Here is a 126650-nt window from a genome sequence, read left to right as displayed (position 1 = left end):
TGGAAAGGAAATGTGTTCCTAAACAATATTGGGTTTGGTTGGTCCAAATGCTTTTTCATAATGGACCAATGAGTAAGAAAGTGAACATGTAACACCTTTGGTTTTTTTTTTTTGGTACAACAGTAATAAATAGCAAAAAGAAACTAAAGCATAGGGAAAAAATCCATCTGCAGGATGGACAGAGCTTCTATAGATGGAGAATCCCAAATTCTCAAGTCCACATGAAGGTATAAACTAAGTTTACACATGTATTCTGCCATCATATTTCTCTCTTTGTAGATAGTTTACACTTTTGATTTAATGCATAAATAAATATATTGATTTGTTGGATAATTCAATGGATGATATATTCTTACCTTCTAACTATAGATGGGGAACCCTTTAAATGAGATTTCCCCTTTTCATTATGTAACAAGGGATTTGGATAAAGAATATAATGTCGTTTTATTTTCCCTTCCATATACCATAAATGTTGAAGATGTAAATATATTGCCCTTGCCTAGATGAACCAGACATGTTATTGTCTCCATGCCGGACTGTCCAGTCCGATAAGAGTAAGGCATCGTATAGCAACCTGATCTCCCCAGGCTATCCCACGTATCCGGGTTGGGCCAAAAACATCAGAGTGGGCCTACGGGCTTGACTTCAAGGCCCAAATCAGTGTCTCATTGGGTCCAGCACGTGGAGTGCTCGTGCGCCGCCACTGACCGCCCAATCCGATCAATAGTCAGCCTACACGTCAGTTGTATTGCTCCTATAAATAAGGAAGTATTTTATGTCTAATATTTAACTACTAACCATTCATCTACTTATATTTTTCCTCTCTACCTCTCTCTAGATCCACACTATCTTGAGCGTCAGATAACATTTTCAGGTACCTCCCCCGTGGGCTTACAGCAACAACCGACATCAGCCACACTTCTCTATTACCAACTCACCCAGGCAATTCCAGAACACCCAATTTTTCCCCGTCCCTACACTAAAGAGCATATATCTTTTTTAAAAATGACTCAGAGAGATTGTAAAGTCGCACACCTGAAACTACAATAATTTTAGAACATTGCTATTCTTCCACTAAATCCTTCTATTAATCATCCTACCTACAAAAATTAATACATGTCACTTGTAATCCAATCATTAATAATTAAATTATCTTATTGTGACATATGTGGGTATGAGAATTAGTATAAGTATATAATAGGAGGATATATCATTTTCCATAATAATGAAAGTGATGAGGTTTTGAGGTGATAAAAGCGATGGGCAATTATGGTGGTGGGGTAACATTGGTTAAGGAACCCAAAAAATGAAAAGTTGGTATGGGAGACAATGAAGTAAAAGTATTTTGAAATATAATTTCTAGTGTTTGACATATAAAATGTTTTTCTTGAATAATTAACCAATAGCTTTAAGATACTGAGAACATGTGTTATTAAAATCGTATCGGTTATCAAACCGATCAGGATACTGGTATAGTGGTACAGTGGTTCAGTAATTAAACTGCATGTCGGTTAAACCGAACATATCTACTTATATTTATGCATATATATAAAAACCTATAACAACAAAAATTCACTAGGTACTCAAAAGGATGTGTTAGTGATTGGTTTTCAGATGTTAGTATTGAGCATTTATAAAAGTATAGCACGCTACCCGTGTAAACTTTAGAGAAATTACCAAAATCTATCCAAGAGAAATGTTTCTTTATGACTTTGATAATTGGAAAATCCAAAGCACTGTTTCTGGGTCGAGCATTATATGTTTTGGAAGAGATAATGGAATAGATGGATGAGATTGGAGAAGTGAACCGTGGAAGAAGAGATTGGAAGTTGAAAAGGGGAAAGTGGAAACCCTCTCTGTATACTGTTCTGGATATCCGGCTATTTTATTTAAAAAAAATATTATATGTGCAAACTGGCTGGTTCAATGAAATTCCCACCGGTTCACTGGTTTTAACAAAATTCGGCCAGTTTGCACCGGTTTCAATACTTATCCAGTATAATATGCATGTCGTACTGGTTTGGGGACCGGTTCGCCAGTTTTCTGATCGAGTCGGCTGGTACGGTACGGTTTTTACAACTATGAGAACTTTACATTTTTATAATGGAAGTCACAACTATAAACACTAAGAAGAACAACATTTATCAAAATTTATGTAAGTTGCTTCATAATATAATAAACACATCAAATTCTAATAAATTCATGTTTTTCTTGCATCATAAAAATGTATCATTTCACAATAGAACAAAAAAAAGAACAATCTAACATAATGGGGAATCAAATAAGTAATACAAAATCATAATTAGAAAATAATTATCCACTAAATTATTAATTAATCGAATCCAAAAACTTATATTGGAAGATGAAAATAATCGAGGAAAAATTAGGGTTTCATACTCAAATAAGGAGATAGCGCAAATTCTTCTCCTTCAAATTCCTTTTTCACATCGAACTGTATTGGTTCCTTCTTTACTTCATCTTTCACTTCAAGTTTCATATTAGCAGAGATCGACTCTCCAGGATTCATCACACTGACTCAAGTTCTAGTGACGTTATGTGACTAGATCACCTGCTTTGTATATCTGTTGCGGTTGAGGTATCAATGAAAATAAATACAATCAGGATTTAAGGTGATAGTAAATAATATTTTTTTGAAACTACTATGTACAACCTATACCATAACAGGCTGCACAATACGGAAATTAGGATTTAAGGTGTGTGACTGAGTAAATATGTTTTTCTTTTTATCAAGACTCGACTTTCACTCACAAGTACCTAATAAAAAAAAGTATTTTCTCATACCAATAGATACCTTATATTTTTAAATTCACCACTGTTTGTTTGACAAGTATCTTATTTTGAATGACGGTATTATATAAAAAACACATATCATTGAAAATAAAAAGTAAAACAAATGTCAAATAATAAGTGAATATAAGGAGATGAGTTATCTCATTGTATAAGGAGACACACTATTCTCTTATACAAATTCATTGCAAGTTTACTCAATGTTATAAAACTCGGCTTGGACTAGCCGGTTCGACCGATTCAACTGCAAACTGGACATCTGAGTGGTATGAGCCTCTCATTTAACTAGGTTTGCATCAAAGTTAAACTGACTCAGACGATTTAAGCCTAAAATCGGTAACTCACATGGTTAGACCGATTGAACCACCTAAGTCAATCAAAAATATACTTTTAAAAAACAACCAAAACAATATTATTTTGAGATGAATTTTTTTAAACTTATTTGAAATTATATTTGTCATTCATTAACTTATATTTTAGCAAAAATTTCGTTGTTTAATTAAATTTTAACTGATGTGCATTTTTTTGCAACTAAGGCATAATACATATGTTATTTGACGATGTTTTCAACTTGTTTTTGACATTTTATAGTAATAAAATATTCTTTGTTGATTATTTAATTAGGTATGGTAATATTTTTAAATTTGGAATATATAGTTATTAAATAGTGTTAACCAATATTATGTTTTTTTTTTTTAAATTTAATGTAAACCGAGTTAATTGTCTAACTAGTGACTCAGTGTCTTAACTAACCGAGTTATTGATCAGTCTGAGTTTAATAATAGTGGGTATTATTCCACAAAAATAACACATTCAAAAAGTCAAAAGTATTAGATAAACATGTTTTTAATGTTTTGTTTAAATAGTCAACCAACCATAAAAACATTAATTGGATACATATCTCATTGATTACTTAATTATGCACAATTGTATGTAATTTCCAAATATTCTTGTTTAATATTGTAGCCTTAATTTGATACAATATTTTATAAAAAAATTATATTTCTTTCCAAAACAAAGGGAGTACAAAAAAGTAAGAAAAACTTGTATGAAGAGATATAATACATTATATTTGGAGACAAATATATTTATGTTTTTTGTGCTATCATTTATAAATAAATTTTAAGTAGAATTAAATTTTTAATGTGTTGTCAAATTTCTATTGGTTATCTCTAGGTACATACGTATTTATACAAGTTTTTCTCAAAAAAAGTATGCAATATAATAAATAGTTTTTTATTTAATAAGTAAACTCTACAAATAAATCAAAACATTGGGAATGATTGCAAGCATGAGTACTATTTTTTTTTATTTGAAGCAAATTGATGTCATTGTAAGGGAAAAGTGAAATTTTATGAGATTGTAAAGCTTTTAAATATATGTTTTTGTCCATCTTAAAAGTTTGTTTTCTTAAGTAATATTAGTTGAAAAAAACAGTCACACTTTAAAATAAATTAATTTATTTAACAGGATATGATTATTAATTATAAAAAATATATGTTTTTGTCATTTACCTTTATTAAAAATTATAATTCAACCATTTATTAAATACATGACTTGTGTTGGTATTCTAAATTATTAGATATTTTAAAATGATCCCTTATCTCAATATCTAATTTATTAGATATTTCAAGTTGAATGTTGCTAAAATATAGAAAATCACACATTTTCTTCTGAGTTTTCTTTTCTCATTTGTACAACAACTTCTTCAAACATAGAGAAATATAGATTTCACATATACAGAACATTTTTCATGTACATATCAATTCAACCCTTAATATTATGCTTAAATATCTCATTTATCTATCAATTGTGACCATGTTGATAACCAAATGTTTTTTATATATAAATCGAATTTTTAACATTAAGATTTATAAAAAGATTTAGCAGAGTTTTATATTACTAAATTAATGTTTTGCTGATCTAATTAATTAGTTTAAAAGGAGAGCACATTCATTTGATGTTATTTCAATAAGATATGAGTGTTATTTTGATTAATTTACAAATTTAGGCTATTTGGGTGAGTCAAAATTGAAGGGATGATAATGAGACTAGGCATGTGTGGGTAGTGTTTTTTGTTCCCAATAACACACCATTTGCGGGTACCCATATGAGTAGTGAGTATCAGCAGATATCTAATGCGTTACACAACTTACATATGCCAATTGTGAGGCATAAGTTGGTACATTAAAGTAACACAACTTACATATGCCAATTGTGAGGCATAAGTTGGTACATTAAAGTAACACAACTTACATATGCCAATTGTGAGGCATAAGTTGGTACATTAAAGTAACACAACTTACATATGCCAATTGTGAGGCATAAGTTGGTACATTAAAGTATCACAACTAACCTGGGGTATTGTACGCTTGAAAGTGCTGAATTTCCCAACAAAAGCATCTAGAATGCGGCCCTATAGAGCAACATAATGCATGTAAATGCCAGGAAGATATGAAGTACAACACGAAATTGTCAAAATCTAGAAGAAATTTTGCAACAAACCAAGAGGATCCTTGCTTCATCTGTAGACTGCTGATCAACCCCTTTCTCAAAAATTGGTTCAACCTATACATACACAATGGAAAGAGGATAATATGAGAAGGCTTCAGGAATTAATTATGATAAGTACTATCAGATCCTAAATCTCTTTATCTTGAGAGAACAAGAAAGCAGGAATAGAAAAAGAAAAATTATATGAATAAGGAAGAGATTAGAAGAGAGAAAACGAGAAATACTTTAAAAATAGAAAAGAAAGTATGAATATAAAACGGAGAAATAAAAGAAAATTTATCAATCGTACCCCCTAAACCTACAAATAAACAAGTCAATCCCAGAATTGACCACAAGCATAACACAAATAAGCAAAATAAAGAAACATGCCTCAATTCCTAAAGTGCAACGAAGTTCTAAATTTATATCAGCAGCAAATAAACATTTCAACCAAATCAACAATATTCTGAAGAGTTAAGAAAAACACCAGATTCAACATCAAGCGAGCACAAGTGGTGTGGATGCTCAATGACAATGATGCGTCATGCATATTGCTTGAGAATAAGTAAATAATCCGCGACAGCTGCAGCCATATGGAATTCAAATTAGCAAAGATAGTGTGTAAGGGATACTTTATCAGTTAAGACATATGCAGCAACATGATAAGAAGAAAAGTCATTTGATGCAATTTATTCCCAAATTAAAAACAAGGGTTGTAAGACAAAGTCTACCAATTTAACTATAAGGACATAGTACATCTTATTATAACCCTAGTTAAAAATTAAAGACACATACGTCAATAAATTGATAACAGACTTTATATTTTTAATACCACTTTCTTGTTTTTGTTTCATACTATTTTTTGCCAAGATGAAAAATATATCTTCAATTTTTGACATTGGCGTGTTCATCCAAATCTAGTAAACATTGTTTTCTATAAAGAAATTTTATTAGATATCATAACAGAAACCGTCATTAGTTGAGTATCATAATGACACTGATAGTGTATCTCATACCAAAAAAAAGTAGAACATTTTCCTTGAAAACTCTAGTGATCCTCAGCAATTACAGACACCAAATCACTTCATTCAATGCACAGTGGCATACCATAAATTGCTCCAAACTCTCCGGAGATTGTTTAGTTCAATTAATCCTTCATTTCCTTATTACTCATTAAATCTAAGTTTCCAACCATATTTGACAAAAACGTGTATGATTGTAAGCCCTTGAAAGAATTTGTGAGCATAAACTTGGTCCCCCCAAAGACTATTATTACATCGATTTGGTACACAAATGATACTTTTATGACATCAAAATAGTCTAAATGTTACTTGTTACCAGTGCCAAACCGTGCAATGACCAAAAATCATTATTTGGTACCAATTTGATGTTGTCAATCTTTGAGGACCAGATTGATGTTTCAAAAATCTTCAAAAACCAAATTGGTGAGTTGCTTAGTTTAACTATGAGCACATGATTATAAAAATATTCCTCATTTTGCTATTCTGCAAGAAATTATTAAATGCAACAGATAACTCTTATCTTAGATAATATTAAATGAAAGAGAAGAATACCTGTGATAAGGAGAGATCTTGCCGAACATGATGCACAATCTCTGCCAAAAGACTATAAGCCAAGGGCCTCAATGTCTCAAAGCAAGCCCTCCCAGTCCCAACCAGAACCCTAAAAATTTGAATATCTATAGCATAAGAGAACATTCAATGCCAGTTGAACTGCTGACAGGTTTGATTTCCTCCAAAAGGTAGAAAAATTCCACTACAAATTCCTCTTATCCATTCTTATATTATCTATCTTCCTGGCTAGTGACAGACAAAGGTATAGATCCCCACAACTATCATTGTACAATTTCACTTCTTGCTGAGTTCCCAAATATCTAACATTGGGCACACAAATCTAGAAGCATGATTTAAGAAGCTATATGAACAAAAGATATTAAGTAACCCTGATCATGAATCTGAACAAAATTGACAAATGAGTTTCCAACACAAAGATAGATCACATAGTTTAGTTGTTCTTTGCTTAATAAAAACACCTGATTTTCCTATTAGATAAAGTTATGACCATCTACATTGTACCACTAGTGACCTCCCAAAACTCAGACAGATCCACTCAACCAAATAAACAGGGTAATTGTAAAAAAAAGATCTCTCTTGCAAATCGCAACGATAAGGTTGTTTCCCTTGTGACCTAGAGGTCATAGGTTCAAATCCTGAAAAGAAACTCCACTTGAGGGGGTAAGGCTGCATGCATCTACCCTCCACGAACCCCATGGTGGGAGCCTCATGCACTTGGTCGCCCTTTTATCTCTCGATATAAATATTTGCCAAAAAAGATTAACAATTCAGTAAGTAACTCAGGTGAGAACAATTGTTAATGTAACAATTAATATGGGCATTTGGATTTTTTAATGATGAGTATTAAAAGATAAATGCATATGACTTTTTTTAAGTGATCATGTGACCAATAACTAAATTTCTACTTTAACCACTCATGTAAGGTTGTATGATCCAGATTTGTTGTTCTCGCAATTTTTATAGGGAATTGTTCTCACTTGAGTCACCCCCAATAATTCAAAATGGTTATTTAAGTCGGTTTAAAGGTTAAACCAATATATAATATAATAAACAGTGGACAGTTCCGGTGGTTATTTATACTTAACAGGGGAAATTTATTAATAGGAGTTCCATATTTGGAACTTTTCAAAAAAATCTCTGAATCATAATATTGGAATGTCATAATGTTACCTTTCTTCGAGTAGAGTGTCAATGAGAGGAAATAAACCTCTCCTGAAATCAGTTCCAAGGACATGTTTCAGGGATATTAATAACTCCTGCATCCAACAATTTTTGGCTTAAAACTAAAGAAAAAGAAACTCGACAGAAAGAAAAAAAAAAGGCAACGTAAACAACTGTATCACCTTTCTAATGGATACAGAATCAGAGCATGTTACAAGCAAATTCACAATGCTTTTACATATACTTTCTTCATGTGGCCTTATGTAATCGGCATAGCTTTTCAATAGATAGGTTAAAAATGACACTGTCTGCAATAACAAAAAATGAAACTAGTAAGCATATAATGGATGTTTTCAGAAGGTTAAGGGAAGAATAGACAAACAAGCAGATAAATCTCTGTTGTTCGAATAGTTGACATAAAAGTAGCTATGATAAATTAGGATACATGTATCTGTAATAGATATCCATATTAACACTGGTTGGAGAATAACTTTAGGAACATCACAAAAATTAATTCTGTAATTGAAATCTATAATGATATTGTGGCCGCATCGGCAGCAATTGCGGTCACAGACTCCTGAAACTGCAATAGTGCAGTAACACGATTTAAAACTATGGGCCGCACATGACCGCTAGACATCTAAGAAAATGAAAGTGGCCATTTCATTGTAAAATGTGGTCCATACATTTTCTGCCAAACAAATTATATGATGCCCTTAAGGAGTGGAAATCCCAATTTCCCTTTGCTTTAGGAACCTATTTGTGTGATATTAATTATTAAGCATGGGATGTGGAAAATTAAAACTCCAAATACTTGGTATGTCATAAGTCATAACCAAAATAGGGATTCTAAAGCTCTTACATATCTCTTGAACCATATCTGAAAAGGTTGAGTTATAATGACTTCCAGGTACTTAAAATATTATAATTTCCACTTACAAAAAAACAAAACTAAAAGTCTTGCAAAATATTTAGTCAAACTAAATATTTTGACAATAACTACTCACCTTAACCTGCGCACCCTTGAGCTCTATGAAATGAGTTTTCAAATGAGGAGGAACCCTCTCAGGGCCTGGAACTGATATAGCTGAAACCATCAATGGCAGTAATTGAGGAATATTCGCTTGAACAAGACGGCTATATAATTGAAACAGAAACATCACCACCAGTGGACTCTCCGTAACTATTTTGAATGACCGAGTACTTGGATTAAGCAGCGAGCCAGTAGCAACGGTAGTATTCATAACTTGATCTGAAAGTGAAGTCTCCATGGGCTTGACATCTTCCCCAGTCATTGCCATGTTATCAAAGAAATGACTAACGGTCAATTTAAAATTCTGGTAAATCTTGCAGACAAAGTCGAGAAACGGTTGCACCTCGTTTTCTAGAGTTGGCCTAAAATTCCTTAAAAGGTCGAAGATTATACGGATACAAATTAAGCCATTTTCTTCATTATCTGTGGTGAGCACTTGCATAGCAACCTTCAATAGATCCTGTACAAAAGGACGGAGAACTTCACTGTGCGGAAGTCTATTCAAAATCTCAACCACAATATTCCGGAGCTTATGCTCTGGATTGTCCACAAACTGTGGCTTCGTAATTTGCAGAAGTATCCCTGAGAATGCCCGGAAGTAACACTTGAGAAAATTCAAGTACTCAGCAGTGTGAGCGATCTCAAGACTATCCCTAACTTCCATCACCATCTGCAGCCTCGCCTGAATAGCTATTTTCGCCCAAAAAAAACATATTTAAAAAATAAACAGTAACAAACTACATAACATAAATAAATCAAAACAATGCAAACTGAAATCACACAATGCTGAAACAACAACAGTGAAATGAATCCATTTTTCCACGGGCAATATATATTTGAAAGCAACAACATAGAGTACCCGAATAAATAGTTAACAAACTACTTATTCCATGGTCACTTAAATAAATAAAACAACAAACTAAAAAAACAGAAATGAACCAAAACAACGGAAACTGAAATCACATAATGATGCTTGATTCAACAGAAGCATAGTCAACTGAGAGCAGCATGGAGTATCCGAAAATCTATGTACTATACGATCACTTACATAAATCAAACACAAATTAAATTCAGTTAACGCTAATAAGACTGAAATCAATTGAAATTTGAAAGAAACACGAATCATTTGAATGTCTATGTATTTCATGATCATGCAAAAATTGAATTAACATGAACAATCAAATACAAAAAAAAGTACATAGAGAATAAATTAAACAGTGATAGTTGCGGAAAGAGAGAGCATACGTAGGTCAGGCTCAACGAGATGGCGGGAATGTTGCTCGAAATTCTGAACAGGACTCATGATGTCGCTGTTGTAGAAGTGAAACCCTATGTGGCGATGGTTCAATTCAAGGTCAAATTGGGTTTTGCACTGATTCTAGGGTTCAACGAAGTGACACTACACCACTCGCTCTGTATCTGCAGCGCGCTAACGCAGCAGCAACAAATACAAAGATGGAGGGTTTGATCGCTGAGATAAATAAGAAGGATTTGCAATGAAACTAATAGGTACAGATTCTACAACTATGAGTATGTTAGAGAGTGAAATTTAGGGCTTTTGAAAGTGAGAGTTTCTGACTATGTATGATTTCCCTCCTCTTCTTTTGGGAGCTGCTAGAAGGGGATGCGTTTTATATCAAAACAATATTGGAGCAAATTTGCTATCTATTACTCCATCAATAATTTTGATCGATTGAAAAAAAATATTTAAGTTAAAATTATAATCATTTAGTATATGAAGTGACACACAGCTTCCAGCAGTGTATGGAAAGGAAATGTGTTCCTAAACAATATTGGGTTTGGTTGGTCCAAATGCTTTTTCATAATGGACCAATGAGTAAGAAAGTGAACATGTAACACCTTTGGTTTTTTTTTTTTGGTACAACAGTAATAAATAGCAAAAAGAAACTAAAGCATAGGGAAAAAATCCATCTGCAGGATGGACAGAGCTTCTATAGATGGAGAATCCCAAATTCTCAAGTCCACATGAAGGTATAAACTAAGTTTACACATGTATTCTGCCATCATATTTCTCTCTTTGTAGATAGTTTACACTTTTGATTTAATGCATAAATAAATATATTGATTTGTTGGATAATTCAATGGATGATATATTCTTACCTTCTAACTATAGATGGGGAACCCTTTAAATGAGATTTCCCCTTTTCATTATGTAACAAGGGATTTGGATAAAGAATATAATGTCGTTTTATTTTCCCTTCCATATACCATAAATGTTGAAGATGTAAATATATTGCCCTTGCCTAGATGAACCAGACATGTTATTGTCTCCATGCCGGACTGTCCAGTCCGATAAGAGTAAGGCATCGTATAGCAACCTGATCTCCCCAGGCTATCCCACGTATCCGGGTTGGGCCAAAAACATCAGAGTGGGCCTACGGGCTTGACTTCAAGGCCCAAATCAGTGTCTCATTGGGTCCAGCACGTGGAGTGCTCGTGCGCCGCCACTGACCGCCCAATCCGATCAATAGTCAGCCTACACGTCAGTTGTATTGCTCCTATAAATAAGGAAGTATTTTATGTCTAATATTTAACTACTAACCATTCATCTACTTATATTTTTCCTCTCTACCTCTCTCTAGATCCACACTATCTTGAGCGTCAGATAACATTTTCAGGTACCTCCCCCGTGGGCTTACAGCAACAACCGACATCAGCCACACTTCTCTATTACCAACTCACCCAGGCAATTCCAGAACACCCAATTTTTCCCCGTCCCTACACTAAAGAGCATATATCTTTTTTAAAAATGACTCAGAGAGATTGTAAAGTCGCACACCTGAAACTACAATAATTTTAGAACATTGCTATTCTTCCACTAAATCCTTCTATTAATCATCCTACCTACAAAAATTAATACATGTCACTTGTAATCCAATCATTAATAATTAAATTATCTTATTGTGACATATGTGGGTATGAGAATTAGTATAAGTATATAATAGGAGGATATATCATTTTCCATAATAATGAAAGTGATGAGGTTTTGAGGTGATAAAAGCGATGGGCAATTATGGTGGTGGGGTAACATTGGTTAAGGAACCCAAAAAATGAAAAGTTGGTATGGGAGACAATGAAGTAAAAGTATTTTGAAATATAATTTCTAGTGTTTGACATATAAAATGTTTTTCTTGAATAATTAACCAATAGCTTTAAGATACTGAGAACATGTGTTATTAAAATCGTATCGGTTATCAAACCGATCAGGATACTGGTATAGTGGTACAGTGGTTCAGTAATTAAACTGCATGTCGGTTAAACCGAACATATCTACTTATATTTATGCATATATATAAAAACCTATAACAACAAAAATTCACTAGGTACTCAAAAGGATGTGTTAGTGATTGGTTTTCAGATGTTAGTATTGAGCATTTATAAAAGTATAGCACGCTACCCGTGTAAACTTTAGAGAAATTACCAAAATCTATCCAAGAGAAATGTTTCTTTATGACTTTGATAATTGGAAAATCCAAAGCACTGTTTCTGGGTCGAGCATTATATGTTTTGGAAGAGATAATGGAATAGATGGATGAGATTGGAGAAGTGAACCGTGGAAGAAGAGATTGGAAGTTGAAAAGGGGAAAGTGGAAACCCTCTCTGTATACTGTTCTGGATATCCGGCTATTTTATTTAAAAAAAATATTATATGTGCAAACTGGCTGGTTCAATGAAATTCCCACCGGTTCACTGGTTTTAACAAAATTCGGCCAGTTTGCACCGGTTTCAATACTTATCCAGTATAATATGCATGTCGTACTGGTTTGGGGACCGGTTCGCCAGTTTTCTGATCGAGTCGGCTGGTACGGTACGGTTTTTACAACTATGAGAACTTTACATTTTTATAATGGAAGTCACAACTATAAACACTAAGAAGAACAACATTTATCAAAATTTATGTAAGTTGCTTCATAATATAATAAACACATCAAATTCTAATAAATTCATGTTTTTCTTGCATCATAAAAATGTATCATTTCACAATAGAACAAAAAAAAGAACAATCTAACATAATGGGGAATCAAATAAGTAATACAAAATCATAATTAGAAAATAATTATCCACTAAATTATTAATTAATCGAATCCAAAAACTTATATTGGAAGATGAAAATAATCGAGGAAAAATTAGGGTTTCATACTCAAATAAGGAGATAGCGCAAATTCTTCTCCTTCAAATTCCTTTTTCACATCGAACTGTATTGGTTCCTTCTTTACTTCATCTTTCACTTCAAGTTTCATATTAGCAGAGATCGACTCTCCAGGATTCATCACACTGACTCAAGTTCTAGTGACGTTATGTGACTAGATCACCTGCTTTGTATATCTGTTGCGGTTGAGGTATCAATGAAAATAAATACAATCAGGATTTAAGGTGATAGTAAATAATATTTTTTTGAAACTACTATGTACAACCTATACCATAACAGGCTGCACAATACGGAAATTAGGATTTAAGGTGTGTGACTGAGTAAATATGTTTTTCTTTTTATCAAGACTCGACTTTCACTCACAAGTACCTAATAAAAAAAAGTATTTTCTCATACCAATAGATACCTTATATTTTTAAATTCACCACTGTTTGTTTGACAAGTATCTTATTTTGAATGACGGTATTATATAAAAAACACATATCATTGAAAATAAAAAGTAAAACAAATGTCAAATAATAAGTGAATATAAGGAGATGAGTTATCTCATTGTATAAGGAGACACACTATTCTCTTATACAAATTCATTGCAAGTTTACTCAATGTTATAAAACTCGGCTTGGACTAGCCGGTTCGACCGATTCAACTGCAAACTGGACATCTGAGTGGTATGAGCCTCTCATTTAACTAGGTTTGCATCAAAGTTAAACTGACTCAGACGATTTAAGCCTAAAATCGGTAACTCACATGGTTAGACCGATTGAACCACCTAAGTCAATCAAAAATATACTTTTAAAAAACAACCAAAACAATATTATTTTGAGATGAATTTTTTTAAACTTATTTGAAATTATATTTGTCATTCATTAACTTATATTTTAGCAAAAATTTCGTTGTTTAATTAAATTTTAACTGATGTGCATTTTTTTGCAACTAAGGCATAATACATATGTTATTTGACGATGTTTTCAACTTGTTTTTGACATTTTATAGTAATAAAATATTCTTTGTTGATTATTTAATTAGGTATGGTAATATTTTTAAATTTGGAATATATAGTTATTAAATAGTGTTAACCAATATTATGTTTTTTTTTTTTAAATTTAATGTAAACCGAGTTAATTGTCTAACTAGTGACTCAGTGTCTTAACTAACCGAGTTATTGATCAGTCTGAGTTTAATAATAGTGGGTATTATTCCACAAAAATAACACATTCAAAAAGTCAAAAGTATTAGATAAACATGTTTTTAATGTTTTGTTTAAATAGTCAACCAACCATAAAAACATTAATTGGATACATATCTCATTGATTACTTAATTATGCACAATTGTATGTAATTTCCAAATATTCTTGTTTAATATTGTAGCCTTAATTTGATACAATATTTTATAAAAAAATTATATTTCTTTCCAAAACAAAGGGAGTACAAAAAAGTAAGAAAAACTTGTATGAAGAGATATAATACATTATATTTGGAGACAAATATATTTATGTTTTTTGTGCTATCATTTATAAATAAATTTTAAGTAGAATTAAATTTTTAATGTGTTGTCAAATTTCTATTGGTTATCTCTAGGTACATACGTATTTATACAAGTTTTTCTCAAAAAAAGTATGCAATATAATAAATAGTTTTTTATTTAATAAGTAAACTCTACAAATAAATCAAAACATTGGGAATGATTGCAAGCATGAGTACTATTTTTTTTTATTTGAAGCAAATTGATGTCATTGTAAGGGAAAAGTGAAATTTTATGAGATTGTAAAGCTTTTAAATATATGTTTTTGTCCATCTTAAAAGTTTGTTTTCTTAAGTAATATTAGTTGAAAAAAACAGTCACACTTTAAAATAAATTAATTTATTTAACAGGATATGATTATTAATTATAAAAAATATATGTTTTTGTCATTTACCTTTATTAAAAATTATAATTCAACCATTTATTAAATACATGACTTGTGTTGGTATTCTAAATTATTAGATATTTTAAAATGATCCCTTATCTCAATATCTAATTTATTAGATATTTCAAGTTGAATGTTGCTAAAATATAGAAAATCACACATTTTCTTCTGAGTTTTCTTTTCTCATTTGTACAACAACTTCTTCAAACATAGAGAAATATAGATTTCACATATACAGAACATTTTTCATGTACATATCAATTCAACCCTTAATATTATGCTTAAATATCTCATTTATCTATCAATTGTGACCATGTTGATAACCAAATGTTTTTTATATATAAATCGAATTTTTAACATTAAGATTTATAAAAAGATTTAGCAGAGTTTTATATTACTAAATTAATGTTTTGCTGATCTAATTAATTAGTTTAAAAGGAGAGCACATTCATTTGATGTTATTTCAATAAGATATGAGTGTTATTTTGATTAATTTACAAATTTAGGCTATTTGGGTGAGTCAAAATTGAAGGGATGATAATGAGACTAGGCATGTGTGGGTAGTGTTTTTTGTTCCCAATAACACACCATTTGCGGGTACCCATATGAGTAGTGAGTATCAGCAGATATCTAATGCGTTTTTAGTTTTTATTATATATGTACATATTTAATAATAATCAATATATAAAAATAATTATTCCATAGATAATAAAATATTTATACGATAATTAATTATTATTGTAATTTATTATGAAATAATAATAGATTAGATAATATATGATATTAAATTAAAAAATAAATAAATATAATATATAAAAAATTAATTAAAAATTAATTTATGAATATGTGGGTAATGAGTATAAAAAAAAACTCGTCTCACCTATAAATTACCATTGTAGATAACCATTGCAAATATTTTTAAAAATATCAACGAGTTGAGTTTTTTAGGAATAAAGAAGGAAAAAAACTAATTTTTTTCATGGTTTAGTTTCATTCAATAAATGGAAGGAAAAGATAGTGTGACATCCACACCTTTTTGTTTTCTCTCCCATTGGAGAAAACCAACTTAAGAAGATTAGTGACAAATTTTATAATCACTAACTCTTGTATGTATTTTAAAAAAATTGTACTTCATTTAACAACACTTATAAAAATCACTAATTTCTTAAAATTAAAAAGGAGAACAAAATACAATGAATATTATTATTAAAAACAACTATAATTTTTTTCTCAGTTATTTTTCTTTCCTCAAATATTTTTGTTCAACTAATATACACTAATCAACACAATTGTAGTATTATTTAGAGTTTAAAATTTATGTAAAAATTTTTACGCTGTCAACATATCATCTACCATTAATTTGTATTACTTTTATTTGAAATCAATATTATCTAACAAACGAATGATATAGATTTATTGACAGTATAAAAAACACTTAAGTTAGTGTAAATATTAAATGCTATTATTTATTCAAATAGCAACAAAGAAAGAGAGAAAAAAAAAAAGAGAAGCAATGAGGAAAAGGAAAACAATTAAAGGTTTTGTTGTGAAAAAAGAGGGAAAGAAGGCGATTCTTTCTACTCATATCCATAACCTTCATTCTAATTCACCAGGTACTCTTATTTCATTATTATATTCTTATATTCCTTTTTATCACATTTCTCTATTAATCATCACATTTTTATTATCTATTACCTAAATTTGTACGATATTCAGTTTCAACTAAGATTGGGTTCGATCTCGATTTCTCTCACTTTTTCCGTATAATTAGTTTAAACTAGGGAATGAAAAAAAATCAATTTTGAAGTTGTTTTAGTTTATGATTTGATCGTTGGTGCTGATTGGATGAAAAAAAAGCATTAATACATGTTACAGGAAACAACATCTCCATGCATTTGTGACCTAATTAGGTTTTTGTGGAATATGTATTTTCAGAAATATGGAAGTTTATTTTGAATTGTAGGCTACTACTATATATGGCTGAGATATCTTTTGGATTGTACTAATATTTTAGTTTACAATTTAACATAGGAACAAAATATAATATGATATGGACATAAATTATGCTCTTTTATTATGATTATTACACATCTTTTGATAAATTGTGATCATGAAGTTATGTATTTAGGAGAAGTGATCAAATACCTCTCCTAGCAGTAGGAAGTAATTTATATATGATACAAGATACGACTTTGAATATACAGAAATTCTGCACTTATGTTATGATCAGGAACACTTTTTTGTAAATTGTATCATCAAGTTATGCATTAATGAGAAATGGCAATACCTCTTCAAATATTCTGAATCTGTATCAATTATATGTTTTTAATAAATTTGTATTGACATATCTAGATCATATCGCATCTTAAATTTAAAAAATTGCCCGTATTTGTGCTGTATTGTAGAAGTAGCTGGGCTTCATTGGTACTACTAAGTCTCTGGTATTCATTTAAGTAATACCTTATCACGTATGCTACCTATCGCTATGCATGAGTTGAGTCAATTCCATGTATGTGCTGTAAATTTAAGACAGATGTAAGTGAACAATGTTCTGTGTAGAAGTCATTTTGCAGGAAATTTGATGTCTAGAGAACATGTGATTTGCTATGTATTTGTTTGATATCAAGCACTTCTATAAACTTTCTGAAGCTTAAAAAGCAGAAAAGATGCATGAAATTACTTATTGTTGCCTTGAAAAAAGAAGTATTTTTGAATCCATAGAAAAGTTCTTGGCCATATTTATTTTATATTCGTTTGAAATGGGGAAATTGAGAAATTGTTAAACATATATGTGATTAAACTATGTACGGATCTACTTGTAAAGTGTACTTCATTGCCTTGATTTTAGTTTAGTTCAATATAAGGAATCAACTGAGTATGCTGCATCCTTTTAGTTCTGTAGTTTCTTTTGAAGTCTGCTTTAAGCTTCCCAATATCTTTCTACTTGCTCTTTGATGGAGCTTTGCATCTTTTTAAGGGTTCTTATAGGTTGAATTATTAGGCTTATTAGCTTTTTGTTATCCAGATACATGTGCTTTGTGATTATAAGTCTTTTAACTATTTACTTTTATATTATGTTCCAATGTTTCTACCCAACATTCTTGGACAGGGAATGGCAGCAGGCGATGATTTTGACATGTCAATTTTGAAGTCTCAACTGAACCAACCGCCTGAAACAAAGGAGCAGGAAACTGAAAGAAGCGATTCCCAAGTGGATATATTGGAAACAAAACTTATGGAAGTAAAGGCTTGCATACAGGGTTCAGAGGACAAAGCAAAAAAGGAGTTAGAGGTTCTCTGGCGACGAGTCAAGATCGCTGCAACGTTGTTGACCTACTTAAAATCTAAAGCTAAACTCATGGCTATTCCTCATCTGGCCCACTCATCGTGTGGCATCAAACAAGTAGAGGGAATAGGCCTTGTTGACAAGAACGGGATACCATTATCAGGTTGGTCAAGGAATGTTGATCTTTCTTTATTTGATGACGTAGATGAAGAATCATTGATACGAATTAGCCATCAGCATGATTCTTTAGATGAACAGGATGCAGCTTATATCAGTGAGACACTGAAGTCTGTCCATATGGTCGCAGATGTGATGGAAGCCCTTGTCAAAAGGGTTTTATTGGCGGAATCAGAAACTGCAATCGAGAAGGAAAAAGTAAGTTTAAGTCGGGAAGAAATAACGCGGAAGTCTTCTCAGTTAGAGAATATGTCTAAGAAATTAGAAGGTTTGGAGCATTTTGCTTTGAGTACAAGTAGTGTTCTAAATGAGATCCGGCAAAGAGTTGAGGATTTGGTACAAGAAGCAATCAGGCAGAGAGAGAGAGCTTCTGACAATGAGGAAGAGCTAAACAGAGTGAAACAGGAATTTCAGTCTCTGAAATCATATGTTATCAGTCTAACCACAGTAAGAGAAACCTTACTTTCTTCGGAGAAGCAATTTCAAAATATTGAGAGGCTGTTTGACCAGTGAGTATATTTCACTATATACACTATAGGCATATTCTATTATTATTACATGTCTTGATAATCATTTTATGTTTGACCCACATCAATATGCTTGAGTTCAATGGATCGATGCACTTCTTGCTTCTCTCGTGCCTAATGTAGCTTAGTTTAAATTTATTTTACTTGATTTTCCGTACCATCATGTGATTTTTCTTATATAGGTGCTCTACTTTTGTGAAATAATTGTATCCATTTTGTGGGCGTGGATATGATTTTCTATATGCATATGTACAACATTTAGGCTCTTATTTTTGGAACAAAGTTCATATAATGTGGAAATGAACTTGGGAACCTTTAGTAACTACTGAAGTAAACAGAGTAAATTTGGTGGCAGTGAAATGTTTTTTTATACCCCACAAGGGCCACTTATGGAATAACTACTTTATAATTTTCTTCATTGCAATTTCGTTAAATGTAATGCCTTTTCTAATTGAGCTACTCATACTATCCCATTTGTCCAGGTTTGTTACAAAAACAGTAACTTTTATGAGTTTACAATCATCCTGGGAGTTTCTTGTTTTATTAAAAAACTATCACCTTGTTGGATTTTACTTGGCTTTCTAATTATTACTCCCTCCTGCTGTATGAAACAAAATGTGTAACGTGAACTCTGAGTTATTTTGTGAGTGATCACATTACAATTTGAATAGTTCTTGCTTGATGCATCAGCTAATTTTTTAAATTCCATTTTATGTTTGGAACTGGTCCTTGTATTGTGTATGTGATGCTTCAATATAGGCAAATGCAGGCATGTTCTAGCCACAAAAGGCACAAACGGTTTTAAAAAAATAAAAGCGGCATACTCGCTATGATAATATGGCAATTGAAACACAGGTCCAAAAACCTATTACAGTGTCATTTTAACTTGTGTTGTGTTGCAATGGCGGGTATGCTCCGTTTCCGTGTTAATACATGCTTGCATTACATTTGCTGCTTTCAAATGGAGTAAAATGCTAACTTTGATTCTCATGTAGAATGTTCATTTCTATCTTGATGATCTATTTGTTTTCTGTCTGATGTTGTTCCATGGCAGGCTAGTTGAAAAGACTACTCAATTAGAGGGTGAAAAGATGCAGAAAGAGACTGAAGTTCAGAAACTTATGGAAGAGAATGTGAGATTGATTGCTCAACTTGACAAGAAAGAGGCTCAACTTCTGGCATTGAATGAACAATGCAAGTTAATGGCCTTGAGCGCTTCAAACATGTAAAGATAGGCGGCGGCGCGCTTCCTTGCTTACAACTCGAGGCATCGAAGTGAAAGCTTCGATGGATAAAGAACTTGATTAAGGTCCTCTCACCCACAAGAAGCACAAAACAAAAACAGAACTCCACAAACATGTTAATTAATGTCCTTATTTTCATGTGCTATTTTTTGTGTGTCAAAGTTGAACGCAGGAAATACTTGTACTTGGAGGGTAAACATGGCCTACTCTTTCAAAGAAAAATATGGGGCATGAGGTTGTGTCTCTGTCTTGCAATGGAAAATAATGAAATTAAGAGAACTGATTACTAAGATATGGAGTAAGTTTTTTAAACTTATTCATAAAGTAAGTGAATCCATTTTCATTTTATTTATATCGGTTCTCCTACCGACATTTTATGGATTCATCCATAATTTAGTGGACGCCTTTGTCGATATAATGACTTTTTTTATGAAAAAAACCTTTAAACAAATATAGAGGAGAGATTAGAGAACAATTGTTTGTTAAATATTATTAAAATTAAAAGAAGAAAACCTTCCTTCCTGCCATGCATATATTCACATTTATTTTCATACATATATAACTTATGTAATTCATCTAATCATTTATCAAACGAACACTTAAAATTAATTTTTCTTTGAACAAACAAGTATAGTTTATACATGCTCAAGTTTAAATTCAAATTTAACTTATTTCATGAACAAGTTTTATTCAATTAATTAACTACTCTAGTATTAGCTACTATTTATTATTTTTAGATTGCTTGATTTGTGTGGGTATTTTTTTTTACATTATTTTCCATGGTCAAGGCATCCATAATAACTCCTGAAACATAATCAAACTTCATTTCACTGGATATGTTATTATCTTCCTATATCATACTACAAAAATAACTTATATACATCTTTTTCACACATAAGGCAATACTTTATTATTGATTAATAATTAATTTATAAATGCTACATATTACTTTTTCGTATATAAAAAAATTGTAGTTTATTTTTATAGGGTGATATGTATAATTATTCAAGTAGTACCCTTTGTAACCAAGTTAATAAAATAGTTCACATATTAAAAGGAGGGTGATAATATATATAGAAATGCCACACCTATATCCTATATATTAAATAAGAAATTAGAACAAAGGCACATTACGTTCAATAAAAAAATTATTTTGAAAATCTTGAAATTATTTATATCATAAAAGAAATATTATTATTTGATTATTAATTGACAGACCAAGTAAGAAAATTAATCTTCTCAATTCTTACCACTCTTCATATCAGAGTTTCTTATGTTTTTAGTACCTCGGTTAAAAGAGAACTTATTGGTACTTTATTTCATATTTTCTGATGTTTTTTATTTTATTTTATTCTAATCTTTTGATGTTTTGAAAATCTAAAATTCCTTTATATTTTTTCTTCAATTATACTATTATTTATTAGATGTCTTTCTGACCTCATATTTATCTCTATCTTTAATATAGTTTTCACAAATTCATTGTCATACACACATCAATACAAATTAAGTGACAATATCCTAATCAAATTATATCAAATGTTTATGTCCTTTAAGAATTTCTTAAGCATGTGAATATATTATAATGGGAGGATTATTTGAGTAGTTGGCCAATATAACAATAATAATATGGGTAATGTTAACAACTACAGTCTACAATAGAATCGTTTAAGAAGAGAGAAAGAGAAAATTTATCTTAAAAAACAATATTTTAATGTATTAAGAAATATTGTATTTAGTTTTCCAAAACTGATTTCCATATTTTATATTCCTTAAAAATGCATGTATTACACTAGTATATATCATTATGCTCAATTGAAGAGTGAGCCTAGCTCATAATCTATAGGGACAAAAGAAAAAGAAAAAAAAGGTCCAAAAATTTTTCATTCTTATTTGGGTTCTACATATTATTTCATAATTTATTATAACTTCTAATGAAATAAGAACACCATATTTTATCCAACAATGATAAACATAATTCTTATTCATATTTGGGTCTCACAACATTTATTTTTTTCCCGTTCCTCACTATCCAAAATAACTAAAAAAAACCAATAATTATTCGTATTTAATAAAAAAGTGAAAAAATAATAATGAGATAATGGAAAATGAAGTAAAAATGTTCTTTTATATTAAATACAACTACAATCATTATGGTTGCTCCTACAAGCTATGATTTTACCCTATATGGTTGCAAAGTGATAATCTAAAACAAAACATGGAGAGAAAGAAATGAAGGCAAATGGAAATGAGAGGAGTAGTAGAAGTACAAAATGTAGATAGAGAGATATGGAATGATCTTTGTGATGTATGAATAGAGATACGGGTAGAAAATTAATGCAAGAAGATCATTACCCGTAAGACTAGGAAATGCACCACTGCCGCTGTGAGGTCTCTAGCTAGGGCACACTTATGATAATATATATGTTGTCCTACAGTTTATGTCACTCCATGTGTTATATGTTTGTGATTGGTTAGTAAAATTCTTAATAATTAAATTTGAACTTTAATATATTTTTTCTGATCAATCATAAGCCCATAATATATGAAATAATGTAAAATGTAGGACAGTAGATGTGTACCCGATAAACACCCAATCATTTTAGATGTGTATGTGAGAGTGTGAGTATATGATGAGTATGTGAACATCTATTTTAAAGCAATGTATTTTTTACATCAAATTAATATTGAACATTATTTGTTATCCCTTGGATTTTTTTTAATGTAAAGGAAAATATTGATAAGTACTGTTTTAAATACACTCTTTAAATATTGAAAAAATGATTAAAAATTTATGTATTTACTATCTTAAAATATTTCTTAAATAAGCACGTCTTTAATATTTCTTTTACCACAAGATGGGAGCGCAACAAGTATAAAATATATTTTAAATAAATATTTTTTTGTACTTACCGTAATTATTTTTTTCAAATTTGATGCTAATGTTTTTAGTAAATTTGAATCTCTTATTTTTTTTCTGCCATAAGCCTTAAATTTAAAGTTGGCTCTTGTTTGTAGACGATGTTAACCTTTTATTTGTAGAACCGAAAGTCCATTTTTTTTCTGATAATACAAATAAAAATAGAGATCGATTAATTTATTATGAGAAAGAGTTGTGAAATATAATAAAATTCGTATATGTGATAGCAAGAGGGAAAAGAAGGTGCAAGCAATGGGCACGTAAATGCATGATAATGAAATAGAAGCGTGATGATGGTGGTGTCATAATCAAGTGAATTCTGAAATCTGAAAAGTTGAAATGTACGTGAAGGATTGATGAATAATAACGTTGGAATGAATAAATATATTGTTTCCCAAGGTTGGTTTCTTATCAGCAATCAAATAAACGAGACTGTTACAACTTACAACAATAATGAAATGAATTCAAGGAAATATTGAATAGTTCCATCGACCCCACTTTCCCTGTTTGGTTCATTTTTATGTAAAACTTGTACTCTTGTACCCTACCTTTACATATACACAATAAATATATATGTTGCGTTTCCTTGTACATTCACATTAAAATGTAGTACTACATATATACTAATACATATTACTTTTTACATTATAGATTATAATGTCCAATGAAGCATATTCCAACATATGTGCTGGTCACTTCCTAGATTCATGCAATAATGTACTTATTTGCCTAGTAGTGAATTTAACTCATGGATTGTCAAATTTCCTAGGTGTATATGTATACGAGTTGAAGAAGTCTCGAAAAAATGAATGAGTTAAATAGCATATAAGTGGATGTACCCATAAACCTAATACCTTAAAATTTTGGGTCAAGATGTGATGTCAAACCTACTTATATGCTTCATTCACTTAAACTATAGAAGAATCTTGTAATTCATAAATAAAGATATCCCAACAAAATTAAAATCTAATCAAAGAGAGCACAAAATGCTGAAAGTTGGAAGAGGGGATGGAAGAAAATGATGTAGCTTTCGAGTTCAGAGTCCATATGCTCCAGGAAACCATTACACCCGTTGCATTTAATTTTTGGGGCGCGTGCTTCCTTTTCATAAAGACTTCTCTAGACAGACCAGGATCACATGTTTCATTGGGTGTCTTATTTAGTATTTCTATCCAATCAGAAAATTTTATTTGATTAAAAAAATTTATAATAACATAAATTAATATTCGTATGTTATTCTATAAGATTTCATTGGCTTGATACATGAGGACAGAAATTTCTTGGGACAGAGAATCATTGTCCATAAAAAAATATCCTTTCACCTTTTCACTATAAAGTTTAGGATTTTCTCTTCATTCTACCTTATCTTATTTGTCATGTCTCTGTATGTTATTTTTCTTCAGATAAAGTGCAGTCACTTACTTTATGACAATACATATAAAAGTATATGGCATATCAAAGAGAATGGTAACCTTTTTGTGTGATCTTGATGGAGAGAAAGAACAAGAAGAAAATGAATATTTTTTAAGAAATTGAATGGCAACCTTTTTAATTGTGTGATATTGATATTTAAATTATTATCTGACAATGACATGTATAATATTATAACATTGTTGTTAAATATACCAATGTTTTTAGTGAAACTATCATAGACATGATAAAATTTATTAAAGAACCTAATCAATAAATTCTCTAATGAAATAAAGGCTTATCTAAATCACGTTTCTTCCTGATTTTGGTCATTTCCTCACTTCTGAATACTAGTAATCCTTTCTTCCTCATAATTGAAATGTATAACAAAAAAAAGAGCTTTAGAATTAATAGAAAGATATGTTCTCTCTCCTCGAATTTAACTCCTTTTCATTAATGTAGAGAAGATTGATTTTTCACTTATTTTCAAGTAAAAAAAATGTTATATTATTACATTTTAAGAGATAAAAATATTAAGTAAAACTCGTCTCCATTAATGAAGAGACAAATTATATTTTGTAGTGTACTTTTAAGGAATGAGACTCCCCTCCCGTAATAGAGAGGCAAGTAATGTCAAAAATCACAAAAAACGTTATATGTTTTTACACTTATACATTTATGTTTATTATGATAAGATAAATTTACCATTCAAACTAAAGGAAAAAATTGCATTTACCTTTCTATTAATGGAGAGGAATCTGACCCACTTTTAAGGCCAAAATTATAACTTTAATAAAAATTAAAGATTATAAATATCATTATCTCTTAATTTTTAGTGCACTTTTTCACAACTTGCAAATATCACATCACATTACTTTTTACTTAATTTTTTTTGTTGATGTATTTCCCTCACAATTAACACAATTAACGTAGAGGATTCTCACCCCTCTCTAAATGGATAAGAGTATATGTATATTGTAAATCTTGTGGGAGTAAAGATTTTCTCCAATAATAAAGATGCAAATAATATTACATAAAAAATAACATATAATAATATATTTATCCTCATATTTTTATTATCGAAAATAGGCGTAAAAACAAGTATGCCATCCAAACCACAGTGTAGTACAGTCTTCATTAGCCCACCCATGTTAACCCTATCACTGGCTCACAACTCACAAGTACAAATACAAAAGCTCTATTTAATTCCTCAAATTCATACAGAATATGCATAACCAATAATTCAATAACCCTCATGAGATGCAAAGCAAGTTACACTATTACTCTTCCACATCATTATGCAAGTACAAGAATATCTTGGTAACTTGCTCATTCGACTTTAATTATAAAGTATAGGCTAGAGAGAAAAATATATATGTAGATGGGGGCCATATTGATATCTACATCAAAAGAAGAACCTATTGAACTCCCAAATCACAACCCGCATCATTCTATTTGCCATTCATTCATTCACAACATCTGCTCTTTTTTCGAAAAAAAATCATTTGTCCCATAATTTTCCTATCTTCGTATTCTGAACTAATCAAACTTCATATATATTAATTTTTGTTTTTATAATTTTTCTTTTTAAATGAGTGGAGTTTTCTTATTAACTTATTACACCAAATAGACCATGAATGAAAACATGTGATCCCATCATTTTTACTTCCTATCCATCCAATATATCATTCCATTCCATACCTCTTTTTTCTACCTATCCTTGCCTCTTTCCATGTCTGTAATATACATGAAATAACAAAATTCTAAAAATGTATAGTTTTTTCTTAAAGAAAAGAGAGCCCTACGTTTTATTAACTTATATTTTTGTCTTCATTATGTGCATGGAAACATCATGCACTATGTTGTTTTTTATATTTATCATTTTGTATCCAACAAAGTTGTAAGAATTTATTTTAGAACCAAACATTATTGATATGGTTTATTTCATATATATGCCTGGTCATGCCTTTTCATCCAAGTAATATTCCTGGTGTAGGGTACCCTAACTTTCTAAGCTCTCTTTTGTCCCTTCCCTTTTTATGAATTACCCTCTGTCAACTTCAGTCCTTCTCTCTCAGATATTATTTCTGATTTTCTCACTTTATCACTACTTTATGTACCACGTGCTACCCCTATTATAAGTTCAATATTCATATATATACACACTCTCCCTCGCCTTTGTTTGCTTCTATATCTTTGTAATCTTGTTCTTGTTTTCAATTGATCATAACATGATGGAAACTCAACAACCAAATGAGGATGGGGGCAGTAGTGGAAAAGGTGGATTTATGAGCAGGCAAAGTAGTACAAGGTGGACTCCCACAACAGACCAAATAAGAATATTGAAGGATCTTTACTACAACAATGGAATAAGATCCCCAAGTGCTGAACAGATTCAGAGGATCTCTTCTAGGCTGAGACAGTACGGTAAGATTGAAGGAAAGAATGTGTTTTATTGGTTCCAAAACCACAAAGCTCGAGAAAGACAGAAGAAAAGGTTCACTTCTGATATTCCCATGCAAAGAGTTGGGTCTACTAATGCTGCTGTTTCTGCATGGAAACATGATGAACCACCCATTCATGCCAAGTATTCTAACATATCCACTGGTAATATTACCTAGTACCAATCATATCTAAAATCTTTTTTCTCCTTTTCAAGTTATTTCATTAACTAATAATAATGTGCCAATGTTCATATGTATAGGGGTTTCTTCCACACCATCTTCTTCTGCTGGAATTGTTACTATGGGCCACATGGGGAATTATGGGCATGGGTCTGTGCCCATGGAGAAGAGTTTTAGGGTAAGTTATATATGATGACTTCTTCTTCAAGTTTTCTATGCATTAATTAGAGTACTCTAGCTTTAGTTTTTTATGCAAAGTGTTGAACTATTTCAATAAAATTTTCACCACTTTTTTCTTGGAAACTATTTCTTAGGACTGTTCAATATCAGCAGGAGGTAGCAGTGGCCATGTTGGTGGTGCCATAAACCACAATTTGGGATATTTTGGTATGGAACAATATTCTTCACCCTACACTTTCTTAGAAAAAACAAGGCCAAGTGGAGAAACCATGGAAGAAGAAGAAGAACAACAAGTAGTGGATGGTTCCCCTGAGATACAAACACTCCCTTTATTCCCTGTGCACTGTGAAGACATTCATGGCTATTGCAACCTAAGGTCTAACTCTTCTAACTATGTTAGTGGCTGGTATCAGACAGAAGATGGATTCATGAATGGTTCTCGTGCTTCCATGGAACTCAGTCTCAACTCTTACACACGCAAATCTCCAGATTACTCTTGAATGATTAATTTGAATGCTTCTATATTGAACTTATTAATCTGAAGTTGATAAGCTTAATTTGCTTTATTAGCTATGTCTAATATCGTTTTCAGGTACTGTGTATTATGTCAGTTAGGTTACTAATGAGTGAGGAAATGTACTAGTCTGGTTTTTTAGTTGTTCTAAGTTATGTTACTTTCTCCATCTCCCAAGAAACATTCTTCTATAAATTTGATAATTGCAATCATTTGCTTTAGAAAGAAGAAAAAAAAGATAATACTAATACTGATACTCTCGAAGATAAGGTTATTCTTTATACCTAACCACAATAATTAATTAATTATGAGTGTAATATATCCAAAATATTTATATTCGATGGTTTATTTGTATTATTCATCGATGATTAATAAATTATTCAAGATATATTAATAGTGTAAAAAATCTTACAACATCAATACATTCATTTTTTTGGAATAGAGTGTCTAAGCCTTTCTCTCCCTGTGTGTCCAAAACCATTATAGCCTTTCCCCCTGAAAACATTAATAAACAAGAGAATTGGGCAGTGCAAATTCTTTGCAATAATGAAAAGCCGCACTGTCATTTTCTATGAATCAATGATACATTAATGACCTATTTTTTCAGCTATGGGTATGAATAATATCTGTTCTTATGTTATTATTCTTCTGTAGAGATTATGAATATTTATTTTTTAACAACGGGTTAGTGAAGCTAAATATATAATTTGTCAATAAAATCCTTTTTTTAGGGACCACTGAAGGCACTGACAAGTTGTACGGTAAGTTTGGGTTTCTTTTTCTTCTTTCTTTTCTTTCTAATAATACAGAATTTCTTTTCTCTGAAGGATATGACAATCAAATTGTATAAGGACTAGAGAAGGAGAATTATGATCATAATAATCTAATCTATATACTGTTGAAACTGCAACCTTGCAACTAGGACAGTATATATTTTTAAGTCTCAGCCCACTTCTTAAATTCCAAATTCTATAAACTTATCATGAATATAAAATATATGTATCATCTGTATTGCTTATATTTAAAAGCCAATAACAGTAAAATATGAATAATGGATAATACAATAACATTATAATTTATTTTAGAGTAAATTACACTGATACCCCCTGAGTTTTAGTGAAATTACATAAACTACCCCTCACTTTTCTACACCTACACAAACCTCCCATTGGTTTTATATTTTCATTACACTTACCACATGTTTTGTTTAACTTAATTGTGTTTGTCACATTTTTTGTTTAAAATATTACACTTATTTCTTATGCAGGGTGGTAAGTATAATGAAAGTATAAAAATTCGGGGAGATTTGTGTAGGTGTAAAAAAGTAATTGGTAGTTTGTGTAATTTCACTAAAACTCATGGGTGTCAGTGTAATTTACTCTTTATTTTACAATGTCTATGCATATATTTTTTCTCATACATTAGTATGACATGTTATTTTTCTTATAATGTAAAATGATTTAAGAAATCATTTTTCTTACATCATATCTAACATTTTGTATGTTTTGATTTGAGAATAATAAAATAAAATAAAAGTGTTCAATTGGAACATGAAAACGTAACTAAATTGGTCCTAGTTACCCTTCGGGATAGAGTGGAAGAAGGAAAAGATTCTCGAAGGAGGAAAATGATTCAATAACTTCGAAATATTTGAATAAGGACCTATATGAATTTTGAACCTGTTCTTTCCACATGTCCTCTTAATTGAGACATGTGATCCAATGCTTGGCTTGGAGTAAGAATCACTTTGATTTCATAATACATATTGGGTTGAGTCGGGCTATCATATTGAAAAAGTATTTTATCGGTTGGCTAAGAACTAACATATTTCGAAGTTCGTGACTTCCCTTTCAACGAATATCGTTATCAGAAATTAAACCATTGATCATGTGACCTAAAATCCAAATAACGGAAAACCAACTAACTAAAATTCTCAGTCTTGGACCACAATTAAGGAAGTTGTGGAGTCCTATTCCAAACCTATAAGTAGCCTTATTTGTTTTGTCGATCTCAATCCAACAACATTTAACTTGATCTAATACAAAAACAATTGGGCTCACCAGGCCCATTCCACAAAGGGTCCATTTCCCAAAGTTAGGGTTAAACACAAAACGAATCACCCGGGACTATATAAACCGAAACCCTAACCCTAATTTCCCATCCGCAGCAGAAGTGAATCGCATTTGAGAATGGGTCGAGTAATCAGAGCTCAACGTAAGGGTGCGGGTTCCGTCTTCAAATCCCACACCCACCACCGTAAGGGTCCAGCCAGGTTCCGCAGTTTGGACTTCGGTGAACGAAACGGTTACCTTAAAGGTGTTGTAACCGACATCATCCACGACCCTGGTCGTGGTGCACCATTGGCTAAGGTAACCTTCCGCCACCCGTTCCGTTACAAGAAGCAGCAGGAGCTGTTCGTCGCCGCCGAGGGTTTGTACACTGGTCAGTTCTTATATTGTGGTAAGAAAGCAACACTTGTTGTTGGTAACGTTTTGCCACTCAGATCTATCCCTGAAGGAGCGGTTATTTGTAACGTTGAACATCACGTTGGTGATCGTGGTGTATTTGCTCGTTGTTCTGGTGATTATGCTATTGTTATTAGTCACAATCCTGATAATGATACTTCTAGGTATAATCCTCTTTCCGTTGCATTATTATGTTCATAATTTATTATCATTCATTTTCATCATAGTTTTGATGTTATTCATTATTATATTGGATTAGTGATTTGATAATTTGACGGATATACAATTGAGCTCTTATTTCTATTGGATTGTATTATTTTACTGCATTTTTACTTGATTGTTGAGTTTATTTGCTGTGGTTACTATGTAAATGGTTGTTGCTTTGTTTTGATGAGCACAAATTGAAGAATATTTTAACATGTAGAAATCACATTGCATTTCACTTGGGCACTTGATGCCGCAGTTGTTTAACACGTGCCTCTTATTGAGAAAGGTGATTATTATTTCCCTTGCCTCTTTTAGAGGAGAGGTGGTTGCACTTATTGAAATAGGAGTATCCCAAATGTAATTAATATATACATCAATGAAGTCAAATGCTGCTTTTACTTTTATATCAGACGCAGGTAGAGGCCGATAAAACTATAAGTCAAATTATTTAGTATTGATTTAGAGTTAAATGCTTCATCTGATTTATCATAGAGCGTTATGGTGTTTTTCAATCCATCTGGCATACTCCATATAATGAGCTTGTCAAGGAAATTTTGTTGTGGTTACTTTGTCTGTGCTGTTTTGGAAACCATGTTGGTTATGATTATGTCTGGCCACTGTTTACAGGATCAAGCTCCCATCAGGTTCCAAGAAGATTGTTCCAAGTGCCTGCAGGGCCATGATTGGGCAAGTTGCCGGTGGAGGAAGAACTGAGAAGCCACTTCTTAAGGCTGGTAATGCTTACCACAAATTTAGGGTCAAGAGAAACTGCTGGCCTAAGGTTCGTGGTGTGGCTATGAATCCAGTTGAGCATCCTCATGGAGGAGGTAACCACCAGCATATTGGTCATGCAAGTACCGTCAGACGTGATGCTCCTCCTGGCCAGAAGGTTGGTCTCATTGCTGCCAAGCGTACTGGTCGTCTTCGTGGACAAGCTGCTTCTGCTGCCTCCAAAGCTGACAAGACTACTTGAAGGGATTGTTAGAGTTTTATTTGGATTTCTTTTGATTGCGGCTTTTCAAATTTTGTTTCTGTTCTAGTCCATGTGAAACTGTTTTGAGAACCTTTTGCCCCATAAATATCAGGCTTCTAATAGACATCCCTTATATTTGTTTGAGATGTTGCTCTTGATGCTGGTTTCAATTGGTTGGAATGGTGCAAGATGGTTTCTTTTGCCCACGGTATTTAGGATTTGAAAATGAATGAACACAACAATTTTTGATGAAGTGTTTATGTGAGAAGTTGGATAAAAACATTATTTAGGCTTTGAAAATGAATAATCATAACCATTGTAGAAGACGTGTTTATGTGAGTAGTTGGATAGTGGTAATTTCATTCAGAAAAATTAAGGTTTAACGTAGTAAATGACGAGTGTATGTGGCAAATTTTAGATAAGGCTTCTAAGTCGTGGGCATCTTTTAATATTGACTGTTCGAATAAAATTTAGTGCTCCATAGTAAGAGTTCTCCTTCACAATAGGGTTGTTCTTGCTATGTTATTAGAATCGGACCGTATTAAGTATGGTTAAACCGGATTACCTTGGGATGTAAATTGGATGACTCATTTGAAAATTAAAAAATGGATGGCCACTTTGATTTGTTGTTTTGTTTCTGGTGAAATGTAATTATTCATAATTATTAATTATATAAAATTTTATATTTATATATAATTATATATTAATAGATAAAATTACTAGTTATATGTGAAATTGTTTGATTATACCTAATAGTTTAATTAGTTAAACGTAATTTGGTTCTCACGAGTCCCATGTTCCAGTTCCGAGACCTAAAGTTGTGTATAATACATGATGATGGAATCTTTTTATACATTTTGAATTTTTGACAAATAAATTTATTTGATGTACATTGGAAAATGAATTAAGAATAAAAGTTAAAATATAAACAAAAATGAAAGGACTAATTGGCTGATTGAAGAATGCATAATAAGTTAAGATGTCAATTTTATCTATTCAAAAGTTTTGAAGCTTTATTTTTCTGAACTTATGATTTGACTGGATAAAGAATGCTTTAAACTAAAAATTAAGTTTATAAAATAAAGTAGTAGAATTTCGACTGATTATAATTTAATTTATTAGGTTTATGGGCTAATTCAATTGTATATATAATACCTAAAAATAATCGTTATATATACGAAATATATAACAATATATAATTTAAAACATATATACATATAATTAAGTTAAAATTTTTAAACAGATCAATTTAAAATAGCATTTTTAAAATATATATAGATAAATACAAATATATGTACGTCTATCCCGCATAAGTTTAAGTTCGTGAAAACATAATGTTTTAAGCTGAAAATTTTCCTTTGAGACTAGAAAAGATTAAAAAGATGTACCCACAAAAAAGAAAAATCAAAAGATTCCATTTATATCGTTTCATATCAATCCTTTCATGTATTTCTTTGATTACTGAATACATATTGTTTTAGGTGAAACTCAATACAATATATTTTTTTGGTAAAAACAATATTTAATATAGCTAGTAATATTTCTTTTTTCTCAAAAAATATTGCTTGGTTGTAGACAACTCATTAAATTTTGTTTTTTAATTCTAAACGCAATTATACATTTTGACTGCTATTTAATTTTTTTAATGTTGTGGAGCATATATCTATAAGGAAACTCAATCCCAAATTACTTTTTTCTACTGAAAGTTTACTTCCTAGCCATGTTTTTCTTTTGTATCCTTTTATTTACTAATAAAACAAAGAAATTGTTGGTGCCTACAAATTCCACGAATCTGCCATCACCTCAGTTGATGCAGAGTGCAATTAAAAACCATGTCTGACCAAAACAATTTAAGCCATATTATCTAAAGTCTTTGACCCAGTTAGAGAGCCAGGAAACCAAACACACCAGGGTCCAATTGCAGCAGGAAATTTCTAAAATCTAAAACTGTTTCCGATACTTCACTTTACACTGTTAAAATCCCAAAAAATTTCACTCTCTAAATCCCCAGTTATATATGCGAGTTAAATGTGTAAGTTGAAACAAGAAAGAGGGTTATTTCCTAACCGTCAATTTCTGGTCCTAGTTTGAATCTTTTTGCATTTGGGGCCACTTGGACATTACAAACTCTCGACTGAACTGGCATTTCATACTTAATTTCTGGTCCACGTTTGAAACCTTTTGCATTTGGGGTCTCTATGACATTACTAACTCTCCATTGATCTGATATATCATGCAGATAAGGGCAATGAGAACCATTTCTACACCCCCTTTGGCTTTTAAAGTATATGCAAGGCTTCTGGATTTTGGATATCATTACCCCGGTTTTAATGTTTTTAACCGATTTAAAATCTTCAAAGTTATTATGATGGATACCAATTTTTGAGTCATAGGTAACTTTCTTATCTGCACCATGTTGCTTAATAAGGTTCTTATAATAGTTGGCATCCTTCTTTACTGCATAGGCTGAACCAATACTTGATTGATATGGCACAGTACTCGCAGGCAAGGTCGGCACTGTGCTCAATTCAATGGAAGGAACAGAAGGCAATGATGCTGCACGCCTTACTCCATCGGGCACATGGTGCACATTTTTGCTGACATGCCTATGATTAACAGGTGCATCCACAGCTGGAGAAGGAGAAGGAGGAGTATGCGGTGTAAATGACGCAGTTGCTGGGTTATGAAGTGCAGATGTCAGCGCCGAAACAGGTGGATGAGCATGCTTAGCATGTGTAGGCGTCAAGAACGAAACCGGTGGAGTTGCTTGGTTTGACATGGAAGGTAATGAAACCATTGTACTTGGAGGTGTAGCAGGTTTTGACACTGGAACTGATGTAGCAGGATCCAATCTAGAAGTGGGGATACCCACACAATTTGAGGAGGCACTAACAGTAGCAGCTGCTGCAGTTGTATGTTCCTTAATCAAATTCTCAATCAATATTGGATCATTAAATATTTTAACAAGTACATCCATATCAATCAAGCTTCCTTGATCGTTACTCTTTGAGATGGTTGCTACGGCCGCTGCAGTTAAATCTTGCACCAAACCAGGAGATATCTTAGGCAAGGGCCCTCCACATACAGATGAGGGAACAGTAGAAGAGGTGTTGCATTGTTGAATAATGGGAGATGTTGCAGAGGTATATTGCTGAAAGATTTGTGGCAGCAAATTAGTTACTGCCATTTCGGGTGTAACATCCGCCGAATCCTCTTCCTCAATAGGTTCGGTGATAGGTATCAGAGGAGTGAGATTATCATCATAGTCTTCCTGCTCCACTTCAAAGGACACAGAAGGGCTACACAAACAAATGAAAGAATAAAGTTAAGTTAGAAAGAGAAAATGAAACAACACAAGGTTTTCTCCAGAGATGAGACATTTTTACCTAGGAGGAATCGCAGAAGAACGAGGGTAAAGTGCTTCAAAAACTTTCGCTTCTCTAAGGTTCTGATCAACCTTTTCTCTACTAAATTCACCAGCTGCAATAGGCAACCCAGAAGTGAAGGTAAACTGCATAGAAGTAAATAAGTCAATCAATTTGATCAGATAACCATAAAAATAATATAGAACCATCCGAAAAAAACAATGCTGATGCACTTAAAACAGATACCGCAATTGGGGTAGGTCGTTTTCAAAAGGATGTTTTAAATAACAGACAGTGGAAAAACAATAAAGCTCCAATATTTTTAATATCTCACTACCTGTGGAGCACACTCCCATTTAACCTGAGGAATGTGAGAAATATCAGCCTTTGATTTGCTCAGAAAATAATTGCCTTCGAACCCAGGGGGTAAATCATTACAATCATTGGTGCTTGAAGGAAACATTGTCAATGTCTTTGCTTGAAGAGTGTTCTGAGAGTAGTGGCCAACTTTTGCAGGGCAATCATCCCGTAAAAAGAATTTAACCTGTTAGATCACACTAGTATTAGAATTCAAGAGGGAAAACAGACTTCACTAATAGGCTGAAATGAGCTATAAATGACCACACAGATGAAGGATCTTAGGTTACAGATAAATTTACTGCTAGCATTATGGCCCAGCAGTACAAACTAAAGAACAGTTAACATAACCAAGATTATATATTATTCTCAGAAAGATGTAAGATTTGAAGCCAAAGTAGAATCCTCATTTTTGACAAGCATGAACAACCAAAAGACTAAAGAACAGTTAACCCCACAAGAAATTCCTAAGCCATAACCACACAGAAAAGAGAATCATAGACCTTTTGAAAAGGAAAAAACAGCAAAGAAAACGTTTTCTTTCAAAGGAATAGAGTTGTAAGGAATTCATAGATCCAAGCTACACGCAAAGCTTCCTATTGCATTTCAGTTTTCTAAACTACCAGCCAAATTTACATTACATTTCATATTCTTGTTTAAATAGCTTTGCATGTGTTTCAATGGAATCATGTTACATTTAAGTCTTTCTTTACTTTGTTATTTGTGATACTTTCTGTGCATGATATAGGTAGTCCCACTTCCATGCCTCCTCATAAGAGGAAAATTTACGTGGATGGATAGTGTAATCAAACTACACTATCACACATATGGTATATGTTTCGAGATAATACCAAGAACCAACCATATGATTTAGATTCCTTGAAACTTGAAAGTGATGGAATAATATCATTATGGTACTCATTTCTTCTAATGGTAGGTACCGCGCCTTAGGTAGCACGGTAGCACCTGGTGTATTTTTTTTATTTTATAAATATACCATCCTTGACATAAATGTTTTTATATTAAATTCCATGGATACAATGTTTCATGGCATTCATTAACATTCTCTTCCACCCACATTTTTTATTATAATAGATTTTGTTGACTAAAATTTAATAAAAATAATAAATATTAAGATAATGATAGATTGAATTTTATAAAAAATAAGATAAAGATTATGAGAATGATAAATTAGATGAGAAATTCAATTAAGCTGCTTAATTGTCCATTGACTTTATTAATAGCATTAGTAATTTACATATCTTCCAACTTATCACCGGCGCTCAGTTAAATGATGTTGAGGTCACTAAAATCGCTATAAAATTTTAGGTCATCAGAAACACTTTTGAAAAAGTGATGCATCACAATAAATGCACATGATGTGAACTTTAATAGAAGAACAAGTCCTGATTTTATTTATATTTTTGACAAAATTGTTATTTCATTATAAATAAAAATGTTTTATTATATTATTATTTCATTTAGAGTAATTGTATACACTAATAGAGAGAATCTTTCGTCCCCTAAAGTTTTACCAAGTGACATTAGAATGTTTATTAAAAGAAAACAACGAGACACCTCAATACTTATTAATGCCTAGTAGACAAATTTGTGTACCTTTCAACTATCCTCACACGAGTTATATATAATAGAGTACTTATGTCCTGTAATTATGAATGAAATTTTTTATTGAATAATTTATAAATAAAATAAAAAAATTCGTTCCAAGTCACAAACAACAAGTTGACAGCTTGCATTGACCGCAATTTACTCATTAAATCATTATTTATCCGAATATTTCCCCACCGACACACCACCTGCTAGTAAAATATTAGGATTTAAAAATTTTAACATTCAGAGATTGAAAAAATTCATCTGAATAGAGAACTTCACAATTTTTGAAATTTAACTTTAACTTTACTTATTTCATATAAAAAACAATATTTAGCTTTAAACTATTTACATTACAATCTTTACTGCAATATTTTAACTTTTCAACTTGATTCTGCAATAATTAAAAGCTTTTATATTCATTCGAATAAAATATTAAACGATTCATTCTTTTTATTTATTTTATTATATTTATTATTGCATTTATTCTGAAGTAACCATTGTTAAAAATTAAGATCTCGATTGTAAAGTTTTCCAATTGAGATTCTCTTTGATTAATCCTATAAGTTACATTTATATTTAATAAAAAATTTGGCTGCAGTGTCACCGATTTTGATGTTCTCTTCAATAGCTACAAAGGGATCATCGTTACAGATTCAACGAGACGGAGTTCAAGAATTGTTATTTGGTAACGTGAATGAATGAAAATTAATTCGATTTTTTACTTCCAAATAAAAATTAAATCACGCAGAAATTTAACTTTCACAGAAAAGCGTGTACCAGAAAAAAAAAATGCTAGTAAAATTAATATTACAGTTATACCTGACAAAGATTAGGTTGAGGAGCCCATGAAACCATGTTCGATTTCCTTTGCCGCTTCATTTTAATCTTAGATTTTCCAGCACTTAATTCTCAGAAATCAAAAAAGAGAAACAAAAACGGAGAATCGCAATTGAATCGAATAAAACGTATTAAAAAGCTAATCAATTACGAACGAGAGCGAATCAGAAGAAAACCCTAACAAAAATACTTTTTAATATTTGTTTTTGGTTCAGCTTTGGTGTTTCTCGTTTTGTACTGCGATTTGAGGCGTTATAAAGGAGAAAGAAAGAGATGTAGTATTGTGAATAAAACCCTAGAAGGAGTGAGAAAATATTAGGTTCGGGTTTTCGATTATATTGGTTTCGTGGCGGTACAGTGCGCATAGAAATACGGAAACTGATTAGTGGGGTCCACCCTCAGTGGATGATATAGTGCGCTAGTCTTATGACGGTGTTGCATCGTGGGCCTTTGGGCCGCCCAATTGGGATTTTCATGGCACTTTGGTTGAACCGTTGATCATAAAGGAACCGTTGATCCCAATCATTGAAGTGTGAATCTGATTTTTTTCTCATAAATCCGATTTTCTTTTACTATTTGTTTTTTTAATAGTTGAGATATAGATTTAATAATTGAGTATGAATGTATCATATCAGATTAAATGCTCATGTTAAATATCTAGAAGTGACACTTGCACTTATAGGGACATAGTACTTACAATTTTATGATTGGATTACAAGAAGATCACGACATTCTTGTATATCTATTTCATTTGTTAGGTGTAGTTAGTGTATTCAACTACTCAAATTAATTACCAATGAGCGTTTGGTTCAAGTGGTATATGTTTGATTCTCCTTAAACAAGGATTCGAGTCTTGTGGATGAAAAAAATATTCGCTAGAAGAGTTAGTCTCACATACATGTGGGAAACTAAAAAGAACTACTCAAACTAATTAACCGTTTTTTGTACTACCATCAACCACCTTATGATAATGAACTAATCTCATTCAAGATTCGCAATTGTTCCTTCCAACAAATCTTACTTACATGAATCGAACTCTTAATCTTTTGATCACCCTATGAGTTAATATAGATATGTGTTGGCATTCCAAGATTCCTTCTACGTGCGGGTCATATCCTAACAAATGTTTTTATTACATCTTTTTTATATTATTAAGGGTATCTTTTCACGCTATAGGTAAATAATTAATCTCTTTCAAAATATGTGGTTGCACTCCTAACAAATTTCATTATTAGGAATCGAATCATTAATATTTTTGTATCGTTAACCATCATTTACTTTTAAACAAAAGTGATATAAATAAATGACGCATTATATTAATTGTGTAAAACTTTACATTCACAATGCATAAAAGTTTAGAATGTAATATCTATATATTATTTGTATAAAAAGTTCAATATCATTCATCATTTATTTGTATTTTAAAAAAAATTAATGATCATTAAATATGAGTGATACATAATACAATAATAATATATAAAATTCATTCACCATCATTAAATATATTTTATTCTCAAATGTTAAACTCTATAGATAATATTAAAATAACTATTTGAGAACGTTTGAAAATGAGGAGGAAATATAATGTTACACCACCATTACTATGATCGTGTCCATTAGTAAATAAATGAGTGCTTATTTCTTTCTACGTTTTTAATAATAAAATTGTAATTTAATTGTGATTAAAGTAATAATGTATCATTAAAAATTGTATTTTTATTTTATTTTTAAAATACTTATATATCCACTAATTAAGAGAATTTTTGCGCCTATTGTTACACAACATCCATTCTTGCCTCGGAATAAAAAAATTCTATATTATTGTCATATATCATTTCCTTTACAATCGATAAGTATTCTTATGTTCTAGTGAAGTATGGTGGAGCTGTACTTGGTGGAGCTGTACTTGGTGGAGCTGTACTTGGTGGAGCATTTTCTTGATGTCGCCTAAAATCTCTCTGGTAGTATTTGATAATATATCTGAAAATGTTTTCCAACATTCGGGTCAATATTTGAGAAATGTATGAGAATATAGATATTATAGAATGCTACAGTAAGTAATAAATATTTAAGATCAAGAGTTTCCCCTCTTCATGAGGGAGTCCCTATTTATAGTGGATATGTGCATGAAATATTCCCTAGCAGGTGTTGCTGGTCTGACCGACTAAATGGCCTTGTTGGACCTGTTGTAGACAAGCAAATGTTGTTTTATTTGTGTTGGATGGCTCTAGCATATCAATACTCTATGAATAATTGACTTATAACATGTGATAAGTTGAGTAGTTGTATTTTAGGTTCGTCTTTGTCGCTTGGCAGAAAGCTGATGTAGTATACAGGTGGCATGCAAATTGTGGTAGATATATTATGTTCAGATGATGTGATAGTCCTATACTGACGACGTGGTAGATAGATGAAGGAAGTGGTCACTGTACTCTTGTTTGGATCTTCTCGAGTTAATGACATACCTTTTTGAATTGTCCGATTAACCTACAGATCAGAGAGTGCTCAAAATGAGCTCGTCTTAACAAGTCTTATATCGACAAATGTCGCGATTGTCCTCTTAACATATGATGATATCACAAATTAAAAAACATTCTAATTATTTTTGTTACAAAAAAGAAATTGCTCACATTATTTTATCATTATTAAATTATTATTCACACTATTTATGTTTGTCATTTTACTATTTATATTATTAATAAATATTTAATACAAAATAAATTGTTTAAATATTATTATCAAACAAATATTCAAATATGAATATACTTGGATTTGATATGAAATGAAATTAAACATGGCTCCTACTACATTTATGAAGGAAAAAAAAACAAATAAATCCTATTCATTTTCCACACTCCCAAATTAATATAACTAGTGGAAGATATCAATTTTTCATTTCCAAATCCATGTTAGAGTGTCGGTGACGTTAACTAGGAGTGTGTTGAAATTGATTAATGTTGTGGAGGTGTGATCTGATAAAAAAAGAGAAAATAAATATAAAAAATGTAATATCTACATGTTGATATTGCAAAGATTTACATATAGTTATAAAGATTTAATATTTATACACTAACAATATAAGTATTTTTACATTGTCAATCACCCACCATTGATTTGTTAACTATCATTGACTTTCAAACAAAAGTAATACAAATCAATGATAGATGTTGTGCTAACAATGTAAAAAAAATTACACTGTCAATGCAAAATTTTAAACTCTAGTTACTATATCATATATCGTTTATTTGTATTATTTTTATCTAAGAGTTAATAATGTTTAAAAATCAATGATAAACAACGTATTGACAATATAAAAACTCATATATTGTAAGTATATATGTGTTATTTCCTTCCTTATTAATTAGCAAATGACAAAATAGTAGGAGTCATGCATAGAATATAAACTTGAATAAGAAGAAATAAAAAGAATATAAACTATATTTGTGATTATTGAATGAATCTCATTAATTAATTACATTATTTCTCATTGAATTAAATTAAAAACAATAGAAGAATCACCTTTTATATATTACAATGTCTAACTAGCAATTAACAAGTGACTCGATTAATGAATATAATATTATAACTAACAAAGTAAAAGCAACTAACCATTAATCAATTATCATATACATAATCTCAATTACTCTAACATGTTTCACTCTTTAATAATTTATATTTGTTGCTAATTTCATTCTCAGGCTTACGTTTTTAATAATAATTAGCATTTCTCCCCTGCCTTGCAAGGAATATAAAAATATAATATTAAATCCTTAAAAATAAGTTTGGGATGATAAACAATATGTTTTATAATTTTACATTTATTCATCTTACAAATTTATAATTTTGAATAAAATTTAATACTTAAAGGTTTAGTCGTCATAAAAAGAGAGCTTAGAGTATCTCTAATGAAAAACAATATTTTCATTATTATTTGAGTTTCTCATATTATTTTATAATTTATTATAACTTCTCATGAAATAATAATAACATATAATTTTTTTATGACTAACAAATATCATTCTTATTCTTATTTGAGTCCCATAATATTTATCTCTCTTCATCTTTGTTTGGCTAAAAACAACATAAAATAGTTCTTATTTATAAAATAAAAATATTTTTAATTATACATCTCATTTTCAATCGAAGCTTTAGTCATCGAAAACAATCATTTTCTTTTCCTACCGAAAAAAGGCACCGATTATATTCTTGAGAAGTAAAAGCTTTTGTCAAATTAAATGCATTCATAGTGAATATCTCAACAAAGGAAACACTTGTTATGCATTGTAGAACCAAATGCATAAATACATCTTATGGTAATATCTAATTTTCTTTATAAGGGAGACTTTTAGTAACAAAAATAAATAAGGTGTGTTCAAAGATTGTTTTAAACATATCTATATAAAGACAACCAACAAAAATAATGACAACAAATTAAAAATTAATTTAATCAAAATTAAAATTTATTCATAAATAATAACATAAAAAACACAAATGCAATTGTCTCCATGTTTGATACATCTCTACAAGTCTTTCTAGTTATTGAGTTTAGAGTGAAAATGTTAATTTCATTTGTGTAGGATGAAGATTTATTGGAGATTTGACAAGAGAATATGTCATTACTCTTTATAAAAATATAACTTATTTTGTGTATAAGTATATGAGTGAAATACTGTATTGTCAATGTAAATATTTATATCAATTATTCATTATTTATTTGATTTTTTAAAGAATCAATGCTTATTAGATATTAATTTATACTATATATAAAGCCAAAACTTAAATAATTTCCCTCATGATGTAATTTTCATTTTCTATATTGCCCTTAACATTATTTAATTTTTACAAAAAAACTATATAATCATAAGCAACTATCACCAATACATTAATTAACCACATATCTCACCTTAAATAAACATTATCGTAAACACAAAAAAATATAATATAAAGTACATCGAACACAAAAATACATTTTAATTCAAAAAAAATGAAATATATAAAAATTGAATATGTAGTATCACATAATATTCGCCGGCAGGCACGAAGTGCCTATACACACTAGTAATAGATAATATAGAAATAATATATCAAATCAAATAATATATTAATTCATACATTTTTCTCTAAATATATTTCAAAATTTCAAAGTTATAAGTTCATCATCGAGAAGGAAATTAGTGTTTGAGTTTGAAGGAAATGAAATATTTATTTTTATTTCTTTAATAATGTAGAATAAAGATTTAAATATAATATTTTTGAAGTTTATTATTGAAATGATAGAGAAAAAGTTTATACATTGATTGTGGAAGAGTTTTTTGCATTAACACCATATCATCCACAATTAATTTTCAATTATTATTAACTATCAAATAAAAATAATATAAATGAATAGTAAATGATTAACTGACTATATAAATTTTTACACTTGTTAATATATAAATATTATATTCAAAGGAGGAAGATTTTGTATAGTCTTGTGAATTTGTTAATGTAATTATAAGCTTTTGAATGGAAATAGTATATGCATGAATTATAATAAATATTAATATAAAAAAACTTTCCACTAGCAATAAATAAAAAATTAAAGTTTTTCTTAAAAACCTCTTTCCAAGTTGAGACTGATCCACTAATGGTGTAGCGCGTATGCAAACAGTAATAATTTTGCAGTATGAAACAGTGAGATTAAGGGATGTGGATCTGCCATCCCCAATCATATTCCTGACCAATCACAATAAAGTAAAATTGATAAAGTTATAAACACTTAATTTTTTTAACTAACGTAATATAGTATAATTGGTCTTGGATAGGGTTTGAGCCAACAAATCATTGTCCAAGATTCAGATCCTAGAATAAGGAGAAGCGCGTGTTCCAATCGCATATATATATAAACCCTTCCTACCCTCTCTTTCGAAACTAAATCATTTCACAAACCTTAGATCTCTAAATAAATATTTATATTTCCTTCGCATTTCCAATGTCTGGATCCGGATCCACGAACGGTGACTCAACACCCAACAAGGTGGCATTGATTACCGGCATCACCGGTCAAGACGGTTCCTACCTCACCGAATTCCTCCTCAACAAGGGTTACGAGGTTCACGGTCTCATTCGTCGATCCTCCAATTTCAACACTCAACGTATCGATCACATTTATGTGGACCCACACAACGCTCATAAGGCTCGTATGAAGCTTCACTACGGCGATCTCTCCGACGCTTCCTCCCTCCGCCGCTGGCTCGACACCATCCTCCCCGACGAGGTTTACAACCTCGCCGCGCAGTCTCACGTCGCCGTCTCCTTCGAGATCCCTGATTACACTGCTGACGTCGTCGCCACCGGCGCACTCCGTCTCCTCGAGGCTGTTAGATCCCACATCGATGCTACTGGTAGATCACATATCCGTTACTACCAAGCTGGATCTTCTGAAATGTTTGGATCAACTCCTCCTCCTCAATCGGAAACCACTCCCTTCCACCCTCGCTCCCCTTACGCGGCGTCGAAATGCGCCGCGCATTGGTACACGGTTAATTACCGTGAGGCTTATGGGATTTTTGCCTGCAACGGGATCTTGTTCAATCATGAGTCTCCTCGGAGGGGAGAGAATTTCGTGACCCGGAAGATTACCCGGGCCGTGGGTCGGATCAAGATCGGGCTCCAGAGCAAGCTTTTCTTGGGGAACCTTCAGGCTTCAAGGGATTGGGGTTTCGCTGGGGATTATGTTGAAGCTATGTGGTTGATGCTGCAGCAAGAAAAAGCTGATGATTATGTTGTTGCAACAGAGGAGTCACACACAGTGGAAGAGTTTCTGGAAGTTGCGTTTGGTTATGTGGGTCTGAATTGGAAGGATCATGTGGTTATTGATAAGAGGTATTTCAGGCCTACGGAGGTGGATAATTTGAAAGGGGATTCGAGTAAGGCGAAGGAAGTGCTTGGGTGGAAGCCTAAGGTTGGGTTTGAGCAATTGGTGAAGATGATGGTGGATCAAGATGTTGAAAGGGCTAAGAAGGAGAAGGTGCTTGTTGATGCTGGCTACATTGATGCTCAACAACAACCTTGATCATCATCTGCATTGAATTTTTAATCATGGGTGTGAGTTATTGGGTTTTTCTTATTGTTTTAGTCACATAATGTTGTTCTTTTCAATGCTTTATCATATTCATACTTTACAGCGTTTAATCAATGACAACTTTACATTTTCATGTTCTAGTTGTTGTCAATTGTTTTGATGTGGAACTTATAATGATCAGCATTCATATGGTGCTCCTTTCACTTATCTTTTTACATTATTGGAATTCAATCTGTCTTTAGATTTATAGAGAAAAGGACAACGATAATATGAAAGGATCCTTCATGTCTGATACATGATGTTGTGTCAAAGTGTCACGAAATCTTTACAATTTTATGCTATAATTATGAACCAAGCACAATGTGTGTCAGTGTCGGTGATGGCATCAAAGTCTCCTTTGTAGAAGCATTGGAACATGTTTCGGATTGCTCTAAAAGGTTCCCTTGTCTTGGATCTCAATTATCGAAAACCTTCGTGGCCCCAACCAAAGCATGACACTCATATAAAATTAGTGAAGCGTATAAACGTGATCTAGCTATTGTTTACCGTTCAAATGAGAAGAGATAGAGAATCTGGGTACTCTTTTGCAACCCTCTTGTACAAAGTATCACAGTTTCTGTTACAGTGATTCATATATTCAGTCAACTCCCTAGTGGGATTCAACCATGAAAATGATAGCATGAAGTATTGGCATCTATAGAACTGTTATTGTTAAATGTGGTAGAAAGCAAACACCAGACAAAAAAATAAGGACTTCAGATGTGACTGGAAAACCAGAAGCTAATGCCCATCTAAGTGTTTCTGAAAATCAATAAAATTATTAAGAATAATATAGGTAATGTGAGATTTATTTTCTAAGAAGACATATCGGATCGGAGGATAAAGAGGATTACCTTTAACCCATAAGTGAAAGATAATCTTTTTTGGTCCTCATTCGACAATTGGAGAAGTAACCTAACAACTATTTTGAAACCATCTGCACAGGAATGAGGCTGATATGGGACTTTTAATAAAATCATATGAGAAATTATAGAATGGAGTTTCACCCTTGCAATAGTGGAGGCATACCATTTCAGCAATCATCAGTCAATGTTGCAATCTAGCATGACATCAGCTATCATAGGGGAATACAGAGTAAAAGTTTTAATACAAAAAACAAGAGATTCGGAACATTAACAAGTTGGGAGATTTGTGATAAGAACAGGGAAAGTATACTTGATGTTACAACCAGTTCGGCTTAAAGTTACCCTACCTGAATCACACACATAACTAAATCTTATGAAAACCACTAAAAGAGCTCCTGAGAAGACATCGGAAATTAACTTCACAGCTCGCAAGTCACTCTATTACACTAAAATGAAATAACATTTGATTGAGGATGCAATAGAATAGCACGATAAAAGAATCTTGAAGGATCTCAAGAATGCTAGATAAAAGAAAAAGGCTTTAGTTGGGAATGAAAAAAGAAAACCTTAAATTTTGTTTAGTTTTGTTAGGGGTCCTAAATGGCTACCATTCTATCTGATTGAACCCACATTGTAACCAGCAAAGAAAGCACACCTCCTGTGTTCATTGACTTCCCCTTTAGATCAAGCTAACCAAACTCAGCAACACATAAGCATTCCAATCCACAACACAGTAACACTCTCTACTTCATCATCTCCCATGATATTAAAACATCAATCTTAAACTCAAACATAAATCGCACCACCTAAACCGACATATTTGATGTTCATATTGTCTTGGGTATAACTTTTATAACATACAAGTTACACAGCAATGTATTTTTTAAGTCATTTTATTCGACATTGCCTTTCAACATATAAAAAAAATACCGAAATGTTAAATATGTAAGCATTTTTAAGAGAAAAAAATCAAATGTTACCTCTTTAGTAAATGCTAGTCAATTTTGTTGTTTCAAAAGTTGTGTTGTACCATGAGGTTGTTATTGATTGAGAAGATATATTTAAGTTTAAAAATCAATAGTTAATTATAAGTCGGGTAAGCCCATATAGGCCCAATTACAGTTCAAAACTTGATAATTTAAAAAGCGTTTACCTCTGAATGTGTCAACGCGTGCGGTTTTATTCGAACGGGATTTTCCTTCTCTTCTGGCGATCGAAGAATCTGAAACCCTAATTTGGTAATTATCTCCTTTGATCTCTGTAACTTTACTGGTTACTGCTTAATAAGATTCTGATCCTCCAGCTCATAAATTTGGATCTCATTTGCAGATAATTTCAATTTCGTTACCGACATGGCTCGTACGAAACAAACCGCTCGCAAATCTACTGGTGGCAAGGCTCCAAGGAAGCAACTCGCTACAAAGGTTTTCAATTTCTCTTTTTTGTAATATATATATTATATTATATTCTCACAGTTTTAGCATAGCCCTTTCCTTTGATTTTCCTTCTAACTTGTTCAATTCCACTTTGACCTAATAGTTTGGTGTTGAACATTTGGATTTCATTGTTTCAAGTTGAATTTCTGCATTTTGTGTTGCATGTATAATAATATTAAAGGGAACAACGTGCAATGTAGTTGACTTGTTTTTTTTGGAGTAGAATATTAGTTTTATTTTCTTCTTGTGTTTTATATCAATTGTTGCGATCATGCTACTGATATAAGATATATAGGGCTGATTTCTTTGACTTTTTTTAATAAAATGGTGATTATTTTGATAATAGTCACCTCTGATACTTTCCCCTTTGTTTGTTTGTTTGTTTGGGCTTTTACAAAAAAAGAAGCTTAAAAAAAACTGAAATTCAAATTTATTAACAGCTGTAAATTTCAGCTTATTGTAAAATTACCTTTGCTAAAATCACTTCCATAGAATCACCTCTTTTAAACCTGGAGAAACGGGTCCATAGTTTAGTTAATCAGTGTATTTGTCAGTGTGATGCGAACTTCATGTGAGGTCTTATTTTGCTTGTTTTTTTTTTGGATATGAAGGCTGCAAGAAAGTCTGCACCAACTACTGGTGGAGTAAAGAAGCCGCATAGATACCGTCCTGGAACTGTTGCTCTTCGGTACATATACTTTGTTACTTAATTAGTTCACTAGTGTCTTCTTTTGCTACTTAATTTGTTATGAACTGGGATAAAAAATAATTATCCTTTTATCTAACTGTTGGATCAGTGAAATTCGGAAGTATCAGAAAAGTACTGAACTTTTGATCAGGAAGCTTCCTTTCCAACGTCTTGTTCGTGAAATAGCTCAGGATTTCAAGGTGACGAGTCCTACTTGTATATTTATTTTTTATTACTGAAACCATATTATTAACCACTAACTCTTGTTTTTCCTATCTTCTCTGCTCTAGACGGATTTGAGGTTCCAGAGCCATGCTGTTCTTGCTCTCCAGGAAGCTGCAGAAGCTTATCTTGTTGGACTATTTGAGGACACTAATCTTTGCGCTATCCACGCCAAACGAGTGACTATTATGCCCAAGGACATCCAGCTTGCCAGGCGTATCCGTGGTGAAAGGGCTTAATTGAAGTCTATCTGGTCTGTTAAAATGAACAAGAACAAAATATCTTTGTCCTTTCAGTTAAGTTGTATGTTATGTGATTTACTATGAACTGCTGTATACTGTTGGTCTTCACTACTAGACTTTGAAATTCTATTAATGTCTCTGTTTGACATTTCCTTGTTATTTTCAGTGTATAATTGTGGTACGCAACTGAACAAATCTTTTTTTGGTTTTTGTTGTTTTTTCTTTCAACTTATATTCTAGGTTTGCTATAATGGAGTTCGTTTTTCTTTCCTTTTTCTCTTCTAATATTTAACCTACAGTGTCATGAAATTTAACTTTATACTGGTCACAATTTTTATTCTATGTATTAAAAACTGTGTGACTGCACTTATTAGTTAACATCGGTTGTGCTTGCATGTGTAGGTTGTCTTTATCTGTATATAATAGCTATGATCTAGTGCCGAGAATATCTGCTGTCTCATTTTTTATACCACTCTATGTACTTTCACTGATTGAAAAAAATATTTAAATTAAAATTAAAATTATCAAATATTTATCTGTTTAATCATATCTCCTAATACATGGAGTAGCACAAAAGAGTGAAACATTAAGATGTGGACTTTATCTTCCACCCTCTCTTTTTCTGCCAGTAATGCATATAGTTTTGGATCTGTTGTTGCTGTAAGGCTGGATTTGGGCCTATATTATTGAATCCGCTTATTTTAACTAAGCCCTGCGTATTTTTAAATGTCAACATGTAATATTTGGAATTGAAGTGTTCTGCTTCAGTCTTATCATATGTGGGCTTATCTCAAGAATTAACAATACGAAAGTTTAGGCCCGGGTTATAAGTTGTATGCAATTCTAATTGGATGCAAGTAACACTCTAGATATGTAGAAGTTTAGGATGATAAAGAATTAAAGATTGTTCAAACTCAAGAATGTTTAGGGTATACATTTAATAATATTTTTTACCTTTAAAAAATAATAACATTTTTTTTATTTCAATAATGACTGGACATATAAGAATTATTTTACATATACAATTGAAAAAATATGAAATGTATGGTGGGAGTGGCAGGTTAATAGGAAAGAAAGCTGACTTTATATGGCCATGATGATAAATTAAATTTATGGAAATACATGGTTTATTGCTCTCAAGAAATATAAAATGGTGAAGATAGACGTGCTAGGAAAGAGTATGTTCCCTGACATCATCATCATATAGTAATGGTAGGATATAATTAAGTAGCCATTAAAATCAACTTCTCCAAGGTTTTGAGTGCCTGTTATTGTCCTACATTGATTGAACAATGTTCCTCCTCCTACTTCTATTGCAATACGTAGGATGCTTAAACATATCCTAGTAAATGTTAGTCATGGTCGCTAGTGATTTATCGATTGGAAGGCAATCATATTTGTCTATGATTTTTTATATTATATATATGTGCACTCATATTTCCTCCTTCTGAGGCATGAATTGGGTCCCTAGATGTTTTTCTTCCCCATCTTTGCATGAGCACCAAAGGTGCTTAGTTGCCTGCCATGAGAGATATCATTGTTTTTGCCTTTTGGGAAGTGAGTCTCACATTATCAGGATCATTCTCCTGGACATTATTGCTAATTAATTTTCAGATGAACTTGAATATAATATTAGAGTCAGAGTCCAACCTCTTTCCGATTACATGTTGGATTACTTTTCTTATTGCCGATTGATTTAAAATGGAAGTTGAACATATTGTTCTTTAAAAAGGAACCTTGTTTTAGTCCACCATTACACTAATTGCTTCCTTGTTCATCATGCTTCCGTTTTCCACTACTCGCTGCCTGTTCCATTTTTTTCAAAGGCTAGCTAAAAAACGTGAACAGTAATGGCCCACACAATAACAAAACGCTTTCCGACCAAGATCGAGACACCTTGTGTTTATAACACAGTTACACTTTTTCCTTAAAAGTATACTAGTCATAACAACTTGTGTGTTCTTTAAGTCATTGGTTTCGTTTTTCAACTTTGTTTTCACTTAACACATTGTATAGAACGTGGTTGGTCGAGACTCAGTCACAAACTGAGTGAAAGAGAAGGTTTTTGTGGAGGTGTGAGGTCACCTCAATCCGCGGGCTCTTTTCCTTTTTAGAGTACTATCAAATGCAACGCTTCAATGATGTATACAGAATATCATGTGTTCTAGTTCTAAGGAGATATGTGGTGTGACTCATGACTCCAAACCATTCATAGAACCTTTGCCAAATACGGGAGTCATAAGGTGGCCTGATAGTGTAGGAGGTTGAGGGCGGAGCTCACCTACAACAAAATACTAACATACTAACAACTAACATACTCTTAGTTTTCTAGTTCAAGGACATTTTAGAACAATTATAATGCGACAAATGTATATTGAACTCATATGAGGGTGGTCCGTTGGGATACTAATTGGACCATCTGGTCCACCTAGTTAGCTGAGATCAATAATATATGAATCTGTTTGGAGTGAATTAAAAGAAGAGAAAATGAATATATGTCTCTAATCTGGGTAACTTAAGGTGGGGATAGGGTATAAATATAAGACACACAAACACAATTTCTTCATTCCTTTTGCTTCGGCAGCATGAGACAAATATTAAATGAGGCTCTCAAATTAATGGAATAAGTTGATTGAGATTGATAATAATTGGACCAATTGGTCCACCTAGTAGGTTGTGGAAGCTACTATGAAAATCTTATGAATAAAGGTGAAACATCTTTATCTTGATCAGGGAATATTGTTACAAGAAAACTAACTATCTGTGTCTTTCCAATCAAAGAATCACTTGCACGCTAGCTTAACAACAAAAAGTACTACTAATTAATCAAATGACTTCATAAAAATCTGATCATATATGATTTAAGGTTCACACTAGTTATCTCTAGGTATCATTGAAGATTGTAAGTTGGTTAATTAAACAAAAACATAGCATTGTTTAATTATGTTCCACCAACCCAATAGGAGACTATCTTAACATCACTCACACCTATGATTGAACATCTGAAGCATGAAATAAGATTATCAGGGTGTGTTGTATGTAGGTTGAAGTACCCTTCTACTTTTATGAATAAATATTGAAATTATAGTAATTAGGTATAACTCAATCTAAAAACTATGTCATAAGATGAGAAATATCTAAGGCATAATCATTATGTTGAACATATTCTCATCCAATCTTATAGCTCTTCTATTACTTACTGGGCAGAAGCCATAAACATCAGAGTTTTGCATCAATTAACTTAGGGAAAAAATATGTCATAATAGTTGATCCAACAACACCACATCTTAACCCAAAAGTTTAAATTTTTTATATAAATGTTATATACTCTTGACACATTACTCTGAAAAGTTGGGATATAACACATTCTACTTGTCCTTTTTTATCTTATACAAGATCTCAATCCTATGAGCTAGGTTTCTGTTTTGTTGTTTTTTTAGCTTTCTAATGTACCAAAAAAGTTCAACAACTGCAACCAAAGCTATAACTTAAAAGGTCTATGGTGAAATTAAGAAAATGATACAATATCCTTCAAAATAATTAATTAATCATTCTTTGTAATAAAAAATAACATGTATCATAAAATATAATTTTAAAATATACATTGTAATACAGGCCACTTTATTATGGTGTAAGAAAATTTATCAATTACTTTTGTATAATGCTATATCATTGCTTTAAAATTAATAGTAAAGAAAAGAATCTTTACATGTTGTGAAGATATATATATATATATATATATCATTGCTTTAAAATTAATAGTAAAGAAAATAAACTTCACATGTTAGACATGTAAAAAGAAGATGAAAAAAGAAAAAAAATTGCATGAGAGTAAGAGGTTTGTGAATAGTAACACAAGGATGAAATGTTACAAAAATTTCATGTCTCCATGTATTAGACCAATTACATTCATTCATATAATATTATTTTATATATATTTTTAATTATGTGTCAATTTTTAATTAATTTGATGCACAAATGAGACGTTAAAAGTGGGACATGTGATCTTCATTTAACCGAAAGCATGCTAAAGAGGAGCAATGGCTCACAATTAAGCATGCTAGACAACTTACGGACCCACCAAAACTTTCCATGCTCACCAATCACTATGATCCATCTAATACATTCATCACCTCACTCTATTTATACTTTATAGTTTATAGTATCGAATATGCAATTGAATGCTACTACTTTCCATCTTCAGTTATTGACTTCAATCCTACCTTTTTTCCCATATTCATTTGGGTGCTTTTCTCTCCCTCCTTTTGGCCCTTTTGGTTATCAACCATAGTTTTATGAGAACTTGGAGTACTTTGGGATAGTGATCATGAGACCATAAAGATCATTAAATTTAAAGATTCTCCATTGTTTCCAAACCAAACAAATACGTTTAATTTCTTTTGAGAGAATTTTTATTTAAAAAAGAGAGGTGAATACCTCCTTATACGTAGTGTAAATAAGATTAGAGAAATATGGTTAATCACGAGGAATAACCATTGGCCAACAAAGGCGTGGTTCATATAAAAACCATAAATTATATAATATATTATATTATATAAATGGATGGTCCCTCACTAACCCTAAGCTAGCCTAATAACTTGGTGAAGGAGCAAGTCATTTTGGCCAAACATTGTTGATTAACTTGATGGATGCCTAGAATTGATGTCTCTACCTAGGAAGACACCCATTTTCAGCTATGGTCAATCGCTATTTTTGGTTTTATTACTGATCACAAGGTGGTCTGATGGTGAAGATGATGATCGTAAGGAATGAAGTGCAATAAGTTGTGAGTTCGAGTCCTACCATCAACAAAAAATAGGAGTTATAAGGGTGGTTGATGGTAGGGTGTAGGAGGTTGAAGTTGATTCTTGGATTATTTATCTTAAATGATTTTTTTGAGGTGACATATTTAGTTAGATTTCTATATTTCAAAATGTTACATTCTTCAGTCAGATCAAATCATGCACTTTTTTTAATACGCCACCAACTAATGGTATTCTAACCCAATTTATTGTTTGGGATGGGTTAAACACTAATGATGGGGCAGCCTTGTATATTTGCAAAGGAACCTATGAGAGTTCTATTTCTCCTTTTGTTTTTTAATAATAAAAATATTATTCTATTATATATATAAAGATTAAATTATTATATTATTTGTTTTAGTACTTGACTTTATAGTAATGAAGTAGGAAGAATATGGACTTCAAAAGTCTACCACATCCATTCATCTGACCTGTAAAAAAAACATAAGTAAACACTAATTTTACAACATGCTTAAAGAGAGAAGAGCACAAAGTAAAGTTTCTTATACTCAGGAATTGAAGAATACATGAATTGAATTTGGAAAAACAAGAGGAAGAGTGTGGTGGATCATTCTATGGCAAGAGTACTCTTCCACCTGCACCTTGTGATAACTTAAAATATAGAACTGCACTCTAGATTCTAGTGCCATATTCTTGACGCATGCATCATCAATTTGCACGCAGAGGGGCGCATATTACAGTTATTTAAATTCTTCCACACACACATATATATTTTTACAAAAATATATATATTATAATGTCTCACCATCCATCAATCATTCATAAATTAAAAACATTACCATTTAACTTGTGAATATTAATTGCTTCATTTTTCAAATACGCATATCCCAATATCACAGTCTGATATTATATTTAAAAACGGGTTTAACTTGTTCTCTTCATCAACCCTACTATTCTGAAGAAGGAGCAATGCCATATCGGAGCTTGTATGATTTTCAAAGCTTGATAGGTCTCCATGATCCGTTTCATTCCTGTGATCTTCTTGGCTCAGTTGAGAAGCCACAAATTTATCAAGATCCCTCCAATCAGCAGTTACTTTCTTTGTCTTGTTTTGATCATCATATTCTTCGAGGGACACTGTGCATGGCCTCTTTGAAAATGGAAAAGAAGGGCTTTCTAGTTGAGGAAGCTCTACAAATTGGTCTGCATGATGATGAAGATGCATGCAGCTCATGTTTTCTGCCGCTTCTGTTTCTTGTTTGCACAATAAATTTTGAGCTATGAAGCTCTGAGGATTCCTTGACATGAAACCAATTGGATCCAACGCAGAGCTGATTCCACTCGCTTCATCGTAGACATAGCTTGAATACCATCCTTCAATTTTCTTACTTTGGCCATTGGTGGCTCTTTTCTTGAATGCTCTGCATACAACCCATCCTTCCTCCTACATGTATAAACATAATTTAAGTTAGAAAGTAGAGATGAAAACTTTATTTTGTTATGTTATTATCGTTATGATAATTAATCTAATTGCACTCCAGAAGCTAGCTTTGACACTTAAAATACACCTCCTCTATAGGGTTAGACATGGAGTTTGCAGGCATGAATTGACCATTCTGTGTGTGACACGTTTTCTTGATACTCTTAACAACTTGTTAGAATAATCGAACCAAACTTTATCTCAAAAGCTATAATTTATGGGGAGAGTTTCAAATATTTCTATATATATAAATATAATGGTTCTTTAATTTGCTATAATATGTTCAATCAACATGGAACTTTGATAGTTAATAGTTATGGTTGAGTTTTAGTCTTTTTGACCAAAAGACAGTGGGGATGGCTTTGAGAAATATAGTTTGAGACTTTGAGGCTTTGAGGTATAGGTCATTAGGTTTTGAGAGTGAGACTAAGAGTTGACCAGACACACTAAATTTTATGAGGGGGAAAAGTAAAAGTTAGTGTTACTCCTTTTATATGTATATTTTCCCTTTATTTTTCAAAATTTCCACTTTTTTGTGTTCGGTGAGAGGTAGTAAGTGTGGTCAAATAATTAATGACATATATGGATGTTTTGCGTTTGACAATCAAAATGGCAACAAAGGTGTGTAGTATAAAAGGAAGGGAAAGAAACAAGTTCAATTATTTGCTGTTGAAAGTAGTGACTTTTGACTTAGTGAAAGTTATGTTGCAAGAAAGCATGTACGTGCTGCATATTCAGATGTTTAGTGGTCTACAAAAAAGAGAAAGTGAGTTTAGAGACTCCAATAAATGCATGATCTGCATCAACTTAAGTAAGGTCTTTTTATTTAATTCACACAATAAAGCACTAACTATAGAGAGAGAGACTTAAACCAAAGAAACATTGTTCAATCTCCAACTTATGAATAGTAGGTTTTGTGAGTGCGTGAAAGAGAATAAGGTTGGGGAATATGGCATGATTAATGACGATAAGGATCCCGTTTTTTAACTGTGTCTCATTCCCTATCCCAACCTTATCATATTTTGCCACATGAGTAAAAGAAAAATTTTATAAACAAAAAATAACAAAAACTCACATTTTGATTGGTTTGGAACATGGAACAAGACACTATTTAGGATAGTCGATTAACTAGAGGCAATCAAAACCACTAATAAAGTTTGAACGTTGCATTCAAGCTGAGCCACTAAAATTTGAGTAAGCAAACAATAGACAAAGTGAGTAAAATAAAATTATATACCATAGCAAAAATAATATGATGGTTAATTACCTGAGGAGGTCCATTCTCATCAGATTCAAGCCTATATTCGTGCATGATCCAATCTGTTTTTTGTCCATTAGGGGCTCTTCCTTTGTAGAAAACAAGTGTTTTCCTCATCCCTATCAATTTGGTCTTATCATACACAGACTTGTCTCTTCCTGTTGCTTTCCAAAACCCTGCTATGGTAGCTCTGTTGGTTCTTGTTCCCGTTGGATACTTCTTATCTTTGTGGCTGAAGAAATACCACTCATTCTGCTCTTCATATCCAATCCTACATCTCTCTGTCATAACATCTATTATGAGTCACATTTTCGTTAAAGAAGATATTAACATAATATGGTATTTAACTATCAAAAGTCTTTAACCCGATGGACTAATATTCGAGGTCAGATTCTTCTCATATGCTTAAGTCAGGTCACATTCATATGGATCTAGTTACCAATATTTCATTTGGGGAAAGAAACAATAATTAATGGCTAGATAAAAAATTAGCATTAAAATCCTAATATTTGATTTAGAGAAGGAGGAGGATGAGAAAGTTATAGGTGGCATGCAAACAGTATAGAAAAGTAAGAGTATATGTGTATATGTATGCATACCTATGAGATCCCATGGTTCAATATGATATAGATCAATCTCTCTAATAACGTCAAGGTCAATCTTCTGAGATGCAACTTTCTTCCTGAGATAATAACCAACAAGTTCTTCATCTGTTGGGTGGAACCGAAACCCTGGTGGGACACATGACTCCATTGACTCCATCATATAAAATCACTGCCTGCTACATCAAATTCACCACCCCATTAATACCCACAGCACTTCACCACCTTCTTGATCATGTTTAAATTATAACCAATGCATATCCTAGCTATAATATATACGGCTTGGAAGAAAAACCCATGAAGGAAAAAGTTACTAGAATAATGTTTATCACACATGACGAGGTGATAGAATGACACGTTAATAAGATGAGATTAGATGTAATTATATAATATAGCTTTCACTATTTATGTATAAGTATGTTATTTACCATTAAATTAAAATATTAAGGAGGCAAACCCCTACAGAACAAATCATGGGAAAAAGAAAAGTATTATAATGAAAACTTTTAGTGAAAAGATGACAAGTGTTTCAGAGATAATCATAAGCTCGTTTAAACACTCACAAATTTTAATAGGAAAGAGGTAATGAATATAAGCGCGTGTTATAAACAAAACCCCATAATTTCAGAAACAATGATTTTCATCTCTGGTTGAAGAATGAGAAGTTGGAGAGAGAGAGAACCAAATCATGAGAGTTCTGTTTTGATAAATACCATGAGGAGTTGGAGCTTAACCTTTGTATGGTAAGAAAACGGACAAGTAGAGGCTCGTGCTAATGATGTTGTCTAGTGTTAATATAAGGTGGGAAGAATGATTCATGGAGAACGGGGTTCCACATTCTACATTCCACATTATTATTCATAATTATGTATATTAACAAATAATTAGGTACATAGGTTAATCAGTTTAAGCTCATAAACAAACATATATATGACATGGACAAAACATATAAGCATAAAGCATATATAACTAGTTAAAAACCTAACAAATTTGATAATTGAAAACTTATGGCAGATATAGTATTGAATTGGAAATATATATTTTTTGTTTTGATATGGACTGAAATGGAAATGTTTGATTAACCTTATTGATCAACCATCTAGTAGTAAAGATAAAAAAGTTGAAAAGTGGTTTTAATTTTTAAATCACATGTACTGAAGGGTGTGCTTATATATAAACCTTGAGAAAAACTAATGGATCATCATTTAAGAAAAACTGTGAGGCTGAAACTAACAATGAGTATAGATGGAAGGTGGTGACGTTATCACAAATTGGGCACGCGTTTCTCAAAAGAAAAAGGTTGAGAGAAAAAAAGATAAACCGTTGTATTGGATCAAGGTTTGGAGTAGTAGGAAGAGATAATAAAAAGAAAAGAAAATGGAGGAGAAAAAAGAAGCAGAGTAGAGTAGTGTAGTGTTGAAATATGAGCCAAGAGAGTCTCATTACTGAAACTTAAACTCTGACTCTATTGTCTCTTTGTCGAGAATTTTCATGGCACTATCTGACTCCTTCCTTTGACGGATTTTGAGAAAAATGCTGGTGCAGGTGCTGCCTTCTTTCTTTTATATCTCATGTTTTCATCAACCTCAGCAATTTCTACAAACCCTCATAGTTTATTACTACGTGAATTGGGTAACATAAAACAGCAAAAAGAAGTAGAAGAAAAGGTTTGCATGAACGTAAATTTGTAACAAGTAAATAAAATAAACCCTCGTGTCTCAGTGAATAAGAATAGAAGAGTGAAAGATGATATATAGTTAAAGAGGTTATAAACTCACCTGATGAGTTACGTTAGTAGTTGAAAGAGAAGAGTGAAAGAAGATAAAAAATAATTAACAAAAGGGTTTTGGGTTGATGAATATTGAAGTAGGGTGGTGCTATAGGTATGAGGAATTTGAAGAAAACAGCATGATGATGATGATAAGGGATGGTGAGAGAGGATAAGAAAAAGGTTCTGTTAGAAGTGAGGGTGGAAAATAAATTATGTAAGGACCTTTGTGAATTGCGCATGGCTTCATGGTTGTCCCCCATAGGTGACGTCATTGCCTACCTTTCTATGGATGTCCGGAACAATGCTTCATTCTTTGTCTCGGATTAATCATATATTGCCACAAAGATAACATAATTCTTTTAAAAACAAAAAATGATAAAAAATAATATTCTGATTGTTTCAAAGTAGGAAATGAGAGTCAATCAAAACAAGTCATGTATGTGCCCTTTCGATACCCCCATTAGGCTTTTCCTTTTCTTTTTGTTTCTTTTTCGATTACCTTTTCCTCATATTCCCTTCTCATTTACATTCCCTCGTAACCTTTTCTTAAGGAATTTTCTTTTGGTGAGTGTGTGGTTTCTAGTAGGTTTATGTATCAATCCCCATTATTATTTCTTAGGAAACTTCGTTAGGTATAATCTCATGTATCCACGATTTAAGAACTCTATAATTGTAGAAGGAATATTGATGGAAATTTGTAACCAAAAGTATAAACATTTCCACACACTTGAGACAAACTCACACGATATGAATATATGATTAATAGATTCGACATGGTTGGCAGCTTTCGTCTAAGGAGCTTCGAGACAAAACAATGTATATTTCAAGGCACACAATTAATCAAACAATTTTTTAAAACATTACCTACATGTGATTGATGTTGTTTCAGTTGAGCCATATATGTGGATTTAACCACGTAGACACCTGAGCCATCTAACCCCATATCAAAGTATCCAGAGTCTCCCTCTTAGAGGAATGATATTGAATCAAATCATACAAATTTCTTTGGAAAGACTCCTCTCTACCAAACAAGTTCCTAGATCCCCAAGACCAAACATATCATTCCAGTAGTCACTATCTCGCACTCGAGCATGTTGATTCCTAGCTAGGTTAAATAATCTAGAGAATATCTCCTTAAGGCTCCCATGAGCCACCCAAACGCTTTTTGAAAAAAAGAGTTTCAAAGTTCATCACCAATTTTCATCACCAAACATGAATAGACCTAATCATTATTCTCAATTTTGAGCTTAGTTTTATGAAACAAACGAAGTTGGCTCAACAGAGGAGAGAAACCCCTTGTCCCAAGTGACCGCCCGTTAACACAGGAGAAGAATCCTGTCCTCTGGCTATGTCATTTCACACAGACATATCATTGCTTATTTGCTTCCATGCATAATTCAATCACCTAATCATAAACTAACTTTTAAAATGAAATGGGAACACTCAAATTTAGACTCAATATAATGTCCAATGTTTTATGTAACACCCTTCACCATCCCCTCCAACATACTATCCCATAAAAAATCTTTTATAATTTGAACTCATAACTATAAAGATTTATAATCATTGATTTCTGATTTCATTGAAAATTTACAATTAAACTAACTTTAATTACCAGCAAGATATTGATTTAATATAATAATCAAGTTATACTGATTTCTCATAGAAATTCAAAAGGTTAAAGTTTTGATTCATAATAAGGACATTTATTTTGGAGGGAGGCTCACATTTACCCCAAAAATAATTCATTATTCATAAAATGGTGGAATACTTGAGTGTCCTAAGAAACTAACTAAAATAACTTTTAAGAAGATATTGAATGTCAATGCTTTATCTAAATGTGAATCTTCTCTAATTTTAGAGGAGTTTGGTAGCTTTTTTTCTTTCAAAGAAAGACAAACAAGTGGCCAATTAAATAATCAACGGCTGTGATTGAATTCTTAAAGTTCCACATATTATCCTCATTTTCTTTTTATGACAAAGCAACTATAGTTGTCCAATAAGCTAACCTGTCTGCCTCATAATAACAAATTAATTTGTTAATTAAATGACTTAAACTGGCTTATAGTAGTTATCAAGTGGCCTTAATTATGTCTATGTGAAATCCTTTTCTTTAATGGACTCATTTTTTTCCACCATGGATCTTCTTCATTAATTAAGAGATAAATACATATCTATTTATTTTTAATGATAAAAATGTAATTTTATTATAATTAAAATGATTAATGTGTCATAAAAGGTTGTATTTTTAATGTTTTTCTGAAATACTTATATCTCTATTAATAAAGTATCATAACATGATAGAATCATCTGTCTCACAGTCTCTACCAATTTCATGTCTTTACCAATTAAAAAGTGACACAAATCAAAATGAATTTTTTAAAACAAAATATTACATTTTTATATTATAGGCTTAAATTTGATTAGATTGAGACAAGATTTGAGGATAGGTTAGGGACAGATGATTTGTATCCGTATCCTTACTTCATTTTTTTAAGGCACAATTGTGGTTTCCCAATCATTTCTCGACAAGTATTTTTGGGAAGCAACTATGGAAAGGAATGAAAACGTAACAGTGTGATGAAGCAACTTGTAAGTCACGGATTGGTGAATTTGTCTTTCACCTTTACGTGGAACATAAACAAAGCAAAGACAATAAAAATAACATGAAAACATTCCTTCTAAGCACATGTCTTTGATTACACAAGAACCCCACCTTCTTTGGTCCTCCAAAGAAATTAATTATAAATAGTTGAAATAAACTAATTTTTTCCATGATTTAGCATTAGTCTTCTTCAATTTACAACAACTAACATATTATTCATTTCATACAAATTCTACCTAACATTCTATAATATTCATTTGCTTTTTAATATATATATATATATATATATATATATATATATATATATATATATATATATATATATATATATATATATATATATATATATATATATATATATATATATATTATATATATATATATAATACTTATTTATCATATGAAAAAAACAAAATTAATTACCAGATACTAGGAACCAGGTCAGTGCTTGGAGTTAAAGAGCCTTTGGCACGGCAATGGTGAAGAAAATTAACACATCATGCACCTAAGAATAAGGAATCTATGACATTTTTTCTATGTCATTATGTGCTATAGATATTGGTTCAGTAACTATCATGCATAAGTGTTACAAGTGTTTTTATAACCTTAGTTCTTTTCTTTTACTGATATTTTCAACTTGAATGGACCATTTGGGCCAATAGAAAAAGAGCAAGATTTTTTCAATCATGGCCTATTTCAGTATATCTTCCCCAAAACCAAATTTAATTCATCTCTAGTACTTCAAATTATATAAAATTTTGGACCTTTAAATATTTTTTCTGCCATTTATTATTATCTCTATTCAATACCGGAGAGAATCTGAACCTAAATTGGTGTAGGTTGAGGAAAGTTGATCCTTAATGGCCTAGAATTTAATTAATAAGTTATAATTGCTGCTCTTGTTTGTTGCAAATTAACAAGTCCCTTCTAAGGGTTATCATAAATTGACTAGTTAGACAAAGATACGGAACTGGTTAGTGAAGTATCTATTAATCCTAAGTGGTCTCCACCATGTTATCTTAAAGAAGATTCAACATCTTGAAGACTTGAACTACTATTAAGTTTGGCAAAAAACTAAAATCAATGTAATTTGTAGAATCAATATTTAGTTAGCTATAGTGAAATCAGTTTGTTCTTAATTACCTTGTACTATGTTTTGTGTTTGGGAATAATTAGATGGGGATGCTTAACTTATAGTTGATTGGACAAGCGTTCTCCACGTAGGACGGTGGTGGTGGTCAACATGGGAGGAAGATCTTATCTCATTATCAGTGTCCACATCTTTCAAGCCAATTAAAATATCTCACTTTATTGAAAAATAAAAAATAAAAACATAAATTTATTTTTTTATATTATTTGATGTTATTCCATTAGGTAAGAATATGAGGAGAAGATCCTTGTGGAACAAAGGATCCCCGTCTTGTCAACGTGGGACTCAAACCATGCGGCAGATTGTATCATTAAACTCTTAAGTGACCTCTTTGAGGATCCCACCAATAATATTCTTATATATATCTAATTTCATCAATATCCTAGATGTTGGTCGCAATGAAGATTATATGTCTCCATTTTATGTTTTAATTGTGTCTCCAATTAAAAGTTGACATTTATTTAAAAAGACGAATCATAAAAATAAAAGTTATTATTTTTATATTATTTAATAAAATGTGATTAGTTTGAGACATTAATACATAAATTACATCTTCCTTTCTCTAAACAAAACAATTCATTTTCTAGCCAACATTTGCCGTTCCATCATTTTCTATATATTCTTTGAAATATAGTACTTCAAAACTGGGATTGGGTATGTAGTGGATACTGATGCTACATATAAGGTATTTATGAATATGTATTAGATACATCGATTTATTTTTGGTACTCTGTACATATACCGATATATGTATACTACGAGTATTAGTCATTCAAAAACTATCATTTTTACTTGAGAACTTGATGTAAAATGATATGGAATGACATTCATTTTTTTTAATTTCTAGGTATATTAATTATTTTTAAGGTGTGGAGATCATTGAATTAAATTTTATCTCTACGTCCATAGTCCAAGATAGGGGTGAGCAAGACCCGACTCTACCCACTCACTCAGCACAACTCGATGATCGAATCCGAATAGGGTCGGGTCTGATCGGGTCTAGGCTGGGTTCGGGTTTCAAAAATAGACTCAGTCAATATTTAGGGTTAGATAGGGACCAAACATGACCCGACCTGTCCTGTCCCACGGTCACTTGCTCATCATATTTGTATGTGTTTCTACTCAAATATGTATAGAGTAATGATATCATTTTGGTCGAAAATATCATTTATTCTTTAATTTTTCCTTAATATATACATGATTATTAATATATATACTATATCATTTTATATATCAAACTACATATTCATAATAATAAATAATATTGAGAAGTCTTTATCTAAAATAAGTATGCATTTTGTTTAATCGGATCTAGTGTCAGGTCGGGTTTAAATGCTTTAAATGCTGACCCGGTCGCTATTTAGGGTCGAGTTAACTTCGGGTCTAGGGCCGAATCCGAATTCAAAAAAGTGACCAACAAATATTTAGGGCTGGGTGAAAAACGATCTTTAACCCATCCAAACTCGGCTCATGCTCACCCCTAGTCCAAGACAAACCTCTTTTAATTAAATAGTATAAACTATTATAGTGAATTTTGTCTTTGTTAACAAATTTTATATGCATACAAAAAATCAAACCTCTCAATCATGATAATCAAATTAGTCATCCACTAGCTAGGTTCAAGAGGGACTGGATAACTTGTTCTCAACGTTATCTCATTTCCTATCCGATCAATCACATATTGACACATGAATAAAATAATTTTTTTAAAAAGTTATAATATTCTAATTACTCAGGATATGGAATGAGAGACATATTTTAATTATTTTAATGTTCGTTAAACATTTTTAACATTATTATTTTATTTATACACATAAGAGAAATGGTAGAGAAACCCAATAAATAGTTTAACCAGCTAAAGGTGGGAGATCCTTGCGGGGTCCTATAAGGATCTTATTAGCCCTTTCTACATGTACTTTGCTCCAAACCCTTCTCTCTCTATTAATTGCACCATATCTTTTTTATGTTACTTATGAAATTTTTATTGATGGTTGTTGACAATGGTTGGTGAAGAGAAATCACCAAAATGAATAGACATATAAGATGTGTTCTCTAAAGTCTTCAACTTTACTCTCCCTCTGTATCCATGTGTGAACCACAAGACACCAACTATGATTGCACCCCTTATAGGTGCTAATTCTTACATTTCACTTTGAGTTATTGCAATATGTGTGTTCACTTTCTAGAGCCCAAACCCCTAGCATCTCACTCAATACACTATGATTAAATACCAATTTTTCAGACCCCCTCCCCTACCTCTTCATGGAACTTTATTCTATGTTTTTTTTTAGATTTGTGGGTGTGAAATTATAGGCATGATCAACTTGTAATTTTTTGTTGTATTAGGTGATGATTGATTATCATGTTTATCAATAGTGATATGGTAGTGGTTAATTTCTATATATTTTTTGCACTACCAAGGCATAATTCGCTCTATGGGGAATGATCATCTCTTTGTGCATGTGTGACTTTATCATCCAACAAATGTCACTCTCAGAAATTAAACAATTTACTTTTTGGTCTTTCTTATGAATCTAATGAGGTTTTACACAAATTAATCAACACAATATTGGTGGTTAATTTCTATATATTAATATATCAAACATGTTTTAAAAAAGTTTCTATATATATAAAATTGTACCAATTATTTTCTCAAACGGAGGTATTGTGCTATAGCTATGGAGGGTTCTTCTAGATGTTTAGAATTACTCTAGAATGTATTGAAAAAAGAAGAAAAATAATTACTATATAGTCTAGAATGAGCATCAAGTGTTCAACATTTGTAACAACACTTAAAAATAGGAAAGAAAATGAGGTGTTGTGATATATGTATGAATAATCAATAGTAGTATGATAGAAGACTTAGCTTATTCTTCTTCCTCTTTTTAGACTTAGCTTCTCTCTATGCATATTCCATTTGCTTCTTAGCACTTTAGTATTGTATCTACTGATTTCATACTAACACCAATGCACCATTGTTCTGAATTCTCCAATTTCAACACTTAATGTTTTACTTATGCAGTTATACCCTCAGGAACATGACTGAATAAGAAGCATATAGTTATAGATTTTTTATCACAAAAAACAAAGGACTATTATTGAATAAGGGGTGGCAGAAGTACCCCAAGAACAATCACAACATCACATATAACAAAGCCAAAACAGTGCTGCACAAAAAGAACAACCCCTAAACATAAGTATTTGTCTGTTTTTGATTGAATTACAAGTTCCAAAATTACATAATACTAGTAGCTCTACTACTTGCAGTATTTGTTTAACCTTAACATGATAATTTAGGCCCCACATTAATGTATTAAATCTTACATGCTGAAAATTGTAAGACCATTTACGAATAAATCCATTAAACACTTTCTAGGGCCATTGCTATATTTAATTATGTTCTTGATCCAAACTCTATTAATTAGATAGTTAGAGATCTCTGTTATATATAGTATGTGTTGATTCCAATAATGTTTAGTATTATCACAACCTCTTACCTGCAATACCTCTATAATTGTATTTATAGTGAGATGTGATATGTCGATATGGATCATGTCACAAATGTGAATGTGGATAATAATTAGTTTAGGTCGTGCATGGATACAACTGTAAAACGAATAATGTTGTTTGTGTCTTTGTTGTTGGTATAAATGGTCGTTTGGTATGTGAAATGAAGGACATTGGCATTGAGTTAGCTATTAAACAAGATTCTCAATTATAAAATATTAACAATTTATGAAAAAATAATATTATTTTCAGAATAAAGTGCAATTAATTCTTTTGGTTTAATAAAAAACGTATAATTTTTTTGGTTTCAATACCCTTTAGCAAGTCTCCTTCATCACCTTTTGCGACATTGATAAAAATCACCTGTCCCTAACTATTTCTGATTCTCTGTTCCAAGCCTATCACAATTTGCCACATAAATAAAATAAAAAAATAATAAAAAATTATATTTTGATTGGTTTGAGACAGAGAATAGGATTGCGACATATGCCGGCCATGTTGTTGAGCAATTGCATATTTTGTAGTTGCGTATGACGTTTTGCATCATGGTTCTTAAAAAGGAAATATAACCTTCCTATTCTGGTTTCTTGATGATGAGATAAGAGGATCAAGAACAATCATGAGATCCTGCACGTCCAAGAAGGGCTACATTCATTTACCTTGTAAAATACAGTTGGGCCAGGTACAAACCAGCATATTTTCCAAACTTTTTATGGCCCATTAGATATGGCTCCAAGCCTGAAGAAAGCATGCTATTTTTATGCATTCATCCGCTAGTTAATATTAAAAAAAAATTAACCTCTGGACCACAAATACATTGTATTAATTTATTAATAATTTTTAATATATGTAATCTATTGATAATTATATATGAGAAAATGTATGCATTGTATAATATATGTTTTTTATATATTGTTATTACATCATCATCATTTATAGATATTACATCCATTATATATATAAGAAGTGACTCAAGTATGAACAGTTTACATATAAAAACTGTAAGAACAATAAATCTGAACTTTACAATCAATCATAGATGATTATAATTAAAAATCAGTTATTAATTACATGACAGTCACATGTTACTTTTAATCTTGAACTTTCAATTAAGATCTTCGATTCATATATATATATATATATATAATGTTCTCTAATATAACATTATTATTATTTTGAATGTGTTGGTACATTTAATTAGATTGCTGTGAAGAGGGAATACGTTATTCTGATTATATTTTTGTGTATAATGAAAACTAAAATTTATTGTTGTGAGTAATATATAATTTACTTACTAAGTTACTATATTACAGGCTTTACAACAGACTCCTGCGATGAGGGCCTATAAGTTTTTATTATAATAAGGTTGCTAAAAGTAATTAATCTTAGCTATTTTCATCCCTCCTGATATTGACTAATAATATCTTTATCAACAGTATATGTGTGCTGGATACATGGGGCAAAATCAAAAAAATTGGAGGTATGTTCAAGCACATATATACACCTCCAATTTAGACACAAATTCTCATGCATAAAATTAGAAATAGTTGAAAACACAAGAAATAAAGCTCACGATTTCATCGAAACTAAAAGTATAAAAATTACAAATGTCCGTGCAACATTTGAGATAAAAGGGTAGTACTCTTATAAAAGTAAATTTCATATTAACTTCAAGAAATTGAAACCAAATCTGTCCTCTTTAAAATCTAAAATTTTATGAAACGCATGGGAGTCAATATTTGCAAATGCTATCTATTTTAATTTACTGGGAAAATGTTACATGTATCACACTTCTAATTAATCGAAAAGATAAAAATAATTTTTAATGGAAATGAAACCAGATATCTTACTGGCATATAAAAAAGGAGAGCAAATCTGCTCTCCTACAAGTTGTGTCACTGCATGTACCACTAACGTGTCATTAGTTAAAAAAATATATTTAAGTTAAAAAATTAATAATTAATTATTTTCCTGACCGATCACAATTGATAGCACATATAATGGCACAACTTATGCAATATATGTGTACCCATGAAAAAGTGCACGATAAGCAGTAATACCTATAAGATTTGCATTCATCTATTTGCCACTCTTCCTTAATTTTTTTATTAGAATATCTCTCGCCCTTAACATTCATCTCATGCTATTCTAAATATTTTTTGTTTGTCACGTCATCATCAATATCTTTAAAGCATATTCTCTTAACTAAGTTAACACACTAATAATTAATATACTTTTTCATAAGGTAAGAGGGGTCACACATGGCTAAACTTTTTTCTTGCATTTCATTCAAGCTCCATTCATAGCAAGTAGAATATTATCTGATGTCTAAATTTTTTTACATGCATTTGATTTAATCTATATATAGAACGTACATCTCATTCAAGCACCATTGATAACAAGTAGAACATTGGCTAATAGCTAAACATACTACGATTATTACAATCGTAGTACTAGAGATGGCCTTATGAAATCTAGGGGCCGAATTATAAAGGCCCTTCTCTGCAAAGCCCATGTAGTAGGTTTTAATCCATAAAAATAAAAAATATGAATCTCACTCTAATTTGGAAAGGTATTTTAAAGCTTTTTAAAGTTTTATTCATTAAACTCATCAAACAAATAGAACTTCAAAATGTTCAATTATGACTTGTTTACACTTTATACCCAATATATTGAGATAAAATAGAACAGTGGAAGTTTTGAGACTGATGGACGCAATTTTTTGAGCAGGATGCAAAATTGCAACTTCCCTTTAATGTAGTTGCTGTCCTAATCAAAATTTAATTAAAAACAACCTTTATGAACTGTTCAGGAAGATCCAGATATGTCTTCTTTTTTGTTAAAGAAATATTTATCTAACTCGGTCTTGCATCTGGGTACTAAAAAAACTAAGACACGCACTAACTCCAATCTTGCACTTGCTTCAAACGATTATAAAACTTGGAAGGATGCTTAACGGTCACTAAACGGTATTATTAGAGAAGGTTGTGCCCCTTCTAGGCCTCTACTCCTGTGATTTGTGCTAGTCAACTTAAATCTTATATTCCAGATCCTTGTGCATATTTTATTACCCGCAACGCTACCTTTACCATTTTTTATACCATTCCCACTTCTAGAGAGTCTTGGTACACAAACTAGGAAGCTTCTTTCTTAGTGAAAGATATTTGAGCTTCTGTGGAAAATAAATATAAAAACATAAAGAGGGGGCGCTTTTGTCTTTTTTGTTTTTGTTTTTGTAATTTCCCAACTTTTGCTCTCTCCAAATCCCTGATGCACTCCCAAAGTCCCAGAAGCAAAAATGGCAAAAAGACAGAATCAATTAAATTCCCCATAAATGCGAAATTAGCATGACCCACAAAAAAGTTTAGGTTATTGAGCCGTGGGCCAAATAGCGAATCATGTATTCTTCTACTTCTCTAACTCCGTTCTTCACGCCTTAAAAGAAAAATATATGAAAAAAGCAACTACATCATCTAATAGAGTAACAGAAGAACCCACGTGGTGCACTAAAAGGGACTACTACACTTACATGTTCTTGAAGCTGCATCAGAGTGGGATACATAATCAAATAACGATGCCCTGCTTTGCCCTTGGGAACAACATTAACCAGGGACCCCACAGTGTTAACGGCTACATAAACCACCACCATACGTACCGTTGCCGGAACCTGCGCAAGACCACATGAAGATGTCAGAAAAAACCAGGTCCGTCACAGAGACGGGAACTGTAGCAAATTAATGATGTTGTGTTTAGCGGGAAATATCATGCGGGTCCCATACCATGTCCTTATTCGTCCATCCACATGGAAAACTTGCTCCATTTGTCAAAAGACGTTGACTGAATGAGAGCTTGCAAGACAAAATAGGCAGCATCAAAATTCACACTTTATTCACTCCCTCATGTGGCCCCAAACAAAAAACAAAAAGAAGTAGCTACAAATCCAGAGCTTTTTTTTTTCCATTTTATCCGGAAGAATAAAAACAAAGAGCTACTGCTACTACAACTACAGTTACATTCAGAAATCGAATAATAATAACTAAAGTAATAAAGAAAGGTTACTGAAAAACAAAAATAATAAGAGTTGACCGGAAGAGTTATGCCGGAGAAGGTTGAGAGGTGGGATCGGCGGAGGATGGGATATCAGGACCAACACGGCAGCCTTCAAGCATGAAAACGACGTCGGACATGGTTGGCCTATCAAGAGGGTCAGGTGCTGTGCATAGCAATCCAACTTTCACACCCAGCAAGAACTCTTCCCACTCTGATGATTCTGGATCCAATTCTAGCAACCCGGGTTCCAATAGCTCTGTTATTTGACCTCTCTGTAGTTGTTTTTTCACCCACTTCACTATGTCTTCATCTTGGGTGAACATCACAGGACGCTTTCCTGTTAATAGTTCCAGCAATACAATGCCAAAACCATAGACATCAGACTCTTTGGTAACTTCACCAGTTAGGATTGCTTCTGGTGATATGTAACCCAAAGTGCCAACAGAGGTTGAAGTAGAGGCTTCACCTGGGTTGGCTATTGTTACACGTTCTAACCCAAAATCTGATAAATGAGCTTCGAAGTCTGCATCGAAGAGGACACTTTGTGGCTTCATATCGCCGTGAATCAATGAGGATTGGTGTAAGAAGGCTAACCCACGGGCAATTCCTAGTGCAATAAGGTGTCGCATTGGCCAATTTAGAACATGCCCATCTTGATGAGAAGCTTCTTGGAGGAGGGTTGCAAGGTTTCCATTAGGCATGTAATCATAGGCTAAGAGTCTCATGTCAGGAGGACCAGCATAGTAGCCTCTGAGAACGGTTAAGTTTCTGTGCTTGATCTTGCCTAGTGATTCAGCTTCTTTTCTAAAAATGTTCTCATCCAATGTTCCACCAGGGAGTCTTCGAATTGAGAGGACCATTCCATCATTGTACGAGGCCTTGAATACTAATCCAAACCTTGTTCTGCTCAACACATTCTCTTCGTCGAACTGTCTTGTTGCTTCAATTGTTTCAGCAAGTGTGGTTTTGGTGTTGAACATCACAAGTTTTGGTCCACCGTTCTCGCTGCTGGCACGACCTCCACTTGCTCCAGAACTGGCCCTGGCAGGACTCCTTTTCTTCTCCCCAGAAACACCTTGTTTAAGCCTCTTGCGCCATCTCAAAAGGCTGAAAATGTAAAAGCAGCAACACAATGCTAGTAACAAAGCTCCGGATGCAATGATAACAATCAACACAATCAGCCTCTTTCTGTCCTTGTTTTTCATATCATCACATTTGCTATCCAATGGTTTCCCACATAGATTCTTATTCTCTGCAAATGCAGCTGGGTTACTGAACCGAGATCCCAGTGTTTGCGGTATCTCACCTTCCAGGTTATTTTCTGAAACATTAAAGTACATTAAACTAGTGATCATGGAAAGATTGCTAGGAATTTCCCCACTAAAGTTGTTGGCAGAGAGATCCAGCAGTGTCAAGTTTGATAGATCTGACAATGACCCTGGTATGGAACCTGAAAGATGATTCTGATCCACTAATAAAGCTGTTAATGATGAACATTTGGAGATATCCTCAGGCAAATCCCCAGTCAAGTTGTTCCTACTCAAATCAAGCACTTTCAAACGAGCAAGGCGAGAGAGATCAGTCGGAATAACACCTGTCAAAGAGTTTGATCCAAGCTCAAGAATTTCAATGTCAGAGCAGTTTCCAATATCTGAGGGAATTACTCCAGTTATGTGATTATCAGATAATGAAAGAACAACCAGAGAATGAAGAAAACCATAGTTTTGAGGAATCTTCCCAGAAAATGCATTAGAACTGAGGTTCACATGCTGCAAGCTCATCAAACTGCTAAACCCTTCAGGTACATCCCCAGATAACTTGTTTTCCTGAAGAGCAATAACTTGGAGAGATGGTAACCCTGAAAGCTCAAATGGTAACTCTCCAGAAAGATTCTGTTTACTCAAATCAAGTGTAGTCAGCCTGAAAAGATTTCCCAAACTAGCAGGAATATTTCCAGAGAAGCCATTGCCACTCAGATTGAGAACCATTAATCTATTCAGCTTCCCAATACTAGCAGAAACTTGACCTGTAAACTTGTTTCCACTAAGGTCCAAGGTTGTCAAATTGCTCAACCCCATAATCATCTCAGGCATACTACCATTCAAGCTATTGCCTCTTAAACTCAAGGTTTCAAGAGATGAAAGATTACCAAACCTCACAGGAACCGAACCGGAGAAGTGGTTCCCGCCTAGAGACAGCACCTTCAGCCCTGTCATATCACCGAAAAGCGAAGGAACTTCGCCGGAAAATTCATTGCCTTCAAAATTAACAACTCTTAGGGACCCACATTTCTTGATTTCCACCGGAATGGTGCCGGAAAAGGAATTGTTAGCCATCTTCAACTCCTCCAACTTGGTAAGGTGTCCTATTTCTGGAGGAATCTCACCAGAAAGTGCATTGCTCGAAACATCAAGCACGGATAACGTACTCACAACGGTTAACCACAAGGGAAACTTCCCTTTAATGCGATTATTCTGAATATTCAAAACCTGAAGAACACTAAAACACGTGTTCTTCGTCTCAGGCTCAACAAAATCGGTGAAATCATTGAATCCAAGTTGAACAATCCTAAGCGACGTCGCGTAAAGTGAAACATTGCAGAAAATGGAAGCAGGAATAGAACCAGTAAGATTGTTCTGCGAGAGTGACAGTACCTGAAGCTTCGGAAGAGCTGAAATCGCCGACGGGATTACGCCGCCGAGAGCATTTCCTTCTACGCTGAGATGTACGAGCGAAGAGCAGTTAGCGAGCGCCGAAGGAAGAGTTCCTTCAAGAAGATTGTGGTCAAGCCAGAGATACTGCAGCTGTTGAAGCTCCCCGAACCTCGCCGGAATTTCACCGGAAATTTGATTGTACGACAGGTTGATTAGCTGAAGCTGAGAGAGATTCGCTATGATGCTCGGAATATCGCCGGAGAATGCGTTCGACGAGAGATCAAGGTACTTCAGAGAAAGAGGAAGTTCGCCAGGTATTCCACCAGAGAGTTGGTTTTGCGCCACATTGAAAATCAAAAGACCGGTGAGGTTTCCGATCTCTGCCGGAAGGTTACCGGAAAATGAGTTATCCTGCAAGAACACATAGCGTAGGAGCGTACATTTGGAAAGTGACGAAGGAATTGTTCCATTGAAGAAATTTGAACGAAGACTTAACTTCCGAAGCATACGTAACTCAGAGAGACGGTCACTGAGTCTTCCAGCGAGTTGAAGGCGAGGCAAACGCAACTCAGTAACTCGGTTGTTATTACAGGCGACGCCGCGCCAGTCGCAAGGAGCCGCCGGCGACGACGGATCCCAGCCGGTGAGAGCTCCAAGAGGATCGTGAAGGTTGAGCTTGAAGGAAGTTAAGGCTTCAATATCAGAGACGGTTACGGCGCACGATAAGAAGGGTGCGCAGAGCAGAATGAGAATAAAAAGAGGAAGCATGGTTGCGTAAGAGAGAATAAGGAAAAGAAAGAAAGGTTAATAGAGATTAGAAGGTGGAGCGCACATTAGCAAGTTAGCGTATATTTGAGATAGGGAAAGCAACTTTCCGTTTCTGTGTGCAGGTGTAGTACAAGGTACGCTGAGAGAACCACACACACATACATAAACTCTCTCTCTCTCTTTTTCTGTATCTCTCATAAACATATAAAAACGCCAGTTCAGCTAAAATAATAATGAACGTGAAACGTAGTAACGTACTTGCCAAAACCTTTCTTCTCTCTTGATTTTGAATTCTGACTATTTTTTTATATTTATTTTCAGGCTTCTTAGTAGTAGCGCTTTCAACGAAGCACTTTTGAAATTAGTGATGTTTTGGTGGGACCTTTGAGGTTTATTCGCTTTTGTTTTTTCGGGTAAAGAAGGGGAAATTTATAATAGAGTAACTTCACACACTCTCGACCATCATGAGTGTTGTTTTTTTTGAAGATGATCTGATGAGAGATTCGGGTAAGTTTTATTTGAAGGTGTCTAAGTCAAGGTTGACTTGAATTTGACAATGTACTGACAAAAGTTCTTAGATGATCAAGTCAGTATAAAATTAGATGTAATGTTTGGGAATAATAAATGAAAGGAAGGGGTAAGTAAAAAGTAATAATGACTAAGTGATAAGTGATGAATATTTTGAGAGATTAAAATATTTCATGTTGGGGGAAATCCTCATTTATAGTGGTTGAGATGAATGACGTGGCTTATGAAGGATACTGTTGGCATGACTGACCATTCTAGCTTGTCGGAGTTGCTTTTCTTGTGTAAGGTGAATTTGGTAGGTCCGTACTCTGTATATAGTTGAATTGTAACTTTTGGTATGTCTGTTAGCTATATTTCAAACATGTTCTTTGTCGTGTTGGCTGGAGGATAGGTGAGATTGCAGTTGGTGTGACAGTACGTTATTGGAGTGTGTCATGCGGAAGTGGTCTCAAACCCGACCTAACAAGTCTATCATTGAGCCTATGAAATCCTTCAACTGGTCATGCCTGAGTCTTGATTCGTTGGGAGAGAAGACCACCCGAACAGGTGGGGCATGCAGATAACCCAGGGTGGAACAATATGTTTTTTCTGGGCCAAATACCTTGGCTATGCTTGGTTGAGATAAATATTTGATAATATGTGATGGAGGATTCACACATAATAAGTGGGAGAAGTATATATATATGTTTCATTATATAATATTTATGGAGCATTGTTGTCATAACTTGGACTCTAGAAATAAGAAATGGACTTATCTACCAAAAAACCTGGGAATGTGTTTGCCTTCAAAATATTGAATAATATATTAATAATAAAGTGTGGCTCCCCAACAATCTTATTCAAGCTCCACCACTAGTGAAGATGGCAAAGAGTGATTTATAACGCGAGCAGTGTTTCCATGTCTAAGTGATACTATATAGTAGGTCTCACCTAATTATGAGTTCAAATTTTAAAAATAATGAGAATAAGGTTGCGGGCATCTATTATTCCGATATCGGACTAAGTGAAAGTATATGGATTGAACTACCTTTATTTATTTAGATAGTTATATATTCTCCATCAACTATTGTTTTTTTTCTATTTTTACTTGTTTGGCACTTTATGCTTTCACCCCATGATTTTGGCTGGTTGTTGGGTGTTTTTTTTCAATATAAAGTTGTGCATGGTTCATTCCCATTCAATTGAATGGTCAAATACATCACCTGAAGTTGAAAGAAAAAGGGCCCAAGTTTTTCACTGTTTTTAGGCTTTTTAATTTGTTTTAGCCATAAAGTTTGCGAGGGAAAGTACAGCAAAAGCTAAAATCCACAAGGGAGCAAATTGGATTAAGGTCAATCAATTTGGTGGACCACAAATCTGGTTGTACTCTAGTTGAAATTTTTGACAAGGAAGACACAATCCATTTGCCAAAATTTCAAAGCAATGCAGTGTTTTGAGATTATTTGGATCTTAGATTTCAAGAATCATTTTTGTAATCATTCAACTAGGCTTTGTTCCACTACTTTTATTAGTGCCAATTGATTCTGAGATGAAAATTTAACATGATATTAGATGTAGAGCCAAACTTCTCTCTATTTATAATGAGTTAAAAAATATCATTTAATTATGAAGCAAAGATAATCATTCGCATGATCCAAGATAAACATGTTAGAAAGTAAATCACACATTTGTTTTCTTAAGCATGACTTAAATATGTGTTTGTGTGCTACTCATCTCACTTTCAATTAGTTTTGAGAAGAAAACTTAATAATAATTATAATAAAAAAAATTAATGAGGATATTTATTTATGGATGGTGGAGGTTGTATTATAAAAATATCATAAATAAAAATTGAAATGGCTATTATGGTAAAGCTCCTTTAATATAGTGTAGACCCTAGAAAGGTATTGCTTTCGAGAGCACATTTTTTATTACAAGTTGTGTACTACTTTATGTACTATTTTATTTTCATTGATAAAAAAATATAAACTTAATTTATATTTAATTCATGTTTTACTTTTCCGACAAATGAGAAACAAAAGATATAGGTAATTGAATATGGGTCCACCAAGCAATAAAGTGATCACAAATGTGCTAGTTGGTTTGAGTAGGAGTGACTGATAGAGTTGAGTGGGTGAGAAATAGAATTTGGCCTGCCTCAAATTAAAGCTCTAAAGATGTTTTAAGGAACTGTTCTAACATGAAGTCGTGAGTGGTAGAGGGTGCCATCTAATTAACTTGTAGTTAATGTGGACAGAGTAACAATGTGATTGGTGGGTCTAGATCATTCAATTTTACATTATAATATGTTTGTCTTTGACTCTTTGTGATTGAATTGAATGGTAGTAACAGGTAACATTTCTTCTTTTATTTGAAAACCAGTATCAACAGAGTCTCTCTTTCAGAAAAAATAATAATAAAGGTATTCTAAATTTATAATTACCATTAATTTTTTGCCTATTGCTAGTTGTGGACATTTAAAGGAATGAACCATCTTTTTTTAAGTTGTTTGTTTCGATTTTGGATGTTATATTCTATTTTCAGATCGTTTAACCAGAAGTGTATGTCTACATTATAGAAAGAAACCTATATGAAACTCACATTTGTTAAATTATGTGCAATATGATTCAATGTATGTATATGAAGGTATAAAAATTGTATTTTTTATAACCAAGAATATCTCTCACTTTATGGTTAATGAACTAATCTTTTTATGTGATTGTGCATCCCAACAAATATCATTCACCTTACACAACTAGAGTAATGTCTTTGTTTGTGAATGTGTTTAAATACCCTGATATGAAGCTAAAAATTTGTTTTCAATGTAAATAACCCAAGCACTCAAATGAACGCTGCAATAACTCCTAACTCTCTTAAATTTGAATCATGTATTTAGTGCGTTAGTTGTTAACACAGTCTAAAATGACACCATTCTATAAAAAGAACTCTCTGAAAAAGGAAGAGAAAATTTATTACTCCCTTCTATTTAATCTGGCACCAGTCACCACCATTAATATTGCAATATCAACTATAATTAGAAACAAACAAAAGAAATCATTCTGTTTCTCCAAAAGAATGTAAAATGAATTATTCATGCTATCATGTAATATGTAAATTGTGAAAAGATTAACAGTGGTAATATCAAATTCCCCGAAAAAAAGTGATCTAAAACTATTAAAATATATTGTATCAATGTAATTAATAATATATATAAATATATGAGATTGTATTATTGAGTTAGTTCTAACTCAAGTTATTAGTTTCTAAGAACAAAACGGTTAGTTGAAGTTAGTTAGTTTTGGTTAAGGCAAATTTAACTCCGACCATCTCCTTAAAAGCATTAGTAGACTCTGCAACAATGATTGCCCTCTATCTAACTTGGTCTATGACTCTTATATTAGTCCACATGCATGAGCAACTACAAAGACTTGAAAAGTAAAACCAACTTCACCTAACACTAGATTTTGGATAAATGTGAGTACATATAAGTAAGATTTCTTAAACACAAAAGGAAATACAATAAAGGATTAGTTCTAATGCCTATTAAGGAACTTAGCTCTAAAGAGGTTCTTGACTTGATGAACAAACGCAATGCATGATCCAATAGTGTAGCAAATGAGGGAAATAATGGTGAAGAACCCCAAGAAGCTAGAGATAAGTTTCAGTTAATGTGTATGTAGAGATTATCAAAATCACCATATTGCAACTGCAATTTCACTGTGTACTACAACTTTAAAATGTTGCACGTATTGAGCCAAAAATATAAATTTTTTTGTCCTACAAGGAGTATTTCCTCACCTTTGGGTAAGAAATTAATCTCTTATGGAATGTGTGGCCGTCCCTTCCAACAAGTGTCACTCATAGGAATTGAACCATTGACCTTTTGGTCATCTTGTGGATCTAACGGGACCTTACACCACTAGACCAACACATTAGAAAGTAAAATATAATTATTTGAAAACAATAAAATGAATAGTTAAAATTACAATTAGAATAATGCAGATAATAAGTCATATTTAACCATTCATGATATTTTACCAAGACAAAGTCTACAACAACATATGAACAAAACTATAGCCTTAAGATTCACATTCTTTACAAACCACTTTACAATAAAACAGCAATCAAGTTAGAAACAAACAAAAGAAACCAATTTGTTTCTAAAGGAGGAGGGTAATATCTATGTTATATATAGAGCCAAGTAAATTTTTACAATGGCCCTAAGCAATTTCCTAGATAGTAATCCAAGCTCACAACAAAATATTCTTCATACTTGCTGTCCAACCAAAATATTTTCTACTTATAGGCCTTGGGGCAAAGTTGAGTCCAAACATCTCCTTTAAAACTTGATGTGGCTCTACTAAATCAACCAGCTTTGCAACAATAGCTGCACTCTCTCTAACATGATCGATGTCTTTCGTGTCGGTCCATAAACGATGCGTCAACTGCAACCTTCTATGCTTTGAACTCAAACGAAGGCCCCATTTCAAGTATAGGTTCTCTCTTTCGGACTTAGATAGCCGCCTCAGAATTTGCTTGCTCAACATCTGCCTCTCTCTTCTCAGATTTTTCATGCTGTTTTCAAGTCAAATGCATTGAATATTTTTCATTATAACTCAATGATGTAAAACTGTAAGTTAAAACATATGTTAAATAATTAATAAAACCACATCGAATATTGAATATTAGCATTAGTATAGACCCGGGTTCAAAGCTGTGTCATGTCATCAAGTTATCTAACCATGAGTTTCATAATGATAAGAACATATATCTATATTATAGGGTTAATTGAAATGTTGCATATCTGATATATAACAAACATTATAGAGTTATTGTGAAACCGAGTCTATAAACGAACATTGCTAATACATGAAATGTTACCTTGACTCAGGGGTAAGGGTATGTCCACTTTCCACAATTTGATTGCCTTGGGAAAAAGTTTGCTTAATGTAGGATAGTCTTCTCAGCTCTACTTCCATGTAAATAGAATCTGATGGGTCCCCTTTGAATAGAAGGAAAAAGTAAGTCCTATGAATCAATGAAATGTTACAAGCATCCCATAGTTCAATGATCTCTCCTTGCAGCCTCTTAAATTCTGAAGGCCAGTCTGAGTGATTTTCGCCATCAGCTTGCATTGGATCCAACCCAACATCTTTGAAATTCTTTGTAGACATGATTGGATTCAATCCTGTCTCTGTAACCTGGTATTACAAACAACATTAAGAATCAGTGGCTTCATTGAGATAAAGCCTAATGTTCCGGAATTGATTGAATGAGAAAAAGGTGAAAGTGTACAATGCAATGCAGACTTGTATATTCAAGTAAAGCAAGTAAGGATGTTACTAATCCTAACTAGTTATATCTCTAATACTTGAACCTGTCATGCAAAATAACAACAAGAATCTATGGCTTATTATCCTTAATACAACTAGGCTCTTGGTATGTAAATGTGCTATTGTATCAGTAACATGGATGGTTTAGAAGAATTATAGAAATTAATCATAGAGCAATGGTTAAAAAATGGGAACTAGATCCAGTAACCGATATTTGGAATAAGACCAAGTTCAAGAGAGAAAGGAAAGAAGATGTTCAATAGAATATTACCTCATTGTCAGCCACTAAATTGAAACTTCCATTTTCCTTTGCATTTCCATTTGGACCATTGCTCTCAGTTTCCTTGTTAGTGGAGGATTCCGCAATCTGTGCACCACCAACAAAATTTATATAGCTATCCAATGACTTTCTCTCCACATTGGCATTATAATTTAGGGTATAAACCTTCCTTTGAAACCCCCCAGGTCTTATAGAGAAGTCTTTTTCATCCCCCATTTCGGGTGTGTTCTGCATTATTTCTTCCATATCAAACCAATCTGAGGATGAACTTTTCATGAGACTTCCTTTACAACTTCTACTTCTGCTCAACTTCAAGGTTTTACAACTAAATGAACTGTATCTTGACATCCAAGGAGAAATTGTTTCTGTTGAGGGAAGTGCAAAACCTTGGCGCGAGTGATCCAATTTTTTGTCTTCCTTCAATTCAGAAGGACTCAAATCCATATTTTTCTTGTCTCCATTATCAACTACAGTCAATCTGAAGTTAGCTGTATTAGAGTTAGTGTATGTATTTTTTGGGCTTAAATCTGCTTGGTTTGAGTGTGTATGTGTGTTTGCAATCATGTCTTCTGACTCAATGCATCTAACATCCTTACAATGTTCCCCTTCATGCTCATCATCGACACTTTTCTGATCCAAATCGTTACTTACAGCATCAGTGCTTGCAATGGATATCCCTGGAGAAGCAATCCTGATAGGGAGATTCTTTTCAAGGTCAGGCAGTTGGAACAAGTTCTCATCGGAACTAATACTGTGTCCATCTGAATATTGAGATGCATGAAACGACCTGATACTCTCCACACCATCACTTAATATATTTGGTTCATCCGATTGATTTTCGAAGTCCCATGTATTTCTCACACGTAATCTGGGATATTGAAGATCCATGCTTTCCTGGAGATGTGGCTGGAAGAGTAATTAGATTAAAAAAGAATATCACTTACTAATTTTTATGTTTAAGGGTAGGCATATATACTCACCACATCATCTTCAGCCACTTGGGCCATGTCCTTCATTTGAGATTGTGCCCGATCCAGCTTTAACATCAGCTCACGTACCTCTTTCTTTAACTGCATACATAACAAAGGGGTAACAACAGAGTTCATATTTGCAGCCATAAGAAACACTTGCTCAAAGGTAGCAGAGCTCCAATGTCCTCCTTCCTCATATATCACAACTCAGCTTGGCTAAATTAACTAGCGACTAGTTAGAATTCTGTTATGATTAATTGTAAATGGTTATTTTTAGCTGTTAGTTACGCATAGCTTTCAGGTTTAGTTAGTTAAATGCCACTTGTATGTCTATGAAGCTCCAGATTCTTTGAAATAGATTGAATGGGAGAATTCAGATTTCATATCTCTCAAATTCACTCTTCAATATCATACAATACATCAAGCGCATACTTGTGCTATGCACAGAATGTTATGTAGGATTTGATGTCTGTGAGATTTTAGTGCGTTTCCTAGATGTGATGTGATACATACAACAAACTGTATATTTTACCATTAAGAAAATGAACTTAATCACAAAATTTTCTCATTACCATCTCAATCTCGCGGTCTTTCTCTCTCAATAGTGCTGTAGAATCGGATATCGGGTGGGGTGTCGCTGAAATTCTCAATTCAGTTTCCAGTCTAGAAACCTCCTTTTGCAATTGCTTGACTAGTGCTTTATCAGACACCACTACATTGACTTGTGCACTAGTTGCCACTTCTTTAGCACAGCTTGCAAATAAAAGGGTGTTTCTGGTTTGTTCAACATGGCTCCGTGCCGGGCTCATTGTGCAGATGATTGCAGTTTTAGCATTGCCTCCTAATGAGGACTGTAATATGCGTGTTAGCTTTGAATCCCTGAAAGGAATATGTCCATTTCTCCCCTTGCTGCGACCAAATTCATCACATTGAGGTAAGAGTGAAATAAATATTTCCACAAAAAACAGTGTATAATATCTTTATGGCATCAAATATTGATTATAAAGAGTCATTCAGCAGATAAAGTACACTGTATGTGCAGATAAAGGAGTGCATATGAGTTTGAGGTTTTATATGGAAATCATTTTAGGATGGGTAAACTTGAATGAGTATGTAATGATGTTCTGGATTTTAGAATGTCCCAAATATTGAAACATGATCTTCACTAGCTAACCTGAGTTTGCGGATAACAGTTCCTAGAGTTAGTAAACTACGATTTATGTGGCAACCCTCTTTCAACCTCGTACCGGCTGAATTGGTTTGGGATACACGCTCACTTCCTGCAAGATCAACAAAATTCTGTACCAAAAAAATCATCAATTGATTTCCCGAAGTTGTTCTTTAACTTAATATATTGACACAGAGCATTTTCCTATGAAATGATCAAATTAGTCATACCACTGAAGCAGCAAGAGAGCTAGACTTGTCATTTCCATGGAATTCAAGTGCAGAACTTTCAATTGTCTGAAGAAGCACATTGTTTAGGATATGTAACGGAAAATGTACATTCTGTTCAAAGTGTTCATAATCCTCTAACAAAAACAGTAACATATAATACCAGTCTGAGAATCTGATGAGATCTGGAACTTGCGTCATTCATTGTTGTCTCCCCTATCTGTCTTTGATCTGCGAAAATACAATCAATTGACGGAAAATTGTGTAGTCAGTTCTAGCTGCGCATTTTTTTTGCAAATAGGAAAGAAAAAAAAAAGAAAAGAAATTTAATTAAGGCAACTCAGTTGAAGCCAGAATCATTCAAACCATCCTTACTTTCACAGAAAGCAATAAGTTCTGTTAAATGGTTCCTGTCTCTCACAGCTTCCTCGGTCAGTTTCTCAATGACTGTCCCTCTCTGTGAAATTGACAAACGTGTAAGTAAAATGAACATATACTAACTTTGTTGGAAAAATGAAGATATTTACCTCGGGATCATCAAGAAGTCTGAGTGGAGTTGAATCGGCACTAAGGAGGTCCCTCACAGATTCATTATAAATCTCAATTGCTGAAAACTTGGAAACAAATTCTCTTTCTGGGTGCTATAAAAAAGGCAAAACTTAATCAAAAAATGGTTTTGAGAAAGACACGATTTATGCAATTATGTGCAGAATTGATCATATTTCAGTACCTTTTCTATGTAGTTAAAAATGTCTGCTACGGCATACTCAGTTATACCACTCATGGTGTACGTCTTTCCGCTGCTTGTTTGTCCATATGCAAAAATGCTTGCTGATCAAAAAGAAAACCGAAGATCATAGAGGCCAGGAAAGAGAGCAAAAGAAAAGATGTTAATATAGGAGTTCCATGGACGCTAATGCTGATGAAGGAGAAATAGAAGCAAAGGAAAGAAACTTACAGTTGATGCCACTAACAACCGAAACCGCAACTTCCTTCGCTGCTGCTTCATAGACATGTCTTGTTGAGCAATCCCCCCTAAATACTCTGTCTACAGCCGAAAGGAATGCAAGGTAAATCAGAAGAGAGAAGCAAAATTTATCACTGTCCATGTATCTGACAGATAAAAGTTAACTAAGATCGTTGCAGAAAGGATTTAGTGACAAAACCAATGGACCAACTTCAACTTCATGTGTCGATATGACCAGATTTGTAACATAAACAAAAAATTATCTTCCAAGTAGAATGGTGAGAAAAATAACACACATCAAAATAACATCCGAAAGAGATATTGAACCGTTGATAGGTATAACCAAGATCAAGTATCATAAATTCCGACCTTACACTCCAAACATTCACTCTTTTCTTTCAAAAAAATAATAAGTCACCCATAAGGACAAATATATACACAATCCAGGGATGCATTATAAGAAGTAAATTAAATCAAATCAAAGCCATATATGGAATTGTAAGAAGTATTTTTCTTCATACCAAATGAATATGCTGTTGGATAGAGGGACCTATCAGAAGTTGAAAGGTTGTTCCTGCATATGATGGTAGTATCATTAATGCATTCCCAATCAGATACATCATTTCTTGCAAGCTCCTTATCATTCATAGGACGAAGACGAACGGACACGAGAATTCTCTCCTCATGGCCTTGTTGCATTGCTTCTTCTCCTCCAATAGAACCCATTTCTCAAACTCCTCCTCAAAACTTGTTTAAACTACAATTCCAAGATAATGAAAGATTTCACTTATTTGAATTCTGGGCATTCCTCAAAAAACCAACTTTGGTATTCACTTAATCTAGTACTACTTCTTTGGGTATTTTATTCATAAAGCTTGTGTCCTGTTGTTGGTATGGAACAAAAGTACCACTTAAGCTTTCAGCCCCCAATCATTATCTGCAGCAACAAACTAATCAAAGGTTACCATTTCATTCAGCAGAAAAATCAGATATTATTCTCTGCAATTGTATATTATATTCAGATATGTCAGATGAAGGAAATAAAAAAAATGTATTTGACTAAGATCAAAAGGTCCTATAATGATTAGAACAAAATGCAGTGATTTCTGTTTGTTTTTTTCTAATATGAAAACTTGGAGTTTTCTTCAATTGTCACCATCCAAAGGAATAGATAATCAAATTCTTCATTTCTGATGGAATATAGAAAAGTTTACAACTTTGTGAAGGGAAATTTACCAAATGTGATAAGGACTTGGGGACTCAATTTTTGAAGAAACATTCTTCACCCAACCTCATGTGGAAATAAATTGAGAGAAAGGGTGTGAAAATGCATTGTCAGAAGGGTTGGAGAAAATGAATGGATGCAATTCTCTCCCTATAAATCCTCTCATGTCTGTTATTATTTTGGTTACTTTTTCAGTTTTAATATAGCAAGTACAATATAATCCGACCAAAATCCAGCAGAAAATTAGATAAGAAAAAGTGCACATCTCCCGAGATTACCTGTCCCTAATGATATTTTATTCTCTGTTTCACGCCAATCATATATTGATAAGTGAATAAAAAATTTTAAAACAAAAAGTAATAAAATGAAGTACTATAATTGATTTATGACATGGAGTGAGACAGATTTGGGACATGTGATATCTCTTCTAATCCAAAAACATCGTTTATATAATTGTTTCTGATTGGTCAACTAATTTTTAATTAAAATAAAAAAAACAATTAACACATTGAGTATACTCGTGTGAAATAAACATCATGGATCATAAGAAAGGAAAATTCATATTTTCTTCCTAAACAAAATTTTAAGACCAAATTCTAGTAATTAGCATCATGGCCTTGCATATAGAAGATAGATATTTCATGTTAAAGGTTTCTTAAAGAAAAATATTTAACTTACCGGTACTTAATTATATTATGATATTTTTATATAAGTTAAATATAAAAATATTTTTTTAATTGTTAGTGTTATAAGACTTATTTAAAGGGTGTTAACTTATTTAAAGATAAAGTTTTCCCCTATTTAAGGTGTTAACTATTGACCTATTGAAAGAATTTATACACAAGACTTTTAAATGAGTTTTAATGTTAGATAAGGATTTTAAATAGTAAAATGTTCTTCGAATTTTTCTCAATGAATTAAATAATCGATACACATACTACTGCATCTTATATAGCATAAAACATGCCATGTTTTCACCCCTAGCATGCATCAATGAGACCCCAAAAAAACAAATCCTTAAACAAAAGGAAAAATTGGTGTGGAGAACACAATGTTGAAGTTCAAACCTCAAAGTCAAAAGAAATTAGAAAGAAAAAAGAAGAAAAATTCCTTCACCTCATACACTATAATCTCAAGTGGAAATGGTGATAATTGTGATGCAAAAACAGGCAAGAACAAATGAGGGCTTAAAAGGTAAAGAGAGAAAGCAGAAAAAGCTTCATATCTCGTTCATTCATTTTATTATTCTTTGTCTAAAGGGGAGTGTGAGCTTTTTAAATTGAGAGCATAGGTTATAACGTCACCCTCCTAATTTGTTTATTATTATATTGCATTCCTTAGTATATAGATAGAACTACCATGATTAAGCTATAGTAATAGTTCTATGAATATTTAATCACCTTTGAAATTAATGGGTTGAGGTATAGGAGGAGAAAATAGATTTTCAAAATAGTAAATTCTATTAATAATGTTTTAAATGGTGAAGTGATGCTGTGATTATTTTTTGATACCAAATAAACCTCTATTTATACTAATATTAGATTTCTAATTAAATAAGAAACATATTATAAAAGATAAAATAAAGTAATCTTAATCCTAAGAAATCTTCTTTAAATATTCTAAATAAATCTAAAAAATAATATCATAATAAATATATTATCTCTATATCTATACATAATCTAAATCACCTCAAATTACCAATCTACCCTGTATCTAATTTGGCAATTTGGAGTGCATGCAGGATGACTTCAATATTTCACCGACTTTCATATATATAAAAATGATGAAGTGATAAAAAAAATATAAAAATAAAAGATTCAACAATTTAGAGCATGGAACAGCAGAAGTAAAAAGAATACTGAAAATAAAAACAATATTACTAACACGCACTTATATACACATCATATTATATTTGTATTATTCTCACCATCGATCTGTTTACAATTACTACTTTATTTTTCATAAATCTATATATTATCTTACTTTATGCAAATTGGAGAATGAAATAGATGTGTACTTAGCATTTTTCAAAAAAAGAAAGGGAGCCTTGAATATTAGAACACCATAAGTTTGGATAACAGGACAGTGACACCAACGGATATTGGTTTAAGTGGTATATGTTTGATTTCCCTTAAGTAAGGTCTTGGTTTCGAGTCTTGTGGATGGAAAAATGCTCGTTGGGAGAGTTAGCCTTACATACCTGAGGATGTTCCCAGATCGGACAAGATTGCCTCCAGTGCGGAGATACTTATTGGAAACAAAAAAAATAAGCACATGGTGCCTAGCTTTTCCACACTTTCCATATTCTTACAACTGTATAAGGACTTTACCATCTTCATTGTTTCATTAGTTTTAAAGATTCTTGCATCAAACAACCAAGATGGATATGATGAAATGATATTTTATTTATTTTCATTATGTTTATTAAGAATGAGGGAAATATTTTTTAACAATTCATTAAAAAAAATATGAAATCAAACAAATTTGTCCTTGTGATTGGACACCTTTGTTTGAGTATTACATTCTTCACAATTATTCCCAAAGGTGAGGCAATGAAAAAAGGTGTTGGGGGAACTTTTGACCAAAACAAGTAATGTAAATTCAACATACCATGTGCATGCATGATATGGTGCCATTTCGAGGAGATTATATTTGATGTTCTACTTTTTGTATCATTCTATGTCATGTCATATTTGATTGGTTTAAAAAAATTATCTAAGTTAAAGTTAAATTATTAAATATTTTTTGATCAATCATATCTCGTAACATATAAAATGATACAAAGAAGTGAGATAATAGATATGGACCCGATTTAGAGGAGAGAGTGTGGCCCTTTACTCATATGCATGTGCAGTTGTGTACTATGAAATGAATGTTACATAATGGACTAGAAAGTATAATACAAAACTACCATTTATGTATGAATTTGGACTTGTATGTACTCAAAACTACCATTTATTTGTTATTCAATTTAAAATATACAGACAGAGGAATTTAAAAAATAATAAATAGATAATAAAGCAACTAACACATGCCTCAATAGAATATATAGGAGAATACAATTACATGTATTTAAATGTTGTTGTGTTTTAAGCTGAATTCAGAAAGTTTGGCAAATGATGATGAAGTGTACTATTTTAGTTTAGTACATAATAATATAATAGACTCAAAATATGTGAGAGTCACTAAAAGATAGATAATATAAATTAACTTTCATCATAATACTAAATATCATTGAAAATGTGAATGTGAATGCTACTGATTCACTAATGGATTGAAGAACTCTGAGATTTTATGAAGATATTTTTTTGCATTGCTCAGGTTTTTTCATACTAACTACTACTATATATAAATTAAACTAGTTATTAAGCATAAATTTTGAGCCTTAGCATATGATATGAGATTTAAAAATGTATCAAATTTGTTTAGATTTAGATTCTTCCTTAACACATGAAATAACATAAAAGTATTTCTTCTCATAATTTACAGAAAAACCAGTGTTTCCAAAGCCAAAAAAATGAAATCTATGTCACATATATGGTTGAGGATTATAATCCAACTAAAATATGTGAAACCATGGCCTCTATCCATCTATGTTGTAAATTAAAATATTTTCAAAGGTCTATAATCTTAGAGGCTACATATTTATGGGAAGAAAGGTGGTGAAATAAACAAAATTGAATACATGTTACGTTTAACTGTTTAAGTGTATGCCAAACAGCATATGATGCTAAAAATAAAACTCAAAACTCCTTAGAGGCTAATGTTCACATTAATAAGGGGATGACCTGTTCTCAATCATGTCCAAATTTTATGTCTCGGTCCAACGAAAAAATAATATATAATTAAAAAAAATTCTAAAAATATAAAATAACATTTTTATATTACTTGGAGAAAGATGATTGATTAAAAACACGGGCACAATGATTTTGGGACGGCATAATGGAGTTTCGTTATTTCCATCATTTCCTTCTTATTTATTTGGTACTATCAAAAGTATTTTTTTACCTTTTTTGATAAGAAACTACTTTCTTTCGAGTTCGTGACTGCTCATCCCAACAAGTGTCGCTATCAGGAATCAAACCATTTACCTTGGGGATCCAGTTGGGTCTTACATCACTAGACCAACGTCTTCCCCCTTAGTTTTTGTACTACCAAGGGCCCATCACCCTTTATGAGTTATGAACTAATCCTTTTCGGGATTCGTGTTTGTCTAGTCCAACAAGTGTCACTCTCATAAATCGATCTTTTGACCTTGAAGATTCAATGGGGTCTTACACCATTAGATCAATGATTTTCTCCTTAATTTAATAAGAGGAGCAATATTTTAACTTATTGATATTGTTGCAATAAAATATAGTAGTAGTAACAATCATAATAAAAGAAGAGGAAGATGTAGTGTTATAATGATGAAACAGATGGTGGTCAAGATTAGGTGTTAGTTAAGGTGCATTAGGTGAGAGTGTGATGTTCTCAAATAAAGTTGTTTAAGTTTCATTGCAAACCGACAAACAAATCCAAATGGGTCTAGTAGTTAAATGGGTTAATCAACAACAAGTTATAGCTTAATAAATGCTATTTAATTACCTCATACTAAGCGAAAAGTTTATTCAAGTGTGAAGTCACACATTGGATATGTGGAGAGGAGTGAAATAGTTTATAAGAATTAAAGGCCCATGAAACTAATACCTTAAAGTTTTAGTTCAAAACGTGAGATCTTACTTGTGACTCTTCACTCTTCTCATATCTATGTACAACATTGTTATCTGTAACTACTAGTGGCCATTTCATGTGTGGATTAGGTTTGGCTAACGGTGAAATCAGAATCACATTCCAATAGGTGGGACTTTTCCTCCATCGCTAAATTATATGCACCTACCAATCCAGCCATTGCCACCGTCATATAGATTATAAATTTCTGAGTCAAAATAATTTTTTTTACATTTTAATTAATAATGGTGGACTATTATTTTAGGCCAAGGAGGGATTTCGTAAACAAAAGAAAAGTAATACATCAGTTGACATGTGTAACAAACAAAATGTTCGTTTAATAGTGTAAAGTCTCACTTGATCTTTATGATGGTAAAAATATTAAGAGTTTGATTATTGAGAGCAATGTTTGTTGGGAGGAGTAACTACACATCCCGAAAAGATTAGTTATTTACTTAAAAAAATAAAAAATATCTTTAGTAATACCAAAAACTTGACACATAAAAAAAGAATTATTTTTTAGGGAGAAAATAATATTTTTTGTGTAAGGACAAAACATTTTTTATTGATTATTTAGTTAGTGAGTATAATATATTAGTCTTTTTACATAAAATTTATTTTACTCAAATGCGGAAAATCATATAGGACATTTACTTGATAAGTAAAGAATTAATCTATTTCAGTGTACGTAATTGTTTCTTTCAGTATATATCGATTATGTGAATTAAATTTGTAACATTTTGTTTACATGAGGATATAGTGTAAACTTACCCCACTAAACCAATATCATGTTGGTAAATTTGTGCTACTTTATTTCAAATTGATTTTTTTATATATATAAATATATAATAGTATATTATAGGGATTTAATCCTCAGACAATACAAAAGTTATTCTTATCCAATAATTTAATTAAAGTCTACTACGATTTTAAAAATATTTGACACTCCTCATAAATTATTTAAAGTTACACTTATATAAAAACGGACTAAATGTATATCTAAATTCTTGGTTTTATTTAAGTGTAAAATCTCATATTAGATATATGGGTGTAAAAGACATGATATCTTAATGTTTTGGTTTAAGACGTGATGTCTCACTTATGACTCTCCATTTTTTTATACGCCAATAATAATAGAACTCCTCACTAATAAGAGGTTATCCGGTAGGAGTATAATAAAATGTAAGTAGTTATTAATTGATGAAGCCTGCATACAAGTTCTACTCAAGCATCATTCTAGCTGCGTTGGGTTGATAAAATATTAAAGGATTGAATATATACCTAAAACTGTATATAATCTAAATTTATCTGAACAAGAAAATATATATTCTTCTCATCCCCTAAAAAAATTGTCAAAAAAATCTAAATTTGTTGGTTGAGATGACTACTATGAAAATGAGCCCTGCGATTTATCGGAGAGGGAATATATTTTTAAGAAGTTATATTATATATTGAATGATTATAAGTGTTATTTAACTATTGATTAAGAAAACAAAAGTGATAACTTTGTATTGGAAAACGGTGTTTTACTGTTTTATATGTTATTGAAAAATATTGGACTTAGATTTCCAATGGTGGACTAATTTATTTGTATTTTTTGAAAAGTTTATTTAGGGCCCTATATAAGGGTTCTGTTAACCAATATTCTAAATGGGTAAGAAACTAAAAGTATAAATTTTTTGAAACACTTAAAAGAAAATAAAAATTTAAATATACAACTTCTAAAATTGACTTTATTCCAGTTGAGTAAGTATATATTTGTGGATTCAACTTTTAGTAACGGTGTTGATATGTTAATATTTTATACAGAAAAGTTTTAAAAAGGATAATATATTATCAGGTGTATCAACAAAGTGTTAATCTAATAATATAAGATCATATTGGATCTCAAATATAAAGTATTTAATCACTAAAAATAATACTTGTTGAGATGCACAATCACAAATTCTGAATTAGATGTAACGATCAAGAAACTGTGTTCCATCGTAATGAATGTTTATTGGTTATGATAGTAGGTTGGGGTAATAGACTCTTAATCGTGTACATGTTACTGTTTCTATAATGGGCTTACAAGTGAATACGTGATAGGTCCATGATTTCCTCAACAAATGCCCAATTTCTTTTAATTTGAATGGAGCATGGTTAGCTTATCATAATTTTCCCTTCATTCCCCTTAAGATAATATAATTATTATATCCATCATCTCTTGTTAGAACTTAGAATGATTATTAATGTGGATGTAGATTGTGCAATTATGATATTGGAATAGACTTGATCGAGAATATTGACACAGACCAATTTCATACCCGCATTAATGAACTACAATCTATTAATCTGAAGGATAATCATATCCCATTCCAGGTAATTATAAATCATTTGATATGTTTCTAACATATCAAATGTGTTAGCTCTTTTAATTGTTGATTAAATATTAGTAAATGCAAGAGGATATAGCAAATGCCAATAACTGAAGCTTTCAATTTTAGTAACATTAACTAACTGTTAATATGGATCACGCTTGTTATTATGCGACATAGATTTTTTAGCAATGTTGTATAACATTTTGATTGACACATGATGAACTTTTGCTTTTAACGTGTCTATATTCTCTGCAGTGTTTAAAGTTTAAACAACTATGTGAAGAGCATTAATTAACTTCAGTTTTATTTTTCGTTTATATAAGATAAGAAAAGAGTTCGTTCATAAAATAAGCATGTGTTGCATTGCATCGTACCATTGCTTCATAAAGTTGAGCTGGCGAAGGTACAGGTTACTAATTGCATTCAGAAATTAATAGCAAGCAGAAGTAGTTTTATTGTACTTTTGTTCTTCAAACATCTATTTAACTAAACAAATTGATATTTGAGAAGGAAAAAAAAATACATACTTAGCTGGGTGGCCTTTTATTATTTACTATTTATTTGATCAGTCTCACATTACAACTCGTGTTGTTAGTTGCAAGATGTGACACAAATATTGTTCTACATGACATGAATGGACCAAAAGATCAGACAATTTTCTAGACAAGGTTCCAGGTGGGTCCTTAGACACCCCGTGCGAAAAATAAAATCATTCTATGCATATGGTCCCAGCCATTAACGTCAAATGATTGCGATTTTGGGAGTATATACGTGAGATATTGTTGAATCTGATGTGAATATGTCTTTTTAGTGAATGTTCAATTATTGTTCTACTTCTCTTCATTTTAGCTAACCTTTATTGCATTATGTCCAAGAAAGGCAGCCATATAATTGATTTCTAACAGTTTTGGAAAGAAAAAGTTCTAAAGACAGAAGCCATACTTGTTTGATCTGAGAAAGAGGGGGAGACACAATTGGCCGAGAAGAATTGAAGCAAGGAAAGTAACCAAGAATCTAACAATATGAATATCTGAAAGGTAAATAAAGTGAAATTTATTACATATTTACATTAGCTTGGTGCAAGATGTCAAAAGAAAAAGATTAAAATAAAGACAGTGTTCATATAGCTGTACAATTGTAGCCCCTTGCCACGATAATGATGATGATAACTATTTATACACATTGACCGTACAAAGCTAGCCAGCTACTCCATGTGAAGTTCCATAACCAAGATTAAGAAACCTTAAAACACAGAAAGGTTAAGCGTAATCAACAACCCATGCAATGCAGAAAGATTGTTATCATCTCTAAGTTAATAAAGACATTTGCTTACTCTAAAGGTTCCTACAGGTTTGCCCAAGTGTTAAAATCAGTCTGTATATATTGAGAGCCATCGACTTTTTAGGTGGAGTTAATATCGTTGTTTATTATTAATTGCAAAACATTTGTTCACTGATAGTCTTCTACCATATTCTTCAGTTAAAATCAAGTTGTATCAATTTCCTAACTTGATAAGAGTAAGGCTCACCCCCCTTTTTTAAGTGGTGACTCACCCTTCAAACAGTAAAGCTTATCAAGTTAGGAAATTGATACAGGTACAACATGCTTCTAACTAAATAAAGAATATGGTTGAAACTATAGGTAAAAACAATGATTTGAAAGATATTAGAAACAACTATTATAAACCACCTAAAAAGTCGATGATTGTCAACATTAGAGTCTAAAAATTTCTATTTGGCCCCTTAAAGTCACCATATGTGTCTGATTGAGTAGCCAAGGTGACCAGTTTTGTAAGACATTCATTCAGAACTGAATTAGCAACATTAAAGAAATGAAAGTTTAGAATGACTGAATCTGGAAACATAAGACTAAGGCGTAATTAATACTGGCTGCTAGCAAGTAGCTTGAACCTTAAGATAACCAATAAGCTAACAAAAAATTAAGGTTTCTACTTGCTATCTAAATAAAGTATAAATTATATTGAAACAAAAACAGAATAAACAAATGTACCATTATCATGACTGGAAGAGAGTTATGGTTGCAATATAACCATTCTTCATCACCTGCTAACATCAACAGAGTACAGATTAGCGGTCTTTTCAAAGCAACACAGTCGACTGAAGTATTAAATAATTAAGGCTGATGTAAAAGCATAAAGAATAACACACCTCAAAAGCAATATTTTGATAACCGTATACAAGAGTAGAACCAAAAGGGTTACTTCCATAACCTTGTGTTTGAATGGCAGCTCGCCCACAACCCCCAAGGATTTCCTAAAAGAATCAATCAAAAGCTATTATGCAAAAAAACTTATATTGCGCATTAAGAGAAATCCACATCAAAGCTTATAACAAATTTTCCCCACACTAATTCATATAGTTCAAGTAAAGAAGATCTTCCATCACGAATCATCATTATAAGGGCAACCACATAATTTGGAAGGGATAAAATATCACCTTCACATGATCCCACTTTGTGCTAGTTGTAATAGCCCTCTGTTTGTTGTTATGCACTTCCTGAAAAGATCCCCCAACTGCTGGAAAGGAATAGAAAAAATAATGTTTATTTCAATAAATATTTTCCCATAACTGCAATATTAATACCAATCAAAATGCATCATCACTGTTTCTCTATCTCTAAGCTGATTTTGAACTGAGGATCTGAACGTAGAAAGCAAAGCTACAAACCAACAAGCCCTATGGAGCCAACAATATTAATTAACTGTATTAATAGTCAATAAATGGCATCAGATATTAAGGAGATAAAATTTTACTCTTAATGAACTGTATTTTGGAATATTTGACACTGATGTCTGATTATGAAGAAAAAACATATTTGCAATGTGAAAGAGCTATGAGGCTGGTGAAATATATGATGCAAATGGAAAACAAGTCGTGCAGGGACATAATAGAGGGGCTGCAGAAGGTTTACATGCAATAGGTATCAGAAGAAAATTAAACTTCCTGCAAAAGAGCTGCTACAGATCTACAATCAATGGTGCTGCTACTATCAAAGGTGCTGTAAACATGGAAGGAGAATTACTGAACTCTGATTTTCTATTGCTAGTTAGATAGGCTGATGGTGTTATAGATATCATAATGTTTCATTATGGTATCAAAATCACTGATTTAGTTCTTGTTGGAAAATGGGTTATTAGTATATCTATTATAACAGACCATCAAGTGCATATGTAGTACATAGGAGTATAGATAAGTAAGGGTGATATCGGGGTGGTTTTGTAATTGTGTTATATGATAATCATTTGTGTATGTACTCTTTATATAGCTGTGAGCAAATGACAAGGTGAGTATTCTTCGACAATTCCTAGAAGGTGGGGGGAGCATGAGCCCTGATGCTTAAGCTAGATGCTATTAATGAATTTCTAATTTATCAAAAAAAATACCGATTAAAATACTGCAATGCAGAAAATAAGGATTGCTTACAATCTGAGCCATAGATAACAAAGTTGCACTTAACATATGAATTGAAATCAGAATGACCAGGGTAGTTGGTATGTAACACAAACTTCTTGATTTTGTGAGTCTGAAAATAAAACAAATATGAAGGAACTTTTGGGTGCCAGTGGCATCACTGAACAAAAACAAAAGAATGGCGTAAGGTGCAAACCTGCCCATCAAATAAGATATCCAGACCACGAGTGAAATAATTGTAGAAGTAATCTCCACAAACTGTTGTTCGTGGCCGAAGATCTGAGGCAGAATGAATAACCATTTGATCTACCTGCAGGATTAAGAGCCACAATACACACACAAAATACTCATTCAAGTAGTTTAAGTAGCTGAAACATTCCATCCGAATTCCTAGTCTTAGGAGCTTGTCAATAGAGGACATACAAGATGTCCACATGTTCCAAAATTATGCCCAAGCATTTAATTAAGCTCTAAGCTTGCTTCCATATATCCTTCATTTTACAAGAACCATAAAAAAGCAACATATCCAGGCAGATTTGCATATAAAAAAGACACAAGAAAAGGAAACAAAGAAAAGCTCAAATATTAATGTTGGAACATTTAGTACAATATCTACGCAGCTCTGTCATAAATCAATTCCCCACAGTTCAACAATTAAGAAACAAAAAAGAGTTTACTCATTATTCACACATTGCTGCAACGTTTAGTTCCACAAAAAGCCAACAAAATCACAACATTCCATTTAAGACTAGTAATTCATGGTACCTGCTTCTGATGGATTCCACAGGGACGACCTAACTCAGTCCAGACATCCTGCAGAAAAAAGGACGGACAACATAAGCTTTAGTTCAGAGTTCATACATAGGACACAAATCGAGTAGAAGATGAAAAAGGAAGAAACAGAAAACACAAGAAATTCATCGAAGAAAAGAATAGCAAAAGCAGACTTAATTGTATGCAACATCAAACATACCTGTGGAGATGCACCAAAAGGAATGAGTTGAGTACCAACAGTGAAGTACAATTCTTCCCCCAGCTATATAATAGAGAAAAAACTGAATTAGACACCGACATTATAGCCAACTTGCCAAAACTGGCAGAAAGTATGCATAAAATGAAGCCAATCAATGGCTATCATACTAAATAAGCAAAAACACAAACCTTAACATGAACCTCTTCCATGTAAATGCTGCCAACAGGTAATGGAGGAGCAGAAGCCTTATCCATTAAGGACCCTACACCAACTTTCTTACCTGAAGAACTATCATATATAGAAACACGGCATGTAACTGGTGTGGTGCCATCTGGAAACTCCAATGGCAATTCCACTTTCATGGTGAAAAGAGACAAAGTGAACAAATTAGAATAAAAAACTCTGCAACATTTAAATTTCATAATCATATAATAAATACCTCCCCCATTATGACAGCATTCTGTATACTGACTTGGAATGGGGAATGCAAAGGAAAGTCCCTGATGACCAAACCAACAAAATTATAAATCAGAAAATATTAATATGGATTTGTAGGACAAGCATTAAACGGCAATAATCTAAGCATTTGATAGCCCAAATACGTACCGGGTAGAATAGTGTGTAAAAACCCCTCTCCCCATCATAAACTCCAGGATATGTGGGGCCAAACAGTGCATATACAGCAATGAAGGTGGCTAGAGTCGCTGGCCCCCTAAATGTTGAATTTAATCAACAAAGTGTTTTACAATAAATAGATACTGAAATTATTAGTATGCAGAGACTGACCCAATCAGGGAAGTGGAATAGCGCATCTGAAGCCGCTTTACATCATATATTTCAATAAGCCGCAGTCTCTAAAATAGTATTGGAAATCTTTGTCACCATAAAGTCATCTTGTCATGTATGGGTAGTAATAAATAGAAGCATTATAGTATCAATACAGCAGCTTTAAATGATGGGAAGTGTTACATACAACAGATGTTGGAGCTTTAGATCTTTAAGAGAAAAAAGCAAAAGAAATTGAAAATCTCCATCGTCTTTTGCACAATAAAGTAGCAATATCAAGTAAAAAACTACAGAAACTCTAGCATAGTGTCATCTTGGTGGGAAGGAGCACATAATTATAACAAAGTGAATAAACCCCAAACCTCCAGGTGGTCCACCACAACGAACTTGACAACAAATAACAAACTAAATGCCAAATTACAATTACATTACTCCTATGTTTTTCATTTAAAAAGGGAGGTATCACAGGACCCTAAGACATTTTTGTATTCTTCTTATTCTCTTGTGAATTTCAAACAAGCAGAACTTCAATGATAATACGAAGTAGAAAGTTTGGTAAAGGAATCCTACACCATTCGGAACCTATTTATTTTCCACTTCCAGAAATGCTGATTCCTACACATCAGTTCTTAACTTCTAATGGAACTGTGTTCCAAAGGACGTGGCATGATTTCCACCAAATAACTTTTGTTTTATTCTTTTCACTTATATTGGCTAACTGAGAACAACACATTTTACAACATCAACTGATGAAAAGAGATATGCTGCAAACTTGCAATGCTCTTTAATTTCTGCAGGAATCCTTCACACACTTTCTGAATCTGCATTTTCAAATATACATCAACTGATTTAATTACGTTTTGATGATGATTCATGTTGATGTTATTTCAACCTAAAACCCAAAGCATTAGTGAAGACTCCCTTGAAGTAAGTTGCACACTTGCAGTACTAGCCAGTTACATTTCTTATTAAAGACACGGAAATTAAAATTCCTTAACTGAGCCCCATGATCTCATGTTTCCTTTTCCAAACAAGAACTAGACACACTTGAGAATAACTCAATCACCGGAGTCAAAATGGAAAATAAGCAAAACACCTGAGACCATGGATCAAAACAAAGATGAAAGCCATGATCAGGAAAGCTTATAACAATATCCATCTTCAGGGGCTCCTGCATAAGCAAAATTGCAGAAGAATTATGTCCAACAAAAATGTAAATAAATCTCAATAAAACAGAAGCCTCACACAGAGACCAAACAAGCACATGGTCAAATTCAACAACAAATAAACTCCAATATTTGTGCAAGCTCACACGAACATAGACAATGTAAACGGCAAAAAAGAAAACCTCATTGTAATACTTGACATGCACGACATCGTATATTTTAGGCTGCTGCTCTATCTGAGCAAATGCTTCACTAATTCGCATCCCTGAATAGCATAAATAAGAAAAGCAAAGTTAGCAGCAAACACATTAACAAAACTCGAACAATCAACACTTAGCAATATCATGAGCTTCAATTGAGCTAGAATTTCCAAATAAACTGAGAGCTCTTATAAATACACAAACAAAGCCTCCGCTACTTCATCGACAAAACCTAAGCTCACGAAGAACGAATAATATCGAAATTCGAAATGATCAGATGAAGGAATAAAACGGAATATGATGAAGTTACCGAGAGAGAAGGGTCCGATTCCGAGGCCTGGTCGGAGATCGAGAATGATGGCGCTCATGGCTGTGCCTTCGCAACGACGCGGTGGTTTCTGCTGCAACATAATTGTTAGGGTTGGAGGAGTTGAGTTTCTGGTTTTATTATGAGAATGGAATAGAATAAGATGATGAAGGTGTTTGGTGAATTGAAGAATTGAATTAGATGGAGAAACAAACAGAAAAACTTCTTCAACCTTTTGCTTATTAAACGTGATATAGTTACACAGATGATACAACGCCACTCTCGCACGCCACGGAAACGTCCTGCATATTTTTTATACTTTTGCAGAGGTCTCAATTTTAAACTACGAGGGATGTAACTTTTTACTCCTCATTTTTATCATGGATTATAAGAAAATTCAACAAAATGATTAAATATAAACTATTAAATATTCATAAAATTGATAGCTAATATAAGAAGTAAATTTAAAAAATTTATTCTTGTAATAAGTGAATCCCCTGTCATTTTAAAAATAAATAAACTCTATATAATCATTCCACATAACACAAACTCTTACAAGTTAGTGATATGTTTTTGACTCACGAATAATTTTTTTTTTAAAATATAAATAATTACGAGAAAAGGATATTAATGATATAATTTTACTGAAAATAGTTAGATTTTTTAAGATTTTGTCTCCAGAAAACCTCAAGATTTGAAAAACCGTAAAAATATGCATGTGTTAGGATTTTATATGACTCTAGAAACCCTTTAAAATATTTATCTCTTTTTTTCATTCAATTCTCAAATAAATAATAGAGAAGTTTTTCAAGGACATGTATTCTCTTCCCCTTCAAAATTATATTCTCAAACATATCCTTAGTTAAAGTAAGCATATATAATCTTATAATGTATATATAATATTCACATAAGTATATGTTGAAATATATTTTTATATGACCAAAAAGTATGTTTTTATATTAAGGGATGCATCTTGGAATATATTTTCACTTTATACCACATTATTGTTTAAATATAGAGTATATTAGCTATGACCTAAGATGAGAAGAGAAAAGGAATAAAAAGTATGTTGATTTTTAATTTGTTTAATATGGTAGAAAATGAAAAAAAAGTAGAGAAAAAAAATATAATTATTATTAATAATAACATTGACATGTATGTATTGATTTACTTTTTTGAAATTTTAGGAAATTAACGATATTTATATATGACTAACAAGAAATACAATTTATTTAAATGCTAGTCACAATAAATTTGACATTAATATTCTTCATTTGAGATTTCCCATGAGTTGTACAATTTTTTTCATTCCCTTAATTCAATGCAACCAAACTACAGAAAATATTCTTTTTCTTCCTTTTTTTTTCTATTTCTTTACCTTCCTCTTTTATTTTCTCCCCTTTCATCCTTTCACTTTTATGAGTTTATCCCCAACCAAACTCAGCATAATAGAAATGTTTATATAACGATGGGAATACAAACATTACCATTGGTGATTGCTTTAATCAATATTATCTATGAAGAAAGTGTTATTAACACTGTAAATTACTCCAAAATCACTAATCAAAATTTAAATCTTTTTACTAAGTTTATCAAAAGTCTCACTACTAAGGATATTTCTTCACTTTTTGGGTAAAAAATTAATTTTTTTTAAGTGCATAACTGTCTTTTCCAATAAGTGTTATTCTCACGAATCGAATCAATGATTTTTTTTGTCATTCTAAGAGTTTAATAAAATCTTACACCACTAAACTAATGTCTTATTGATTTAATAGTCTAAATATACTTGACAATCTCAATACCCATATGTTATCTCCTTATATCTGTAATTGCATTTGTTTCATTTGTTCCTCTGTTCACATTTATGTTGAATTGTTTTAGAAAAGATAAGAGTTGAACAAGTTAGATAATAAAAAGGGTTTTGTATGAATCCTTTTTTTATATATTTTCTTTCATATTAATTTAAATGGAATTTGCCCACAAAGTTTCTTTTTATTCCTGTTATTTCAGTATTGATTATTAACTCGTTGATGAAGAAAATTGAGAGGTGCATGAATATGTGGAAGTCAAATCTTCTTAATAAATGAGGTCGACTTTATCTTGATAAATTTGTTATTACTTCCTTATGATCTATATTATGTAGAGTATATGACTCCCTCAAAGTATTTGTAATGACATCCATAGAATATTAAACTTACCTATTTGTAGAACTGAAGAATGGATTCAGCTTGCAGTTAGGGAATGACTATTAATCCTTCTGATATGATAATTAGTTTGGATTAGGTAAGTTTTACAATTTGGTGGCCTATGTTCGTATTTCAGACATTATGTTGCCAATAAAAGTCTTACAGAAAGACTGATATTGGGATTTTAGCTTTATTTATATTGTGCTTCCTATTCATGTAAAGGAAGCTATTCAATCAATTTAGTCTCATTTACCTTGAATAATGTCAACGCTTGGATATGGGACAATAGTGCAATAGGGTGTTACACACCTAATTCAAGTTCTAGTAGATTAAGAATAATAATGAAGTCATGCCTTCCTTTAATCATTGGAGTTGGTTGTGGAAATTACATGTCCTTGATAAAGTTAAGTTTATTTGTTGGCTCACTCTCCATGATTCCTTACTGATAAACTCCATGCTTTAGGAGACATAATAAACTTACCTATTTGTTCTCAATTAATACTGTTATTGAGGTCTGCTTCATAGCTTCGGGAACTACTACAATTATACATTGTGTCATTTGGGTTTCAATGATCAAGGTTCTAGGCTTCTCCGACATTGATGTCTTTGCTGATGGATAATATTAGACAACACAATGAAAGACTTTTTTGGCAGGTTTCTATTGGACTTGGCAGTACACAATAATACTATATATTTTGGCAATATTCTATTGACACAATCTATGTCGCTAGAAATGTCAATCACGATCTTAAGGATTGAGTTTTTACTAATGCACTTTCCATTGATATAATTATGGCTAGTACCCATTAGTGTCGTCTAGAGATTGATTAGGTAAAACTACTAGAGGATGAGTTATTCCCAACCATTAGAGAAAATAACTTTTAGGCTTCTCTAGTAAGTTTGGAATTGGCAACCATCAAATGGTGTTGGAAATGGAAGTTCATACAGGTCTCCACCCTAAGGGCAGCGAGTATGTAAATTTTATGAAAGTGGACATTTTAAAAAGTGATCATCGAGCCACTACTTGCACCCATGATTATGGATTCGACTATCATTTATCACATTTGATTTTTGTAACCATTAACATATCTCGAAGTTGGTTCTTTCCACTTGTAATTAAACTCGAGTGATAGTTACATGCATAATTTATTTCATCAATTTTGCTAAGGAGTACAGAAAAATATAAGCTTTCTTTCCAAAACTAAATTCATCATTATGTAATCTATGGAATACACACTATTTCAACAATACCTCTCAATAAAGCTTATCTTTCTTCTATCATCAAATTTCTCGAGTTACTATCAGAAAAATTTGGCGATAATTTTTATAGACAAATTGGTGATAAATTATTTATTGTCAAATGCGAGATCAAGAACTTTCTTCATCAGAAGCTGAGTCATACAAAGTCAAATAAGTTTTGTAAATTTGGGCATAAATGTTGTAGAATGTTTTTGACTATTTGCACTTTTATGGTGCTTGAACAATACTTTGCACCTTGATTATCGTTTCAAAATAGATTCTTATTGAATTTATGCATGCAGAGGCTGCTTGAGAGTTTTATAAGGCCTACACGTGTTTGGTTACTCATTATTTTAGGAACAGTATAATATAAGGAGTTGATATAATAGTGATGATTGAATACTGAGTATTTCCTTGTTACAACTACAAATTATAATGTATTTAATGCACGTGTATCACATCTTCTCATCTATTAAAAATTATGATAGTGATGTATTTACATTTTACAGCATCGTCATAGTGATGTTATTATCTATAAGTTCATTTATCTTATTTCCAGTAAGTTACTCACTTTCTTATTCAATTTAGCATTAAACGGTCGGAAAAAAAGTTCCTTAATTGTTTTATTATATTATATAATATATATTATGAATTTTTCATTGAAAAATGAATCAAATGATGGGAATATAGTATTAAAAGGGAAACAAGTAGGTGAAAATCTACCTTATTTCACCATACATTCCCCCAAACTAAACTTTCCATTTTTCAATTGGAATGAAAAGAAACGTGGGAATATCTTTTGTTTGGTTTGAGATTGAGAAAGAGAAGTGTTGGATCATGTTTTTGGCCTTGATCAAAAAATAGGTAAGTGGGTCCCACATTTGGTTGCTTTTCTCGGACACGACACTAACCACGTGGTGCTGTATAAGCACATGTCACAGAAATGAATTTAGCGTATAAAGTATGAATCAAATTACATTAATTACTCAATTACTCTCTTATTTGACTAATATAATTAATAGTATTATTATATGTAATATTATATTATTTCATTCTTTTAATTTTTTTAGAAGTCATTATAATAATATATTTTTACTTACCATCTGTCTTATCATTTAATATTTTATTAATTTTATAAATAGAAACAAATCTGATTTATTAAATGTAAATAAAATTTCAAATTTATCTTTATATTTTAATCAGAAATAAATCTGATTTATTAAATCTAATACTATTAATTGTATAAATAATTATGAATGTTCTCTTACTTTTATTGAAAGAGATAAATAGAAACAAACATGATTTATAAGTCAAATAAATATGGCTATATAAACAAATAGTAATGACGTGTTGATTTTTTATAGAGATAAATGGAAAGAAATCCGATCATATATAAAAAAAATTGCATAATACTTAATAGTAATTAATTAATAGTAGAAAAGGTAAATTCAAAAAAAGGATAATAGCAAATGAGTTGCGCACATTGAACCAATCCTCGGTGACCGTGTTTCTTCAATCTTCACACTCAAAGACACAACACAACACAACACAACACAACATAGTCATTCATAGAATCAGAGTTTCTCTCTCTCTCTCTCTCTCTATATATATATATATATCTCTCTCTGTTTCCCTCTCTATCTCTCTCTAGTGTCTTAGCTTGTGACACGAAACTACCAACACAACAAAGAATGCGTTGTCACATCTGAACACGGTTCATTTTCTAAGTCCATGTGCCAATTCTTCTACTTAATTCAATTCCCCCAACTCCAATAGGGTTTTCACTCTCTCTCTCTCTCTCTCTCTCTCTCTCTCTCTCTCTCTCTCTCTCTCTCTCTAAAAAACTCATCTTTACTTTCAATTTAATTCAATTCTTCTGATATCATGGAACATCAACCACTCCTTGCTCAAGGTGCTACGGATTTGAAGGACGTTGTCATGAACGACGCCGTTTTGAAAAGCAAACGGGGTCGTCCAGCTAAAGGTGTTCAGAAAACGACACCGTCTTTGTCAAGGCCCAAGAAGGAAGAAGATGTTTGTTTTATTTGCTTTGACGGTGGAAGCCTCGTTCTCTGTGATCGCCGGTGAGTATAATTTTTCATGATTATTAAGAATTCTTTCTTTCACTTTCTGTTGTTAATTAATTGACTTCAATTTCACTTTTTTCTTACAATTAGGGTTTTGGTCGTGTGTTATATTCTATTGTAATGATTGGTAACTTTGATAGTTCTCTCACTTTTGATTGATTGTTCTTTTTAGGGGTTGCCCTAAAGCATATCATCCTGCGTGTATTAAGCGAGATGAAGCTTTTTTCCGTTCAAAGGCCAAATGGAATTGCGGTACGTTACTCACTTCTTCAACTCTGTTTTTCACATGTATTGTACTTTGCTTTCATATTGTTAAATTTTACATGCAGCTGCATCTGTTTTCATTATCTTTCTCTCTATGTTAACACCATTCATTCCAAAATGAGGTTTTTGCATAGGGATTAAGAAAGTTATTTTGTTACATAACTTCAATTTTAGGGGAATGTAACTTTACTTCACTGAATTGACCACTTTTTTCGTTGATATTCTTTTTTCACTTCACTTGGTGTTTAGTGGAGATATCAAGGGGTAGGGATAAAATTAGAAAAGAATAAATGATGATTTTTTGCTTTGGTTTTGGGAAGTGACAGATAAACTTAAGCAATGTTATTTCCGTAAAATGAAGAATATTTTGAAACCGGGTGAGTATGAGTATTTGAAACATGGGTCAATTATTTCCTGTGGATTTGTCATTTCTATGTTCTTTGCTACAAACATTTGGACAAATGTCTTAGATTGTGCACAATCTCAACTCATTAACTCTCCAATGTCATTTGTCTATTATCTCGTTTAATAGAGCTGCATAATAATTATAACGCTTGTTAATTAGTGCATGCTTACTCCTCTACTTGTTATGGATTTTGATACTTTTGAATGTGTTTCCTTTAATGAATGTTCATTCTTGCTTCACTCAGGTTGGCATATATGCAGTGTTTGTCAGAAGGCATCCCATTATATGTGCTATACTTGTACATATTCTTTGTGCAAGGGATGTTCAAAAACTGCTGATTTTGTCAGTGTCAGAGGAAATAAAGGTTTTTGTGCAATATGCATGAAAACTATAATGCTGATTGAGAATACTGCTCAAGGAAATAATGCAATGGTATGCTACACTTTCTTATCCATGTGGGTATACTTTTAGTATTTGAAATTACCCTGCACCATTTCTGTCTCTTTTATGTACATAGGGAGAGAAGCGAGATGCGGTTACTTGCTGCTGAGTCAATGTCACATGACAGCATGATAATCTAATTTCTGTCGTTCTCTTTCCCTGTTATATTTTTACAGTGTGAAGTGGATTTCAATGACAAGAGCAGCTGGGAGTATCTTTGCAAGGTGTATTGGACATCTTTGAAACAGGACCTGTCTTTAACAATGGATGAGATCCTTCAAGCTAAAAACCCATGGAAAGGTGCTGCCCTGAGTTGTAAGGTTGGAACTCCCCATGAACTTTATCATCTTAAAGACGAGAAAGGTTCTGGATCTGAGAACTCCTGTATAGACACAGAATCAGATAATTCAAATAACAAGAAGCCTAAGAGAAGTGATGAACAGATACATATTGTGGATGGTGTCTTGAATAATGTTGGGTGCCATACGCAAGACTTGCCCATTACCCGTGAGCTGATCGGTGGCATATGTATACACAAGAATCAGATCAACCCTAATGATGCATCACCTGATGATAGCACTAGTATAGGAGTTGTGAGATCAGAAGCGTCTGGTGTTGCATTGGATATGTCGTCATTGCTTATCTCTACAGGGACTGAGCAACCACTTGGTGATTCTGTGAATGATAAATTGTGGCATTACCTGGATCCAACTGGGAAGGTTCAAGGACCTTTTTCTATGTTGCAGCTGTACAGGTGGAAAGAAAGTGGACATTTCCCTTCAGATCTCAGAATATGGAGGATAGGTGAGAAACAAGATTTCTCTGTATTGTTAACGGATGCCCTAGATGGGAAGTGTTCCAGAAATGTGTCATTACCTTACAATGGCCAGCTGCTGTCCTTACGGCCCAGTTTTATTTTGGATAATAAAGGTAATAGTCAGGATATTGGGAGAATTGCATCAAGGAATGAAATTCACACAGACGGTCTAGTTATCGAAAAGGGTGGGGAGCAAAAGGTGGATGGTACTTGTACACATTCCAATGGTAAATATGAATCTATTAGGAGCAATGGACTTAGCAATGAGGGGCAAAGTGGAAACTTTCTAAGGAGAGAGGAGTCATCGAAATACGAATTTTTTAGTCACAACCATCCCGATGTATATCCTTCACTGCCTTCAACTGCCTTTTCGGATAAATTTCTGGAAGGTCTTGGGATTGAGGCAAACCTGGAAGATAGTGAAAATCATGGCTTGAATAGGGCTTCTGAAGGTCAGAGTAATAGTGGGCAGAGTTATCAGAAACAATCAGATAGTGAAGAGAATTCGAGGCAATCTTCTGGACAGAACTGGGAATGCCCTCAAGTAATTAATCCAGTGTGTAATGCATCGACATGGCTGGCAATCTTTGGTGAGCCTACTGATTGTGATGAATCAGTTTCAGATCTGTTGGCAGAAGTGGAGGCAATGGAGTCACGTGGTGCTGGCACGGAATCTCCCACTTCAATCATGAAAAGTGGTGAGGAATTGACTGACAGTTCTAAAACAGATTTTCTCAGTTTTGTAGGTGGGTTTAGCACAATGCTTGATACAGGTAAAGGTGATGCACTGAGCTCCACTGGTGATTTACACTTTCCATCTCAATCAACAGCAGCAGCGGAACCATTTCGTCAAACTGATGCATATCATAATCCTCAAAGAATATCTGGGATGAATTCCTCAAAAAGTCCTGAAGATGATGAGGTCGGTAGAAAAAGTAGTGGTCTTTCCTTTAATCAATTGGAGTCTAACTTAGAAAACCAACCTGTTAGCCTCATCTAATATATATTTTGGAAATTTAAAAGGTTTACTTTTAGTAGTGAGTAGAAACTAATCTATTAATTTTGTGCAGTCTACTTTCTTAACAATTGGCTGGAATCCTACCAGCTGGGATCCAAAATGTAAGTTGTTTCATCATCCATAACTACTATTTTTTAAAGTTGCCATCTTTTATAATTAATGCTTGATTTCATAACTCATAGATTTGGACATTTTACTAAAAATAGTTCTTTGGATTTGCAGGTTAATGTGATAGATCACCTTGGAGGCCATTCTTCTCATATCCAGTCTACAAAAGAGGTCTTGTGCCAGCTTTAGGTGGATGATACTGTCCTGTTTATAACATTCTTTGGAGGCTCTTGGTAGACATGTCTCGCCGACTTATTAGTCAACTTTGTAATTTCATTGAATTTTAATGTGTAGAACTTCTTACTGTCACTCAAAAAGAAGGGACTCCCTCAAATTTTCTGAGACATTTATGGCCTAGACAAAATGCAAACATGCAACTTTGAATCCCTGATTTGCAGCTGTAATTTGCCTACTGCCTAATTTAATTTTTTACTCCTTACATGGTAGTGGGGATAAAATTTGTTGGCTCCATGTGTCACTTTGACCATTTTGGTATATTGAGTGATACATTTTGGAATAACAAGTTCATTATTGGGAGATGTTTTCGCTATGATTCTTGAGATTATCCTTGTAGTTTTCCATCTACCAAATAGGATTTTACTCTAACAGCTCAGCTTCCCCATGTGGGAAAAATGAGCACATTTATTTCCTTTTCTTATCAAGAAAATGTACCTTTTTAAAAAGATAATCTTTCATTTGAGGTGAATGGGTAAATAGAATCTTGACTAAATTATATTTGCCCTAGATGTTTTACAAAATGACACTACACTCAAATTAGCATCTAAAATCAGACATGTTTTCTTCAATGTTTCATAAAATGACACTCAAATTTGCATCTGAAATTATATTTCAGTGTTTTTTTCTTTTTGAAAGGATATTTGACAGTTCTTGTGACTAAATTATATTAAAATGAAGTGGAACTGTGGAATATTCTGCTTAACAGCTGACAAATATTTACTCTTGATAGATGAGCAACTTGTGATAGCATGATGGTGAATGTAAATTGTTTCTCACTAGGATTTACTTTTGACAAGTTCTAAGGTCAAAGGTGCAATAACAATTCTAAGTGCCAAGTATTGAAGATTTTGTGACATAAAACTCATAAAATAACACCTTTTTTACTCTTGGTTCTACTTACATACTTGTAAGATTGCATCACAGTCAAACTCACTTCAAATGCTAAGGATTACAACTTCAAAACAAACTCCTCTTACATGCTTTTTTCATGCAATTGTATAATAATGTTACATGTATTTATTGGGTTGATGGTTATTAATAGGTGGAGCCTTGATGGCTATTACTGGGGTATAAATATCTTGTCATATTTTCTGTGTTCTAATGTTACTGCATAAGCTATGGACCAAATATATTTTTTATGTAATTCTATTCTTTAAATAAATAACAAATGAATTACTTTAGATTTTTGGTATTGAAAGTAAAAGTTAATCTATTGGTTTTGTGTACAATCTACTTTCTAAAGGATTAGCTGGAATCCAACACTATATTCCTGTGATCCAAAATGTAAGTTGTTTTTGCAAGCTGTTACCTTATCTTGTGCAATTAGTGCAAGCATTCATGATTTATTGAATAAGATCTTTTCCTAAAATGGTTCTTTGGATTTGCAGGTTGACGTCATAGATCACATTTAAGGTCATTCATATTATTTATGGGCTACACAATAGATCTTAGATCAATTTGAATTGGATAATTATTATCTGTTTATTACGGGATCACATCTTTTATCTTATTTTTTGTGTTACTCAATGTTCCATCAACTTTGATGGATTAAAAAAACTATTTAAGTTAAAAGTATAATTATTAAATATATTTCTAACCAATCATACATTCTGACACATGGATTGACGTTTATAACAACATTATTTGCTAGTAGTGGGAAACATATATGCTCCTGTTTATAACTTCTCAATTTTTACACTATAATTCCTATTAATTAATGGTCGATTAACTTCAATTTCAATATATATAAGAATCAAATCAAAAGTGGGTGGAAAGAAATACAACTAAGAATTATATAACTGTTTTGGCACAAAGCTCACAAATGTTCTAACATTTCCCAACAAAATAATTTGCAGTTATTATTTTTTTCCTTACTTTCAAGTTCAAATATTTATATGTATAATTGGGGATATAAAAAAAAAAGTGAAAATAAAATAATGACCAATTATTATTTTCTGTGTTTTTCAAATCCATGTTCTAATCAAGAGAGCACACGACGCGCTTAGTTGGCACAGCAACGAGTCGACTCGCGAGTGGAGCGGTGAGTCCAAACACGTCACTCATATCCATCTCACTCGGTTTCATTCCATTTGGTAACTCCCATGTGAAGCAATGAAGTAAGTGAGCCACCGCCAACTCAAGCGCGTACAGCCCCAACTGCATTCCCGGGCATGACCTACGACCCGACCCGAATGGAATAAACTCAAAGTTGCTCCCTTTAAAATCTGCCACACCCTGTTTCAAGAACCGGGTCGGTTTAAAAGCTTCGGGTTCCTCCCAATAGTTTTTGTCTCTCCCAATAGCCCACGCGTTAATCATGACGCGTGATTTTTTGGGGACGAAGTAGCCGTTGACGGTGGCGTCCTCCGCCGTTTCATGGAGGAGGAGAGGGATGGGTGGGTGGAGACGTAAGGTTTCTTTGATAATACATTTGAAGTAAGTGAGTTTCTCGAAGTCAGGCTCTTCTACCCGTCGGGCTAAGCCCACCACATCAGTGAGTTCTTGTTGGGCTTTCTTCAAATCTTCTGGGCTTCTTATCAACTCTGCCATGGCCCATTCGATTGCTGATGCCACCGTCTCTGTTCCTCCGAACATGACATCCTGTTAAGTTAAAATGAGTAAGAATATATAATAACATTATAATCTTTTTGTTTACTATAAAATCGTATGGTTGTCATTTAAAATATGAGTAAAAATAATACTGTGTCTTTTTATTAATGGAGAATATCTTATTGTTAAAAATCTACTTGTAAATAATAATAGAAAGAGTAATAAAATTCTAATTTTGAATTTCCACTCAATGAAAGGAGAAATTAATGGCACCAACCCAACCACTAAGTACAATGGGGGTACTGCATGTTTTATACACATGTGATGTCTTTACTAGTATTAACTTTATTTGCTTCATACATTAATGACACTTGTTTTTAAATTTAAACATTAAGTTTTTATAATTTGGTTTGGAGGCACAGTTTTGAACCAATATTAGTTAAATAGAGAATAATAATATATCCTATTATAAAATCAATCTATAATTCTCATAAGTAATATGTTTCATTTGTCAAATGATTGTTAAAGACATAGACACATGTTGGCCTACAAATTATTTTTTGTAAGAGTCTTACGGGTCTTTATCAATCTGTCAATTTAAAATAAACAAAATCATATATCTTTTGTAAAATTAATCTATAAATTTTCATGCGTATATGATAGTGTCATGGGTTAGAACTTAGAAGGTTAATTTTTAAAAGTATCTATCATTAGTGTTTGAAATTGTTTGTCCTCCCTCTTCCTGTGAGGCCCACGCTATCTATCTGTGTTGGTCTGAGACGGATAGAGTAGCTGTGTTAATGACATTCTAACCAATTACTTTCATTCCTTATTTTTTTGTATCACTTAATGTATAATATATTTGATTAGATGTAAAATTTATTTAAATTAAAATTATTAAATATTTTTATGACAATCATATCTTTTAGTATATGAAATGATATAACGAAGCGAGACAGCAAACGTGGATCCAAAGACGACGATAAACAAATACCAACTTAATTTGTATAATATTAAAAATATAATTGGTTTGTTGAGAGTTCAGGTTAATTGAAAATCTCAATATCCCTATTTCACTTTTACATGTGTGTTTAAATAAGAGGTATCAAATTTAGAAATTATACATATCTTTTACTTGCTTTTTTTCCCTATCTTTTATACGTGCACTCATATAAAAAAAAATCTCATCCGTCATCCTTAGCATGGATAGTCCAAGGTTAATCGATTTATTTATTGAATTCTCCTTTTTGTAAAAACATTGATCTATAAGTTTACGTGAATTAGTTGTACAAGGAAAGTTTTAATATAATGTTTTATACGACCATTGGTTCAAAAAATTAAACACCTAACTAAATAATTTATGTTCTTTAATCACTACCTTAAATTCCCCATAGATAAGATATATTGAAAATGAATCCATACCATGATGATAGCTTTGATATTATCCTTAGTGAGCTTGATACTGTTGTGAAGATCATCTGATTCATTTGCTTCAACTTCTTCACTGTAAAAAGCCAACAATTCATCAACCATATCTGTTTCTTCATCAACAACAACATCAATCTTATTCCTCTTCTTCAATATATGTTCATCTACAATCTTGTCTATGAAGCTATCCAAAGCAGCACGTGCCTTCACGAGCCTTGTGTTTAGGCCTTGAGGGTCGATTCCTCCAATATAGGGTATGAAATCTGCGATGTTAAAAGCTCCAAATAATTTGGAGAATTCTTGAAGTATCCCTATGAATTCATCTTGTCCTTCTTGTGAACTTGACCCAAACGCCGCACGATAGATTATATTTTTTGTGAGGTTGAACACTAGCTCACCTATTTTTTTACATCATGGTTAGAGTATCACTTCACTCGAATTTAATATATTCATTTTAGAAATGATTTTGTAAGTCTTAATAGTAAGAAACTCCTGAACACCATATGTACTTCAAAGATATTGTGTCATTAAAGAATGATATATAAAAAATAAATAGAACAGTCATAAATAAGTATGATAGTTTGCATGAATAATTTAAGGAATGAAATTAAAGTGATTGTAGAGTCGAGTGTCATCCACAATAAATTAAAAAAATGAAATTATAAAATGATTTGATAATCAAGATGAAGGATCAGAGTGATGATGAAGATGAGAGTTCAAATCTTTATATTTATATATATATATTTAATGAACTAAAAACATTTAGATAGTTCATTTCTTATTACAAGACATGTTGGCTTGGAGTGTGATTTTCTTGGTGAGGTATCTCCTCGTTCATTTGGATAAAGAACTAATCTCTTTCGAGTTTCGTAATTATATCTTTCAATAAGTATCATTTTTAGAAATCAAAATTTGTCATCTTCAAAATATAATGTGATTTTATATTATTAGACCAACACCTGAGACTAACAAAATTGATGAAGAGAAAGAAAACTAACCTATATTAACAGGCTTGCCGGTATTTGCTACAACGGTTCTAACAACTGTATCAACTTCATCCCTCACTGATTGCCATGACTCAGCACGCTTTCTGCTAAATAGCTTCATAACACAAAGCTTTCGCATCTGACGCCAAAAGGGTCCATAGTGAGCGAAAGCCATGTCAGCACGGTCATAGGTAAGGTAGCTTATGGCTATAGTCGCTGGTCTGTTAGAGAAGATGTTATCTTGAACTTGAAGAACTTGACGTGCTGCTTCTGCATCTGAAATAGCCACCATGTGAAGGAACCCCATGCGTAGGTGAAAGATGCCACCATATTTGTTGGCTATGTTGGCCAAACCACGGTGTGTTAATTGGTCCATCATAAGCATGTTACCTATGATGGGTAACCCTTTTGGTCCTGGTGGGTATGGAGGTCTTCCACGAATTAGAGAGACACAACATGAGAGGAAGATGAGTGAGACAATGAGTAGTAACATAGCCATGTGGAGTGGTTCTAATTCAACGTTGGCTATTGTTTGAGTTCTTAGAAGGGAATCCATGTGCGTGATGTTTAGTTTCTATTTTTGGTTATTGCTTTAGCTATCTGATGTTAAAGGCCTTTTATTAGGATCAAGGAAGAAACGAAAATATAACAATGCTGGTAGGTGGGGGTGGGGGCTAGCTTCAGAATTTCAACTTCGGCTTTTGAAAAGTTGAAACAGTATGTATCTATATACATATAATAAATTCTTATCTAACATATTAAAATTTTAAATTTAGTTATAAATGATATTATTATCTTCTATTGTTTGTTTCTCCATACAAGTTTTTTTTGGAAATAAGATTTTATCCATACTAAGATGTGAGAGGAATAAATTTATAAAAAAATATGGACATTATTTTTTATTAGTGTAATTTCTATAGTTGTGAAGTTTTATATATAGAGGGTATGAATGAATATCTTATGTCTATATCTTTATTCACATTTGTGTCGCATCCAATTAAAATGTGTAATACAATTAAATAAAAAAATGATAAAAATAAAATATATTACTTAGTATAAATTTATTAAATAAGGAGAAACATGATTTTTGGATAGAGGATTTAGCTTCTAGTCAATATATTGTTCATCAATTATTTGTATTACCTTTTCTAAAGACTTAATGATAAATAAATAAGAATAATAAATAATATAAAAACAATTAATTTTTTTTTACCTTTATGTGTCTGACTCCAATATTAATTCTCCATCAGAGGATCAAAGCCCTCCAAAGTTGCCGAAGTATGAGAGGAATTATCTTATAGTGCTAGATAATTTTATAAATTACACAGTGCATGTTATAAGGGTGTGGCACGTCTAAGTTATTGATTATATATATAATTTAATTGAATGATATATAATCATTAGTGTATCTGAATATGTATAGGACAATTGATCATGGACCACAGTAATTTTTTTTGAATTATTATGGAGCCTTATATGTATACTACTCTTCCTCGCAGACCTATGAAGATTTTAAAATCACTCAATGATTTATAATACATGCAAAACATTAACACCTGAACTATCATAGTAATGGAAATCTCATGTCCCCTCTTCATTTGTTTTTTCGATCTAATTAAAATGTGACACTTTATTAAAATGAAAATTGAAAATTTATGAAAATATAAGCTAACATTTTTATATTATTTATTTATATTTAATTAAATAGAGACATACATATATAATTTGTTTGTAACATATGATCATTGTTCATCATACACTGTTAGACAATAGATTTGGCTTTAGGGTGAACTTCTAAATATCTCATTCACATGTTTATATTTTTTCCAAGAAATCATATATCTTCTCATAATATATAGTACTGTTGTTCGAAAATTATAGGACAGTAAGTTGATATGGAATATGAAGTAGAGACTTATATTTTCTTTCCAAAAATTATTTAATTTTCTAATCTTCTCCTTTCACAATTTTTGTAATGCCACATCCTCTAACTTTTGAAATGTTCCACCTTTGTTTCAAAGTTTCTTGTACTAAGTTATTGTTTATTTCACTTCAAAAAATAGTAATAAGTGATTCTTTATTCCACTTCAAAAAAGTTATTGTTTATTTCTTCCTTCGAATAGTGGTCTTCAACGCCCAAATCCTACTTAAATTGGCAAAAACAGTAACCAAACTTATAACAGGTGTCATGCAGAAACGAACAACAGACAAATAATAATAAAAGACTACGGTTATTGAAGTAAAAATAGTTTATATTTGTGAATTGGGTTCCGAAGAAAAAGAGAAGAAATTGTAGATTTAGTTTATCTCAGGAATATATTACTCGCCAATAATTAATTTAAAAATACACACTTGGCTTCTCTAACTGTAATGTTTTTTTACCTCTTACTGTGGTTCTTTCATGGATTCTAGATCTTTTTTTATTATTTGAACACGAGTATACTCCACAGCTTTAGTAGAGAAAGACCCTTTGTAACAAATAAATAATGCAACTTCCTTCTTATCAACTCATAAAGTAAAGGTTCGAATATCTTTTTCGATATTTGGATCTTAATTACTAATTTATAATATATTAGTAAATCCTTATTATTTGATATATTAATAATTTAAAATTAAATAATTTTATTCTAAAAATTAAAAATGAAGATTTAGTTTGGACCAGATATCATATTATTCATACTACCCCTCACTTTTCTACACTTACACAAATCTCTCATAGTTTTTATACTTTCATTATATTGATCACCCCTGCATAAGAAATAAGTGTAATTTTTAAACAAAAAATGTGATAAATGCAATTAAGTTAAACAAAACATGATATATTGTGTAGACAAATCTAAATAATATACAAATCAATGTATATTTATTATTTTTTGTTACAAAATGCATCAACAATTCTAAAGAAATATTGTTTAAATCGCTCTGATAATATAGTGTAACGAACCAAATAATAAGGAAATATTGACTCATATGTTTTATTTAACTTAACTGCGTTTATCACATTTTTGTTTAAAATATTATACTTATTTATTATGCATGGGTGGTCAGTGTAATAAAGGTATAAAATGATGGGAGGTTTGTGTAGGTGTAAAAAAATAAGGAGTAATTTATATAATTTCACTAAAATTCAGAAAGTATCAGTGTAATTTACTCATAAATGGTTATATACCATGTAATAATTACTCCACAGAAAAAATGTTTTGGTTATAGTCACATGTTTTTGTGTATATGCTTCATTATTTGGTCACCTAATTGCATCTCTACTATTTATGATTTTGTTGGATTGATACAATTTACCAAATGCTCTAACCATTGAAAATTAAGAAATATAACAAAGGAGTCAAGTATGAGTGATGAAAAGAAATTATATTTGTGAGTTCTGGAAGGGGATGGCAAGTTCAAACAAGGTTTATAGTTGAGACGAGTCCTGTCTTTTAGGTGAGAGGGTTTTTGTTACTTGTATATAAAATTTGATGGTACTATTTGATAATGTATATTTTTATTTCTATTTCTCAATTATTATTTTTATTATTCTTTTATACTCAAAATTTGGAAAATACATTCAAGATGAGTAAAGACATAAATTTATGTCCCAATTAATGTTAACATACATGAAACATTTATTATTATTTTTGGTTTAGGGTTTCTGAATATTATTTATTAGCCACTTTTGGAGAAATTCAATTCACAAAGGTTTCAAAATGGGCACACATCTTTTTTTGGGTTTAGTATAATCTAATATGCCTTCTTCTATTTTATCTTGTTTTACTACGACATATCTTTAGTAGTGTTTTATTTTCTGTCCTGAACCAATTAATTTTTTTAATTTTTGTCACATAAATAATGAAGTTTTTATTTTTTAGTTTTGACTTCAAAATGTAGAAAGCATGAACTACCAAGGTTTAGGCGCCTTTTTTGTTTTCCATGCATCTTGTTGTGCATTCAATAAAGATCATTTGTTCCAATGTTTATGTCTCATTGTATTTTAATCAATTAAAAGTTATTACATACTTAAAAACAAAATTCATAAAAATAAAAAATAATTCTTTTATGTTGTTCGTGTGCTCCAACTTTCAATTTGAAATTAAATCTTACTAAATAAGTCGCGTAAAGGAAAATAATGAGATCCTTTTCACATGATCTTTAATTAATTTACTTAAATAAGTGAGGCTTGGGTGAATGCTTCATTATCCTATGCAGTGTCAAAAATCTAATCATGTAGTTTTCATAAATAGAAATGAAAAATATCATGTTATTCATTCTAAAAATTATCTTCAAGATAGTGATTCCTACTCGAGCACATTTGTTGTTTCACACTTTGTGTTATTTCATGTGTCATGTGTTTGTGATTGATCAAAAAAATACTTAAGAATTAAATTTTAACTTAAATATATTTTTTCTAACCAATCACAAACTCATGGCACATGGAGTGACACAAAATATGATACAACATATGTACCCGATTCTGTGTGTTACTTTTTAGCCACACGAAGCAGACAATTGAAGCATTACATATATATCACTTTTTCATGGTTAGTAGAATTTTTATACCGGAACATCACTCATATATTGTGTTTAATGATATATATATTATGTACTAATAACCATAGGTAGCCTTTTATTTTTCTATGTTTTGTATTTCATAACTTGCCTATACATCAACTAAGCCGTTGGTATCTTTTTTAATTTATAATTTTTTACATTGGTTGAGTTTGCTTTCTACGTTCTACGCTTTGTTTTCATTAAGTAGTGGGAAAAGAGGACTATTTAAATTTCTGACCGCTTTTTTCGACCTTTTTTTATATATTATTTTATGTATCATGTTTTGAAAATGTGAGTCATGAAGATCCTCTCATGTAAGTATCATTCAGCAGCTCTGAAAAGTGATGGATTTGATGTTGGACCTTGTTTTGTCACTCTCCATTGTTAGACATCAGAACCATTGACGGTTTTGTTTTACCACTTGATCCCACATTTCTCTAATTTTTTTCATTACTCCCAATTTTTTGGTTACTAATAGTTCTATTGCTTAAGATGAAAGTTAATAATTATGGGCTACATATATTTTTATCTATAATTATCACTTACTTATAGATATACTTCATCACAAATAACACATTAATTTAATGGTATAAGATTTTATTAGTTCAAAATTTGATTTATGGGAATGATATTATTGAGAGGTTATCACGTAATCTGAAACTGATTAATTTCTTATCATATGAATGAAATCTTCCATTATATAAACAAAAAGACTAGATTGCATGTTTTTGCATCACCATAACGTCACTTTCTCGAAGGAAAGGAACATTTAGCTAACCTTTATTTTTGTAGTTTGTAGATAATTCAAGGCTCATAATAGAATGAACATGTGTCACTCCATTTATTTATTTCATGTGTTTAATCATGGATGAGAAAGAAATATATTTTACACCCTCCAATTTTGGGATAAAAAATTGAGTCTTTATATGTTATTGGACTCTTATCACTTCCAGTTTAGCCATTTTATTCCTTGCCCTCTCTCTTATCATCTTACCAAACTTAATCTTAGAACATTTTTTGTGAAAAATGACAGTCTTTAAGCTAATATCAATATTTATTTTAAAAACTATACTGAAAAAAGTTGGTTAAATAGATTGAACATTGAATTGGATCTATCGTTAATTAAATAAAAATTAAGTAATTTAACTACAAATCTATCATAAAAAATTTAACTGAGTATAAATTTAGTAACAGATTAAATTGTTATTTATAAAAGTTTCACCAACTCATCATTTGCCTATTTGATTTGATTTTTGTAAAACTGATATTATAGATTGTAACAATAAAAGAGTCATTCACCATGAACGTGATCAAATAAGAAAGCTATTTTAGAAGTTTTCTTATGAAACCTAGTGCCTAAAGTGAGCTTGTTAGAGTGGTGGATAGAACGTGGATGAACTCTGTTGTCCCATTAGTTTGTGTTACTCTATGTCAGAAGGTGTGATTGGTCAAAAAAATTTAATTATAATTTTAAATCTAATAATTTTTTCAACGAATCAGAATTAATGATATATGGAGTGGTATAAAAAGTAGGACAATAGATGCGTTCCCTATAAAACATGGGTAGAAAATGAGAATGGAAATAAGGAAAGAAAAATAAGAATAAAGAATATTTACACACATGCAACCTCATTATTTTGCTCTCAAGATATATATGCCATCCCTCTTGTCAATTGTGATAAGTAGTAGAAATTTAGTGCAAAAGCTGAGAGCCCTGAAAGTAAAGTATCATTAGAGATTGAACATAATGTTTAATCATTACCAGAAATTGTGAAAACAACTTTGGCTAAGTTTATTGGGCACAAATGACTTGGAACACCAGGAATCTCACGATGTATTTATTACCTTTATTCCTAATTAGTATATCTCTCATCCAAGGAACAAGTACTTAAGAAATGTATTGAGGTTTGTTTAGATGATATTTATTATATTTTGTTCTTAATTATATTTTTCACTATTTATATGAATAAATAAAATATTAACTAGAAGAACATAGAAAATAATAATTAAAACACCATTAAACTTTCATAATGAATAAATAAGAACGACAAATTCTTAAAAGTAGAGAAAGAAATATGATTGAAGATTTATTACATTGAGCATCATGAATGATAAATCTATTCCATCCAAAGATGGGGACCGACCTCGACTGCCGCATTTTTTGATTACTACAACCCGACAAGCAAAACATTCATTAGTCGGATGTGATTTTCTGTCCTAAAAGTGTGCGAGTTTATGTGTTATCATTTATAGTTGATCAGAAAAATATTTAATTATCAAAATTTTAATTAAAATATATTTTTTCAATCAATCACGAGTAGGTAACATATGAAATGATAAACTTTTAAGATAGAAGATGTGTTCTATTGAAAGATAATATTAGTCAAATCAGCAATTGCCCCATCCACTTCATCAGTTTTTTCCACCTGTTTTTCAACCAAAACAAACTTTATGAGAAATTGATAAACAAAAAAAATCATCTATACCAAAATAATTCTATTCATATATTCTCAATCAATCAAATATTATCACATGTAATATTTAGTTGATGTATATTTATCAAATTCTTATTAGTAATAATGAGTTAAATATTAAAAAATGGTTAGAAGATCTCAATTCGAAATTGATTGTTGAGTTTTTAAATTGTACCTGAATAGATGAGTTCATAACTTCTAGCAGATGAAACAAAACTATTATTCAAAGACAAATTGTTTTTTTCAGGAGGAGTTACCCGTTTATTCAATATCCAAACATCTATAGTCATATCAAATCTCACGAGCCTTTCAGTATTTCAATTTATTATAACTTTGTTACTCTATTCTCTTATGTAGTCGGCAAAGTTAGGTACTTTTTTTTGTTCAAAAATAACGTGAATTAAGCAATATCAAAATTGATATTAGAACAGTTTTAGTTGGACGGAATTGATCTTCACCACTAGAACCCAATTGGCAATAATGTCATAAATAAGTCAACCATAATCTTGCCGCCCCTTGAATTCTATAGCCCTCCAAGTTAATGTTGGATGATCATATAGTAGTAATGTTTCCTAGAGAAAAGAAATATTATTCAAACACGAAAAAATATGTCCACTGATAATATATGAGTTTTATATACTTTCATTGTATTATCCACTATTCATGTTTAACCCTTTATTAATCTTCAAAAAATAATGCAAAAATGAATAATAAATTATATATTGACTATATATAAATCTTTACACTAATAATACTCTTATCGGAAAGTGGTACTTAAACAAAAGAGGTTAAAGCCCATTAGAATGAGGCTACTATGCAAGGATCCAAGACCATAAATGCAGCTTGATTAGGAAAATTCCTTATGCTATGACAACTCGACTATTCCATTTTTGTATAACCACCGTCAACAAATAAACATCCATACCTTATACCAAACTTCACCAATAAACTGATGCGAATTGAATGTTCGAAGTGATGCTTATAATCAGCAAGCGATGCCACACCACACGTAGTTTCATGACTGGACCTGACTAGTGGACCTATAAATTAAGGGAAATAGGTACTTATTAGAAAACGGTTAGTTTTTCTAATAATAATCTGAACAACATCTTTTAATTCTTGATGTGGAAGGTTCAGTTTTGTGGGTAACCTACCTAATGTTAATTAATCTCAAACCTAAAGCAAAGACAATAGAGGGTATAGCATATGCAAAACTTACATTCATGTTTGAAGCATCATATATCCATCTCTAACAATATACTTTAATTGTGCCAAAATTATAATAGAGAATAAAGTATCTTCCAGTATAATGAGATAAGTTATCTCCTCCATCTCTAACAATCTTCAAAAATATTTTCATGTTAGATCCACATATTTTATGTGGTATTGCTATGTTCTAAGAGACATTTCTCACTGATTAAGAATATATTACATACTCGTTCAAGTTTAAGTCATTCATTAATATATATTAATAGTGAGATGTAATTAATCATTGATTAGATCGTGTAATAGGCTTGCATATCTCTATACACGAATTGCACGAACAAGGATTTGACAAAATCTAGAGATTTGGAGAGCTATTCATGAAGTCAATAACTACATTTAATTTGGTGAGAGCTACTACATATTAAACTAAGGATAGGGATCTGTTGTCTCAAATTCTGTCCCAAACTCTATCCCGACTAATTATATTATATCACGTCAGTTAAAAAATATTTATAATTTTATCAGTTTTGTTTCATTATAATTGATTAGACACGTGGTTAAGGATATGGTTTGAGACAACATATCCCTATTCATTAAACCAGTTCGCTTGATGGGAAGTGTGTACACACGAGTACGTGTTTCCTTTTCCCATAGTAATTAAAGTCAATATTAAAAGGTATTCTTAGAAATTTCAAACCACCTTTAAAATATAAAGAATGTAAACATCATCATTTATAAGCAATTACCAATTAGAGCAAAAAGGTCAGACGTAAAATTAATTATATTTCATGAATCAATATTTCATATGCAAATGAAGTCTTTGAATTTTGTGTCCATGGGAATTAAAGTAGATGACAATTTGCCTTTGTGTTTAGAGATTCTCAAAGAACTACTCAACTTGGAGAAATTATTGAATGATGATGGATCATTGGTCGTAACACATCCAAATCATTAATTTTCCAACAAGTTATATAATTTTAACTATTAATGTGTTATTAGTAGTTTAGATGATCACAAAATATATCTTTTTGATACTATCAATAATATTTCCATTATATATTTAAGGAACTAATCTATGTCTAGATACATGTTTATCTCTTCCAACAAGTTTTGATATCAGAAATTGAATTATTAAGCAACACTTATTGAAAGCAGTAACTATGCCCTCTAAAAAAATATTAGTTTCATCTCATTAGAAATCTTTTAATGTCCATATGCATGAGCTACCTAGTAGGGTTCCATTAATATTATATTAAAAGTATTATATATGTTCGTTGAGTGTAATATTTATGTATTATCATTATAAAGATTTATATACAATCACTATATTATTTATCATTTATTTTGATTACCTTGAGTTAATGATAATTAAATATAATGGTGAATGATATAATGACAATATATAAAACTCATATATTTTGTTAGTGTATACATTTTTTTCTTCCTAATGTTTGATTTTGAAATTTCACATTTATACTATTTCATGAAATTAATTAGAAGAGTTTAACTTGAATCATAACTTTGATGTTTTACGATTATTTGAGTTTGATGGGTGTTGTGGAATGATTAAGTTTTACATTTAAGACTTATTTTATAATTTTTCCCAAGTCTTTACTTTTCTAAAACTCATGGAGACCCTTTAGGATCCATTGGTTTGGGAACAATGATGAGTAATGAGTAATGAGTAATGGTGTGATATAGTGATATGGAATTATATAGATAGAGCAATTAAAGATAACACTAGCAAGAAGAAATTACTCAATAACATCAAATTACATTTGCCTGCTCATTCTCTTCACTTAATTACTAACAATTATATACTAGCATCATCTAGAAATTTAGGGTTCAATACAACTAGGCCTCACACAAATAGCCCACTAATACAATAGCAAAAATAAAATTCCCTTCTAATTTGATTCTTAAAATAGTTTCATATTTTCAAAGGTGAAAAAAAGTCACTCAATTTCAATGACATTTTATTTCAAAAGTTCCATTAATTGGTGTCATTATTAAACTTTTCTATGTAAATTGGTGATTAAAATTAGAATGTAATATTTATATATTGTCAGTGTAAAAATTTATCAATCATTTGAATTTTTTTAAGAGACAATAATGAATTAAATATGATTGATAAACAATACATGTAATATAATATATAAAACTCATATATTGTCATTCTGCATACATTTTTTGTCTTATTTAAAATGAGGTATGAGTATATCATTAACACAAAATAGTATTAAATATAATTTTTAAAATAACAAATAAATACAACACATATAATTAATATGATATAATGTTGTTGATAATATTGATGACAAATTATATGGAACTAACACAGCCTCAGAATAAATCAGGAAGAATACTTATGTCGTTGTCGTGGTCAGTGAAGACATGAGCTTCCCCTTAGTTGAACAACAAAGATTTATTATATTTCTTTTCTTATTTGCTTACAAAAAAGATTAGATGTCATTTTTCCAGATTTCGTAAACATTACAATAAGATCGAAAATATCATATGATGTTGATAGGATAGACTTCTGTGCGGTCTTCATATATCGTTGTAACTTGTTATCTTGTTTATTATTATCATTATTATATTACACGTAATAAGTGGTAGTCCAAATCGTTTTATTTTAATGGTTAGTGTATAGTGCGAGGTTGTGGAAACCATTTATATGAATATAAGATTTTGATATTTCACGTGTATCTACTTAAATACTAAATTCAAATATCTTTAACCCTATATAGAATAGGGTCTCTACTTATAACGAGTATGAATACCCTTTGTATTATTCACACTTATAATAAAAAATCCAACACAAATATACTAATTCAACGTAACAAAATATTTTGCATCTACATGCTATCTCATTTTGCATCTACATGCTATCTCATTTTGCATCTACAAGTTGAGTACTACAGTACTCATAACCACACTCATCGCTATTAATTTTTTATGGATAATTAGAATGTGAATGAAGTGTTTGTTTAGATAGCTTATTTCCGAATGAATGTAACTGATAAAGATATTTAACATATTTAACTTCACTAAACATCTTACTTCTTTTGGTTAAGGAATATCAATTTCTTTTAATATACTCAAATATTCTCACTCTATCTCCATACTCTCTGCATTTGAGTGGTTTGATAGCTTCACTTTCTTTTTTTAATTTTTTTAATTTTAAAATCTGTTGCGCAAACACACCCTAAAAGGGTTTTTTTTATTTCCTATAAGTATTCTTGTACTTGATGTAATTTTGTACAAGTCAAGAACATTCACAGATATGTGGGGCTAACACTCTCAACAAATATTTTTTCCATTCATAAAACTTGAACCCAAAACCTTACTTAAGGGAAATTAAATATGTACTACTTGAATGGTATTAAAAGGTTATCCCTGGACGAACAAATGGCAACTGTGGCTTCTTACTTCATGCACTGGTCAGTGTGACCTCACCACTTGAAATCAGATTGCAGATGAATCCATTCTCCACTATTGAAAATATTTTGATTACGATATTATTTCTGACCATATTTATCTCTTTATTTTGAAGAATTTTTTTATTTTCGTCTCGTTTTAAAAGTTTTACCATGCATTAATTCATATTTTTCATATTTATTCTTATTTAATTATCTATTTTTTCAGGTAAGTGATTAAAAAAACTAATGATCATATGTGAGAAAAACGTAATAAATATCATACAAATAAACATAATTATTACATTTATTCTAATATTTTAGAGGAAAAATAAATATGATCGATGGTGATAGGCTGATCATTATATTAGCAAGTGCACTTGCAATTAATATTTATGTACTTACGATGTAAGAATTTTTTATATATCATTCGTTATTTATGTATTAATAATTATTGACTCTTAATAAATTAATAATAAATGATGATTGATGATATAGAAATTGTATAAAAAAACTTTACATAATATTAAACAGGCATTTGTAATTAAATAACTATGTTGGGCATGGATGTCAACAAGTAACTATCTTCTTCAACAAGTAACTATATTCTTCAATAATGGTGGTCACAATTTGAGAAGGGGACATTGTCAAATTAAACAAGTCCAAACACACAGTCAGTGTTCTAAATTTGCAGTGGGACATGTAGACAAATGTCAATGTTCCAATGTCATCATTCCCAAATTCACTTAGTTGCAAGTTGCAACACAGCATTGAAATTCATAATATTTAATCACATTTTTATTCATCATGTTTGTGGCCTAACTTTTGGGGTCCCTATAGTGTGGGACTACTTCATTTAGCTGTTAATGGGAATTTAAATATTAATATTATATTAGTCATTAAATTGATTAGGATACTAGTATAGCGGTATATCGGTTCAACTGGTGGTTCACTAATTAAACCGCATACTGATTAATTTAGATAAACATATATAATATATATTATAATATTATTGTTGAAAAATCAATAAAAAACCAATTACTTTTTATTTTTATTAAAATTAATTTAAAATAAAAAACAGTAGGTACGACCGATACGGTTCAATTGAAAATCGGTCGTTATGATCGATTTCGACTGGTATGATTACATGATTAGTATAATTAGTGTAACATATCGATATTGAGATAGATTTACCGGCCAACACAAACCGATTTTTATAACATTAAGTAAATGGTTGCTACTGCTATTCATTGTTGACTCAATAAAACAATGTTATAATCATTTTCACCAGCTTTATTGGGCCTTCAACGATTACTTAGTTGCACTAGCTTTCTGTGTCCTTTAAGATGTAGCCTTTTGTTCACAGGCTGAGAAGTGGTAAAGTAGACAACAGTAAAAATTCAAAAACAATAGAAAAATGGATGCACCAGCCGGGAATCGAACCCGGGTCTGTACCGTGGCAGGGTACTATTCTACCACTAGACCACTGGTGCTTTAACGTTTAATGTCTCACTTGAAAAGTTCACGAATGTGAGTCCAAGAATGCAGCATGGCTCATTATGCGAATTAATAATACAAATAACATAATTGCTAAATATATGAACCTTTATCCTTCCTGATATATATTGCTTATCCTGTTATTTTACCAGAGTCTTTTTAACAAACAAATACTATGACCTAGTCTGTGAAATTGAAACTTCTATAAACAAAAAGCAAAAACAAAAGATTCTTTGGAACTGTTACTGAATTACACCAATTGGGCTTCGATTTCAATATCCAAATGCCTGTTAAGAAGGCCTATGAAGTATTAAGCTTTGGGTTAATTGGCACATTGACAAAACTACATCTATAAAACTGACCAAGAAATTTTGCCCATTAAAAGTACCAAAATGTTTAAAACCTGACTCATCTAATAATTATATTTCTGGAGCGATAATTATTACCCCGAAAGAATTAAATACTTTTGTATAGGGACGAGGTATCTAAAATCTAAGATCCTATTGGTGTAACTCAAATCTTCTATAACAAAAGTTTTCTATGTTTCTACTTTATATATACCTATCTAATAGGATTTTGCCTAATAATAATTAACTAATGTCATTTAATTTCTCATCAATTATCATACTATAACACATGAGGTTTTACTAATTTTTGTCACAGAGTAATTGGATCAAATTACTCTGTAATAAAGTGCTGAACTGGTTATCGTGAATCTAAGTGTTCCAGACCTATTAATACAGGTTATGGGTGGCACTCAATTAGGGCCCAGAACATGGTTTTCCCCATCCCCATTTTCACATGCTTGCATCTTGCAACTTCAGAAATAGTGCGACACAATCTGGTAGTTGATCATCTTACCGTTGACCAAACAGAAAAATACAACAATCTTCATAATCTACAGCTACCACAACTAAATCTGCTTTCATCATTGTTTTGTACTTAAGATTTAAGACAAGATTCACCATTATTAATTAATTAATTAATTAACAGCCAAAAGCAGCATTTTTTTTACAAACAAGAACACATAACAAAGACAAAGAAAGTGTAGATACTAGAGGATCAAAATGAAATGAAATTCAATCATCATCATCTAGGGGATGCCAGGGATAAATCTCTTACATTCTTCCCATGATTTTTGTTCACCACCTTGGCAGAAAAAGAATCTAAGAGGACACCTATACAAGCAGTTATCACCTAAACTCACATTTGCAGACTCGGGTTTGAGTCCTAATAGAGGTCTTGGTACCCCTCCAAGAAGGTAATTGCCCCCCAACAAAAGCCTAGAGAATGGAGACACTCCAATTTCAGGAAAAACCGTCTTCAATGCAAACTGGGTCGGTATCAAACCACTGAAAACGTTATTCTCTAAGGACAAAGATGAAAGCTTTGGCATAAAAGCCATGAACGATGGCAAAAACCCTTGAAGCTGGTTATTACTTAGATCAACCGCTATAAGCCCGCTTTGGTAACCGTAAGAAGGAACTTCAAGTGAAGAGAATTGATTAGATGAGAGTGTAAGTTGTTGAAGTGATGGAAGCTCAAAGAGAACGAAAGGAACAGAACCACTCATTTGGTTTGAACTTAAATCCACTACCTGCAAGTACATCAAGTTTTTGAAGCTTTCAGAAGTTAAGGTTCCACTTAAGTTGTTGTTCCTCACTGAAACCTGTACTAAGGAAACCGGAAGCGCTGCCGGCAATGCTCCGGTGACGGCGTTATCGCTGATGTCAAGGTAGAAGAGATTTGTGAGAGAACTCAAATCTGGAAGGTACCCATTGAGATTATTATGTTGAAGTTCGAGTCTTTTCAAGCTAACAAGGCCATTGAAGCTTATGGGTATTGTTCCTTCGAGGTTGTTGTTATCAAGGTATAGCTCTTGGAGGTTGAAGAGGGTTCCAATGGAAGTGGGTATCTCACCAGAAAAAGAGTTCATTGAAAGACCGAGTCGACTCAGCCGAGTTAAATTTGATAGTGACTCAGGAATTTGGCCAGAGAAATAGTTGTTTGAGATATCAAGGGTTTGTAGATATGGAAGGTTTAACGTTGAGGAAAGTAAACCAGTGTAACCCGCTGAGTCGAGACTGAGTTCGGTGACTCGGTTA

General features: G+C 32.0%; 13 protein-coding genes, 1 non-coding gene and 1 pseudogene across 24 annotated transcripts in view; 6 read left to right on the top strand and 9 right to left on the bottom strand.

Moving 5' to 3' along the window:
• Positions 5111 to 10729, bottom strand: LOC109332585 (probable transcription-associated protein 1). Its single transcript, XM_019567562.1, has 8 exons — positions 10336 to 10729; positions 9065 to 9780; positions 8240 to 8365; positions 8067 to 8152; positions 6876 to 6984; positions 5789 to 5884; positions 5314 to 5376; positions 5111 to 5224 (listed from the first exon to the last, which is right to left on the bottom strand). The coding sequence occupies exons 1-8, from the start codon at positions 10391 to 10393 to the stop codon at positions 5111 to 5113; spliced, it is 1368 nt and encodes a 455-aa protein (XP_019423107.1). The 5' UTR covers positions 10394 to 10729.
• Positions 16670 to 20647, top strand: LOC109333389. Its single transcript, XM_019568862.1, has 3 exons — positions 16670 to 16781; positions 18279 to 19140; positions 20213 to 20647. The coding sequence occupies exons 1-3, from the start codon at positions 16682 to 16684 to the stop codon at positions 20385 to 20387; spliced, it is 1137 nt and encodes a 378-aa protein (XP_019424407.1). The 5' UTR covers positions 16670 to 16681; the 3' UTR covers positions 20388 to 20647.
• Positions 26964 to 28033, top strand: LOC109332584 (protein WUSCHEL-like). The gene is made up of 3 exons (XM_019567561.1): positions 26964 to 27336; positions 27434 to 27531; positions 27668 to 28033. The coding sequence occupies exons 1-3, from the start codon at positions 26964 to 26966 to the stop codon at positions 28031 to 28033; spliced, it is 837 nt and encodes a 278-aa protein (XP_019423106.1).
• On the top strand, positions 30191 to 31836 carry LOC109333119 (60S ribosomal protein L8-3). Its single transcript, XM_019568403.1, has 2 exons — positions 30191 to 30676; positions 31347 to 31836. Exons 1-2 carry the CDS (start codon positions 30237 to 30239, stop codon positions 31690 to 31692), a joined length of 786 nt encoding a protein of 261 aa, XP_019423948.1. The 5' UTR covers positions 30191 to 30236; the 3' UTR covers positions 31693 to 31836.
• Positions 33531 to 38214, bottom strand: LOC109333118 (zinc finger CCCH domain-containing protein 68-like). Its single transcript, XM_019568402.1, has 4 exons — positions 37848 to 38214; positions 35395 to 35601; positions 35079 to 35203; positions 33531 to 34991 (listed from the first exon to the last, which is right to left on the bottom strand). Exons 1-4 carry the CDS (start codon positions 37905 to 37907, stop codon positions 33755 to 33757), a joined length of 1629 nt encoding a protein of 542 aa, XP_019423947.1. The 5' UTR covers positions 37908 to 38214; the 3' UTR covers positions 33531 to 33754.
• Positions 43752 to 45068, top strand: LOC109333181 (GDP-mannose 4,6 dehydratase 1). The gene has a single exon (XM_019568509.1). It carries the CDS (start codon positions 43837 to 43839, stop codon positions 44917 to 44919), a length of 1083 nt encoding a protein of 360 aa, XP_019424054.1. The 5' UTR covers positions 43752 to 43836; the 3' UTR covers positions 44920 to 45068.
• Positions 46947 to 48568, top strand: LOC109332128 (histone H3.3). 2 transcript variants are annotated; one of them, XM_019566963.1, is made up of 5 exons: positions 46947 to 47071; positions 47163 to 47257; positions 47881 to 47957; positions 48067 to 48157; positions 48248 to 48568. In XM_019566963.1, the coding sequence occupies exons 2-5, from the start codon at positions 47186 to 47188 to the stop codon at positions 48416 to 48418; spliced, it is 411 nt and encodes a 136-aa protein (XP_019422508.1). In that variant the 5' UTR covers positions 46947 to 47071; positions 47163 to 47185; the 3' UTR covers positions 48419 to 48568. The 2 variants fall into 2 exon arrangements, with proteins under 2 accessions (XP_019422508.1, XP_019422509.1); XM_019566964.1 differs by having other exon boundaries at positions 47054 to 47071; positions 47157 to 47257.
• LOC109332271 (NAC domain-containing protein 37-like) lies at positions 53696 to 58363 on the bottom strand. 3 transcript variants are annotated; one of them, XM_019567199.1, is made up of 4 exons: positions 58303 to 58363; positions 56522 to 56703; positions 55932 to 56203; positions 53696 to 54628 (listed from the first exon to the last, which is right to left on the bottom strand). In XM_019567199.1, exons 2-4 carry the CDS (start codon positions 56685 to 56687, stop codon positions 54050 to 54052), a joined length of 1017 nt encoding a protein of 338 aa, XP_019422744.1. In that variant the 5' UTR covers positions 56688 to 56703; positions 58303 to 58363; the 3' UTR covers positions 53696 to 54049. The 3 variants fall into 3 exon arrangements, with proteins under 3 accessions (XP_019422744.1, XP_019422745.1, XP_019422743.1); XM_019567200.1 differs by lacking the exon at positions 58303 to 58363 and adding an exon at positions 57088 to 57519; XM_019567198.1 differs by lacking the exon at positions 58303 to 58363 and having other exon boundaries at positions 56522 to 56944.
• On the bottom strand, positions 68857 to 73155 carry LOC109333151 (annotated as a pseudogene).
• On the bottom strand, positions 77593 to 84998 carry LOC109333280 (kinesin-like protein KIN-7F). Of its 5 annotated transcripts, none has more exons than XM_019568682.1 (14): positions 84824 to 84998; positions 83004 to 83419; positions 82474 to 82563; positions 82246 to 82346; positions 82043 to 82156; positions 81891 to 81972; positions 81679 to 81746; positions 81519 to 81584; positions 81295 to 81419; positions 80693 to 81029; positions 80130 to 80219; positions 79141 to 80055; positions 78418 to 78737; positions 77593 to 78111 (listed from the first exon to the last, which is right to left on the bottom strand). In XM_019568682.1, the coding sequence occupies exons 2-14, from the start codon at positions 83206 to 83208 to the stop codon at positions 77787 to 77789; spliced, it is 2838 nt and encodes a 945-aa protein (XP_019424227.1). In that variant the 5' UTR covers positions 83209 to 83419; positions 84824 to 84998; the 3' UTR covers positions 77593 to 77786. The 5 variants fall into 5 exon arrangements, with proteins under 5 accessions (XP_019424227.1, XP_019424226.1, XP_019424225.1 ...); XM_019568681.1 differs by lacking the exon at positions 84824 to 84998 and adding an exon at positions 83719 to 83876 and having other exon boundaries at positions 83004 to 83432; XM_019568680.1 differs by lacking the exon at positions 84824 to 84998 and adding an exon at positions 83719 to 83876.
• On the bottom strand, positions 91312 to 97970 carry LOC109332140 (UPF0183 protein At3g51130-like). 4 transcript variants are annotated; one of them, XM_019566984.1, is made up of 15 exons: positions 97644 to 97970; positions 97316 to 97398; positions 97064 to 97138; positions 95968 to 96035; positions 95788 to 95893; positions 95621 to 95681; positions 95370 to 95536; positions 95182 to 95244; positions 94974 to 95021; positions 94405 to 94518; positions 94221 to 94320; positions 93234 to 93313; positions 92946 to 93050; positions 92788 to 92840; positions 91312 to 91807 (listed from the first exon to the last, which is right to left on the bottom strand). In XM_019566984.1, the coding sequence occupies exons 1-14, from the start codon at positions 97741 to 97743 to the stop codon at positions 92793 to 92795; spliced, it is 1218 nt and encodes a 405-aa protein (XP_019422529.1). In that variant the 5' UTR covers positions 97744 to 97970; the 3' UTR covers positions 91312 to 91807; positions 92788 to 92792. The 4 variants fall into 4 exon arrangements, with proteins under 4 accessions (XP_019422529.1, XP_019422528.1, XP_019422530.1 ...); XM_019566983.1 differs by having other exon boundaries at positions 91707 to 92019; XM_019566985.1 differs by having other exon boundaries at positions 91707 to 92019; positions 93234 to 93310.
• LOC109333017 (zinc finger CCCH domain-containing protein 44-like) lies at positions 102671 to 106745 on the top strand. Its single transcript, XM_019568237.1, has 6 exons — positions 102671 to 103149; positions 103325 to 103404; positions 104067 to 104254; positions 104440 to 106002; positions 106151 to 106199; positions 106321 to 106745. Exons 1-6 carry the CDS (start codon positions 102950 to 102952, stop codon positions 106323 to 106325), a joined length of 2085 nt encoding a protein of 694 aa, XP_019423782.1. The 5' UTR covers positions 102671 to 102949; the 3' UTR covers positions 106326 to 106745.
• On the bottom strand, positions 108374 to 112083 carry LOC109333018 (cytochrome P450 84A1-like). Its single transcript, XM_019568238.1, has 3 exons — positions 111420 to 112083; positions 110416 to 110819; positions 108374 to 109044 (listed from the first exon to the last, which is right to left on the bottom strand). Exons 1-3 carry the CDS (start codon positions 111961 to 111963, stop codon positions 108421 to 108423), a joined length of 1572 nt encoding a protein of 523 aa, XP_019423783.1. The 5' UTR covers positions 111964 to 112083; the 3' UTR covers positions 108374 to 108420.
• TRNAG-GCC lies at positions 124471 to 124541 on the bottom strand. Its single transcript has one exon. It is a non-coding gene; the product is annotated as a tRNA-Gly (tRNA).
• The window catches only part of LOC109332085 (probable LRR receptor-like serine/threonine-protein kinase At4g36180), a 1546-nt gene continuing 506 nt past the window's right edge, over positions 125611 to 126650 (bottom strand). Inside the window, exon 1 of the mRNA XM_019566905.1 lies at positions 125611 to 126650. This exon is cut by the window's right edge and continues 506 nt beyond it. Within this exon, the coding sequence (XP_019422450.1) occupies positions 125639 to 126650 (1012 nt within the window). The 3' untranslated portion in view covers positions 125611 to 125638.

This window comes from Lupinus angustifolius, chromosome LG18 (assembly GCF_001865875.1).
Source record: "Lupinus angustifolius cultivar Tanjil chromosome LG18, LupAngTanjil_v1.0, whole genome shotgun sequence".
NCBI classification, from domain to species: Eukaryota; Viridiplantae; Streptophyta; class Magnoliopsida; order Fabales; family Fabaceae; genus Lupinus; species Lupinus angustifolius.
This window is presented reverse-complemented; position numbering and strand designations above follow the sequence as displayed.

Excerpts from the sequence above, each read along its gene's own strand:
- LOC109333280 (XM_019568682.1), bottom strand. The coding sequence starts at position 83,208 with ATGGGTTCTATTGGAGGAGAAGAAGCAATGCAACAAGGCCATGAGGAG. Across the intron at positions 82,564-83,003 it reads TCCAACAGCATATTCATTTG|ACAGAGTATTTAGGGGGGAT; the intron begins GTATGAAGAAAA and ends TTTCGGCTGTAG. Across the intron at positions 81,747-81,890 it reads ACTTATTGCTTTCTGTGAAA|ATCAAAGACAGATAGGGGAG; the intron begins GTAAGGATGGTT and ends GTATTTTCGCAG.
- LOC109332128 (XM_019566963.1), top strand. The coding sequence starts at position 47,186 with ATGGCTCGTACGAAACAAACCGCTCGCAAATCTACTGGTGGCAAGGCT. Across the intron at positions 47,258-47,880 it reads GGAAGCAACTCGCTACAAAG|GCTGCAAGAAAGTCTGCACC; the intron begins GTTTTCAATTTC and ends TTGGATATGAAG. Across the intron at positions 48,158-48,247 it reads AAATAGCTCAGGATTTCAAG|ACGGATTTGAGGTTCCAGAG; the intron begins GTGACGAGTCCT and ends TCTCTGCTCTAG.
- LOC109332271 (XM_019567199.1), bottom strand. The coding sequence starts at position 56,687 with ATGATGGAGTCAATGGAGTCATGTGTCCCACCAGGGTTTCGGTTCCAC. Across the intron at positions 56,204-56,521 it reads TGAACCATGGGATCTCATAG|AGAGATGTAGGATTGGATAT; the intron begins GTATGCATACAT and ends ATGTTATGACAG. Across the intron at positions 54,629-55,931 it reads ATGAGAATGGACCTCCTCAG|GAGGAAGGATGGGTTGTATG; the intron begins GTAATTAACCAT and ends TTATACATGTAG.
- LOC109333119 (XM_019568403.1), top strand. The coding sequence starts at position 30,237 with ATGGGTCGAGTAATCAGAGCTCAACGTAAGGGTGCGGGTTCCGTCTTC. Across the intron at positions 30,677-31,346 it reads CCTGATAATGATACTTCTAG|GATCAAGCTCCCATCAGGTT; the intron begins GTATAATCCTCT and ends CACTGTTTACAG.
- LOC109333018 (XM_019568238.1), bottom strand. The coding sequence starts at position 111,963 with ATGGATTCCCTTCTAAGAACTCAAACAATAGCCAACGTTGAATTAGAA. Across the intron at positions 110,820-111,419 it reads CGGCAAGCCTGTTAATATAG|GTGAGCTAGTGTTCAACCTC; the intron begins GTTAGTTTTCTT and ends GTAAAAAAATAG. Across the intron at positions 109,045-110,415 it reads ATATCAAAGCTATCATCATG|GATGTCATGTTCGGAGGAAC; the intron begins GTATGGATTCAT and ends TTAACTTAACAG.
- LOC109333181 (XM_019568509.1), top strand. The coding sequence starts at position 43,837 with ATGTCTGGATCCGGATCCACGAACGGTGACTCAACACCCAACAAGGTG.
- LOC109332140 (XM_019566984.1), bottom strand. The coding sequence starts at position 97,743 with ATGTTGCAGCAGAAACCACCGCGTCGTTGCGAAGGCACAGCCATGAGC. Across the intron at positions 95,894-95,967 it reads TATTCCACTTCCCTGATTGG|GGGGCCAGCGACTCTAGCCA; the intron begins GTCAGTCTCTGC and ends TTCAACATTTAG. Across the intron at positions 92,841-92,945 it reads ATCAAAATATTGCTTTTGAG|GTGATGAAGAATGGTTATAT; the intron begins GTGTGTTATTCT and ends TGATGTTAGCAG.
- LOC109332584 (XM_019567561.1), top strand. The coding sequence starts at position 26,964 with ATGGAAACTCAACAACCAAATGAGGATGGGGGCAGTAGTGGAAAAGGT. Across the intron at positions 27,337-27,433 it reads GTATTCTAACATATCCACTG|GGGTTTCTTCCACACCATCT; the intron begins GTAATATTACCT and ends TCATATGTATAG. Across the intron at positions 27,532-27,667 it reads CCATGGAGAAGAGTTTTAGG|GACTGTTCAATATCAGCAGG; the intron begins GTAAGTTATATA and ends ACTATTTCTTAG.
- LOC109333389 (XM_019568862.1), top strand. The coding sequence starts at position 16,682 with ATGAGGAAAAGGAAAACAATTAAAGGTTTTGTTGTGAAAAAAGAGGGA. Across the intron at positions 16,782-18,278 it reads CCTTCATTCTAATTCACCAG|GAATGGCAGCAGGCGATGAT; the intron begins GTACTCTTATTT and ends TTCTTGGACAGG. Across the intron at positions 19,141-20,212 it reads ATTGAGAGGCTGTTTGACCA|GCTAGTTGAAAAGACTACTC; the intron begins GTGAGTATATTT and ends GTTCCATGGCAG.
- LOC109333017 (XM_019568237.1), top strand. The coding sequence starts at position 102,950 with ATGGAACATCAACCACTCCTTGCTCAAGGTGCTACGGATTTGAAGGAC. Across the intron at positions 103,405-104,066 it reads AAAGGCCAAATGGAATTGCG|GTTGGCATATATGCAGTGTT; the intron begins GTACGTTACTCA and ends TGCTTCACTCAG. Across the intron at positions 104,255-104,439 it reads CTCAAGGAAATAATGCAATG|TGTGAAGTGGATTTCAATGA; the intron begins GTATGCTACACT and ends ATATTTTTACAG.
- LOC109332585 (XM_019567562.1), bottom strand. The coding sequence starts at position 10,393 with ATGAGTCCTGTTCAGAATTTCGAGCAACATTCCCGCCATCTCGTTGAG. Across the intron at positions 6,985-8,066 it reads GACACTCTACTCGAAGAAAG|GGTTCTGGTTGGGACTGGGA; the intron begins GTAACATTATGA and ends TCAAATTTTTAG. Across the intron at positions 5,885-6,875 it reads AAGATCTCTCCTTATCACAG|CTGTCGCGGATTATTTACTT; the intron begins GTATTCTTCTCT and ends ATATGGCTGCAG.
- LOC109333118 (XM_019568402.1), bottom strand. The coding sequence starts at position 37,907 with ATGAAGCGGCAAAGGAAATCGAACATGGTTTCATGGGCTCCTCAACCT. Across the intron at positions 35,204-35,394 it reads AATGGGAGTGTGCTCCACAG|TTTACCTTCACTTCTGGGTT; the intron begins GTAGTGAGATAT and ends ACTTCTATGCAG. Across the intron at positions 34,992-35,078 it reads TCTTCTGCGATTCCTCCTAG|CCCTTCTGTGTCCTTTGAAG; the intron begins GTAAAAATGTCT and ends TTGTTTGTGTAG.